Source organism: Bufo gargarizans, chromosome 3, assembly GCF_014858855.1.
Source record: "Bufo gargarizans isolate SCDJY-AF-19 chromosome 3, ASM1485885v1, whole genome shotgun sequence".
NCBI classification, from domain to species: domain Eukaryota; kingdom Metazoa; phylum Chordata; class Amphibia; order Anura; family Bufonidae; genus Bufo; species Bufo gargarizans.
The window spans coordinates 359,429,831-359,574,009 of record NC_058082.1 but is presented as its reverse complement, the minus strand read 5'-3'; the positions used below and the strand labels follow the sequence as shown (position 1 = coordinate 359,574,009).

General features: G+C 43.7%; 1 protein-coding gene and 1 long non-coding RNA gene across 6 annotated transcripts; one reads left to right on the top strand and one right to left on the bottom strand.

Annotated features, from left to right (window-relative positions):
* Positions 1-64,857: 64,857 nt before the first annotated feature.
* Positions 64,858-69,657, bottom strand: LOC122932748. Its single transcript, XR_006388337.1, has 3 exons — positions 68,532-69,657; positions 67,567-67,749; positions 64,858-65,053 (listed from the first exon to the last, which is right to left on the bottom strand). It is a non-coding gene; the product is annotated as an uncharacterized LOC122932748 (long non-coding RNA).
* Positions 69,658-76,610: 6,953 nt separating this feature from the next.
* On the top strand, positions 76,611-127,475 carry PUM1 (pumilio RNA binding family member 1). Of its 5 annotated transcripts, none has more exons than XM_044287923.1 (22): positions 76,611-76,752; positions 87,492-87,868; positions 90,003-90,071; positions 97,409-97,517; positions 97,655-97,833; positions 98,291-98,457; positions 100,988-101,258; positions 102,231-102,324; positions 103,985-104,086; positions 104,586-104,737; positions 105,431-105,569; positions 106,072-106,215; positions 107,752-108,036; positions 108,151-108,387; positions 111,287-111,554; positions 112,450-112,579; positions 114,433-114,567; positions 121,663-121,800; positions 121,897-122,022; positions 124,135-124,256; positions 124,900-125,092; positions 125,829-127,475. In XM_044287923.1, exons 2-22 carry the CDS (start codon positions 87,503-87,505, stop codon positions 125,958-125,960), a joined length of 3,558 nt encoding a protein of 1,185 aa, XP_044143858.1. In that variant the 5' UTR covers positions 76,611-76,752; positions 87,492-87,502; the 3' UTR covers positions 125,961-127,475. The 5 variants fall into 5 exon arrangements, with proteins under 5 accessions (XP_044143858.1, XP_044143857.1, XP_044143856.1 ...); XM_044287922.1 differs by having other exon boundaries at positions 103,970-104,086; XM_044287921.1 differs by having other exon boundaries at positions 97,655-97,899.
* The last annotated feature ends 16,704 nt before the right edge of the window (positions 127,476-144,179 follow it).

Sequence of the window (144,179 nt, the reverse complement as noted above, 5' to 3'; positions counted from 1 at the left end):
ACAAAACGGAGCATTGTGCGGATGAAAATATAATCATAAATCACAGAAAAAATGCACCACACGGATATGCCACTGACTATACTGGCTAGTCATAAATGCAGATATTAAAAGCTGAGACTTTTGCCAATATATTCCTGTCAGGAAGATATCGGAGCCCAACATGCACCACGTCACGGTTCTCAGCATGGCAAGGGGTCCTACCACTACGCTACCTATGGTGTGAACAAGGTCTGAGGGTGATGTAATCCAGCTCACAGCCAGGCTTCCACACAACCGCCTAGCAGGACAACTAGTGCAATGTGAACAAAGCCAGACTGTAAGCCACACCCATATCAGACTATGTAATGGAGGCTACCAGGTGCAAAGAGTGTTTGAATGCCAGGTGAAGGCACATACACTACATATAAAACAAGACAAAAACACAGAAATATAGTGGCAAATCTGGGGGAGCTGCTCAACCCCTAACACTGTAGCGTGTTTTTCATTGGGGGAGCAGCCCCACCGCATGTGGACCGCAGCAAACGACTATCCCCAGCAAAAAATATTTTGCATACGGTGGAGGATGTCGGCGCGGTCCACATGCACCACAAAGGCATCCTACACAAAACGGAGCATTGTGCGGATGAAAATATAATCATAAATCACAGAAAAAATGCACCACACGGATATGCCACTGACTATACTGGCTAGTCATAAATGCAGATATTAAAAGCTGAGACTTTTGCCAATATATTCCTGTCAGGAAGATATCGGAGCCCAACATGCACCACGTCACGGTTCTCAGCATGGCAAGGGGTCCTACCACTACGCTACCTATGGTGTGAACAAGGTCTGAGGGTGATGTAATCCAGCTCACAGCCAGGCTTCCACACAACCGCCTAGCAGGACAACTAGTGCAATGTGAACAAAGCCAGACTGTAAGCCACACCCATATCAGACTATGTAATGGAGGCTACCAGGTGCAAAGAGTGTTTGAATGCCAGGTGAAGGCACATACACTACATATAAAACAAGACAAAAACACAGAAATATAGTGGCAAATCTGGGGGAGCTGCTCAACCCCTAACACTGTAGCGTGTTTTTCATTGGGGGAGCAGCCCCACCGCATGTGGACCGCAGCAAACGACTATCCCCAGCAAAAAATATTTTGCATACGGTGGAGGATGTCGGCGCGGTCCACATGCACCACAAAGGCATCCTACACAAAACGGAGCATTGTGCGGATGAAAATATAATCATAAATCACAGAAAAAATGCACCACACGGATATGCCACTGACTATACTGGCTAGTCATAAATGCAGATATTAAAAGCTGAGACTTTTGCCAATATATTCCTGTCAGGAAGATATCGGAGCCCAACATGCACCACGTCACGGTTCTCAGCATGGCAAGGGGTCCTACCACTACGCTACCTATGGTGTGAACAAGGTCTGAGGGTGATGTAATCCAGCTCACAGCCAGGCTTCCACACAACCGCCTAGCAGGACAACTAGTGCAATGTGAACAAAGCCAGACTGTAAGCCACACCCATATCAGACTATGTAATGGAGGCTACCAGGTGCAAAGAGTGTTTGAATGCCAGGTGAAGGCACATACACTACATATAAAACAAGACAAAAACACAGAAATATAGTGGCAAATCTGGGGGAGCTGCTCAACCCCTAACACTGTAGCGTGTTTTTCATTGGGGGAGCAGCCCCACCGCATGTGGACCGCAGCAAACGACTATCCCCAGCAAAAAATATTTTGCATACGGTGGAGGATGTCGGCGCGGTCCACATGCACCACAAAGGCATCCTACACAAAACGGAGCATTGTGCGGATGAAAATATAATCATAAATCACAGAAAAAATGCACCACACGGATATGCCACTGACTATACTGGCTAGTCATAAATGCAGATATTAAAAGCTGAGACTTTTGCCAATATATTCCTGTCAGGAAGATATCGGAGCCCAACATGCACCACGTCACGGTTCTCAGCATGGCAAGGGGTCCTACCACTACGCTACCTATGGTGTGAACAAGGTCTGAGGGTGATGTAATCCAGCTCACAGCCAGGCTTCCACACAACCGCCTAGCAGGACAACTAGTGCAATGTGAACAAAGCCAGACTGTAAGCCACACCCATATCAGACTATGTAATGGAGGCTACCAGGTGCAAAGAGTGTTTGAATGCCAGGTGAAGGCACATACACTACATATAAAACAAGACAAAAACACAGAAATATAGTGGCAAATCTGGGGGAGCTGCTCAACCCCTAACACTGTAGCGTGTTTTTCATTGGGGGAGCAGCCCCACCGCATGTGGACCGCAGCAAACGACTATCCCCAGCAAAAAATATTTTGCATACGGTGGAGGATGTCGGCGCGGTCCACATGCACCACAAAGGCATCCTACACAAAACGGAGCATTGTGCGGATGAAAATATAATCATAAATCACAGAAAAAATGCACCACACGGATATGCCACTGACTATACTGGCTAGTCATAAATGCAGATATTAAAAGCTGAGACTTTTGCCAATATATTCCTGTCAGGAAGATATCGGAGCCCAACATGCACCACGTCACGGTTCTCAGCATGGCAAGGGGTCCTACCACTACGCTACCTATGGTGTGAACAAGGTCTGAGGGTGATGTAATCCAGCTCACAGCCAGGCTTCCACACAACCGCCTAGCAGGACAACTAGTGCAATGTGAACAAAGCCAGACTGTAAGCCACACCCATATCAGACTATGTAATGGAGGCTACCAGGTGCAAAGAGTGTTTGAATGCCAGGTGAAGGCACATACACTACATATAAAACAAGACAAAAACACAGAAATATAGTGGCAAATCTGGGGGAGCTGCTCAACCCCTAACACTGTAGCGTGTTTTTCATTGGGGGAGCAGCCCCACCGCATGTGGACCGCAGCAAACGACTATCCCCAGCAAAAAATATTTTGCATACGGTGGAGGATGTCGGCGCGGTCCACATGCACCACAAAGGCATCCTACACAAAACGGAGCATTGTGCGGATGAAAATATAATCATAAATCACAGAAAAAATGCACCACACGGATATGCCACTGACTATACTGGCTAGTCATAAATGCAGATATTAAAAGCTGAGACTTTTGCCAATATATTCCTGTCAGGAAGATATCGGAGCCCACATGCACCACGTCACGGTTCTCAGCATGGCAAGGGGTCCTACCACTACGCTACCTATGGTGTGAACAAGGTCTGAGGGTGATGTAATCCAGCTCACAGCCAGGCTTCCACACAACCGCCTAGCAGGACAACTAGTGCAATGTGAACAAAGCCAGACTGTAAGCCACACCCATATCAGACTATGTAATGGAGGCTACCAGGTGCAAAGAGTGTTTGAATGCCAGGTGAAGGCACATACACTACATATAAAACAAGACAAAAACACAGAAATATAGTGGCAAATCTGGGGGAGCTGCTCAACCCCTAACACTGTAGCGTGTTTTTCATTGGGGGAGCAGCCCCACCGCATGTGGACCGCAGCAAACGACTATCCCCAGCAAAAAATATTTTGCATACGGTGGAGGATGTCGGCGCGGTCCACATGCACCACAAAGGCATCCTACACAAAACGGAGCATTGTGCGGATGAAAATATAATCATAAATCACAGAAAAAATGCACCACACGGATATGCCACTGACTATACTGGCTAGTCAGTTACATCACCCTCAGACCTTGTTCACACCATAGGTAGCGTAGTGGTAGGACCCCTTGCCATGCTGAGAACCGTGACGTGGTGCATGTTGGGCTCCGATATCTTCCTGACAGGAATATATTGGCAAAAGTCTCAGCTTTTAATATCTGCATTTATGACTAGCCAGTATAGTCAGTGGCATATCCGTGTGGTGCATTTTTTCTGTGATTTATGATTATATTTTCATCCGCACAATGCTCCGTTTTGTGTAGGATGCCTTTGTGGTGCATGTGGACCGCGCCGACATCCTCCACCGTATGCAAAATATTTTTTGCTGGGGATAGTCGTTTGCTGCGGTCCACATGCGGTGGGGCTGCTCCCCCAATGAAAAACACGCTACAGTGTTAGGGGTTGAGCAGCTCCCCCAGATTTGCCACTATATTTCTGTGTTTTTGTCTTGTTTTATATGTAGTGTATGTGCCTTCACCTGGCATTCAAACACTCTTTGCACCTGGTAGCCTCCATTACATAGTCTGATATGGGTGTGGCTTACAGTCTGGCTTTGTTCACATTGCACTAGTTGTCCTGCTAGGCGGTTGTGTGGAAGCCTGGCTGTGAGCTGGATTACATCACCCTCAGACCTTGTTCACACCATAGGTAGCGTAGTGGTAGGACCCCTTGCCATGCTGAGAACCGTGACGTGGTGCATGTGGGCTCCGATATCTTCCTGACAGGAATATATTGGCAAAAGTCTCAGCTTTTAATATCTGCATTTATGACTAGCCAGTATAGTCAGTGGCATATCCGTGTGGTGCATTTTTTCTGTGATTTATGATTATATTTTCATCCGCACAATGCTCCGTTTTGTGTAGGATGCCTTTGTGGTGCATGTGGACCGCGCCGACATCCTCCACCGTATGCAAAATATTTTTTGCTGGGGATAGTCGTTTGCTGCGGTCCACATGCGGTGGGGCTGCTCCCCCAATGAAAAACACGCTACAGTGTTAGGGGTTGAGCAGCTCCCCCAGATTTGCCACTATATTTCTGTGTTTTTGTCTTGTTTTATATGTAGTGTATGTGCCTTCACCTGGCATTCAAACACTCTTTGCACCTGGTAGCCTCCATTACATAGTCTGATATGGGTGTGGCTTACAGTCTGGCTTTGTTCACATTGCACTAGTTGTCCTGCTAGGCGGTTGTGTGGAAGCCTGGCTGTGAGCTGGATTACATCACCCTCAGACCTTGTTCACACCATAGGTAGCGTAGTGGTAGGACCCCTTGCCATGCTGAGAACCGTGACGTGGTGCATGTTGGGCTCCGATATCTTCCTGACAGGAATATATTGGCAAAAGTCTCAGCTTTTAATATCTGCATTTATGACTAGCCAGTATAGTCAGTGGCATATCCGTGTGGTGCATTTTTTCTGTGATTTATGATTATATTTTCATCCGCACAATGCTCCGTTTTGTGTAGGATGCCTTTGTGGTGCATGTGGACCGCGCCGACATCCTCCACCGTATGCAAAATATTTTTTGCTGGGGATAGTCGTTTGCTGCGGTCCACATGCGGTGGGGCTGCTCCCCCAATGAAAAACACGCTACAGTGTTAGGGGTTGAGCAGCTCCCCCAGATTTGCCACTATATTTCTGTGTTTTTGTCTTGTTTTATATGTAGTGTATGTGCCTTCACCTGGCATTCAAACACTCTTTGCACCTGGTAGCCTCCATTACATAGTCTGATATGGGTGTGGCTTACAGTCTGGCTTTGTTCACATTGCACTAGTTGTCCTGCTAGGCGGTTGTGTGGAAGCCTGGCTGTGAGCTGGATTACATCACCCTCAGACCTTGTTCACACCATAGGTAGCGTAGTGGTAGGACCCCTTGCCATGCTGAGAACCGTGACGTGGTGCATGTTGGGCTCCGATATCTTCCTGACAGGAATATATTGGCAAAAGTCTCAGCTTTTAATATCTGCATTTATGACTAGCCAGTATAGTCAGTGGCATATCCGTGTGGTGCATTTTTTCTGTGATTTATAATATCTGCTTGACACAAAGCAGGTACTAGATGTTCAAGAAAAAAAAAACATTATGGAATCTCTGCACTTAGTGGAAGGGTCCACTGTAGGATCAAAGGTGACGTTTAAGTCACCACCTAAAATGATCGGGCCTGCCACAAAAATACAAATGGCATCCAGAGTTTAGAGAAGCCAAGATACCAGAGATTTATTTTGGGCGTACATGTTGTCCAGGGTGTACGTGACATTGGCGATTCTCCCCTACAAGAAGATGGCCCTCTCAATCACTAAATTTGGTCTGAGGTAAACTACTTTCAGACAGTATTAGTAAATCTGCCCCATTGAGTAAACATCTGCAAAGCAGAGAGAAAAAGCAGCAGCAATCACCTACATCAAATGCTTTCTGTAGCCACAAATATGTTTTATTTAAAGGGGTTGTCTCACTTTAGCAAATAGCAATTATTATGCAGAGGAAGTTAATATAAGCCACTTACTAATGTATTGTGATTGTCCATATTGCCTGTTTTGCTGGATGAATTCATTTTTCCATCACATTATGCCCTGCTCGCAGGGGCGTAGCGTGGGGGGGGGCCGTTGCCCCGGGCGCCAAACTGCAGGGGGGCGCTCCGGCGCCAGCTGCTAAAGGCTATAAGTTTTTCAGGAACAAGGCGGCTCTCTCTCTGCTGGAGTGCTGGGTCCTGCGCAACGGCCAGAGAGCTGTTTGAGTGCGCCCGGCCGGCCCTGATGATTCATTTGTGCGGTGCGGTCGCGGCGCACTACTGGCCGGGTTAGTTACTGTTAATATGATGTACATACATAGGGTCGGCGTCGGGATAGGCAATCATTAGGCTGGCCTGGCTCCCTCCGGCTCCGCCCACTTTCCAGGCAGGAAACACAGTGCGGAGCGTGGGAGCCAGAGCCAGCAGACACCAGTAGAGCTCTCAGAGATCAGCCGGCCCTGAGTGAGCCCTGAGCCAGTGAGCCTAGAAGACTCCAGACTACAGAGCAGAGGTAGAGGCCAGAGGGGGAGCCAGGCAGCTGCTGCCCCACAGCGCTGAGGCTGAGTTAGTGTCAATAGTGATTAAGTTGGGTTGCCATGTCACCATGATGACCTCCCTTCCTGAGTCTGTGTGTGGGGGGATGGTGGCTGGTGGGTTTACAGTGTGCACCACTGTCTGGGCATGCAATAATAATGGTAATAAATCAATGAGTGAAGTGCCAGAGGTCTGCCAGGCCAAATAGGTGGCTGGCATTCATGGTACTGATGTGGCAGGATAATGGTAGAGAGGCACTGAGACAGTACTGCCTCTGGGATGCCATCTGCCCATCTCTATACCAGGCCTACCCTGGGGCTGGGCTGGTATGGACAGCAGAGATGGGCAGAAGATGGCATCCTAGAGTCAGTACTGTCTCTGGTGTCTGGTCACCCTTCATCAGCACCCTGACTGCCACCTGCATGGCCTGCCTGGCTCTCATGGCACTTCACTGCATACCTGCTGTTTGGCTATCAGCTTCCTCTTCACCTCATGTCCAGACGGCTACTTTCACACTTGCGTTCGGAGCGGATCCATCTGGTATCTGCACAGACGGATCCGCTCCTATAATGCAAACGATGGTATCCGTTCAGAACTGATCCGTCTGCATTATATTTAAGAAAAAAGTCTAAGTCCAATTTGTAGTCAGACGGATCCGTCCAGACTTTACATTGAAAGTCAATGGGGGACGGATCCGTTTGAAATTGCACCATATTGTGTCAACGTCAAACGGATCCGTCCCCATTGACTTACATTGTAAGCCATATGGAACCCTGTATTTTATAAGATCCTGCAATAAATTGCGGTATATGTCTCTTTTATAGTATTAGTGGTAATATTAGTCTTGGTATGCCTGTGGGGCGTCATTCTATAAAAAGGCGCATGCACAAAAGTTAGGGGGCGCCATACTAGGTTCGCCCCAGGTGCTGGCAACACACGCTACGCCACTGCCTGCTCGTTTCCATGAATATGACCACTCTTCAATCCATCAGTGGTGGTTGTGCTTGCACTCTATAGGAAAAAACACTGGCATCTCTGGTGGCCGGGATTGTAGGACCACACATACGCTACTGCTTTTTCCTATAGTGTGCAAGCACAGCCACTGCTGCTGGAAGGTCATAACCATAGAAACGAGCAGTGTATAAAGTGATGGAAAAATGAATCCAGGCAGCAAAAGAAGCAATATGGACAATCCCAATACATTAATAAGTGCTATTTGCTGAAGTGAGACAACCCTTTAACCTGTTTGGGACATAGGGAGTACAGGTACGCCCTGATGTCCTGGTACTTAAGGACACAGGGCGTACCTGTACGTCCTATGTATTTCCGATCACCGCCGTGCGGCGGGCGGTGATCGGAACTGAGTGCCTGCTCAAATCATTGAGCAGGCACCCGAGCAGGCACCAATTCAGACCTGCGGTTTGCGGCTTTTACAGGTTGCAGCGGGCGGCTGTGCCATCGGGTCCCTGTGGGGCTGTAGGGTGGACCCGATGGCATGGAAGGCAGCGCGATGCCTTCCTGAGGCGTCGGCGCTGCCTTCCGGTGAAGAGCCTGTGAGATCCAGCCCCCTGGATCTCACAGGCAGGAAGCTGTATGAGTAATACACACTGTATTACTCATACAGCCAATGCATTCCAATACAGAAGTATTGGAATGCATTGTAAAGGGGATCAACTGGCTCTATAAACATATCACATGACCTAATCCCTCAGATGAACACCGTAAAAAATAAAAAATGTGCTAAATAAACAATTTTTTTGTCACCTTACATCACAAAAAGTACAACAGTAAGCGATCAAAAAGGCATATGCCCACCAAAATAGTACCAATCTAACCGTCACCTTATTCCCGCAAAAAATTAGCACCTACCTAAGACAATCGCCCAAAAAATAAAAAAAACTATGGCTTAGAATATGGAGACAGTAGGGTGGCGCATTGGGGCATTGGCACACATTCTGCCTCGGGTACTTCACTCATCATGGGTAATTGACCAATGTAATTCACAGTATTATTGTGTTGTTTTCATGCTGCTTCAGCATACAATTTGTGGTGTGTGGACCCATCATGATGCTAGAGCATATGATCTGGTGACTGGATATCGGTCCGATTTATTACTGGGTTCCACAAAACACATGTATGCAGTTGCATTCTTGTTGTATGTATCACAATGGATCTATTGTGGGCATTATGCTCATTATTTATTATGTATTAGTGCCAACTGCAGCCTAAATTTGATTGTTACTTGTAGCTCCAGCATACACACCTTGATATGCGGACCCACTGACACACTTTTGTGTGTTATTTCTGACTGGACATAGTTCTGACTTGTTATTGGTCCCCATTCATCGTCTGTATGCAGCTCTATTTAGATCCCTGTGTACAGTGACAGTATGATCTTTATTAATTGTGCATTCTTGTGGCTACATGTACATTTTTTACCCATGGATATTTACACCATCATTATATTGAGCCGATTACCTGTGTGGTCTCCTCTATCAGGGGTTATCAGGAGTGAGGGGATCTTGCTACCTCCTCCTCCTTTTTGTCTTCACCTTGTCTATATATTTTCTTTTTATCATCAATAAAGATTTGTTACATATTTTATGTGAATAATTTTGTATCATTAATGGGGGCTTTTGGGTTGGTTTGGATAGGAGTTGCAATTTGCATATCTAGGCCCCCTTATTATCTTATATTGTTATATCTGAGGTACTTGTTCTATGGAGACACAAAAACATCATTTTTTTGCTTTAAAAAAGCTGTTATTGTGTAAAACTTAAGTAAATAAAAAGTATACATATTAGGTATCGCCGCGTCTGTAATAACCTGCTCTATAACAATATCACCTGACCTAACCCCTCAGATGAACACCGTAAAAAAAAAACTGTAAAAAAGCCATTTTCTTGTCACCCTACATCACAAAAAGTGTAATAGCAAGTGATCAAAAGGTCATATGCACCCCACATTAGTGCCAATCAAACCGTCATCTCATCCCGCAAAAAATTAGACCCTACCTAAGATAATCGCCCAAAAACTGAAAAAAAACTATGGCTCTCAGACTATGGAGACACTAAAACATGTTTTTTTTTTGTTTCAAAAATGATATTATTGTGTAAAACTTACATAAATTAAAAAAAGTATACATATTAGGTATCGCCGCATCCGTAATAACCTGCTCTATAAAAATATCACATGACCTAACCCTTAGGTGAACACGGTAAAAATAAAAACGGTGTAAAAAAAGCCATTTTTTGTCACCTTACATTACAAAAAGTGTAATAGCAAGCGATCATAAAGTCATACGCACCCCAAAATAGTGCCAATAAAACTGTCATCTCATCCCGCAAAAATCATACCCTACTCAGGATAATTGCCCAAAAACTCAAAAAACTATGGCTCTCAGACTATAGAAACACTAAAACATGATATTTTTGTTTAAAATATGAAATCATTGTGTAAAACTTACATAAATAAAAAAATATTATACATATTAGGTATCGCCGCGTCCGTGACAACCTGCTCTATAAGAATACCACATGATCTAACCTTTCAGATAAATGTTGTAAATAACAAAAAAAAACTGTGCCAAAACAGCTATTTCTTGTTACCTTGCCTCACAAAAAGTGTAATATAGAGCAACCAAAAATCATATGTACCCTAAACTAGTACCAACAAAACTGCCATCCTATCCTGTAGTTTCTACAATGGGGTCACTTTTTTGGAGTTTCTACTCTAGGGGTGCATCAGGGGGGCTTCAAATGGGACATGGTATAAAAAAAAAAGTCCAGCAAAATCTGCCTTTCAAAAACCGTATGGCCTTCCTTTCCTTCTGCGCTCTGCCGTGTGCCCGTACAGCAGTTTACGACCACATATGGGGTGTTTTTGTAAACTACAGAATCAGGGCCATAAATATTGAGTTTTGTTTAGCTGTTAATCCTTGCTTTGTAACTGGAAAAAAAATATTAAAATGGAAAATCTGCCCAAAAAGTGAACTTTTGAAATTTTATCTCTTTTTTCCATTAATTCTTAGTTCTAAAATCAGTTTTGAATACCTTGAGGGGTAATTTTTGGGTGGTTTCTATTATGTAAGCCTCACAAAGTGACTTCAGACCTGAAATGGTCCTTAAAAAGTGGGTTTTTCAAAATTTCAGAAAAAATTCAAGATTTGTTTCTAAACTTCTAAGCCTTGTAACATCCCTAAAAAATAAAATATCATTCCCCAAATGATCCAAACATGAAGTAGACATATGGGGAATGTAAAGTAATAACAATTTTTTGAGGTATTACTATGTATTATAGAAGTAGATAAATTGAAACTTAAAAATTTGCAAATGTTTCAAAATTTTTGGTAAATTTGGTATTTTTTAATAAATAAAAATGAATTTTTTTGACTCCATTTTACCAGTGTCATGAAGTACAATATGTGACGAAAAAACTGTCTCAGAATGGCCTGGATAAGTCAATGCGTTTTAAAGTTATCACCACATAAAGCGACACTGGTCAGATTTGCAAAAAATGGCCTGGTCCTTAAGGTGAAAATAAGCCTAAAAAGTGAGGAAGAATTTTGGATCATTCTTCTGTACAAATATGCTTGCGTACATCAATATTTCTGGGATATATTGCATGCACAAACTGCGCAATCCTCCTCAGGTTATGCCACAACATCTCGACAGAGTTAAGGTAGGATTCATGAATCCTCTTTTTAAACAATTATTTAGTAATTTTACTTGTGAACTTGTAAGTCTAAAGCCCTTTTCACACGGGCGAGTATTCCGCACGGGTGCAATGCGTGAGGTGAACGCATTGCACCCGCACTGGTCCTTAACCGGTATTTAATACAGCAGCTCACCCCAGGTCCTGTTCAGCGCAGAGGAGACACAAGGAGATGCCGACTTCGCGATCAAGTGGACTAAGGTGAGTTAAATTTTTTATTTTTTTTTAACCTCTAGCGCTGTTTTACTATGGATTCTGTATTCAGAATGCTATTATTTTCCCTTATAACCATGTTATAAGGGAAAATAATACAATCTTCAGAACATCAATCCCAAGCCCGAACTTCTGTGAAGAAGTTCGGGTTTGGGTACCAAACATGCGCGATTTTTCTCACGCGAGTGCAACGCATGACAATGTTTTGCACTCGCGCGGCTCTTATCCGGGCAAAAAAACTGACGCCCGTGTGAAAGAGGCCTAAGTGTAAGTCAAACGGATCCGTCCTGACTTACTTTGAAAGTCAATGGGGGACGGATCCGTTTACAATTGCACCATATTGTGTCAATGTAAACGGATCCGCTGCAAGCAGCGTTTTGGTGTCCGCCTCCAGAGCGTAATGGAGGCGGAACGGAGCCAAACTGATGCATTCTGAACGGATTCTTATCCATTCAGAATGCATTGGGGCTAAAGTGATCCGTTTTGGGCCGCTTGGGAGAGCCTTGAAACGGATCTCACAGGCGGACCCAGAAACGGCAGTGTGAAAGTAGCCTATGGCCCCTTTCACACGGACGTTGCGGATTGGGGCCGGATGCGTTTTGGGAAAATGGTGCGATTTTGATACTAAAACAAGTCAGTTTTCACTGCGAATGCGTTCCATGTTTGTGTTTTTTCCACGCGGGTGCAAAACATTGTAATGCGTTTTGCACGCGCGTGACTCATCACATGGTCGATCACATGATCTTTTACCATGGTGATGGATCATGTAACGGACCATCTGTTGAGCGCAGTGACGTCATCAAAGGTCCTTTTCCTGTGCACAGCAAAGAAGGAGACAGAAGAGAAGCCGGGCTGCGCGATCAAGTGGATTAAGGTGAGTTAAATTATTTTTTATATTTTTTAACCCCTCCAGCGCTATTGTGCTAAGCATTCTGTATTAAGAATGCTATTATTTTACCTATAACCATGTTATAAGGGAAAATAATAATGATCGGGTCCCCATCCCGATCGTCTCCTAGCAACCGTGTGTGAAAATCGCACTGCATCCGCACTTGCTTGCGGATGCTTGCGATTTTCAAGCGGCCCCATTCACTTCTATGGGGCCTGCGTTGCGTGAAAAACGCAGAATATAGAACATGCTGCGATTTTCACGCAACGCAGAAGTGATGCGTGAAAATCACCGCTCGTGTGCACCGCCCAATAGAAATGAATGGGTCTGGATTCAGTGCGGGGGCAATGCGTTCACGTCACACATTGCACCCGCGCGGAAAACTCGCTCATGTGAAAGGGTATAAGTTTTCTATTGTGTCAGAGAAAACTGATCCGTCCCCATTGACTTACATTGTGTGCCAGGACGGATCTGTTTTGCTCCGTATCCCAGGATGGACAGAAAAACACTACAGGCAGCGTTTTGGTGTCCACCTCAAGAGCTAAATGGTGACTGAACGGAGGCAAACTGATGCATTCTGCGCAGATCCTTTTCCATTCAGAATGCATTAGGGCAAACCTGATCCGTTTTAGGCCGCTTGTGAGAGCCTATGACGGATCTCACAAACGCAAAGCCAAAAACGCGAGTGTGAAAGTATCCTTATCTGTCCATATATATTTTCCAAAAAGCATAGAGATGGGCTGCATTGTTTTTATGTTTTGTTTTCTTGGTCAGCAGTGACTTCCTTATTGGTGTCCTTACATTATTGTTTGGTGTTTTTGTAATAGTGGACACATGAACAGAGATTTTTGCAGCTTGTGGTGTCTTCTGTCGGTCTTTTGCTGTTACCCATAGGTTCTCTGTCACCTCATTCCGGATTGCCTAATGTACTCTTGACTAATGCCCACTCATAGGGAGAGTAGCAGCAGTCCTGAATTTTTTTTAATCATAGATTAATGTATGCCCACGTCTTTAGCACTGCTTTCGTAGCCTTTTCCAGCTTCATGTGTCTCTATAAAACATTTTCTGAGGTCTTCAGAAAATGTAGCAGTGTGAGGCTGCATTGCGACACTCACTACAATGCTTCCACCATTTCAGGACTGCGGAAAAAGGATTCAATATGGTGGGTAGACTACAAAAAGAAAACTTTGAAAAATAACATTAGGTAATTACACTCATTGACAAAAAAAATAATGCACCAAGAAGCAGTTGTTGGAATCAAGTGAAACATTATACAGTTGTGTTCAAAATAATAGCAGTGTGTTTAAACAAAGTGAATAAAGCTCAAAATCATTCTAATAGCTTTTGTTTCCATGCATTGGGAACACTACACATTCTATTCCAAATCAAAACATGAAGAAAAATATATCAAATTTGTGTTGTTCCTCTAAAAAAAAAATTAATAAAAGTAAATATTAAACTCAAACATTCACTATATAAACTGAAAAGTGTTTAAAGATTTTCTTTCCTTTGAATCGCTTAACTAATATTTAGTTGTATAACCACTGTTTCCGAGAACTGTTGTACATCTGTGTTGATGGAGTCAAACCACCTTCTGGCACCTGTGAACAGGTATTCCAGCCCAGGATGATTGGTCTACATTGGTCTTATTTCTTGGTTTTGCCCCAGAAACAGCATTTTTTATGTCACCTGTTGAGGGGAGTGTTGGATTTAAATATATATGTATGCCCTTACATATATGCATATATATATTGGCCCTTTTGCATGGGCCCGTCCAGGTAGTAGGTGTATACATAGAGATGCCCCTTTGTCAGCATACATCTCTATGTATATAATATATGTATGGGTGGGCTTATTGCTGCCCATTGAGACCCCCTGTGTTATATATATATATATATATATATATATATATATACTTATGGATGTGCCCCAAGCATCTATAAGTGGATATATATATACAGTTATATAGGAGGGCTTATTCCTGCCCCTATGTGAATAATGTCCGTTCATATATGCTTATAGATGTGCCCCAAGCAGGGGTCGAGTGGAGGGGGAACGCATGGGAACGGCGTTCCTGCACTTTTTTCATGGCAGGAACGCCGTTCCCTTTCAGCCTCAAGCCAGGAGAACGCGGCTGAATCAGATTCACAGGGGGAGACGGAGAGCACTGTGCAGGGCAGGCTAAGGGAGGAGGGGCGGCTTCAGTTGAGAGGAAGCCGTCTGTGCGGTGCCGCTGCCTGCGACTCCTCTCATGGCGCCCCGCCCCCTAATGACATCATCTACTTCACTACGAGATCATTTAGAATGTCTTTTAGAAAAGTTTGTCCTAGGATTCGAACTCACGACCTCTACACATCAGAGGAAGGCATTTACCCTCACAGCCATGAAAGCTGTCTAGGTAGTTGCTTAAAAAAATAAAAATAAAAATATAAGACTTCTACTTATACCTAGTGTACTGCTACCTAGTGTACAACCATACACATGACAGCTGCCCACTGTGTATGGATGTAGCAGAGCTGGGTGTGTTGGGGCAGCTGTCATGTGTATGGTTGTACACTAGGTAGCAGTACACTAGGTATAAGTAGAAGTCTTATTTTTTTTTATTTTTTTTAAGCAACTACCTCAACAGCTTTTATGGCTGTGAGGGTAAATGCCTTGCCTGTAATGTGTAGAGGTCATGAGTTCAAATCCCAGGACAAACTTTTCTAAAAGTGTTTTTTTTTTTTTTTTAGTCCGCAGCGACACAAATTACAGCATGCTAGATTTTCTGTGCTTTTTTATTTTTTGGAGGGGGGGGGGTTGCAGTGGATCTTGGGTGAGTTCCCACACTTTTTTTCCCAGGACTTGACCCCTGGCCCCAAGCATCTATGGGCATATATGGCCGGAATCCCGCTCATATGCACCTGCTGGGTGGGTGGAGGAGACCGACAGTTGGACAATTATGTCCAGCGTCGGCCTCTACAAAGGACAGAGGATCAAAAAGATCCTCTGCCCTTTGTCACCATCTCCGGCAGCGCTGGAGATGGTATGCCTAACAGGGACATGGGAACAGAGTTCCCATGCCCCTGTGTGCCGCTCACCTCCGGCGCTGTAATTACAGCACCAGAGATGTGCGATATCTCCACAGGTGGGAGGATCAAAGGATCCCCCTGCCTGGGAGCGCGGGCTGGTACAGGGCGGTAAAACGGGCGCGAGTGCTGCAGGGTTTAAATACCCAGCAGCACTGCGCTCGGACAGATCGGGACCCCCCCCCCTGAAGGAGAGCGCATCCTGCGCTCAGGAAAAGGCGGCCGACCGGACCTCCCCCTGAAGGAGAACAGATCCGAGCAGAGCGCTGTGCTCTGTGCTCAGGAGTCTCCCCAAAGAGCGCAGGCAGCTATCCAGGCTGCGATGCGGGACACAGGAACCCCGACCTCCCCCTGAGAGAGAGAGAGCTTCCGGACATAGAGAGGAATGCAGGCAGTCCACACTAGCTGCTCTGCATTCTCCACCAGACCAGAGGAGGGGAAGACCGAGCAGTCGATCTGCTCCAGAGGAGAATCGAGCAAGTCCTGCTGGATGGCTAAGTAGAACACCACCTCCCCTGATTAACCCCTACACCCCTGGCATATCACCCTTGTCCCTGCCTTATGCCTTAACCCCTTCTGTGCCCCTGATTCCCTTACCCTTGCCCCTAATTAACCCTTGACACCCCTGAGTCTGTGTCCCTGATACCCTGGTGCCCTTGCCTACCCCATAACCCCTGATCCCCTGGTTAACCCCTGATCCCCTGGTTAACCCTTGCAGTTGTCACCACCTCCCCTGATTAACCCTTTCCCTGCCAGGCCCTGTGAGTTAACCCTTACACCCCTGAGTCCCTTGATTTCCCTGATACCCTGCTGTTCTGTAGAGCATGCCTCTGCTCTGCAAACAATCTAAAGAACCCTGTATTTCATGGCCTGCAGGTATTAACCCCTGTAGAGCCATTGTTGTGTTTAACCCTCTTGTAACCCCGTAGGGACAGTGAGTAGACAGACGGATGGGTTATTGTTAATATACTTGTATGTGTGTAATGTATAGATAGTATGTGGGGTGGAATTTGGGATTGTACTGTGTAGAGTAGTTATAACCGTGTTAGTATATTGTATTAGTGTGTGTATTTATATTGTAGTGCGCGGTTATAACGATATATATCTATCCCGTTGTTATAGATATATATAGTTATAAACATAATAATACCTTTATTGTTGTAAAGTATAGCCGCAATAGAGGTAGTATATTATTGGCATCGTATTACTAGTGTATTATTAATAAATACTGTGTCATTTATACCTATTGTGTAACGTGTGATTACTAGTGGTAGTCAGTAAGGCGCATGCAGTTAGGGTAGTTAGTGATTAGCGTAAGGCAATCAGCAGTGATTTGTTATTCATTAAGGCATAAATAGGCGGAGTCATCACAAGACGATTACGCCTATTTATGAATATTAATTATCGAGATTTGCATAAATATCAATAATTAAAACCCCCTTAACATCACCCCACAAATTTTCTATTGGATTAAGATCCGGGGATTGGGCTGACCACTGCATAACGTCAATCTTGTTGGTCTGGAACCAAGATGTTGCACGTTTACTGGTGTGTTCGGGTCGTTGTCTTGTTGGAACACCCATTTCAAGGGCATTTCCTCTTCAGCATAAGGCAGCATGACCTCTTCAAGTATTCTGCTGTATTCAAACTAATCCATGATCCCTGGTATGCGATAAATAGGCCCAACACCGTAGTATGAGAAACATCCCCATATCATCATGCTTGCGCCACCATGCTTCAATGTCTTCACAGTGTACTGTGGCTTGAATTCAGTAATTGGGGGTCGTCTTACAAACTGTCTCCAGCCACTAGACCCAAAAAGAACAATCTTACTTTCATCAGTCCACAAATGTCTCTTAAGGCCAGTCAATGTGCTCTTTAGCAAATTGTAACCTCTTCAGCACATGTCTTTTTTTCAACAGTGGGACTTTGCGGGGGCTTCTTGCAGATAGCTTGGCTTCACATAGGCATCTTCTAATTGTAACAGTACTCACAGGTAACTTTAGACCTTCTTTCATCTTCCTGGAGCTGATTGTTGAGTCCTTTCAATTTTAGCTATTCTTCTATCCATTCGAATGGTAGTTTTTAGCTTTATTCCACATCTTTTAGGTTTTGGCTGCCATTTTAAAGCACTTGCGATCATTTTAGCTGAGCAGCCTATCATTTGCTGCACTTCATTATATGTTTTCCCCTCTCCAATCACCCAGATCATCATTTCAAAAATGCTGTTATTGTGTAAAACTTAAATAAATAAAAACTTAAATAAAAAAAAAAGTATGCATATTAGGTATCGCTGTGACCGGAAGAACCTGCTGTAAAAAATACCACTTGAACTAACCCCTCAGGTGAACACCGTAAAATAAATTAAATAAAAACTGTCAAAAAATCTATTTGTCACCTTACATCACAAAAAGTGTAATACCAAGCAATCAAAAAGTCATACACCCCCCAAAATCATAGCAATCAAACAGTCATCTGATCCCGCAAAAAATTAGACCCTACCTAAGACAATCGGCCAAAAAAGAAAAAAGAAATATAGCTTTCAGAATATGGAGACACTAAAAAAATCTTTTTTTCAAAAATGCTTTATGTAAAACTGAAACAAACAACCAAAAAAAGTCATATTTGGTATTGTCGCATCCATAACAACCTGCTCTATAAAAATACCACATGATATTACCTGTCAGATGTAAAAAAACAAAAAAAAAACGGTGCCAAAACAGATATTTTTTGTTACCTTGCCTCACAAAAAGTGTAATATAGAGCAACCAAAAATCATATGTACTCTAAAATAGTACCCACAAAACTGCCACCTTATCCCGTAGTTTCCAAAATGGGGTAACTTTTTGGGGGTTTCTACTTGGCATGGGAACTTAAAATTATCCCAGTGAAATCTGCCTTCCAAAAACCATATGGCGTTCATTTCCTTCTGCGCCCTGCCGTGTGCCTGTACAGCAGTTTATGATCACATTATGGGGTGTTTTTGTAAACTACAAAATCAGGGTAATAAATATTGAATTTTGTTTTTGTTTTGCTTTGTTACTGGAAAAAAAGGATTAAAATGGAAAATCTGCCAAAAAAGTGAAATTCTGAAATTGTATCTACATTTTTCTTTAATTCTTGTGGAACACCTAACGGGTTAACAAAGTTTGTAAAATCAGTTTTGAATACCTTATGGGGTGTAGTTTTTAAAATGAAGCCATTTATGGGTGGTTTCTATTATGTAAGCCCCACAAAGTGACTTGACACCTGAACTGGTCCTTAAAAATTTGGCTTTGGAAATTGTCTTAACAATTTTAAGATTTGATTCTAAATTCCAAACATCCCAAAAAAAGAAAATGTAATTTACAAAATGATCGAAACATAAAGTAGACATATGGGAAATGTAAAGTAATAACTATTTTAGGAGGTATCACTATCTGTGTTAAAAGCAGAGAAATAGAAATTTAGAAAATTGCTAATTATTCTAAATTTTGGGTAAATTTGGTATTTTTTTTATAAATTAAAATGAAATAGTTTGACTAAAATTTCCCACTGTCATGAAGTAAAATATGTGACGAGAAAACAATCTCAGAAGGGTTTGGTTAAGTGAAAGCGTTTTAAAGTTATCACCACATAAAGTGAAATGACAGATTTGCAAAAAATGGCCTGGTCCTTAAAGAGGACCTTTCACCTGGATGTCTATAATCTAATTATTATACTACCTTATAGTGCGTCCCCCAGTGATGTCTTGTCAAAAATTCTAAAGGACCACCCGTTCGTCCGTTGTGGTCCCTGTATGTTTTGGCGCCTCATATGCTAATGTGGCAAATTGGTTATACTAGACGTGGACTTGAAGTTCGCGAAAACTTGATCTCCTTCTCCCTGGCTAAGAGCGGGGCTCTTTGATTGGATGCACTCGCAGCCAGGGAGAAGATAACAGAGCCCACGAGAACTTCAAGTCCACAACTAGTATAACCAAGTCGCCTCATTAACATATGAGGCGCCAAAAGATACGGGGACCACAGCAGACGAATGGGGGGGGTTCTTTAGAAGAAAAAAAATTGCCAAGACATCACTGGGGGACGCATTATAAGGTAGTATAATAATTAGAATATAGATATCCAGGTGAAAGCTCCTCTTTAAGGTGAAAAATGGCAGGGTCCTGAAGGGGTTAAGAGCTGGTTCAGTGTTTGATGTGATTGTATGCCCAGACCACATTGTCCAGAAACTCTGACCTGCGCTCTTGATGCTAATCTCCCAACGTTTGGAGCATTCCCAGAAATTTCTAATTAAACCACTCGCACACCGTTCCTTTGGGGATGATATGTGGTTATCCTTGACTCCCAAATCCGATCATACTGACACAGTTCCTGGACAACCTTAGCTTCAAAATTTTGACCTTTATTGGACAAGATTTGCTTGGGATGTCCATAAGGTCGGATAACATGGTCATAAGTTGGCATTACCACTGCGAACTTGGAGAACTGGGCAATGCACACAAGCTCATATTTATGCCTGGAGGTCACGACTTGTACTGTCAAGAAGTCTGTAGTTAGTTTGTTACAATGGTAAGTGGTGGGGCATGTTGTTCCACATCTTTGTGCACAGTGCACTACAGATAAGTCTTGCACACTGTCTCTGAGGTATGAGCCACCCCCAGTGGAAAGAAGTAGTTTTTCAACAACTAAACAGTCTTTTCCACATAGCAGTGGTCTGAAATGTGATGGATCATCCGCTGAGAGAGCACCTCCTCTTGAACTTCCATTCTTTCCTACTGCCACAAGAGGACATGTCCCCAAGGGGTCAGGCTTGGCCTTCTTCATTTCTAAATCTGTCTGACTCCCTCTCGTATGTGGGGCAAATCTGGGTTCTTGCCCTATTTCCTCCCACTGTATCCTAGTGGCCAAAGCATCAACGCTTTACACTTCCTTACTCTTTGTGTAGACCGTATTGGAGGTATTTCGACTGCTTCCAGCTGTTCATCCACTTCGGGGCATGGGTCATTAAGACAAGAGCTTGTGCTGCATCATGCAATCAAACATGGCTAACCAGGCTACAATGAAGCTTTAAAACCTCTATGTAGCATCGATGGTATACCAATAGGCCAAGAAAGGCTCGCACCATGGTCACTGTCTTTGGCACCATCCACTCCACTATATCCTTTACTTTCTCAGGGTCCAGAGCCACCCCATCCTCGGGGACTACATGGCCCAAGTAATTTGGTGATCTGGCTCTTTATAGGTTTAAGCTTCAGCCCAAATATCTTTAGCCGGGTAAAGACAGCCCTCAAATGCTAAGATGGTCTTCAAAGGAGCTGGAGTACACCACAATGTCATTCAGGTATACAGACTCAAAATTCTGGTCTTCCAAACACTGCTCCATCAGGTGCTGAAAGATGCTGGTGGCATAAATGAGCCAGAACAGCATCCAATTAAATTCAAAAAGGCCAATTGGTATTTTTAAGTTTTCTCTTTATCTGACTCCTTGAGCAGCACCTTTCAATAACCGTTAGCTAGATCAAGAGTGGTGAAGTACTTGCAATGGTTTAGCATCTCAATGGGTGCAGACATTCAAATTCCTAAAATCCACGCAAAATCAGAGGGCCCGATCATTATTTTTCACTAGAATGATGGGTGCTGCCCATGGACTTTATCTCTCTCTTATCACCTGCCCTTCCATCATCTTGCTCAGGAGCCCTTTAACCTTTTGGTACAAGGCTGGAGAAATATTTTGGTACCTCTCTCTCACCAGATCAGTAGTGTCGGCACCAATTAAATGCTCCACTTCCTCTGTACAGCCATACTCTTTATCATGCTGGCTGAAAAGTTCTTGAAACTCATATAGTAACTGATGCAGAGCATCCACCAGACCTCTCTAAAAGCTTTAAGATTCTCGGCCCCTTATGTTCATCCACTACATAGTCTTTAGGACAATAATGCAAACCTTTGCAATGCTCTGATCCTGTTTGTGTGGCTCTAAAGGATCTAGCTATGTGAATTAAGCAAGCTATAGCTCTGTTTTGTGATTTCCAAGTACAAAACCTGTTGAAACGTTTTGATCCAAGCGGCTTGTTAAAAAGTGTTGTGGCATGTGCAGAAATCTGAGGGTGAACCTCTGGACCAGATTCTGGCTCTAATAGTTCATGTGTTTTTCTCAAGTGTCTCAAGTACTGGTTTGTATGGGAATGCTGGCCCTGTGAGCCATGTAGTATTTTTAGGGTGAGACGCTGGTATAGCTCTTGTAGCATGGTCTGCTGGGTTGTGGTCAGTTGGTACATAGCTACACTGGCTAGGTTGTGTCTAATCCTAATCTAATCACATAGATTGTAAATATAGCCCAACACTACTTTGTAAAATATAGCCCAACACTACTTTGCTGTATGTATAAAACACTATATCTTGAAGTTTCTTGTCTATTTCTGACATAATCAGTTCTGCTAGTTCCACTGCAACAGCAGCACAGACTTCCAGGCTTGGAATAGTAGGCTCAGGACATGGTGCTATATTTGCCTTACCTATTACAAAGCTTGTATGGACTTGGCCTGTAATGTCTATTGTTTTAAGGTAATCAACTACAGCAACTTCTTTTACTAACGCATCACAGAATACCCACAGCTTCCTAGACTGAACCCCTGCAGAAGGTATATACTGTAGGTATACGGCCTAGGTGTGTGTGGGTTAGACAATAACTTTAGAGAGTCTCTCCATGCTATCCATAACACTTCTTTCTCTATAGGGATTGGGGAATCCCAGTCACATGTATCTACAGTATAATTAATTCTCTGAGCAGAGCCTTACCTTGCATGGTCACAGCTGTTGCAAATCCAAGTGGATCATATCAACTGTTAATAGCAGCTAAGACACCGCATTGTGTGAAAGGCCTCTGCTCTTCATCAACCTAAAAGGTAAAAGTGCTGTTCTTGAAGTCCCAATTTGGTATTGAATCTATTGCCAAATCTAAATCTTTCAAATCACTAGCGTGATCTTGCTTGGGGAAGGCTTCCCTAACAGCTTTGCTATTTGAAGCTATCTTATGCAGTCTGAGGTTTGAACAGGCAGACCTTTTGAGTCCATAGACAGTGATTGCGGGCGATTGGCTATTGCCAAAAACATGCACCATCATGTGGTATTCTGTGATGTCTTTGGTAGGGTCGTTATCTCTGAACCAAAAGAATCTCAAGAAGTTCCTGGGTTCTTCTTTAACTAGAAAACAATGAAACATTGGTTGTATGTCAGGAACAATGTAAATGGGCTCATTGCGCAATCTGATGAGGACACTAAAAAGTGTGTTATTGAGGTCTGGTCCTGTCTAAAGAACATCATTAAGGGAGAATCCCTTATACTATGAACTGGTGTCAAAAACTACCCTAATTTGTCCAGGCTTCTTAGATTGGTAGACACCAAAGAGTGGTAGGTACCAGCATTCTTGCTTTTCTTTTAGGGATGGAGCGACTTCTGTATGGCTGTTTTCACATATCTTGCTCATGAATGAGAAGAAATATTTCTTCATATCTGGTCTTGGTGAGCCCGACTAAGGAAAAATGTTTTAGTGCTTGGTCCCTATAGACAGGAAGATGACGTCTCTGTGGTTTGAAAGAGAGCAGTGCAACCCAGCTGTTTGTTTCATGCTTGAAAAATACTTGTTCCATTATTTTTAAGAGAGCTTTATCTTCAATATAAGATAGGCTATTTTGTGGTCTTTATCCTCTGGAAGATTGTGCATCTCAAGTGATCTTTGTCTTCATCACAGGAATGGTTCCTGATTTCTGTAAGGTCAGGATATACAAGACTGCTTCTCTCTTATGAGGCATCCGTTAGGAGAGGGCTGAAAAAGGGATGGGCATCCATTCTCTAGTGAATTGGTGCAAAGGCAATGGTATGTGAACATTTCCTAAGCAGACATTGCCTATAATGACCCACCCTATATCAAGATTTTGAGCATAAAGGAGAATTGTGCAGACTGTTTATCTGTTTTCCTACCTTGTGAACTCTTATAATGTCTGTTCAAAGCAAAACTACTATCTGAGCTTCTTCAGGGTGCGGTTTAGGGATGAGAAGTTCTATGTTTTTCAGATGTCCATGATGTAAAGCTGTTTCAAGTGTAGGGATCTCTTCTTGTTTGGGATCTGATTGCATTTCAAAGTAGGCAGAGGTAAGGATGTATTACCATTTATAGATTCAATTTGATAACCGGTAGCTCTTCTTCCTGTTTCTTCATTCACACCTTTACAAGTTATGAATATGAGGAGCTCTGTCCTTTAGTTTTGAATATCTCAAAGAAAGCTGAGCTAGTAAGTGATCTATTACTTTGATCATCAAGGATTGCGTACAAACTTACCGCCTTTTCTTTGTGACCAATGGGTTAAACTATGACAAGACAAATCTTGGAGCAGGATTTACTTCTAAGACTTTCTCCAGAGACTTAGGTGTATTGGGGTATCAGTTCAGGAGGTACCATGTCCTTCTCCTCCCCGCCATTCCCTGTGGCCTGATCTGAGGGTGCAAGAGCCCATGGAGCTGGCACTGGGTGTACAGCTGCATTTTGTTCTTTGCTATCACATTCTAAGCATTTGATGTTTGCTGTCCAATTATTTACTAGACGATAAGTTGACGCACAACACCTGTAGCATATATGGTTTTCCTTGAGGAATGTTTTATAGTCCTTGAGGGGTTTTTCTCTAAACCCTCTGCATTTCAGTATTGGGTGAGGTCTTTTGTTAAGGTCTTCTCAGTATCTGCAGTACTGCAAGTCTTGTGTGGGGAATCTGTAGAGGATACGCAGTTTTTTTGAACTGCAACAGGTGTACCTCTAAGATCACGAAGTAATGAAGATTTACTAATTTGGGGTGAATTTAGTAAAATGTTGAGAAGTCAAAGCTAGGATCATTTCTAGTTTTTGCTTGCTAGTGCATAAAGTCCACAAAAAGGGAGTATGGAGGAAATGGGACACTATGTAGTTGTTTGTACTTGAAGCCTTGAGAAATCCACTTGTCCTACAAACTATAAGGTAATTTCATGACAATGAGGTTAACCCTACACGCTGTATCTAGGAATGCAAGACCTTGCAAATCTCCCTCAGCCTTGGAAACTTGGAGTTCCATCAGCAGGTCACTCAGTTCTCTTAGCTTCTTGAAATCTTTGTTGGGAATCTTAGGAAAGTCCTCAATCCTTTTTAAATAATGCATTTTCTATCATTTCTGTTAAGCCTTAAAACTTGTCATGTCTCTCCCCTATAATATTTAGCCCTCTGCCCGGGTAGTTAATGTTAATGTCTCTTATCCGTTTCACATGTTCTGCTGACTCATTGACTAGCCATGTCACTAGAAGCACTTCTTCACTTGCGAACAGATGTTGATCATTGATCGTATTCCTAAAAATCCCTTGATTTCTACACAATGGATCTAGAGATAAGCTGGTGTGTGGAGGGCCTGGTGTGCTGTAATAGTCCCCATCTTCTTGTTCCTTCTTAAAGGCCACGACTGCACTGTGGGGATTTGTTAGTCTAGGTGCAGGTTACACTGAAGGCTGATGGTAGGTGGAACTGCTATCTGGCATGATGTAGGGCAGGGGTGGCCAACCTCTGGCTCTCCAGCCGTTGTAAAACTACAACTCCCACCATGCCCTGCTGTAGGCTGATAGCTGTAGGCAGTCTGGGCATGCTGGGAGTTGTAGTTTTGCAACAGCTGGAGAGACGCAGGTTGGCCATCCCTGATGTAGGGCGTTTGGTCATGCTGTGTGACAGGGTTCTGCTGGAGCTTATTTGAAGGGTTTGAGTCTTCTAAAACTGGATATAGAGTGGCACCTGACTTTGTGTGTTGCAGTATATAAACTGAAGCACACAGAGACTTATCACAACGACCAGGTTTGGGCCCAAGTATGTAACTAAGTCTTTCATTTGGTAAATTTGTTGCTTCCTCTAAAGCTTCTGCCTTTTTCTCAAATGCTATTTTCTCTAGTGATGCTTCTGGTGTGCTTTTTCACATTTTAGTGGAAGTTCTTTTTCTGCAAAAGTCACTCGTATTTCTGTGGTTTCAAGTTTTGTGTGGGCAATGGCAACTATGGAGCTGCTCATTGACCTCCTTGAACTAGCTGAGAAATAAAGCCTCATCTCAAATGGTCTTGTCTCTCTTGCTGACATGGTGACACTGTGGATCTGCAACAGTCAGATGTCCTATTGCTTTCTGCATTGTAGTGAAATGAATGGTTCCGTATACGGACCGTATACAGAACACAAAAAAAAGGGCCCGTACACTCGCAAAAAAAATTATGGTGTGAACTAGGCCTAACTTATAACTATGGAGTAGACAATAACAGCAGGAGATATGCAAAATACAACAATATGCATTAACATATAATAACATAAAATGCTAGATGGTAATCTGGACATGCCAGCGATGCTACTGTAGGCTTGGATGAGGAGGATTACTTCAGATGCTGCTAATACAGCAGGTACTGAGAGAAAACAATGGCTCCTACATGAGCTCATTTCAGTGGCGTACCTCCAATATAGGCAGACTACTGAGCTGCCGTGGGGCTTGTGGGAAAAAAGGGCATGCAGTGAACGAAATTCCCTGCCCCCTAATAAAACTCATTACTGTCCAGCTCCAGTATAGTACCCCTATCATCAGTGGAGAAAGCTAAATGGCCTATGATTATGTCATCACAGGCTCTGTACATCTAGTAAAGGAACTACATAAAGAATGGTGTAGTTCCCCGGTTAGATAGGAGCATCTGTCATGACTATGGCTATGATAGAATGGTATTAGAACACAGCTCACCTCAGCTTGCTGCATAAATAGTAGTTTCCCTACTCAATGGTGGACACACGACATCACGACACATGTTTACCTATACATACACCATATATATGCAACATGCATATACATAAATACACCATATACATGGTATATACACATAAATACACCATATATACATCACACACACATACCACCCAACTATTAAAAAGCGTAAGAAGATAAACTATCAGCAGCGTGCTACAAGTTTTTTTTAAGCTCTGACCCACACCTCTAACTCCACCCAATGTCTAGCTGTACATGTCCCAGTCCTGCCTAGTCTCCATTGTGCCCCCCACACAGTAGTTATGCCAGATTTGGGATGGTTGGGAGGTATGCATATATAGATTATATAGACACTATACTCACATAATCATATATACAATATACACCCATATATGATACACCATACAGTATATAAATCACACATACCCCAGTTGAACTAATGTCCACATAGTGTCCCCATAATGTGTGCAAGTATAAAATACCCCTATATAATGTCCCCAGTGAATGTCCACATAGTGCTCCTCTCCCCTTCCTCAGTGTCCCCCATAATGGGCCAACATAAAATGCCCCTTTATAGTGCCCCAAGTACATGCCCCCATAGTTCCCCCATACTGTGCCAGTATAAGATTCCCCTATAGGGTCCCCCATAATGCGTCAGTATAAATGCCCCTTCTTAGTGCCCCCATAATATGCCCCAATATTGTTTTTCCTCTCCCTCCAACACCATAATGCCCCCATTATGTGCCAGTATAATATGCCCCATAGTGTCTCCCATGATTTCACGGTCCCTCCTGTGACAGAGGTTAGAAGATCTGAGAGACTGGCTGCACGTTAGGTTTTCACTTGTTGCAGTGTTGTTGTTGGTAATGACCACACCTCTTGTCTCAGGTGTAGCTTGTGGTCATTACTGCTCCTCTATTTAGTCTGGACTCACACTTCATACCATGCGGTTGATATTATCTACCTGGAATTGGAAGAGCTGGTGTGAGTTCCTCATCTTTGTTCCTGCTCATCCATTTTCTATTGAAGATAAGTGTACTTCCCATTGTATTTTGTTGTTCCCATTTGCTCGTTGTTTATTAGGCCTTAGGGAGACGCTGGTTCGTTTATCTGGGAAGGAACCAGTGGTCTCGCACCCTGTCACTAATCCTAGGGATTTGCAGGGTTACTAGGGCCTAGGTTTACGGTGTATGAATATTCCCACCTTTATGGTCTATTCATACTGACAGGAGTCAGGGCTAGGTTTAGGGTTTTCTTAGGTTGTCACCATTTCCCTTTTCCCTAGCCTTAAGGCCTAGCTCCTGGTCATTTTCCTTCTGTTGTTCCTCCCCTCCCCCTACACTGTGACACATGATGTTCCAGTATAAATGCCCCCATAGTGTCCCCAATGATGTGCCTGTGTAAATGCCTCAGTAGATGCCCCCAGATGTGCCAGTATAAATGCCCCCATAGTGTCCCGCATGCTGTGCCAGTATAAATTCCCCCATAGTATCCCCCATGATGTGCCAGTATAAATGCCCCTAGTAGATGCCCCCATAGTATCCTACATGATGTGTCAATATAAATGGCCCCAGTAGATGCCCCATGATGTTACAGTGTAAATATCCCCAGTAGATGACCCCATAGTCCACCATGATGTGCCAGTATAAATGCCCCCATAGTCCCCCATGATGTGCCAGTAGATGCCCCCATAATTCGCCACAGAAAATAAATAAACACTTATACTTACCTCCACACTGGCAGTGATACGATGCAGGCCTCTTCTGGTCCCGCGCAGTATGAAGCCCGACTCAGGCGAAAGCGATGATATCATCGCACCACCTGTGTCGGTGCTCATCTCCAGCTGCCACCGCCAGAGCACAGAATTTTTTTCATATATAATTTTTTTTTTTTTTTAATACAACAGTATAAATATATTTCAGCTGTAAGCACAATAGTAGAAATTTAAGTGCGCAGGCAGAAAATATAAAGTATTCAGCAAAAGAACAAGTAATATACATCAGATGGAATGTGCAATGCAAATCAGATGAAAGTCAATAAAGGCAATATGAAGAACTAATATTTAGTCGTAAAAATACATTTTGTTGATAGATTGGCACACTATATCTGGTAGCAAGTAGAGAACACACAGGTAATATTTAGTAGTTCATAGTTTATTCTACCCTATTTACAGTTAGAAGTTAATAAAAATTTATAATAAAAAATATATAGTCAAAAATATGAAAAGTGAGCAGTAGAAAATAAGAGTAAAATATATAACAGAATAAGTCAAGTCTGAAAATGGATCAAATATAAAAATTGAGGCATAGAATATAACAAGTAGTCTTCACAAAAGGAAATTATCGCCAAAATGGAATAGCTATGAGTGTTCCTGTTGAGAATTAATCAACTGTATTGTAATAACTGTATTTCCACAGTAACCCAGTGATATAGTATTCAGATGTTCTGCGTGCGCTGACTGGCCGGCACTTTTTAGCGTCCGTCCACTGTTAGCGCATCGCCCGCCCCACCGCCCCACCACCCCACCGACCGCTGATCAGCGTTGAACCGCTGATCAGCAAGTTTGAACTTTTTTTTTTTTTTTTTCTAACACTTGTCCATTTTTTTTGCCTGGACTTTTAGTACGTGAACACCCGTGCCCCCACACACACGCACATAGAATAAAGGTTTACACGCACGCACATACACACGCACACACACACACCCATGGCCCGCCGGGTGTTCTCGGCCGAGGAGGCATATGCCCAGATTGCCTCCGACTCTGAGAGCCCCAGTGAGGATGAGGATGACCCCACGTTCCTTTTGTCATCCGCATCCTCCTCATCATCATCGGATGACGATGAGCCACCAAGGCAGCGGAGACGCCGCCAGGCGGAGCCAGGGGCCACACATGCTAGGGATCCTGTGGCCCACCCTAGTACGAGCCGCCCTGGGGTTCGTACTGGTTTCCCGGCCCACCAAATAAGTTCACCGGAGCCCCCTGCCGATGAACTTAGCTGGTGTCCCCCAGTGGACTTTGAGCCTGAGATTCCGGATTTCGCTGGCAATCCTGGAATCCAGATTCCCACAGTGGGGTTTACTGAAATAGACTTTTTTAGTTTTTTTTTCAGTAACCCACTGGTGAATCTGATGGTGGAGCAGACGAATCTGTACGCCAACAGTTCGTCGCTCAAAACCCGGGCTCATTTTTGGCTAGACCCGGTGGCTGGACGCCGGTCAGTGCAGCCGAGATGAGGACATTTTGGGGCCTCGTGCTGCATATGGGTCTAGTGCAAAAACCCAGTGTCAGGCTGTACTGGAGTGGGGACGTCCTATACCAGACCCCACTGTACAGTACGGCCATGACACGCTCCCGGTTTGAGGCCATCCGGAAATGTCTGCATTATTCCGATAATGCAGCATGTCCCCCCCGAAGTGATCCTGCCTATGACCGGCTGTACAAGATACGGCCGGTCATCGATCACTTTGGGGCCACATTTCAGCAGGCCTACGTACCTGGAAGGGAGGTCGCGGTTGATGAGTCTCTCGTTGCGTTCAAGGGGAGACTCAGTTTCCGCCAATACATTCCCACAAAGCGGGCGAGGTATGGCGTGAAGCTATACAAAATTTGTGAGAGTACCTCAGGGTACACTTACAAATTTCGTGTGTACGAGGGGCGAGATTCCCGGATTCAACCACCAGAATGTCCCCCCACTCTGGGTGTTACCGGGAAACTCGTGTGGGACCTTATGTACCCACTGCTGGATAAGGGTTACCACTTGTACGTGGACAACTTTTATACCAGCATTCCCTTGTTCAGGTCCCTTGCCGCCAGATCCACGTTCGCTTGTGGGACCGTGCGGAAAAATCAACGCGGCCTCCCTGCCCACCCCCTCCAGGTACCTATCCCCAGGGGTGAGACCCGTGCACTTACCAGTGGAAACCTGTTGCTGGTCAGGTATAAGGACAAGAGGGATGTCCTTATGCTGTCCACAATCCACGGTAACAGCACCACCCCAGTCTCTGTGCGAGGTACCACGGCAACGGTCCTCAAGCCCGATTGTATCGTCGCCTACAATCGGTATATGGGAGGAGTTGATCTCTCTGATCAAGTCCTCAAGCCATATAATGCCATGCGCAAAACCCGGGCATGGTACAAAAAAGTTGCGGTCTACATGGTGCAGGTTGCCATGTACAACTCTTTTGTACTATCCCGAAGCGCTGGCAGCACAGGGACATTCCTCCAATTCTATGAGGCAGTCCTCAAAGACCTGATCTTTTCGGACCGGGAAAGAGCAGGCCGGAGTACCTCGGGAACTGGAGGCGCCCGGATCGTCCCTGGCCAACACTTTCCAGGTGTGGTCCCCCATACTGGAAAGAAGGGACGAACCCAAAAAAGATGCAGAGTGTGTCACAAGAGGGGGATACGGAAGGACACCACTACTCAGTGTGACACTTGCCCCGATCATCCGGGCCTCTGCATTATCGATTGCTTCAGGGAGTATCACACTTCCATGGAGTACTAAATTTTTATAATCTCCAACAGTCCCCTAGAGAACATAAAACACTATGGCTCTCAGACTTTGGAGACACAGAAACAATTTTTTTTCCCCAAAAAAATATTAGTTTTAGTGCAGGCATCCTCAAACTGCGGCCCTCCAGATGTTGTAAAACTATAACTCCCAGCATGCCCAGACAACCTACAGCCATCAGCAGGGCATGGTGGGAATTGTAGTTTTACAACATCTGGAGGGCCGCAGTTTTAGGATGCCTGCTTAGTGTCTCCAAAGTCTGAGAGCCATACATATTGGGCATCGTCGCGTGCGTAAAAGTCGTCGCTATAAAAATAACATTTGACCAAACCCCTCGGATGAACGGTGTTAAAAATATAAAATAAAAACGGTGCCAAAACACCCATTTTTGGGCAAAATTTCCATTTGAATCCTTTTTTTCCAGTAATAAAGCAAGGGTTAACAGCCAAAAAAACCTCAATATTTATGGCCCTGATTCTGTAGTTTGCAGAAACACCCCATATGTGGTCGTAAATGGCTATATAGCCGCACGGCAGGGCATAGAACGAAGGGAACTCCATATGGTTTCTGGAAGGCAGATTTTGATGGACAGTTTTTTTTTTTGACACCATGTCCCATTAGAAGCCCCCCCTGATGTAGCCTAGACTAGAAACTCCAAAAAAGTGACCCCATCTAAGAAACTACACCCCTCAAGGTATTCAAAAGTTACTTTATAAACTTTGTTAACCCTTTAGGTGTTCCACAAAACTAAATAGCAAATGTAGAAAAATTTTAGAATTTTATTTTTTTGTTACCTTGCCTCAAAAAAGTGTAATGTAGAGCAACCAAAAATCATATTTACCCCTAAAATAGTACCAAATCAACAACCACCTTATCCCGTAGTTTCCTAGATGGGGTCACTTTTATGGAGTTTCTACTCTAGGGGTGCATCAGGGGGCTTGAAAGGGTACATGGTGTAAATAAACCAGTCCAGCAAAATCTGCCTTCCAAAAACCGTATGGCGTTCCCCTTCTTCTATGTCCTGCCGTTTAGCCAAATAGTAGTTTACGACCACATTTGGGGTGTTTCTGCAAACTACAGAATCAGGGCAACCCATTTTGAGTTTTGTTTGGCTGTTAACCCATTTTTTTCAGTAATAAAGTAAGGGTTAAAAATTTTCCAAAAAATAGAAATTTCTAAATTGTTTCTCCATCTGCCATTAACTCTTGTGGAACACCTAAAGGGTTAACAAAGTTTGTAAACCCAGTTTTGAATACCTTGAGGGGTGTACTTTCTTAGATGGAGTCACTTTTTTGAAATTTCTATTCTAGGGGTGCAACAGGGGGCTTCAAATGGGACATGGTATAAACAAAACCAGTCCTGCAAAATCTGCCTTCCAAAACCCATATGGCGTTCCCCTCTTTCTACGTGCTCCCGTTTGGCCAAACAGTAGTTTACGACCACATATGGGGTGTTTTTGCAAACTACAGAATCAGGGCAACCCATATTGAGTTTTGTTTGGCTGTTAACCCTTACTTTATTGCTGGAAAAAATGGGTTAAAATGGAAAATTTTCCAAAAAATAGAAATTTGTAAATTGTTTCTCCATCTGCCATTAACTCTTGTGGAACACCTAAAGGGTTAACAAAGTTTGTAAACCCAGTTTTGAATACCTTGAGGGGTGTACTTTCTTAGATGGAGTCACTTTTTTGAAATTTTTATTCTAGGGGTACAACAGGGGGCTTCAAATGGGACATGGTATAAACAAAACCAGTCCTGCAAAATCTGCCTTCCAAAACCCATATAGTGTTCCCCTCCTTCTATGTCCTCCCGTTCGGCCAAACAGTAGTTTACGACCACATATGGGGTGTTTTTGCAAACTACAGAATCAGGGCAACCCATTTTGAGTTTTGTTTGGCAGTTAACCCTTGTTTTACTCCTGGAAAAAATTGATTATATTGGAAAATTTTCCAAAAAATAGAAATTTCTAAATTGTTTCTCCATCTGCCAATAACTCTTGTGGAACACCTAAAGGGTTAACAAAGTTTGTAAACCCAGTTTTGAATACCTTGAGGGGTGTACTTTCTTAGATGGAGTCACTTTTTTGAAATTTCTATTATAGGGGTGCAACAGGGGGCTTCAAATGGGACATGGTATAAACAAAACCAGTCCTGCCAAATCTGCCTTCCAAAACCCATATGGTGTTCCCCTCCTTCTATGTCCTCCCGTTCGGCCAAACAGTAGTTTACGACCACATATGGGGTGTTTTTGCAAACTACAGAATCAGGGCAACCCATTTAGAGTTTTGTTTGGCAGTTAACCCTTGTTTTACTCCTGGAAAAAATTGATTATATTGGAAAATTTTCCAAAAAATAGAAATTTCTAAATTGTTTCTCCATCTGCCAATAACTCTTGTGGAACACCTAAAGGGTTAACAAAGTTTGTAAACCAAGTTTTGAATACCTTGAGGGGTGTACTTTCTTAGATGGAGTCACTTTTTTGAAATTTCTATTCTAGGGGTGCAACAGGGGGCTTCAAATGGGACATGGTATAAACAAAACCAGTCCTGCAAAATCTGCCTTCCAAAACCCATATGGTGTTCCCCTCCTTCTATGTCCTCCCGTTCGGCCAAACAGTAGTTTACGACCACATATGGGGTGTTTCTGCAAACTACAGAATCAGGGCAACCCATTTTGAGTTTTGTTTGGCAGTTAACCCTTGTTTTTTTCCAGGAAAAAATTGATTATATTGGAAAATTTTCCAAAAAATCTAAATTCTAAAAATGTATGTCCATTTGCCATGAAGTGTTGTGGAAGACCTAAAGGGTTAACAAAGTTTGTAAAAACAGTTTTGAATACCTTGAGGGGTGTAGTTTCTAGAATGGGGTCATTTTTGGGTGGTTTCTATTATGTAAGCCTCACAAAGTGACTTCAAACCTGAACTGGTCCATAAAAAGTGGGATTTTGAAGATTTCTGAAAATTTCAAAATTTGCTTCTAAACTTCTAAGCCTTGTAACATCCCCAAAAAATAAAATATCATTCCCAAAATGCTACAAACATGAAGTAGACATATGGGGAATGTAAAGTCATCACAATTTTTGGGGGTATTACTATGTATTACAGAAGTAGAGAAACTGAAACTTTGAAATTTGCAAATTTTTCAAAATTTTTGGTAAATATGGTATTTTTTTATGCAAAAAAATTAACTTTTTTGACCCAATTTTAGCAGTGTCATGAAGTACAATATGCGACGAAAAAACAATCTCAGAACGGCCTGGGTAAGTCAAAGCGTTTTAAAGTTATCAGCACTTAAAGTGACAGTGGTCAGATTTGCAAAAAATGGCCTGGTCCTTAAGGTGAAATAGGGCTGTGTCCTTAAGGGGTTAAAAAAGGTAGAAAGGACAATTTCCTGGGACCTATGGAAACTGAAAGCCACTTTTGGAAGAAAAGCTGGATCAGGACGAATCAACACCATGTCTTTATGGAGGGTTAATGGATATGGATTGGATTTCACTAACCCTTCGAGCTGAAGTTACTGCTACTAGAAGACATAGTTTCAGGGTAATATATTTAATGGAGCTGACATCCAAAAGTTCAAATGGTGGCTGTGTCAAAGCTTTAAACACTAGGTTCAAGTCCCATGGAGGGGGTTCTATGGGAAGTTATCAGGGTGGATCTGCTTACTGCTCTAGAGAATCTTGACACCCACAGGCATCCTGCAATATCCTGATCGAACAAGGCAGAAAAAGCCAAGACCAGAACTTTTAAGGTACTACCTGCAAGACCTAGCTCTAATCTCTTTTGAAGAAATTCTAAAACTAGGCAAATGGGAGCAGAGGAGGGAATTTCTTTAAACTGGATACCTGAAAACTCTTTTTCGCCAAACCCTACCGCCACCTTTTTCCTACTCTTAAGTAGAGTAGAGATCAAGGCGTCAGAAAAACCCTTCCTACCTAGTAAGTCCCTTTCAAGTTCCAGGCAGTCAGATGGAGATTTTTTATGCCGGGGTAAAATACTGGACCCTGGTTCAATAGGTTCCGGATCTCTGGAAGTACCCAAGTGTCCGAGACCGACATGATCCAAAGCCACGTGAACCATAATCTCCTTGGCCAAAACAGGGCTATGAGGATAACCCTTGCAAAATCTTCCCTGATCTTTTTTAGAACTCTTGGAATCAATGTGAACGAAGGAAATGCATAGGCTAGGGGAAGAGTCAATTTCTGGAGAAAGGCATCTATCCCATAAGGGGATCCTGCTGGGTCTAAGGAAAATACATTCTGGAACCATGGAAAGGCCGAAAGCGAGGGCCTGAAACTGAAAATGTTGTAGCTGCCCCCCTATTTTTACAGCGACTCTCAAGAACTTTTGATGTCCCTGGAAGACTGGAACATGACAGTATGCATCCCTGAGATCGAGTACTGCCATGAAATAGTGAGGAAGAAAAAGGTTTATTACTAATCTTATAGTTTCCATTTAGAATTTTTTTATTTGTAGGAACCAGTTTAACTTTTTTAAGTTTATTATCGTTTTGAAAGAACCATCCGTTTATTTGTTTTTTACTAGAAATAGGGGAGAGTAAAACCCTTTACCTTCATGTCCTTTTGGAACAGGAACTAAAATAGATTTTTTGATTAATATTAGTACTTCTTCTTCCATAGCTGATTTTCCTTGAGCCGAAGTCTGAGCTTTTGTCACTAGCAATCTTACCGGAGGGACCATACAATATTCTAGTTTTTGTCCAGTGAGAATAGAAACTAGAATCCATGAGTTGCAAGAAATCTGGGACCAGGCGGGGAAAAGAGTTTTAATCTGCCTCCTACCTGACCTCTCGTGTAATTACTGATCTTGTTTCTTTTTGCCTGCAAAGGGCTGGTTGAAAAAATAATTTCTTCCCTTTCTTTCAGTTCTAAATCTATCCTCCTTTGACTTTTTGTCTCCTTCTCAGTTGTTCCTAAAGGGACAAAAAGGACGGCTAAATCTATTCCTCGCAGAGAAGGAACCCTGAAAATTGTGTCTAGTAGGTCATCTACAGCCGGCCCAAACAGGTATTCCCCTTCACATGGAACACCACGCAGCTTGTTTTTTGATGGGAAGTTACCAACCCAGTTTTTTAGCCATAGCGCTCTACAAGCAGAATTTGATAAAGTGGCGGATCTAGCTGCTAATCTTACTGAATCAGCCAAAGCATCGGCCAAGAAATCTGCCGCTTTTCTCATAGTATTTCTTCTCTGGGACATTTATTTTTTAATTGAGAGCCAGACCACAAGAGAACGGACCGTACATGTGGAAGCGATACTTGGACTGAAGGAGGACGTTGACGCCTCCCAGGCTCCTTTTATTTCACAAAGTTTTTATTGGTAATAAAAAGAGGCAATATTTGACAGTACATACTTATTAGTTCAATATTGTAGTTCTGAACAATAACAGTATAAAGGCCACATTGCATAGGATAGCAGTATCAAAATCTCAAGAAATGGATAACTTTAATACATTGTGGTTAATTGAGAGACATATATCTCTCAGTTAAATTGCCCAAGAAATAATAGGGCAGGGAAAGGGGTCCGGATAGAGAAAGGAAGGAGAAGAGGAACAGAACAGGGACAATAAACATAATTTGTGCCAGAGAGTTTATATACACTGAACTCATTTTGCACGAGTTGAACTCAAAGATCTAAGACATTTTCTACATACACAAAAGACCCATTACTCTCAAATATTGTTCACAAATCTATGTTAGTGAGCACTTCTCCTTTGCCGAGATAATTTATCCCACCTCACAGGTGTGGCATATCAAGGTGCTGATTAGACAGCATGAATATTGCACAGGGTGCCTTAGACTGCCCACAATAAAAGGGCACTCTGAAATGTGCAGTTTGATCACACAGCACAATGCCACAGATGTCGCAACGTTTGAGGGAGCGTGCAATTGGCATGCTGACTGCAGTAATGTCTACCAGAGCTGTTGCCTGTGCAATAAATGTTCAATTCTCTACCATAAGCTGTCTCCAAAGGCGTTTCAGAGAATTTGGCAGTACATCCAACTGCCCTCGCAACCGCAGACCACATGTAACCACACCAGCCCAGGACCTCCACATCCAGCATGTTCACCTCCATGATCGTCTGAGACCAGCCACCCGGACAGCTGCAGCAACAATCAGTTTGCATAACCAAATAATTTCTGCACAAACTGTCAGAAACCGTCTCAGGGCAGCTCATCTGCATGCTCGTCATCCTCATTGGGGTCTGGACCTGACTGCAGTTCGTTGTCGTAACCTACTTGAGTGGGCAAATTCTCACATTTGATAGTGTCTGGCACGTTAGTGAGGAGTTCTGTTCACGGATGAGTCCTGGTATTCACTGTTCAGGGCAGATGGCAGAAAGCGTGTGTGGCGTTGTGTGGGTGAGCGGTTTGCTGACGTCAATGTTGTGGATCGAGTGGCCCATGGTGGCAGTGGGGTTATGGTATGGGCAGGCGTATGTTATGGACAACAAACACAGGTGCATTTTATTGATGGCATTTTGAATTCACAGAGATACTGTGATGAGATCCTGAGGCCCATTGCTGTGCCATTCATCCATGACCATCACCTCATGTTGCAGCATGATAATGCATGGCCCATTATTGCAAGGATCTGTACACAATTCCTAGAAGATGAAAACATCCCAGTTCTTGCATGTCCAGCATATTCACCAGACATATCACCTATTGAGCTGGTTTGGGATGCTCTGCATCGGCATATACGACAGCATGTTCCAGTTACTGCCAATATTCAGCAACTTCGCACAGCTATTGAAGAGGAGTGCACATAATTCCACAAGCCACAATCAACAACCTGATCAACTCTATGCGACGGAGATGTGTTGCACTGTGTGAGGCAAATGGTAGCCATGAATGGCCTTTTATTGTGGGCAGTCTAAGTGTCACGGGTAGAGTCACGGGAATCAAGATAGAGCGGAGGTGCACCACCTGAGGTGCCACCCGATCCCCTGTCCCTGCCAACTTGCACCACCCGCCCTAGGTGACGGAGCGCAACTGGGCGACAGTCCCTAACCTACTAAGTGCAAGCAGAGAGAAAGAGCAGGGAAGAGGACAGCCACTGAGAAGTTACAATAAGCGGACAAGAGGTAGAACAAAAATGGAAGGCGAGGCGGGTCAACTAGCCGAGGTCAGTCCAGGAGGTCACGTCAGAACAAGGGAAGAGGCAAAGACAAATCCGTAAACAAGCCGAGGTCAAAATCCGAGAAGTTCAGGAACAAACAACTTATCTGCCGGTGTTTGTGGAGGAGCAAGTTGCTGAGCCTGTTGAATCTCAGAGGAAAGATCCGCAGAAACTGCTGCCACAAAGATGTTTGTTGGCAAGATGGGTTCCAGGGGGGTATCAGGAGGTTGGACGGCATTAAAACTCTAGGACAAGGCATCTGCCTTAACATTTTTACTTCCTGGTCTGAAAGTAACAGAAAAGTTAAAACGAGTAAAAAACAGGGCCCATCTGGCTTGTCTAGGATTAAGGCGTTTGGCCGCTTCAAGAAAAACTAAGTTCTTATAATCAGTGAGAACAGTAACACGGTGTCTAGCCCCTTCTAAAAAATGCCTCCACTCCTCAAATGCCAATTTAATGGCCAGTAACTCATGGTTTCCAATTTCGTAATTTCTCTCCGAAGGAGAGAACTTGCGAGAGAAGAAGGTGCATGGCCTTAAATTAGTGAGGTTAGAGGACCCCTGTGAAAGGATGGCCCCCACACCATCCTCTGAGGCATCAACCTCCACCACAAAAGGTTCCTCAGTATCAGGCTGAACCAAGACTGGAGCCATTTGGAAACAATTTTTTAGGGTATCAAAGGCTCGACAGGCCTCCAACGACCAGTTAACCAGATCCAAACCTTTTTTAGTTAGATCCGTGAGGAGTTTGGCAATAACAGAAAAATTCTTTATGAATTTACTGTAAAAATTGGCGAATCCTAAAAAACGTTGGAGTGCCTTTAAGGAGGATGGGCTTACCAAGTCTTGGATAGCCTGAACCTTACTGGGATCCATTTTAAATGAATGAGTAAGAATATATTGCCAAGATAGAGGATCTCTTGAACTTCAAATACACATTTCTGTAATTTAACAGACAAATGGTTCTCCCTGAGGATTTTAAGAACCAGTCTGACGTGAGACACATGAGAATCCCAGTTAGGTAAAAAGACAAGAATATCATCGAGATAAACAATCATAACTTTGCAAATAAGTTCTCAAAAAATATCATTCATGAAATTCTGAAACACAGCTGGGGCATTGCAAAGACCAAATGGCATAACCAGATACTCAAAGTGTCCCTCTGAAGTATTAAAAGCAGTTTTCCACTCATCTCCCTCCTTAATATGAACTAGGTTATAAGCTCCTCTCAAATCAAATTTAGAAAACCAAGAAGCACCTAAAATCTGGTTAAACAAATCAGGAATCAACGGGATGGAATACTGATTCCTAATAGTAATTTTATTCAAATTTCTGTAGTCAATGCAGGGCCTAACGAAAAAGAATCCTGCTCCCAGGGGAGAGGTGGAGGGCCTAATATGTCCCTTCTTGAGACTCTCCTGGATGTAGTCTTTCATGGACTTGCGCTCAGGACCGAACAGATTATAAATCCGTCCTTTAGGAAATTAGACACATGAGAATCCCAGTTAGGTAAAAAGACAAGAATATCATCGAGATAAACAATCATAACTTTGCAAATAAGTTCTCAAAAAATATCATTCATGAAATTCTGAAACACAGCTGGGGCATTGCAAAGACCAAATGGCATAACCAGATACTCAAAGTGTCCCTCTGGAGTATTAAAAGCAGTTTTCCACTCATCTCCCTCCTTAATATGAACTAGGTTATAAGCTCCTCTCAAATCAAATTTAGAAAACCAAGAAGCACCTAAAATCTGGTTAAACAAATCAGGAATCAACGGGATGGAATACTGATTCCTAATAGTAATTTTATTCAAATTTCTGTAGTCAATGCAGGGCCTAACGAAAAAGAATCCTGCTCCCAGGGGAGAGGTGGAGGGCCTAATATGTCCCTTCTTGAGACTCTCCTGGATGTAGTCTTTCATGGACTTGCGCTCAGGACCGAACAGATTATAAATCCGTCCTTTAGGAAATTAGACACATGAGAATCCCAGTTAGGTAAAAAGACAAGAATATCATCGAGATAAACAATCATAACTTTGCAAATAAGTTCTCAAAAAATATCATTCATGAAATTCTGAAACACAGCTGGGGCATTGCAAAGACCAAATGGCATAACCAGATACTCAAAGTGTCCCTCTGGAGTATTAAAAGCAGTTTTCCACTCATCTCCCTCCTTAATATGAACTAGGTTATAAGCTCCTCTCAAATCAAATTTAGAAAACCAAGAAGCACCTAAAATCTGGTTAAACAAATCAGGAATCAACGGGATGGAATACTGATTCCTAATAGTAATTTTATTCAAATTTCTGTAGTCAATGCAGGGCCTAACGAAAAAGAATCCTGCTCCCAGGGGAGAGGTGGAGGGCCTAATATGTCCCTTCTTGAGACTCTCCTGGATGTAGTCTTTCATGGACTTGCGCTCAGGACCGAACAGATTATAAATCCGTCCTTTAGGAAATTTGGACTCAGGTATCAAATCAATAACACAGTCATAAGACCTATGGGGAGGGACAGTATCTGCCTCAGTGGTGGAAAAAACATCTGAATAATCAGCAATAAAATGAGGAACCCCTGAGACCCCAGCTTGAACTACGGTTAAGCAAGAATAACAGTTAGGCCCCCATCTCTCTAACTCACCCGAACTCCAGTTATTGACCGGATTGTGTTGCTGAAGCCAGGGCATACCAAGGACTACCTGGACTGGAAGATTCTCTAAAACAAAGAAGGAACATTTCTCAGAGTGGCAGATCCCTACAGATAGGGTAACCTCCGGAGTACAGAGTTTTACTGTGCCCACTAGCAGGTGGGTAGAATCGATGGCGACAACTTGGACCGGGGTGGGCAATTCTAGTATAGGAATTCCCATCTGATGAATGAATTTGTAATCAATAAAACTAAAAGCTGACCCTGAATCCACAAAGGCATTTCCTGACCCCTCCAAAGGCAATAGAAACTGGCAGCAATAGTTTACTTCTTACCACCTCCGGGAGTACCTTGTCCTTGAATCCCTCAGACTTGGATGATTTTCCAGAAGGCGGAGCTTTAGGACACTGACGGATCCAGTGTTCGGGATCCCCACAATAAAAACAAGAGCCGCGACGACGACGTAGTTCTCTTCGTGTCATCCCGAGTTGCATGGGCTCGTCCGAGTGGGCTTCCATCCTGGGTTCAAGGCAGGGGGGGGGGAGTCTCAGGTTGAAGAAGGGTATGAGGAGAAAACAAATGCTCCCGCTGTCTCTCTCTGATCCGTCTATCTAGTCTGATGGCTAGCATCATGGTCTCCTCTAAAGAGTCAGGACAGGGATAACAAACCAACAAATACTTTAACTTTTCAGTCAAGCCTGCCCTAAATTGACATTTGAGTGGTGGTTCATTCCAGCCCGAAGGAACGCACCACTTGCGAAACTGCGTACAATAATCCTCCAAGGGACGATTTCCCTGAGTGAGGGCCTTAAGATTGGATTCTGCCACAGAGGCTCTGTCAGGTTCATCATAAAGAATCCCTAACGCCTGGAAAAAGAGGTCCACAGAGCTACACAAGGGGAATCTGGTGGTAAAGAAAAGGCCCATTCCTGGGGGTCCCCTTGAAGCAAGGAAATGATAATACCATCCCTCTGTGGGTCAGGGCTGGAGGAGTGGGGTCGTAGTTGAAAATAAAGTTTACAGCTTTCCTTGTAAGCTAAAAAACGTTCGCGGTCACCCGAAAACCGATCGGGCGATTTAATGTGAGGTTCCACCTGGACGGTGGTGGGAGCAAGGATAGGGGGAGTTCGGACGGTCTCCTGAACTTGTAGTCTCTCCCTAAGTTCCTGTACTATTTGAGAAAGACCCTGCACATGTTTGGTGAGGCTCTGTATAAGGTCCATGCTGAATTTGGGCCTGTGATTCTGTCACGGGTAGAGTCACGGGACTCAAGATAGAGCGGAGCTGCACCCCCTGAGCTGCCACCCGGTCCCCTGTCCCTGCCTACTTGTACCACCCGCCCTAGGTGACAGAGCGCAACTGGGCGACAGTCCCTAACCTACTAAGTGCAATAAGAGAGAAAGAGACAGCAGGGAAAAGGACAGCCACTGAGAAGTTACAATAAGCGGACAAGAGGTAGAACAAAAATGGAAGGCGAGACGGGTCAATTAGCCGAGGTCAGTCCATGAGGTCACGCCAGAACAAGGGAAGAGGCAAAGACAAATCCGTAAACAAGCCAAGGTCAAAATCCGAGAAGTAGCGTCAAGGTACAGGGAGCAGGCAGAAGAGGTGTCAAGAGGCGGATCGAGGTTCAATTCCAGAGGTAGCTTAATAACAATAAAGTACACAGCCTATAGGATGAAAATCACAGGCAACCTGTAGCCAGCAGACCGCCTGTATTTATAGTGGGGAGTGAGGGTCATGTGACGTGGCCAGCATCACATGACAGACAGACAAGTCGAGCACCGAGTGATCAGCTCGGCGCTCAAGGCAGACCTAGGAGCAGGGAGCCTCCCAGCTAGCAAGGCCGCCCTGGGAACGAGGCCAAACACAGATCCTCGCTCCCGAAGCTAAGCAGCAGGTCTGCAGCTGATGGGAGACCGAGTGCGCCTTTGGTGCCCCGTTACACTAAGGCACACCTGTGAAATATTCATGCTGTCTAATCAGCACCTTGATATGCCAGGTGGCATGGATTATCTTGGCAAAGGAGAAGTGCTCACTAACACAGATTTAGACAGATTTGTGAACAATATTTGAGAGTAATGGGTCTTTTGTATATGTAGAAAATGTTTCAGATCTTTGAGTTCAGCTCATGCAAAATGAGAGCAAAACCGAAAGTGTTGTGTTTATAGTTTTGTTCAGTGTAGATAGCACAGTTGTACCCCACCCTACGCACAATGTCATCCACAGTGGGAAACAGAGTGGGGCGCCAATGTTTGGCAATAAGTGTTTTGACTGCTAGAGTGGGAGGCACATATGCAAACTGTTGTAATTCCTACACCGTTCACCTGATTTGGTTGTAAATACCCTCAAATTAAAGCTGAACGTCTGCAGTTAAAGGACATCTTGTTTTTTTCATTTTAAATCCATTGTGGTGGTTTATAGAGACAGAAATTTTAGAATTGTGTCAATGTCCCAATATTCATGGACCTGGCTGTAGTTACTTGCAAAGAGATTCCTGGAGGGGAAGGTAAGTGTTATGCCCAAATAATGTAAACTCTCTTATGTCCATTCAAACAGGTATCGGGAAGTCAGCAGGGAGACATCCAGCGGTGAAAGACCAGTGTTTAAAATAAGGGATTTGTTGGCATTTTGTAGTATGAAATGTCACCAAATTGTGACAGGAGATTCACGACTGCCGGCAAAGACCTCAGTGGGTTAGTTAGAGCCACAATAACATTGTCAGAAAATAATCCTATTTTGTGTGTCCCCCCCCCCCCCACACACACATTTATGGATATGTCTGCTATATCCCTTGATGCTCTTATTGCTGCTGCCAATGGTTCCATAACTAGAGTGAATATTAAAGGGGAGAGGGGGCACCCCTGCCTGGTTCCATTTGTAATAGGGAAGGACTCTGAGAAATGTCCAGAGGCTAGTACCTTTGCTGAGGGAATAGAATATAATGCCAGTATAGCCTGTTGTGCCAAATCTATAATCCAAAATTTTGTCATGACTGGTTCCAGAAATCCCCAGTGTACCCTGTCGAACGCCTTCTCCACGTCCAAAGAGAGGAGCAGAGAAGGCGTCCGACAGGCCTCCACCCCACCCCCACCAGGTCCAAAAATCTCCTCATTCCGTCCACTGATTGACTACCCCGTACAAATCCCACTTGATCCCTATGAATCAGTGTGGGGAGGACATCTGTCAGTCTAGTAGCTAAGATCTTTGTCTACAGTTTTAAATCTGTGCTTAACAGAGAAATTGGGCGAAAGTTTTCAGGTTTATCCGGTGTTATCTCCGGTTTTGGTAAGGCGACTATTGTAGCTGATAGCATTTCACTCGGGATCTTTCCTGATTTGCATATATAATTAAACATTTTATGGAGGAATGGTGTCAGTAGAGTTGAGAACAGTTTGCAGTGGCGTAGCTAGAAATGACTGGGCCCCACAGCAAATTTTTGAATGGGGGCCCCCCTCCCCCAGTAATTTTTTTGCAACCCCTTCCTTTCTTGCCGCCCCCATTCCTGTGGCTAGTAAAGATCGCTCTCTCAGACTAGGCCTGGCAGCTGTTCCATCAGTTTTCTACACTGTCTATACTGTCACTGTATATAATTTCATTATGTAATACTGTTGAGGGGGCCCTGACAAATTCTTTTAGTCCCCCTCCTCCTGGATTGGCCCCTTCTGGGTCAGGGCCCCATAAGCAACCGCTTCCCCTATAGCTACACCCCTGACTGTTTGTAATAATCATTAGACAGACCATCAGGGCCAGGAGTTTTGTTAGATTTCAAGGTTTTAATTGCTGCAGAGTTCTCCATGAGAGTGATTTCTGCTGATAGGGCTTCTAATTGGGCCGCTGCTAGTTTTGGTAGATGTACAGAGTCAAGAAACCGCTCTATGGCCCCCTGTTCAGGTTGTGGAGTTGTATTATCCTGTTTAAGATTGTATAAGTTAGAGTAAAATCGAGCTATAGCATCTGCAATATCTTTTGGGTTAAAGATTTTGTTTCCCTGGGTGTCATGGAGGAAGGATATCTTTGATTTGGCCTGTAAAACTTTCAAATCTAGAGGCCAAGAGAGAGGAGGCTTTATTGTCATGGCCATAGTACTTAGCTTTTAATCTCCTCAATACTAACCCATATTTGTGCAGCTGAAGGTGTAGTCTATGGTGTAAATCTTTGAGCTCTTGTTCTCTCACTGAGTCAAAGGATTCTTTATTTAATCGACTAAGTTCAATAATGGAGTTAGTGAGTTGCATATATTGAGCTTCCCTTTCGAAGCCATACTAATATAATGACCCCTTATAAATGCCTTATAGGAGCACTAGATTGAAGCAATACCCATATCTCCATCATCATTAAAAGTAAAAAACTCAGTAAGGGCTTTTTGTGATTGGGGTAGATATTAGGGGGAGTGCAATATCCTGTCAATAATCCTTGGGGGAGTTGCATTGTTCGGAAATTAGCACCGAGACAGGCACATGATCAGACCAATCTATATAGCCAATTGTACAAGAAGAAATCTTTTGAAAAGTGTTTTGGTCTGCAACGAAAAGGTCAATCCTAGAATATGTTTTATGGGCAGATGAGAAGAAACCATAGTCTTGTTCTGAGGAGTGTTGTAATCTCCACACATCCAACAGACCTTCTTTTTGGGTGAGGTGGTATAGCTTAGATAGGTTAAGGGTTTTAGTTTTAGCTGAGGAATCTATCTCAGGTCACATAAGTGAATTAAAGTCCATATAAAGGAGGGACCCTTTCCTGACAGACCCCACCAGTGTAAAAAGCTTCTTCAGTTATTTTTTTTATTGATGATCTAGGGAGCGTGGCCTGGACACTGATGGTGCTGGATGCATAGTGCAGGAGCTCCGCTGCTAGCACCGCAACCCAGCTAAATTTCAGCATATCCAGCACTCTAATTTATGAGGTCTCATACTCCTGCTACCGGTCCACCTATGGGGTGAGTTAACCCCCCTTAATGACCAGACCACTTTTTACAATTCTGCACTACACTACTTTCACGGTTTATTGCTTGGTCATACAACTTACCACCCAAATTAATTTTACCTCCTTTTCTTCTCACTAATAGAGCTTTCATTTGGTGGTATTTCATTGCTGCTGACATTTTAACTTTTTTTGATATTAATCGAAATTGACCAAAATTTTGGCAAAAAAATGTCATTTTTCACTTTCGGTTGTAAAATTTTTCAATTAAAACTACATTTCTATATAAATTTTTCTCTAAATGTATTGTTCTACATGTCTTTGATAAAAAAAAAATGCAATAGGTGTATATTTATTGGTTTGGGTAAAAGTTATAGCGTTTACAAATTTATGGTGCAAAAATGGGAATTTCCGCATTTTGAAGCAGCTCTGACTTTCTGAGCACCTGTCATGTTTCCTGAGGTTCTACAATGCCCAGACAGTAGAAACACCCCACAAATGACCCCATTTCGGAAAGTAGACACCCTAAGGTATTTGCTGATGGGCATAGTTAGTTCATGGAAGTTTTTATTTTTTGTCACTAGTTAGCGGAAAATGATATATACAGGTCCTTCTCAAAAAATTTGCATATTGTGATAAAGTTCATTATTTTCTGTAATGTACTGATAAACATTAGACTTTCATATATTTTAGATTCATTACACACCAACTGAAGTAGTTGAAGCCTTTTATTGTTTTAATATTGATTATTTTGGCATACAGCTCATGAAAACCCAAACTTCCTATCTCACAAAATTAGCATATTTCATCCGACCAATAAAAGAAAAGTGTTTTTAATACAAAAAAAGTCAACCTTCAAATAATTATGTTCAGTTATGCACTCAATACTTGGTCGGGAATCCTTTTGCAGAAATGACTGCTTCAATGCGGCGTGGCATGGAGGCAATCAGCCTGTGGCACTGCTGAGGTGTTATGGAGGCCCAGGATGCTTCGATAGCGGCCTTAAGCTCATCCAGGGTGTTGGGTCTTGCGTCTCTCAACTTTCTCTTCCCAATATCCCACAGATTCTCTATGGGGTTCAGGTCAGGAGAGTTGGCAGGCCAATTGAGCACAGTAATACCATGGTCAGTAAACCATTTACCAGTGGTTTTTGCACTGTGAGCAGGTGCCAGGTCGTGCTGAAAAATGAAATCTTCATCTCCATAAAGCTTTTCAGCAGATGGAAGCATGAAGTGCTCCAAAATCTCCTGATAGCTAGCTGCATTGACCCTGCCCTTGATAAAACACAGTGGACCAACACCAGCAGCTGACATGGCACCCCAGACCATCACTGACTGTGGGTACTTGACACTGGACTTCAGGCATTTTGGCATTTCCCTCTCCCCAGTCTTCCTCCAGACTCTGGCACCTTGATTTCCGAATGACATGCAACAGTCCAGTGCTGCTTCTCTGTAGCCCAGGTCAGGCGCTTCTGCCGCTGTTTCTGGTTCAAAAGTGGCTTGACCTGGGGAATGCGGCACCTGTAGCCCATTTCCTGCACACGCCTGTACACGGTGGCTCTGGATGTTTCTACTCCAGACTCAGTCCACTGCTTCCGCAGGTCCCCCAAGGTCTGGAATCGGTCCTTCTCCACAATCTTCCTCAGGGTCCGGTCACCTCTTCTCGTTGTGCAGCGTTTTCTGCCACACTTTTTCCTTCCAGCAGACTTCCCACTGAGGTGCCTTGATACAGCACTCTGGGAACAGCCTATTCGTTCAGAAATTTCTTTCTGTGTCTTACCCTCTTGCTTGAGGGTGTCAATGATGGCCTTCTGGACAGCAGTCAGGTCGGCAGTCTTACCCATGATTGCGGTTTTGAGTAATGAACCAGGCTGGGAGTTTTTAAAAGCCTCAGGAATCTTTTGCAGGTGTTTAGAGTTAATTAGTTGATTCAGATGATTAGGTTAATAGCTCGTTTAGAGAACCTTTTCATGATATGCTAATTTTTTGAGATAGGAATCTTGGGTTTTCATGAGCTGTATGCCAAAATCATCAATATTAAAAAAATAAAAGGCTTGAACTACTTCAGTTGGTGTGTAATGAATCTAAAATATATGAAAGTCTAATGTTTATCAGTACATTACAGAAAATAATGAACTTTATCACAATATGCTAATTTTTTGAGAAGGACCTGTATATATATATATTTTTTTACAAAGTCTCATATTCCACTAACTTGTGACAAAATTTTTTTTTTTACATGAACTAACCATACCCCTCACGGAATACCTTGGGGTGTCTTCTTTCCAAAATGGGGTCACATGTGGGGTATTTATACTACACTGGCATTTTAGGGGCCCTAAAGCGTGAGAAGTAGTTTGGAATCCAAATTCGTAAAAATGCCTTGTGAAATCCTGAAAGTACTCATTGGAAATTGGGCCCCTTTGCGCATCTTAGCTGCAAAAAAAGTGTCACACATGTGGTATCGCTGTATTCAGAAGAAGTAGGGCAATGTGTTTTGGGGTGTATTTTTACATATACCCATGCTGGGTGAGAGAAATATCTTTCTAAAAGACTTTTCCCATTTTTTTATACAAAGTTGTCATTTGACAGAGATATTTCTCTCACCCAGCATGGGTATATGTAAAAATACACCCCAAAACACGTTGCCCTACTTCTCCCGAGTACGGTGATACCACATGTGTGACACTTTTTTGCAGCCAAGATGCGCAAAGGGGCCCAAATTCCAATGAGTACCTTTTAGGAGGACATTTTTAGGCATTTGGATTCCAGATTTCTTCTCACGCTTTAGGGCCCCTAAAATGCCAGAGCAGTATAAATACCCCACATATGACCCCATTTTGGAAAGAAGACACCCCAAGGTATTCCATGGCGAGTTCCTAGAATATATATTTTTTGGGCACAAGTTAGCAGAAAATGATTTTGTAAGAGAAAAAATATATATATAATAATCATTTTCCCCTAACTTGTGCCAAAAAAAAAAATATTCTAGGAACTCGCCATGCCCCTCACGGAATACCTTGGGGTGTCTTCTTTCCAAAATGGGGTCACTTGAGGGGTATTTATACTGCCCTGGCATTTTAGGGGCCCTAAAGCGTGAGAAGAAGTCTGGAATATAAATGTCTAAAAATGTTTACGCATTTGGATTCTGTGAGGGGTATGGTGAGTTCATGTGAGATTTTATTTTTTGTCACAAGTTAGTGGAATATTAGACTTTGTAAGAAAAAACAAAAAAAATCAATTTCCGCTAACTTGTGCCAAAAAAAAAAATCTTCTATGAACTCGCCATGCCCCTCAAAAGTGATCTTTATAGCACCGCAGCGATTTTACGGTGTTTTTGCAGTGATAAAACCGTGGATCCGCAAAACACATACGGACGTCTGAAAGGAGCCTTACAGGGGGGTGATCAATGACAGGAGGGTGATCAGGGGGTCTATATGGGGTGATCACCCCCCTGTAAGGCTCCATTCAGACGTCAGTATGTGTTTTGTGGATCCGCAAAACACATACGGATGTCTGAAAGGAGCCTTACAGGGGGGTGATCAATGACGGGGGTGAGCAGGGAGTCTATATGTGGTGATCACCCCCCCCCCCCCCCCGTCATTGATCACCCCCTGTAAGGCTCCATTCAGACATCCGTATGTGTTTTGCGAATCCGTGATCAATGACAGGGGGTGATCAGGGAGTCTATATGGGGTGATCAGGGGTTAATGTGACAGGGGGGTGGGGGGTGTAGTGTAGTGGTGTTTGGTGCTACTTACAGAGCTACCTGCGGTCCGGAGGCGGTTAAAAAATGCCAGGCTCCGGCGAAACTCAGTTTTTCCATAAAACTTTGCCGCTGAGCTTGAGCTCAAAACCACCCTGTCTGACATCTTGTGCGAGCTCTCCTGCTTCCTCCCTGGATGCGGCCCGCACAGACTACCGACAGTTATCGGGAGGCTCACCACTTACCGAGGAGCTGCTCCGCGACATGCTGGACTCTCTGCGGACTTCCTTGAAGAAAGACTTTCACCATATCCTCAGAGAAGTACAAACCGAAGTGGCGCAGCTGGGTGAGCGTACCTCACATTTCGAGGGCTAAATGGCAGGACTCACTGCATCACACAATTAGCTTATTGATGCTAACACTGCCCTGGAAGAGGAGATTGGCAGGATAGAATCTAAACTCTCTGATATGGAGGATCGAAGCCGACGGAACAACGTGCGCTTGCGGGAAATACCCGAGTCGGTGGGCCCAGAACAACTCCACTCGCTACTGCAGACCCTGCTTAAAGAGGCTATGCGGGACCTCTCAGAGATGGACCTTACCATTGACCGCATACACTGGATCCCTAAACCAGCAAGCCTGGATACGGCGGTTCCTCGTGATGTCCTAGCGAGGATTAATTTCTATCAAGTTAAGAAGGCCTTTTTAAAAGTGCTACGGAAAAATCCTGTACCTACTGGCTCCTTTGAAGGCATATCGGTGTTTCTGGATCTGTCGGCAGTGACACTAGCTAAAAGGAAAGAATTTGCCCCCCTTACCAGGATACTTCGGGAGGAGCAAGTCCGTTATAGATGGAGCTTCCCAGTGAAACTTATCATTGCATAAGATGGCGTTCTCCACGTGTGCACAAAGCCGAAATATGCTGCACAGAAGTTAAAAGCCTTGGGCCTGCTTCCTGAAGAATCTCAGCTGTCAGGAGACCTACACCGACGACAAGCAAAGATTCCCGTGGAGTGGAACCCGGCTTGAGCTGGACTGAGCAGTGTGTAAGGTAACGGAAAGACTTGCTTCCTTACACCCCATATTTCAAAGGGGCGATAGCCCGTTTTCAACCTAACCCATATGAAGCATTTTACTAATGCTTCTAATTTTCAGTTTAATTTTGTGTGTTTCTCTTGTTATACTGTAGTTTTGTATATGGTTTCAACCATGATTCAGGCAAGTGATGAAGCCTACTTTCCGTATGTGCAACAGGAGCAGCGCAGAGCTAGTACGCTTTATTCTATCAATGGGTATTAAAGTTTATTCTCTGAATGTAAAGGGGTTAAATTCCCCTCATAAAAAGAAAATGGTTATGGGCAGATGCCACCACTTCCCAATGTAATGTACTTATGGCCCAGGAAACCCATTTGTTACCAGCAGATTCCCACAAAGGCAGACATCCCAATTTCCCATATATCTATTACTCCCCTGCATAAAAAAAGAAAGAAAGCAGGAGTTCTGGTGGCAATTACTCTGTCCTCCCTGGTAACGGACACTAAGGGACGCTATATTAGACCTATTAGATAATTTACTGGTGACTATAGCCACGGTTTATGCTCCAAATACTAGACAAGTATTCTTCCTATGCCGTTTTTTCCGTAAACTTAGATCTATGGCTTTGGGTTCCATTGTGGTGGTGGTGGGGGGGATTTTAACATTCCGGCAAATGTTGAACTAGAATGTAGTAGTCAAACCTTGACGCACAGACAGGATCTTAAATCCCTTAGGCTGGGTTCACACCTGAGCGTATTCGATAAGCGCTTTTTACAGGCGTTTTTATCGGGCGTTTTTGAGGCGTATTTTGTAAACGCGCGTAGTACGCGCGTTTGTGTGATTGACCACAGAGGCATCCAATGAAAAACTGCGACAATACGCCCCAAAGAAGCTCCTGTACTTCTTGGGGTGTAGGGTGTTTTACAGCGCTTACGTAAACGCGCTGTAAAACATACAGGTGTGAACCTAGCCTTATAGCAGAAACCCAGCTCCATGATATATAGAGATACCATCATGGTGGGGAACGTGACTACACGTTCTTGTCGCAGTCCCATTTATCACACTCCAGATCAGACTATTTCCTTGTCTCTTTTGACTTATTGTGTAAGTCTACTAATTCCGCAATAGGCCTCACAACATGGTCTGATCATGCTCCCATAACTCTAGAAATACAAACAGGTTTGCCGAGTCCCCCCCCCCCCCCACAGTGGAGACTGTGCGCCTATCTGTTGAAACGATTAGACAGAGTTGATAGTATTGATAAGGCTATTCGAGAATTCTTTGACATAAATGACGGGCCAGAAATTTCGACCTCGACCCTTTGGAACTCACAGAAGGCGTACATGAGGGGCATTCTTTTACAACTAGCATCACGCTTGAAAAAACAAAGGCTTAAACTCCTATCAGACACATTAGAGGCTATGTCCAAAGTAGAATCAGAATATAAATCGCACCCCTGTCCCTCTCTCCACAAGCAGTTATTTGAGGCCAAAGCTAACCTTAGAACCCTCTTACTATATGACCATGAGCGTTTGATGAGACGCTTGAAGGCTACCTATTACAATACTGGAGATAAAGCAGGGTCTCTTCCTGCATGTGGCAGAGCTTTCCAGATCCCCTACGTTATTCCTGTCACTAGATGCAGAAAAAGCATTTGACAGGGTACACTGGGGGTATCTGAAAAGTGTGTTGAATAAATTTGGATTTTTGGGTCCTATTGTCAGAGGCATCATGGGGTTATACTCAGGACCTTCTGCTAAAGTATTAGCTGCGGGGTTCTTTCCAGGTTATTCCATTTCACAAACAGCACTCGACAGGGATGCCCTTTGTCCTCTTTGATCTTCGCACTCGTAATGGAACCGCTTGCTGAGGCCATTATGTCAAATAGCAATATAAGGGGCATCCCTGTCGGCGCGCAATATTACACGTTAACATTATATGCTGACGATGTGATTTTAACTGTAACGGATCCCCAAAAGTCTCTGAAAGCGGTATGGGACGTTCTGTAGGGGTTTTCTAGGGTCTCATATTACAAAATAAACGATACTAAATTCAACGTGTTACCCCTATTCATCCCGGATGAAATTAGACAACACATTCAGGGAGGGATCGGTTTAATTGGGTGTCAGATCGTATCACTTATCTTGGCATCTTGCTGACCCCGATGACATGCCAGCTTGTAAAGGTAAACTTCGATACCATGCAGGCAGAATTTAAAAAGGATTATGAGAATATGTCTAAACACAACTTGTCATGGATAGCCAGGGTTAACCTTGTTAAAATGCAAATTTTGCTAAAAGTCCTTTACAAACTGCAATGTATCCTCCTACAGATACCCATATGTGTACTAAATAAGATTCAGGTTGCAATGCTGAAATTCATATAGGGTCAAACCAGACCTAGGATATGTAAATCAGCATTATATCTGGCTATATGCAGGGGGGCTTAGGGGTGCCGGACGTAAGGATGTACTATTGGGCATCACTGCTCTCGCAGGCCAAGGAATGGTGGCAGCCGTCCAATCCGCAGAGGTGGCTACAACTTGAGGAAGCACTGATGAAAGGATCCTCGCTCAGAGGCTTCTTAGCCGCACAAACTCTTAAATGATTTCAACCCAGTCTACCAATAGGATCCATGCTGGCCACCTCAGCGGCTTGGAAATTCCTGCTCTCTAAGTCTGACCTTGCACAGACTTTGGATAGGAAACTATTCCCTCTTATATCAGTAGAACACCTTATCCCTAACTTGTCACTCTCATCTTGGTACTCCAGGAGCATCGATACTATTGGGAAGCTTTATGATGGGAATTTACTGTTACAGTTTGAATGTCTGCATGGCCAATATGCCTTACCCAATAAGGTCTTTTTATCAGTACCTCCAAGTCCGGCACCTCTTGGGCTCCTTACCCTCTACCTCCTCTAGTGACCCTCCAGGCATAGATATAGTAATTTCCAAAAAAGGGCTAAAAAAGGGCTGTCTATAATGTTCCAATCCCTATCCTCTCATTATAATATAAACAAGCTGCCATTTATGGTCAGATGGGAGGAGGAACTTAAAGCCACATTCTCACTAGCGAATTGGCATGATGCGCTACTTTGGGCAGTTAAACCTTCTAAATGCATCAACCATGCAGAACAAAATAGAAAAATCCAACTAAGATGGTACCTCACACCCGACAGACTAAGGCCTCATGCACACGACAGTATTTTTTCACGGTCCGCAAAAACGGGGTCCGTAGGTCCGTGATCCGTAACCGTTTTTTCGTCCGTGGGTCTTCCTTGATTTTTGGAGGATCCACGGACATGAAAAAAAAAGTCGTTTTGGTGTCCGCCTGGCCGTGCGGAGCCAAACGGATCCGTCCTGAATTACAATGCAAGTCAATGGGGACGGATCCGTTTGACGTTGACACAATATGGTGCAATTTCAAACGGATCCGTCCCCCATTGACTTTCAATGTAAAGTCAGGAGTCCCTTTTATACCATCGGATCGGAATTTTCTCCAATGCGATGGTATATTTTAACTTGAAGCGTCCCCATCACCATGGGAACGCCTCTATGTTAGAATATACTGTTGGATATGATTTAGATTGTGAAAACTCATATCCGATAGTATATTCTAACACAGAGGCGTTCCCATGGTGATGGGGACGCTTCTAGTTAGAATATACTACAAACTGTGTACATGACTGCCCCCTGCTGCCTGGCAGCACCCGATCTCTTACAGGGGGCCGTGATCAGCACAATTAACCCCTCAGGTGCCGCACCTGAAGGGGTTAATTGTACGTATCATATCCCCCTGTAAGAGATCGGGTGCTGCCAGGCAGCAGGGGGCAGTCTTGTACACAGTTTGTAGTGTATTCTAACTAGAAGCGTCCCCATCACCATGGGAACGCCTCTGTGTTAGAATATACTGTCGGATATGAGTTTTCACGAAGTGAAAACTTAGATCTGAAAAAGCTTTTATGCAGACGGATCCGTCTGTATGAAAGTAACCTACGGCCACGGATCACAGACACGGATGCCAATCTTGTGTGCATCCGTGTTTTTTCACGGACCCATTGACTTGAATGGGTCCGTGAACCGTTGTCCGTCAAAAAAATAGGACAGGTCATATTTTTTTGACGGACAGGATACACGGATCACGGATGTGGCTGCAAAACAGGGCATTTTCCGATTTTTCCACGGACCAATTGAAAGTCAATGAGTCAGCGAAAAAAAAACGGAAAACGGCACAACGGCCACGGATGCACACAACGGTCGTGTGCATGAGGCCTAACACATATGACTGCGGGTTATCTACCTCTATATTGGCGTGGATGCGGATATAGAGGCACCCCGTCCCATATGTGTTCTGTCCTCTCATCTCTCCTCTATGGCACCAATCCTTTGCTCTTATCTCAGAAGTGACTGAGATGTATGTTACCTCATCCCCGGAACTTGCTATACTATGTATTGGTTTATCTAATATTCCCTGCAAAAAGAGATGGACGCTGGCACATATCCTTACGGCCACACGTAAAGTAATAGCGCGCCACTGGAAGCAAGGCATCACACCCCCTATCACTGAGGTCTAACAACTGGTAAACCAGCATATGCAGCATGAAATAATGTACTCACCTGATCTACAATCCAGAACTAAGGCCTCAATCAATGGTTGTCCTGACTCTCAAGTTCCCATGCTACACCTCTCCCAGACGCTATCTTATGATCGCTTACTAGATCCCTTTTTCCCAAATCCTCTACCCCTCCCCACTCCTCACTACTCCACATAGGGATGGGCTAAGATACCATGCACGATCTCCTCATGCCTGTGCTATGCTTTGTGTTGGTTCTTATTTTTTACTTATGTACTGTTGTTTTTGTGCATGCGACTCCATTTGTGTACATTACTGCTATCCACGGATAATCACATTCGATAAATGAATGAGATACGCTCTATGTCTTTTGTTATTTCACATTTGATTGTAATGCGCAAAATAGAAGTACCAGGTTGGCAGCACCCGAGCTGATCGGCAGGGATCCCGGGTTTCGGGCCCCCGCCGATCAGATGCTGATGATCTATCCAGAGGATAGATCATCAGTTTAAAAAAACTGCAGAGCCCCTTATTTGGAGCATATATGGCCACCAGAGTAAACAGTATATTATTAAGTTCGCAAATGAGAATCACATATCTTCCCCGTCCTCGTCTATATGGTATTCTATTAGTTTAAAGGCAACTGTATCTTTGATTGCAATAGTAACCCCACTTTTTTTCGCATTCATATAGGCCGATATAATAACAGGGAAGCGCTTGTGTTTAAGTCTGTGAAGATTGCCTTTAAGCAGATGCGTTTCCTGTATACGTACAATACTTTTAATGGTATCTTGCCATAATTGGGCTTTTTTAAATGGACTGTTTAGCTCTTTTGCATTAAGTGTGGTGATTTTAAGTACCATTATGTTGGGATAAAAGGACTGCTAGCGGTCGATTTTCACATACTCAGACTACATGCGCTTCGCACCTTTTCCTGCTGCAGATGTATTTAAGCAATGAGGTAATTTCTCTAGCACAAAAAATTGAAAAAAAGAATAATTAACTAAAACATGAACAGTAAACCGGAAACACAGTAAGATGGTTCCCACACTTCATAACCTACAATGCCCATATCTGACGGTAAATGATGTTCCTAGCAGGGGATAAAACAAGGAATTCCCAGTGTTGGCCGCGCAGGCCTGAGACAATGAAATTTACTGCTGCTAAGAAGGAAGAGAATGACACGTTTGCTCACAGATCCTTCAGTCATTAGGAGATCTTCGTAGACCGTAGAACACTCTTCCTCCAGATGGGATGAGGTGTGCCTAGGTGGTGACATGGAATCAGGACATGTGGGCAAGTTTCATGTAGATATGAGCTGCATAGCGTCTGCTGGACTGGATGCCACCACCTTACCACCTTCTCTTGAAATCAGCAGCTTAGCCGGGAAACCCCACCTGTACGGGATTTTGTGGGATCTTAAGATCTTCGTAGCTTCCTGAAACTCCCTTCTTTTAGCAAGGGTGGCCGCTGAAAGGTTGGTGTAGAGAGAGACCTATCCGGTACCCCTGGACTATTCCGGGCGGCAGCCATTAGATTTTCCTTAGGGTCCATTCACACAACCGTATGGCTTTGCGGATCGATTCTTCCGTAAAAAACAGAACGGCATATGTTCCGTTTTTTGCGGATACGCAAAAAAACGGAAGTTGTATTTTACAGTTTATATAAAGATTTGAGTGTTGAATAGAAAGAAAAAAAAGGTGAGAATGTGTATAAAATAATCCTGTCAGATTTCTTTAGCGCCTGGCTTTGAATGCACAGAGAGCTTAGTGTGAAACTTGTGCTTGGTCGGCATTGGTTTTGGGCTATATTTCTGGTGTAGCATGGCTAATGAACGAGAGGTTTTTCTGCACTGGCTATGCTGTCTGAAGAACAGAGGAGGCGGCGGTGGGTTCATCCCATTGTCTCCCAGCGCCTACAGAAGGGACACTTTCGCACCTTGTACTTCAACTTGCGGCAGCACCCTGATAAATTTCTGGGTTATTGCCGTATGACAGTAGGTACTTTTGATATGTTGCTGGCGTCTCTTAATTCTGGACACTAACATGAGGCGCAGCACTTCTCCTGAAGAAAGACTTCTAGTCACGTTGAGGTAAGCTTATTAATCTATCATTAATTATAACTGTAAAATATTTAGATTTTAGAAATGGGAACTTATAAATGTATTTTCTCTCTTCACAGGTTCCTTGCAACTGGGAAATCTTTTGCCTCCTTGCATTATGAGTATCTGCTGGGAATCTCAACCATATCTGGGATTGTCTGTCACACATGTCAACTTATCTGGTAGCAACTCAGAGATGCGGTGATGCCCCAACCCAAGGCAGAAGATTGGCTTAGAATTGCTGATGGGTTTTATCAATCTGTGCAGTTTCCAAACTGCATAGGGGCATTGGATGGCAAACACATACGTGTTAAGAAACCGCCTCACTCAAGGTCCGAATATTTAAATTTCAAACAATATTTTTCTATAGTGCTGTTGGCCTTAGTTGACAGTAATTATAGATTTATTATTGTTGATATTGGTACCTATTGAAGCACAGCAAACACCCGCATCTGCTGTTCTTCTAGAATGGGTGAACGGCTTCGCGGCAACCATATAGAGCCCAAACGACTACCCGGATCTTCTTATTCAGCCGCTCCATTTGTAATCGTGGCTGACGAAGGGTTTGCGTTAATTCCACATGTAATGCAACCTTTTCCCAGACGCGATTTGGATGACCGAAAGCGCGTATTCAATTATCGTCTGTCTCGTGCACGTCGATATGTTGAATATGCTTTTGGAATACTGTCCAATAAATGGAGAGTGTTCATGTCATCCTTGCAAATGAGTCTGCAAAATGCCACCCTGGTGATACAGGCTTGTGTGAATTTACACAATTTCACCAGGATTCATGATGCACCCTCCGAACCTGAAGTGGCCCCTTCTCAGACAATGACATCTGTTGGATTAGACCATAATCCGCAAGGAAGACCTGGATCTGCTGGACTAGCAGTTCAAGAACTCTTCGCGGATTACTTCATTAGTAGAGAGGGTGCGTTATCATGGCAGCTGAACAGCATTAGTTGTAGTCGTAGATAAAACTTGGGTTATGGTTATCTAAACTTGGGTTTAGTTAGTTAGTTCCCATATTGTTAGATTAGATTAGGGACTCACAAGACAATGAGGACCCTTGACGTGGGCTTACAAGCTAAGGTTACTTTTTGAAAAACATTACATTTTTAACTTATTAGTCAGTTTTTTTTTGGAAAAACCATTACCTAATTTGAAAAATACATTTTATATATATATATATATATATATATATATATATATACAGTACAGACCAAAAGTTTGGACACACCTTCTCATTCAAAGAATTTTCTTTATTTTCATGACTATGAAAATTGTACATTCACACTGAAGGCATCAAAACTATGAATTAACACATGTGGAATTATATACTTATCAAAAAAGTATGAAACAACTGAAAATGTCATACTCTAGGTTCTTCAAAGTAGCCACCTTTTGCTTTGCACACTCTTGGCATTCTCTTGATGAGCTTCAAGAGGTAGTCACCTGAAATGGTCTTCCAACAGTCTTGAAGGAGTTCCCAGAGATGCTTAGCACTTGTTGGCCCTTTTGCCTTCACTCTGCGGTCCAGCTCACCCCAAACCATCTCGATTAGGTTCAGGTCCGGTGACTGTGGAGGCCAGGTCATCTGGCTCAGCACCCCATCACTCTCCTTCATGGTCAAATAGCCCTTACACAGCCTGGAGGTGTGTTTGGGGTCATTGTCCTGTTTAAAAATAAATGATGGTCCAACTAAACACAAACCGGATGGCATAGCATGCAGCTGCAAGATGCTGTGGTAGCCATGCTGGTTCAGTATGCCTTCAATTTTGAATAAATCCCCAACGGTGTCACCAGCAAAGCACCCCCACACCATCACACCTCCTCCTCAATGCTTCATGATGGGAACCAGGCATGTAGAGTCCATCTGTTCACCTTTACTGCGTCGCACAAAGACACGGTGGTTGGAACCAAATATCTCAAATTTGGACTCATCAGACCAAAGCACAGATTTCCACTGGTCTAATGTCCATTCCTTGTGTTCTTTATCCCAAACAAGTCTCTTCTGCTTGTTGCCTGTCCTTAGCAGTTGTTTCCTAGCAGATATTCTACCATGAAGTCCTGATTCACAGTCTCCTCTTAACAGTTGTTCTAGAGATGTGTTTGCTGCTAGAACTCTGTGTGGCATTGACCTGGTCTCTAATCTGAGCTGCTGTTAACCTGCAATTTCTGAGGCTGGTGACTCGGATGAACTTATCCTCCGCAGCAGAGGTGACTCTTGGTCTTCCTTTCCTGGGACGGTCCGCATGTGAGCCAGTTTCTTTGTAGAGCTTGATGGTTTTTGTGACTGCACTTGGGGACACTTTCAAAGTTTTCCCAATTTTTCGGACTGACCTTCATTTCTTAATGTAATGATGGCCACTCGTTTTTCTTTACTTAGAATTTGTATTATGGCAAGAAAAAAGAAGCTAACAGTCTATTCAGTAGGACTATCAGCTGTGTAGCCACCTGACTTCTCCACAACGCAACTGATAGTCCCAACCCCATTTATAAGGCAATAAATCCCACTTATTAAACCTGACAGGGCACACCTGTGAAGTGAAAACCATTTCAGGTGACTACCTCTTGAAGCTCATCAAGAGAATGCCAAGAGTGTGCAAAGCAGTAATCAAAGCAAAAGGTGGCAACTTTGAAGAACCTAGAATATGACATATTTTCAGTTGTTTCATACTTTTTTGATAAGTATATAATTCCACATGTGTTAATTCATAGTTTTGATGCCTTCAGTGTGAATCTACAATTTTCATAGTCATGAAAATAAAGAAAACTCTTTGAATGAGAAGGTGTGTCCAAACTTTTGGTCTGTACCGTATGTATATATATATATATCTATCTATCTATCTATACACACACACACACACACACACACGGCAAACCCATAACCCACATATTTTTTTTTAATTACAAGGTACTAACATGGCAATTTAAACCGAATACCCATATAGTATCTCATCCATGTACTTTATCATTTAGCTTTAATAGGCAGCCTACTGCTAGTTCTGCTGTTCATAATGCGCCCTGTGCTGATAAATTGCTGAAAAAGTCCAAAGGCATATTGATATGCCATAGACTTTGTTTCCCCAGGCGTGGGTGCCCACAGAGTGGGCGCTGAGTGCCACCTCTGGCACCCGTTCCATAGCTTTTCTAACACATGGTAATATACCTTTTTTTAATTATACCTTTTCTGAATAAACCTTTTTTCAAAGCAAAACATAAAAAAATTTGAGGTAATCTAAAAAAATTTAATATAACGGAAAAAAAGAAATAAATCATTCATAAGTCATGAAGGTCCCGAGAGTACGAATACTTGTCCAAAGAGGAGGTAGTGGGCTGCTGGAAGACCCATGTAGAACTTGGACTGGAGGAGGAAACAAATACTGCATCAAAGACATTGCAGGCTGCTGCAATTGTTTCCGAGCAACATTGAGGAAGTCAACCACTCATTGGCAGTGCCCGTTGCCGCTTCTGCCAACTTACGTGCTCATGGAGCGTCCCCATCACCATGGGAACGTCTCCATATACTAGAATGTACTGTCGGATTTGAGAATTGCGTTGAAATCACAATTCGATTAATTCAAGTTATAATAATCGAATTGCGATTTCAACTTAGCACTGCTATATTCCATATTAGGCTAGAATTAACGAATATGGAATATAGCAGTGTTAAGTTGAAATCGCAATTTGATTATTATAACTTGAATTAATCGAATTGCGATTTCAACTTGATGCTGCTGCTGGGTCTCAACTAAACCAGGTCCAAGTTGAAATCGCAATTCGATTAATTCAAGTTATAATAATCGAATTGCGATTTCAACTTGTACCTGGTTTACTATGGTTGGCTTCAATGGCTTGGTAGAATTTGCGAATATGACGAATGTATTCGTCATATTCCACAAAACGAAGATATTCTCCATCTTCGTTTTAGCTACCTATTCATCAACTTCGCGAATTCTAGCAATCATATAGGAAAGTTTACTATAGAGACAGCTAAGTTTAATTCGCTATGCGATTATATTACTTTTTTTTTTTTTTTTATAAATGGAATAATTATAATACCTGATAATTATTCTATTTATAATACAAAAAGCAAAAGTAATATAATTGCACAGCGAATTAAACTTGGCTGTCTCTATAGTAAACTTTCCTATATGATTGCTAGAATTAGCGAAGTTGATGAATAGGTAGCTAAAACGAAGATGGAGAATACTTTGTTATCTTCGTTTTGTGGAATATGACGAATACATTCGTCATATTCGCTAATTCTACCAAGCCATTAAAGCCAACCATAGTAAACCAGGTCAAAGTTGAAATCGCAATTCGATTATTATAACTTGAATTAATTGAATTGCGATTTCAACTTGGACCTGGTTTAGTTGAGACCCAGCAGCAGCATCAAGTTGAAATCGCAATTCGATTAATTCAAGTTATAATAATCGAATTGCGATTTCAACTTAACACTGCTATATTCCATATTCGTTAATTCTAGCCTAATATGGAATATAGCAGTGCTAAGTTGAAATCGCCATGCAATTACTTCGAGTTATATTAATCGCATTGTGATTTCAACTTGAGGCTGCTGCTGGGTCTCTAATGGAATGGGTCTAGAATTAACAAACTTAACCGATATTGAATCTAGCAGTGCTAATTTTTAATCACAATGTGATATTTGCTATTATTATTAACCACATTGTGAATCCTACTTTTATAATGCACTATTCTGACATACAGTACAGGGGCGTAGCTAAAAGCTCATGGGCCCTAGTGCAAGAGTTTAGCTTCGGCCCCCCTTCCCTCAGTGCTTGTTGGAAAGGGGCAGGGGAGCACGTAGCCTTCCTGCTGCCTGAGGAAAACATTGAAAGGGCACCCCCTCATGCCAAAATCTTGACCTAATCCCTTCCCTCCAGGCAGAGGTGTAAATTGACCAGCATGCACTTTCTATAATGCCAGTGTCTCAATGTGCCACAAGGGTCTTTGGGCCCCTCAGACTCCTGGGCCCGGTAGCGACTGCTACCTCTGCACCCCCTATAGCTACGCCCCTGATACAGTACTATATTTGTTTTATTAGTTAATCCTACCACTACCACCTATAGCAAAATCTCCAAAGCTGGAATTGCAATGCAATAAAAATTTGTTGTATTTCGAATTCAACACTATTGCTAAAATATTCGTATTGCTTGTATTGTTATAGTTAACAAGTGACCACTACATCTTATGGGTTAAATGTCCACCATCGGTATTACTGACGGTCACGGACATTAGGCGTGGGTGTAAGCAGCCACACCAAGCAGGTGGCCATGGCGCCCGCATAAGGATTGATCCATGTTTAATTATTTTGCTGGATGAAGTATAGCTACGTCATTGGGTGTGAAGCGGTAAATGATTATGGCACAAATTAAAGTAGTTACATCACACTACAATGTCTGTAACATGTATGTATGGATAGCAGACAAATGTCTCATATGCACATAGCACCTCTATTTACGTGCTACACACTGTATATCCCACGCTATAAAACCCACACCAACCCCCCTCCCCCTTAAACCCTCAAACACATTAAAACCCCCTCCATCATGTCTCACACAGTTTATGAGAAGTAATGATTGACCTCCAGTATTTCAGTATTCGCTGGTTCATTTACCATAACCCAGGGTGCACCACGTGGAGGCGACCCAGCTGTACACCCCATACCGTACCATCACCTTACTACACAGGTACACCTCTCCTCAAATGGCCATTGGCCAATACCCCACACACATGCAATTTCAATACAATGTAATGTTATAACGGTAACCTAAAATCAATTTTTTTCCATTTATAGCCATCATTTTTTTTATTTATTTTTTGATGACATGATCACATTAAGTACAAACCGGATTCCCAAAAAGTTGGGACACTAAACAAATTGCGAATAAAAACTGAATGCAATGATGTGGAGATGGCAAATGTCAATATTTTATTTGTAATAGAACGTAGATGACAGATCAAACGTTTAATCCGAGTAAATGTATCATTTTAAAGGAAAAATACGTTGGTTCAAATTTTCACGGTGTCAACAAATCCCAAAAAAGTTGGGACAAATAGCAATAAGAGGCTGGAAAAAGTAAATTTGAGCATAACGAAGAGCTGGAAGACCAATTAACACTAATTAGGTCAATTGACAACATGAATGGGTATAAAAAGAGCTTCTCAGAGTGGCAGTGTCTCTCAGAAGCCAAGATGGGTAGAGGATCACCAATTCACACAATGTTGCGCAGAAAGATAGTGGAGCAATATCAGAAAGGTGTTACCGAGCGAAAAATTGCGAAGACTTTGCATCTATCATCATCAACTGTGCATAACATCATCCGAAGATTCAGAGAATCTGGAACAATATCTGTGCGTAAGGGTCAAGGCCGTAAAACCATACTGGATGCCCGTGATCTCCCGGCCCTTAAACCACACTGCACCACAAACAGGAATGCCACTGTAAAGGAAATCACATAATGGGCTCAGGAATACTTCCAGAAACCATTGTCAGTGAACACAATCCACCGTTGCCAGCTGAAACTCTACAGTGCAAAGAAGAAGCCATTTCTAAGCAAGATCCACAAGCTCAGGCGTTTTCACTGGGCCAGGGATCATTTAAAACGGAGTGTGGCAAAATGGAAGACTGTTCTGTGGTCAGACGAGTCACGATTCGAAGTTCTTTTTTGAAATCTGGGACGCCATGTCATCCGGACCAAAGAGGACAAGGACAACCCAAGTTGTTATCAACGCTCAGTTCAGAAGCCTGCATCTCTGATGGTATGGGGTTGTATGAGTGTGTGTGGCATGGGCAGCTTGCATGTCTGGAAAGGCACCATCAATGCAGAAAAATATATTCAGGTTCTAGAACAACATATGCTCCCATCCAGACGTCATCTCTTTCAGGGAAGACCCTGCATTTTTCAACAAGATAATGCCAGACCACATTCTGCATCAATCACAACATCATGGCTGCGTAGGAGAAGGATCCGGGTACTGAAATGGCCAGTCTGCAGTCCAGATCTTTCACTTATAGAGAACATTTGGCGCATCATAAAGAGGAAGGTGCAACAAAGAAGGCCCAAGACGATTGAACAGTTAGAGGCCTGTATTAGACAAGAATGGGAGAGCATTCCTATTTCTAAACTTGAGAAACTGGTCTCCTCGGTCCCCAGACGTCTGTTGAGTGTTGTAAGAAGAAGGGGAGATGCCACACAGTGGTGAAAATGGCCTTGTCCCAACTTTTTGGGGATTTGTTGACACCATGAAATTCTGATTCAACATATTTTTCCCTTAAAATGGTACATTTTCTCAGTTTAAACTTTTGTTCTGTGATTTATGTTCTATTCTGAATAAAATATTAGAAGTTGGCACCTCCACATCATTGCATTCAGTTTTTATTCACGATTTGTATAGTGTCCCAACTTTTTTGGAATCCGGTTTGTACAAATACTTGTATTTTAATAGTTTTGGATTACATGTATGCATGTTGTACAAGGTCTATGATTGGACCTGGTCCCGTCACGCGTGCTGCTAAGAGCGCCACAAGTATTCGGTTTGAATTGTGGCACACACATGACCACCGGCACAAGAAAATAGTCATAGTGAATAAGTGGTGCGACCATAAGCGGCACCATGTCTGCATGTGATGGCGGCTGCTGTATGTAATGATAATGAATTATTACTTTGGCCCAGACTAAATTGTCCGTACTGTAACCCCATTGGTTACAATAAAATAAAACAACAAATTTAATAGAACAATAAAGTTTTATAAAACAATCTTTAAATAAAAAAATATTAAGAATATAAATAACAGAAGCCCCCAAAAAAAAAAAAATGAAAAAAAAAATTAAGGACATTTTTTTATTTCTTTTAACTGTTTGAACAGTCCATCCAGGGCCTTTTGGTTGGCCTCCTCCGCTAGGGCCAGCTCATCCCTCACCCTTTTCAGCAGCTGCACCCTCAATTTTCTCATCCGGCGCCCGCTGCACTTTTTTAACTTCTCTCATTAAGTTGTTTATCGCTGTAAAAGTAAAGGAAATATACATTTTAAATCTACTTGAAAAGACAATCATTGTTTGGTGTATAAAGCAGATAAAGCCCTGTCTGACCCAGGAAGAAGTACATCAGCGACTTAAAAAGATTAAAATAGACAAATCGCCAGGACCTGATGGCATACACCCCCGTATCCTAAGGGAATTAGGTAATGTCATAGCCAGACCCTTATTTCTGATATTCGCAGATTCTATACTGACAGGGAATGTCCCACAGGATTGGCTCATGGCAAATGTGGTGCCAATATTCAAAAAGGGTCCAAAAACAGAGCCTGGAAACTATAGGCCGGTAAGTTTAACATCTGTTGTGGGTAAACTGTTTGAGATGCTATCTTGGAAGATCTCAACGGAAATAAGCTAATAACGCCATATCAGCATGGCTTCATGAGGGATCGGTCATGCCAAACTAATTTAATCAGTTTCTATGAGGAGGTAAGTTCTAGACTTGACAGCGGTGAATCAATGGATGTCGTATATCTGGACTTCTCCAAAGCATTTGACACTGTACCACATAAAAGGTTAGTATATAAAATGAGAATGCTCAGACTGGGAGAAAACGTCTGTATGTGGGTAAGTAACTGGCTGAGGGATAGAAAACAGAGGGTGGTTAGGGTGGTTATTAACGGTATACACTCAGATTGGGTCACTGTCAATAGTGGGGTACCTCAGGGGTTAGTATTGGGCCCTATTCTCTTCAATATATTTATTAATGATCTTGTAGAAGGCTTGCATAGTAAAGTATCAATTTTTCGCAGATGACACTAAACTGTGTAAAGTAATTTACACTGATGAGGACAGTATACTACTACAGAGGGATCTGGATAGATTGGAGGCTTGGGCAGATAAGTGGCAGATGAGGTTTAACACTGACAAATGTAAAGTTATGCACATGGGAAGGAATAATGCAAGTCACCCGTACATACTAAATGGTAAAACACTGGGTAACACTGACATGGAAAAGGATCTAGGAATTTAAATAAACATCAAACTGAGCTGCAAAAACCAGTATCAGGCAGCTGCTGCCAAAGCCAATAAGATAATGGGTGGCATCAAAAGGGGCATAGATGCCCGTGATGAGAACATAGTCCTACCACTTTACAAATCGCTAGTCAGACCACACATGGAGTACTGTGTACAGTTCTGGGCTCCTGTGCACAAGGCAGACATAGCAGAGCTGGAGAGGGTTCAGAGGAGGGCAACTAAAGTAATAACTGGAATAGGGGGACTACAGTACCCTGAAAGATTATCAATGTTAGGGTTATTCACTTTAGAAAAATGGAGATCTAATTACTATGTATAAATATATCAGGGGTCAGTACAGAGATCTCTCCCATCATCTATTTATCCCCAGGACTGTGACTGTGACGAGGGGACATCCTCTGCGTCTGGAGGAAAGAAGGTTTGTACACAATAATAGAAGAGGATTCTTTACGGTAAGAGCAGTGATACTATGGAACTCTCTGCCTGAGGAGGTGGTGATGGGAAGTACAATAAAGGAATTCAGGAGGGGCCTGGATGTATTTCTGGAGCGTAATAATATTACAGGCTATAGCTACTAGAGAGGGGTCGTTGATCCAGGGAGTTATTCTGATTGCCTGATTGGAGTCGGGAAGGAATTTTTTATTCTCCTAAAGTGTTGAAAATTGGCTTCTACCTCACAGTTTTTTTTTTTTTGCCTTCCTCTGGATTAACTTGCAGGATAACAGGCTGAACTGGATGGACAAATGTCTTTTTTCGGCCTTATATACTATGTTAATCCATTATATATTGGTTTAGTTAGGATTAATAATAGTTCTTTAGGGTTATGGACTTAGTAATTAAGTTAATGCTTTTTATGTAGATTAATTACTTTATAGTGTTCATGTTTTATATTACTGTTGTGTGTTGTACGTTCTTTGTTGACAGTTGCATAGTTTTTACACCAATTTTTTAGATAAATATTAATATTGTTTTGGGCACTTAAATTTTTTAGTCTAAGAAAATTTTTATATTTTGGATGCTCTTTACATCTTAATTAAATTGTATGCCTCGTTTAGATACTTTACAGAAATCAGTACACCAGTAACATCAGCTAGCTGTAAAAAAAAATTACGAGTATTTAATTAGGGTCCGTGTGTTTGGACTGAGTGCCCAGACAGATATAGTGGCACAGGTCACTCCCGTACTCCATCAAGCCTTTTTAATAAAGTTTGGATTAAGAATGCTGTTCTTTTCAAGTGTGGACAGGAGATATGAAAACTGAACCTGCAGAGAAATGAGCATGGTCTCTGACAGACCCTAAAGAGTGGTGATATACTAATATTTTTGTTACACTTCTTGGAGCGAACGCAAAGTGGGGAGTCTGAATAACAATTAGAGGTTGAACTTGAACTTGTTTATAATTATTTTCTTGAATAAAATCTGCCTGTGGTGATGACTAAACTCACACCTGTATGTGTGTGGGGACATTTTTTAAATTAAAACATCAACAGAATATATTTACCCTCCTGGCGGGGGGTGGTCACCACCTCGTCGTCCTCCTCCTCCTCCTGGACCTGAACTGCCTCAGGTGGGCAATGGGCCTGATGCCCTGATGGTCCTGGCTGCTCCTCTTCCTGCTCCTCATCCTCCATCATCTCCTCTTCCACCACCTTCTTATTAGAGCGCACTTTTGGAAGAGTAGCCCCTGTAATGAACAAATGTTACAAAAATTCCAAGATAAACAAGCAAAGCAAAAAAAAAAAAAAACGGTACACAAATTAATCTATGGTGGGATCTGGATGGGATAATGATTACCCCTATGTTTGATTTCACATGATTTTGTGTTTGATGAAACTATGAATGAAGTCTTTCAGATGGTTTACAGTTGAGTATGTTAATAGCTAGGATGAGGTACCGGGGGGTATTGGTTCGCAAGGTACTGTTGCAGGGTTATTCCAATGAGGTGGACCAAGTCAACTGTTTTGACATTGGATAAGGGTTTACATCATATATCTGTATCTCGCTGTGAGTGTATGTATATATTGTAAAGGGATAATCAGCTATGTGTCCCAGCATTTACTAAATCCATGCTGGAGAACTTTTAGGCAGAAGAGAAACCAAACTAAATTATTTATTGCAAATTTCCAACGTTACCATTGTACCTGAATACCAGTATAGTCTGTCTTCCACACAATTATCATTTTGCTCTAACAGCTGCCTACATTCAATATGCTGACTGTGCTGTTAATAGTGTGCCTGCCAAGCTGTATGGTAGGAAATGTCTAAAGCCGATTAGTACGCCTTAGACCTTTTTAAGGGTATGCGGCCCACAGAGAGGGCTCTGAGCGCCGCCTCTAGCACCCGTCCCATCGGTTCGACACCACTGAACTAAGTTATCAGTTGTAAAGGGATAGAAATACTTATTTGCATAACTGAACACATAAATAACAATAGGTGGGTTATAGAAAATTAATGTAAGCATCGTACCTGGACAGTTTTTGTCTCTGACCTTTTTTTAATAAGATCCATCTTATGCCTTTTTAAGTCCGACCATTTTTTAAGATAAGAATCTTTAGTATGCTTCTTTCCATTCTTATTCCATAAAGCCTGGGCAATTCTCAGAATTGCCTATTTTTCTCCCCGACAAGTACGGTCGTTGTAGCCCTTTTCCAACATATTCTGCAATATACCAATTAAAGGATGTAATCTCAAAGTTGTAAAATACAATTATTAGTAATTATAGTCATCTCAACCATAAAAAAAATATAATTTAATATGAAAATGGTAAACAAGTACATATTTATATAGTTCCCTATGGAACTATATAAAAGTAAAGTAATAATAAAAACATTTTTATTCAAAGCAACTATAAGAATTAAACTCCACAGTGGATGCCACTTTAACAGTGACTTTCAACAATGGCCTCCCATGTAACAGTGACCTTGACAGAGTCCGCCCGTTTAATTGTGACTTTGACAAAGACCTCCCCTTTAACAGTGACTTGAACAGTGGCTTTCCCTTTAAGAGTCACTTGAACAGTGGCTTCCCCTTTAAGAGTCACTTGGAACAGTGGCCGCACCTATAACAGTGACTAGAACAGTGACCGCCCCTTTAAGAGTGACTTGGAACAGTGGCCGCACCTTGGACTTGGACAACAGCACAGTGACATACTTTTTCCGGTAGAATTACTTACAGTGATCAGATATTCCAGCTCTTCCTCACCGAAATTGCTTCTTGCCATTTTCTTTCTTCTGTCTGTCGCTCTAATCGGTCTCTCTCCACTCTCTATGCGATCCTAGTCACGCCCCTACAGACGTACGCGCGCACGCACGCTCACGATTATTTAAATTACGTTTTATCGAGATAACGAACCAAACATAGTAGACTGTATAGGCAGGCAAATTTCATATTGGTACCTTGCTCTAAGTTGTATTCGCGTACGAATGAAACTTATTGATATTGAGCCAAACACTAGTAAATTAGACTGTTGTATTCGCGTACGTAGCTGTCATTATCGCGTAATGCGATTGTAACTTATATTCCATATTCGTTAATTCTAGCCTAATATGGAATATAGCAGGTCCAAGTTGAAATCGCAATTCGATTATTATAACTTGAATTAATCGCATGGCGATTTCAACTAAGCACTGCTATATTCCATATTAGGCTAGAATTAACAAATATGGAATATAGCAGTGCTTAAGTTGAAATCGCAATTCGATTATTATAACTTGAATTAATCGAATTGCGATTTCAACGTAATTCTCAAATCCGACAGTACATTCTAGTATATGGAGACGTTCCCATGGTGATGGGGACGCTCCATGAGCACGGAAGTCGGCAGAATCGCAATTCGATTATTATAACTTGAATTAATCGAATTGCAATTTCAACTTGGACCTGGTTTAGTTGAGACCCAGCAGCAGCATCAAGTTGAAATCGCAATGTGAGTAATATAACTCGAAGTTATCGCATGGCGATTTCAACTTAGTACTGCTATATTCCATATTCGTTAATTCTAGCCTAATATGGAATATAGCAGTGCTAAGTTGAAATCGCAATTCGATTATTATAACTTTAATTAATCGAATTGCGATTTCAACTTTTTACGTATATTCTTAATATTGCTCTAACTTCATCTTTTAGAATATTCATAATATTCTAAAAGACGAAGTTATAGCAATATAACGAATATTCTAAAAGACGAAGTTAGAGCAATATTACGAAATTTCGTAAAATACACAGATTGTAATTTAGCTAATATACTGCTTAACAAAACTTAAGTTCAGAAGAGGCAAAAAAAAAAAAAAAAAAAAGATTATAGCACTATATTAGCTAAATTACAATCTATACGTGTATTTTACGAAATTTCGTAATATTGCCCTAACTTCGTCTTTTAGAATATTCGTAATATTCTAAAAGACGAAGTTAGAGCAATATTACGAAATTTCATAAAATACACATATTAGCCTAGCCATAGTCAATTAGTCTATTAGCCTAGCCATAGTCAATTTCGACGAATATATCACGAATATTCACGAAATCGAATATGACACCTCCCACTCATCACTAGTCTGGATTTGGGTACCCTTTGAAAAGGCCCCAGGCCCAGCACAATGCTGTCCTCTAGAGTTTCTGGCTTATTTTGGGATAAATACTCAAGAACCTGACAATCAATCAGGTCTCGAGTACTTGAACAGGAAACAGGCTGAGGAGGATTCCTTTTCCGTTTTGAACCCCTTGTGGTAATGTCTGCCTGTGGATGTGGGACCTTGGATGTTCTAATCTCTAGTGGTGGTGTCACAGCCATTAGTGGAGTTTGAGCTGGAGAGGAGGGCTCCTGTGGTGACATCACTAGAGTGCTTTCAGCAGACTGTTGGCTTGCTGCAGGCTCATCTTCGAGGCTGTCGATGGTCCTTTATAAGAGAATAAAATTAATAGAAATATATTTATGTGGATTGGTAATTAGTAAATGTATAATCCCAAAAAACGACAATATTACAACTTACGGTCTCATCTCAAAGATCGGCTTCAAAAATAGTATTGCTGTGTGTAGAGATAGGTCTTCTTTTTCTTTCCACCGCTTTCGCCACTTTTGCCTTTGCGTGCTGTTTCTTCGCACTGGACTTGATCCTGGCAGGAACGCCATCGGGTCTTAAGATTTTTTTACTGTGATTCAAATAAAAAAAAATTTAAATTAATATAAATGTTTGGGCTTTTTTGTTAGAAGATAAAAAAAAAAAAAAATAGAGGATGTCAGCTTGATTTAATGTACATGCATGCAGTGTCTAGCGCGTGCAGGATGCTCAGAGAAGATTTCAAACTTCTGTGAGGATGCTGCACATGCTATATACTACATACATGTAGACTAGATCAAGCTTACATCATGCTCGTGTACTAAGAAAATAAGTGCACGATGCTCAGAGAAGATTGCAAACTTATCTGAGCATGCTGCACATGCTAGGAAACCTAAACCCAATTTAATTTCAAATTAAAAATTTTGCTAGAAATATTAAAATATAAGTCCTTTTATGGACTTTGGCATCTCCCTTTGCCCACTTGCCCGGCATAAGGATTTCAGCAACTTCGCACCACGACCTATCCTTGCAAACACGGTCGTGGTACAATTCTGAAAGAGTGTCCCACAACTCAATTCTCTCCTGGATCATAACTATCTTCTCCACAGAGAAAGCCATGTCAGACAACTCATAAACTGACAGCCAAGTCACAAAATGTTTTTTCTGTCTGAATTTGCCCAGACAGACCTGTCTGATAATGTATCCATTTTTATTTGGGGCTGGGTCAATACAATTACGGACATTGATCCTCAAAAATGCGGATTACATACGGAAACATTTCCATTGTAATCCGCATTTTTGCGGACCCATAGACTTGTATGGGTGCACAGAACGTTTTATGCGGACAAGTATAGGACATTGAAGTTTATTTTTGCGGACCCGCAGTACGGAATAACGGATGTGGACAGCACACAGTGTGCTGTCCATCTTTTGAGGGCCATAGAAATGAATGTATCCGCAGACCTTCTGCAAAATTGTGAAACGGGTAGGGATCCGTACATACGGTCGTGTGAATGGACCCTTAGTGTGATAGAAAGTGATTTGCACCAACACATCTCTAGGCACTTCCGTTGGCAAACCTTTAGGTTTTGGTAATCTATGAGCTCTATCAATAAAGAGTTCTGTTTGGGGGGCACTAGGCAACAAGATTATAAAGAAGTCGATCAGGTAATTATAAAGTTGATCTGGCTTTACAGTTTCTGTAATTCCACAAAATCAGATATTATTGCGGTGGGAGCGATCTTCCAAATCAATCACTTTTGCTAGTTATTCATCTCTTTCATTTGTAGTGTCCACTAGTTCGCCGTGATCTTTTGCAAATTCAGACATTTTTGTTTTCTAAGCGAGACGTGCGCTTTCCAATTTCCACCATTTCGTTTTGCAGGGATGTCAGCATGGCGCGAAAATCTGCCTGCAAGGACGTTCACAGATCTCCCATTAGGGCTTTTAGGAAAGACTCTGTGACCGGTCTGTCAGGCCCTGTGCTGCTGCCAGCAGGGTAAGGCTGAGTATATATTCTTTATATGAGAAATCTCTATAATGCTGTTCCATCGAGAGAACTTGCCCTTGGGGACTCCCAACGTTCACATAATGCTGCCCAGGCAGGGTATTATGACAAATGTGTGATGCCGCCATATTTCTCCCCATTATGCTTTCTAAGATGCGCTGCCCCAATGGGGCAGGGGAGGGAATATGATGTGATATGATGTGATATTGTGGGACCTTGTGTGGTCAGCATCTGGAGCTGGTTACCTGCAGGGGATTGTGGTGCCCTCGCTGGCTCCTCAAGAGACCGCTGCACGCTGCTACCGCCGCCATCTTGATTTGCACTGGCAGCAGGAAAAAACACTGTCAATTTACCGGAGGTCGCCTTTTTCCTGGTCTTTGTCATCCTCAGATCTGTCAGGGCGACGATTCTTTTATGTGCAGTGGACTTTAGTTAAGTTCTGTAGGCTTTGTGCCGCTGTCTCAGCTCTGAAGCGCCGGAGCCGAGCTTAAGTACGTCTCACTCCATGCACTGCCGCTCCCAGGCTCCTTTTAATAAAAACAGTTTTTTTTATCCAAAGGGTCCCTTTGTACCCCCATATCATCAAAGGGAAGGGACGTTTTCCTAGAGACTTTAGATATAGCCACATCTATTCTATGCGCTTTATCCCAAGTAGCACAGTCTTCTTCTTTAAAGGGATATTTTCATTTAATGTTTTTAGAAATATAATCTTTTCTGTTAGGTTTCTTCTACTCCCCCTCAATTAAGGCTGATACATTTTTATTTACCGGAAATGCCCTATGGTGTCTGGATTTTAAACTGCCAAACATGACATCCTGAATGGACTTTGGTTCTTTTATCTCTTCTATGCCTATTGTGGATCTTACGCCTTTTAAAAGTATATCCATATCTTCCATTGGAAAACATGGTTTGCCACTATCTCACCTTCCTCATAAGAAGATAGGGACGAATTTTCAGAATGCCAATATAAGGTGGAGTGCATTTCATCTTCTTCAGAATCAGATGAAATAAACTCATGTGTGGTATCTAATCGCCTTCATTTGGAATCTCTTGTACCGGGCGCTCTTTTTGAAGATAGAGAGGAATTGACTTCTGATCTGACCAACGTCTGAAGACACATAAAATGACGGCGATTCCTCAGCCACTGTTCTATCAAAGCAACTTTCACACATCTTCTCCCACTCAAAACAGATTTACAAAGACCACACTCTTTATTCTTCTTTTTAGAAACCACCTTCCTATGCTTTGCCTGAAATCACATTTGGGTATAAGGGTATCAGAAGGGAAGCAGGACTCAATATGCCCCAGAACACTCACCCCTCAGAGGTACCAGGGCTGGGAGGGGGACCTGGATGTGCTTCTCCTCCTCCATGCTTCCCACCAGACCGCCAAGCCAGAACTCTGATCAGGACGCCGTCCTCCTGCTTACAGAGCGCCCTTCTCATAGGCGCTCTGTCATGACGTCACCGCGTCCTGCACTGCACGCTGTTCTGCATGCTCCACATGCTTTCAGTGGCCCATCTCCTTGCCGGAAGCTCCTCCTCCCCCTGTGGCCAGGAAGTCTGTGCCTGTAGCGCATCAGCGATGCCGCCAGGCACACTGCACTCCAGCACCCAAGACGCTCCCTCCGGAGGCTTGCTGTGCCTCTGCCCGTCCCCAGCAGCGCACAAATAATGCCGCTTCTAACCCCCAGGGACTGCAGGTATGCCCAAGGAAAAAATAAATAAAAATCATCCAGCCTAGAAACTGGGGCAAGCATAGGAGCACCACCAGGGGGAAATGACACTAAATTGTCCCGACTATTTCACCTTTCACCCTATTACTCCTCTGCCAATCCCTCCACTGGCCCCCCATTGCCCAGCGAACTCACTTCAAAGTACTCACCAATACATACAAGGCCTTCCATAACCTGTCCCCCTTTCCTGATACACCCCCACACGCACTCTCCGATCCTCACAAGACCTCCTTCTCTCCTCTTATCGCCTCTTCCCACAATCGACTCCAAGATTTCTCCCATGCATCCCCCATACTCTGGAACTCGCTACCCCAACATATCAGACTCTCACCTACAGTGGAATCCTTCAAAAGAAATGTGAAAACCCACCTCAGACAAGCCTACAACCAGTGCCCCTGCTGCCTCTATACCGCCATGACCAGCTTCACCCTCACCTACTGTGTCCTTCTCCCATACCATGTAGATTGTAAGCCCTCACGGGCAGGGCCCTCTCTCCTTCTGTACTGGTTTGTAACCCGTCTTGTTTATGATTAGTGCAATTGTCTGTATTATGTATGTATACCTCTTATCATATGTACAGCGCTATGGAATGAATGGCGCTTTAATAATAAATAATAATTGGGAGGAGCGCGTCTGCCCTTTTTATTCTGCAGGTTTCCTGTCTATGGTGGGCAGATCCTCTTTCTCGTCGTGCTGTCGCGGGTGAAGGGAAAAAAGTAGTGCCCTTCTGGATTGCGGACCCGCTGTTTGTGGGCCGCAATACGGCTGTGGCGAGGTGCATGAGGCCCAAGGGTGAAAAACCACCTGTTCGTCCTCCATTTAACATTTCCCATATACTTAAATAGAATTTTGCCTAAAAGACAGCGGGAAAAAAAAAAAAAAAAAAACTGCCATCACAAACCCCTCAGAAATGTCAGGGAAAAAAAATAATAAAAAGAAAAAACTGCCATCACAAACCCCTCAGAAATGTCAGGGAAAAAAACTAAAAAACTGTATGACTCTGGTCAGAACAAGTTATCCCCCACGAATGGGATAGATGATGGACCAGATTTATCATTAGCTCAAGTCAGAATAATTGAGTGAAAAAGTCGCAAATTTTTGCGCAATCATTAAAACTGCGCAAAAATTTGCGACTTTTTTCTGCTCTGCACAATGCTCGCCAGTTTCCTGAAAGTGGGCGTGTTTTCTTATGTAAATTAATCTCTAAACAGATTTACTATTGAGACTATTTAAAAAGTCGCAAAAAATTACGCAATTTCACTCCAGTGAGGACCATGCTTATCTTATGAGACTTTTTAATAGAACATGCAACTTTTTAGTAAAGACGTGCAACTTTTGTAAAGCTGCTTACTGACGGATAAACTGCTACCGTCAAACCACATTTATTACAGTCTTAAAGGGCCGATCATAAATCTGACTTGGCTAAAACTGACTTTAGCCATATGTGAAAGTGGAGTGAGCTGTCATCAGAGTCATGATAAATCTGTCCCGATAACTTTTAGATCAGTGGAGGTCCCCCCCCACCGATTATGAGAAAGGGGGAGTTTGAATAGATGGAGATAGTCGAGTGCGTGCTGAGGGTGAGATGTCCAGCAGTCCAATACGCGGTGCGTTTTTTATATGCCTTTCTTTACTTATCTATTATTCATTAAAGAAAAACACATCTGCTAAATGCAGCAAACAGGACTATTGCAAAAATACCAAAAGCTGCATAGGCCCAAATGCAACCACACTGTGTGAACAGGGGTTCATAGTAACACGGTCATTTACATGTGCACATTTCCCCAAGTTCTTGCAACAGAAGAGATTCGACACCCTCGTATGAATAGATTGTAAGCTCATATGGACAGATCTCTTGATGCTAGAAATGATATATATATATATATATATATATACACACGCATTATATATCTCTATATATATATATATATATATATATATATATATATATATATATATACACACACGCATTATATATATATACATATATAGTTCTTCTATCTGTATGGTGCATTATATTTGCTAGTCACCAGTCTGGTGATGTACAGCGCTACAGAGGAGGAGGGCGCTATAACAATCTCCACACATTTCTGAAAGTCACAACTTATACTACCACTTGAAGACGTCTGTGGAAATGATCGCTCAACACGCAGGTAGGCAATGGAAGAAACCTATAGACTGGCCTGGTTTCCCAGCAGGCCCCGGGGTTACCAAGGTAACGCAGCTCCCAGTTCTCCCTCCTCCTCCTTCTCCCATGATGCACCGGGCTAGCTCCAAGTCCCCCCAGTGCGCCGCCATGTTGTCGGAGTGATAGGCAGCGGCAGGGAGACGGCTCCGGGGGCTGAGAGAAATACTGACCTAATCCGACTCCATCCTCCCGCTCCGCCCGTGAGTATTGCGTCCACATGAGCACCGGACGGTGCCGCCGCCTGAACCCCTTCTCCAGATGGTGCTATTTAGTGCGTTTAGCGCTCCGGAAGGGGGAGACGGGTGTTAGAAAAGGGGCCGGTCTCCGGCTATGGTTCCTCCCCCTGCCCATGTTTTGAGGCCTCTATTGTTACGGGAGCAACCGGGGGCGCCGCGAATTCCCGCGAGTACGTGCACCGAAACTGGTCAGATGTGACGTAAAGGCCTGGGAGAACCGATGTCCGGGGCGCGGGGCCTCCTGTGCCGGGCTGTGAGGACGGGCTCTCCGGAGGCGGAGGCCCCGCACTGGCCGGTGCAGGACGTGGAATGTGCTCCGCTTCTTTGTATACGTGTGCCTTGTGCTTCTATTGTACGGCTCGGGTGGGGGTGCCTGGAGGTGGTGAGGCAGCTGACTGGAGGAGGGGGCAGGTAGTGTGCCTTCTCTGCCAGGAGATGGGATCTATACATTCCTTTGTTATGATCTCTTGTGTATACAGAACACCAACATACACCGCAGCGCTGTACAATGACAGGAAGTGGTAAGCGTCCCACATGTTACCGTAAAACTAAAACCAGGAAACAAAAGGCCCTGCCCACCCTCTGTATGCCCCCGTTCACACCGAACATTCACTTGTCTTGGTCGGGTGTGCCGTCGTTGCTCGTCAGTAGCCTCTTTCTCACCCTAGGGTCAGGTGGGCACTGCGCCTAGGGAGTAGCCGCTGGCTACTAATTTTTCAGCTTGTTACCCCATTGAAAGTTCCTATTGGGTTTTATTGTCCCCGCCATATCGTGGTCTAACAGTTAGCGCACCAAAAATTGGATGGGGAAAGTACGGGAGACGTTCCAGACTTTGGGGCTTAAATATGCAGCTTCCATCCTAAGGTTTTGTATATGGGAAGAAGTTGCTGGTTTGTGTGCGATTGCACACAGTAGGGTATTTGTTTGGCGCACAAAAGGACGACCTCAGACAGTGGACTTAGGTGAAGTAGCTGTTTTTATTGTTCAGTGGACAACGCGTTTCGGAGTTTATAACTCCTTTATCAAGTCTGGAGCGTCTGGTTGTGCTGGGAACAAGGTTTTGTATATGTCACACGTGGCACCTTTCTGGGCATAGTCCTCTGTACCTGTTCACCCACATTTTCCACTAAGGCGTCTATTACACGGCAGATTTCCTGTGATGACCGTCAGTACAGAAAGTCGCCCGATGCTCGTTTACCTGCATTTATTATAATGTTTTGTACATTGTGATTTTTTTTTATTTTGCATATGATTGTTCATCCATCACAAGTGACTGGCAGGTGCCCGTTTTCATGGGGGGGGGGGGGGTGCACTGGCGATGATTTTAGATTGCCATCAAAGGGGTGAATTACGGTATTATATGCTTTTACACTGCCCTATGATTGCAGATGGATGCGCAGGGGATTGGCTGTGATGTCATGCGACCGAGGACCACTGCGTAGTAGTGCCACCCATGAGCTGAATTGGGTCCCTGAGTCGCAGGTTGATGCCACCCCAGAGTTGTAGTGAATCCAACACTTTTGGATTTTTAGCAATTCTGGCGTCACCGCAATTTGCAGGTCGTGCTGTGCCCCCATTCAGTTCAGTGGCTGCACTGCTACACAGCGATCTTGATTAACTAAGATTGCCGCGTGCCCTGTCTCGAACGCCATAAAGGGGTATTCCGGTTCCACCAAATTATTCGTTATTTACTGGATAGAGAATAACTGTTAGATTGGTGGGTGTCCAACTGCAAGGACTCGCTCAGAGCCCAATAATGGGGTCCTGCGTTTTGGCATTCCAGTATTTGCACTGCCGTCCTGCTCGTACCATGGCCAGTACAGTGCTTGGCTATCTACAGCAATGCCATCTCAGACAGTGGCATGGAGTGCAGCTCTGTTCATGGGGGGCACAGAATTGGCAGGGGTTTCAGCCTCACTGATCTATATTTCTTTGAGAAATATGCCCCTGGGGGGTAATAGATTTGTAGTGGGAACTGCTTGAGAGTTATGTGAGCCCTATGAAGGGTGGGCCACTTTGGTATAGGACACGTGCGTCCTAGCAAACAGAATGAGTGTGACAGATGTGTATGTACGGGTGGTGGAGCCCAGTCATGAAGATGGCGGTGTACTGTGAAAAGGAAGTGTATTACTTCCAGTGGTTTCTGACAGTTTCATGTGCACCGTGCTTACTACGTGTTATTACTAGTGCAGGCCTGGACACATCCCTGGAGCCTCTTCTGCCACTGCTTTCTCGCTTTTTCAGTAGTTTTCTTTGCGTCGCTTGCAAGTTCTTATCTCCAGGACACTTAAAATTCCATTTTTGCTCCTACATGATTGTCTACCCTCAGTATATTGCGCTTGAGACCCCACTGCGGCCTTAAGTGTAGGTGTTGTGGGTGGAGACTGGAGAGGGTATACCATTGCCTCGGACGGGTGTGTCAGCTAGTGAGAGGAGTAAAAAATGCAGGGTACATTTTTAGGCTGTGTTCACAAGCGACTGAAAATCCACTGCGGATTTTGCTGCGTTTCCGCACTAAAGACCGTGACAAAAACGCACGTATTAGGCTCCTTTCACACGAGCGAGTATTCCGCGCGGGTGCAATGCATGATGTGAACGCGTTGCGCCCGCACGGAATCCGGACCCATTCATTTCAGTGGGTCTGTGTACATGAGCGTTGGTTTTCACGCATCAATTCTGCATTGCGTGAAAATCGTAGCATGTTCTATATTCTGCAATTTTTCACGCAACGCTGGCCCCATAGAAGTGAAAATCGCATCTGCAAGCAAGTGTAGATGCGATGCGTTTTTCACGAATGGTTGCTAAAAGATGTTGTTTGTATACTTTCATTTTTTTTTATCATGCACGTGCAAAGTGCATTGCACCTGCGCGATAAAAACTTTACGCAATCTCAGACAAAACTGAATGACTTTGTTTGCGAAATTACGCATTTTTCACTGAATTCATCCAGACCTAAGCCAAACACGCTTGACTACAAGGGGCCTTACATGCAGTTTTTATCGCGGAAACTTCATCGAATTTTACCCTTCCCCATTGCAACGGGAGAAATCCGCTGTATAAATTGACATGCTTCAGATTTCCAATTTTCCTTTGTATGCAGTGTGTGGATGAGCATTCAGAAATTCTCATCCACTTTGCTGGTACTGTACAGCACGGTAGATTTGCTGTACGAAAATGTGCCACAGGAAATCCGCCGCTAATCGACCACGCCCTGCCTAAAGGAATCCTATATTGTTGGGGTTATTAGTAATGCAACAAGTTGGACGGGTGACTTGTATGGTAACAGGATCCACTTGTCGGGGTCATGTATCAGTACTTAGTCATGGGAATTGTCACGTTTGTGCATTAGGTCCAACCTGTTGTTATGCTTTTTTTTTTTTTTTTTTTTTTTTTTTAATACTAACCTCAGTTTAACATGGGGGTTTTGTGCTGGTCAATTTTGGCACGGATGCCGCACCAAAGACCAGTCTGGTCACCAGCCCGGTTGAACCTACCTCCCATTGTTTTCAAGTGCACTCGCAGTGTACCTCCATTCAGTGGGGCTAATCCACAAGCAGATCTGCGGCGCTCAAATTACGAATTTCTACTATGCAATACAAGACATGTATTGCCATGTGAACTAGCCCTAAGGCCCCTTTTACACGGGCGAGTATTTCGCACGGGTGCAATGTGTGAGTTGAACGCACTGAATCCTGACCCATTCATTTCTATCGGGCTGTGCACACGAGCAGTGATTTTCACGCATCACTTTTGCGTTGCGTGAAAATCGCAGCATGCTCCTCTTTGTGCGTTTTTCACGGAACTCAGGCCCCATAGAAATGAATGGGGTTGCGTGAAAATCGCAAGCAAGTGCGGATGCGGTGCGATTTTTCACGCACGGTTGCTAGGTGACGATCGGGATGGAGACCCGATCATTATTATTTCCCCTTATAACATGGTTTTATAAGGGAAAATAATAGCATTCTGAATACAGAATGCATAGTACAATAGTGCTGGAGGGGTTAAAAAAATAATTTAACTCGCCTTATCCACTTGTTCGCGCAACCGGCATCTATTGTCTTCATCTGTGAGCAATAGGACCTTTGACGTCACTACGCTCATCACATGATCCATCACCATGGTGATGGATCATGTGATGGACCATGTCATGAACGCAGTGACATCATTAAAGGTCCTATTCCTCACAGATGAAGACAGAAGAGATGCCGGCTGCGCGAACAAGTGGATTAAGGTGAGTTAGATTATTCTTTTTTTTTAACCCCTCCAGCGCTATTGTACTATGCATTCTGTATTCAGATTGCTATTATTTTCCCTTATAACCATGTTATAAGGGGAAATAATACAATCTACACTACAACTAACCCAAACCTGAACTTCTGTAAAGAAGTTCGGTTCTGGGTACCACAGTCGGTTTTTTTATCACGCGTGTGCAAAACGCATTGCACCCGCGCAATATAAACTGAATATTGGAACGCAATCTCTGTCAAAACTGACTGTTTTTGCGTTCCTACTCGCTCTGTTTTGCCGCAATACACCGGGCCGGAACCGGACCTAATCCGGACACGCCCGTGTGAAAGAGGCCTAAGGGTAGGTTCACCCGTGGCAGGTTTTCTAGTGGCAGAATCGGCTGAAAGTTTCCCCCCTCTACATTGAGTGGAATGATGTCACCTGGTAAAGATCTGTAGCAGGAATTGGCATGTCTCAGATATAAAAAGCACACCGCAGGCTTATTTCCCCATGGACTTTTTATTTATTTTTCTGCTTTTTATTATTTATTATCTTTTGTAGATTTATTGTGCTCAGATTTACAGCAATTCTGCTACATACCCTAAAAATGTCAGTTACACCCATGTCCCTTCACTTGAGAATATTCTTGGGGAGCTCCAGATATTTGAAGGTCTATGAGGAATATGACATGCGGGACACAGGGTGTTTTGCTTTTTGTCTACCTTTCACAACTGCCACTTGCTGTAGCTCTTGCTGTTTTTTCAGGCGTCTTCACATCCCCTCTAAAGGGAAAGGCTTGAAGAAAGCACGAGTTGGTGAGCATACTGGAGTCATTTACTAAAGTGCGCCATTTCACAAGCTGGTCTTTGTAAAAACCCGATGGAAGATCTGCCTGAGTTATTAAGAGATGAATGCCTCTTAATCAGTTTATCGTATCTACTGCTGTTCATGCGCCAGAACAAAAACCCACTCCAGATTTCTGGTGTAATGTGCGCCACTTTTCTGCCACACGTTATTAAATTACTTGGACTCTCACCTGCAGCCGGCTTCCTTCATCCCACTTTATGGAAAAAAGGCGCTGATGTTTGACTTTTTCACGCCAAAAAAAACGGATAACCGTACATGACCCCAACTTTGTGAAAAGAATGGCAGGAAAAACACCACAAAAAACGTGGCAGAGACATGGGTGGCAAGGAGAAAAGCTGCTTGCAATTATCCTGCTGTTTACTGGCAAATTCATGTCTGTGGAGACCTGTACGCTTACTTTTTTGTGTGTTTTATGTGGCAGATTGTGTTTATTTTGCTGCCCAAAAATAACTTTAGGAAATATTTGAGACCAGGATTTGATCCTTACTGTTGAGTTCAGCTTAGTGGTAGTCCGGGTCTGAACCACGAATGTGTTTGTGAAGCGTCTTCCAAACCACTTCTCATCCGTGTGTAAAATACCAGAAGAGACCAACAAGCCCATAAAATCCTGTCTGTTCCATGACAAAGGACTTGTGTGACGTTCTGTCACTGGCTCCTCGGTAACGCTGCAAATTGCTTTAATAAGGAGTGTATTTAATTTTTTTCAGTTTTTTTTAAAACTTAGGAGCCATATAAATAAAGACCTTTGATCAAACTTGTCATTGGTGCAGTCGTGTGACTCTCCTGCACTTTATTCTCATTTTATTGTAATTAGTCACAACCTACCCACTGAGACTAGTAGAAGGCCCCTAACTAATGTCACTTACCTACAACTTAAATTTTTTATTATTTGCATGTCTCCTTGTCTGACAATGGTCAGGACCTCTCTTGCCATTAACATAATTGGGTCAGCTGCCATGTCTCTTCCATGTATGCCCAGGGTGTTCACCGATACAGGATGTCATTGACGCCTGGGGAGAAGAAGGCATCAAACCGTGCAGGTCTTTCAGACAGCTTGTCACTTTTTTTTTTTTCTTATGCGGCCATTGTAAGTATTTTTTCTAATTAGTGCTTTTGCATATTGATGTGGCTTTCTGGGATCTGGGTAGGAGCCCTTCTCACCTCCATAAACCGTCCCACCAGCATTTATAACACACTGTCTGTACTCACCGGAAGTGCAGTAGAGAAAAAGTAGAGCATTGCTGCTGTTATGGGTCCTGCTGAGTTTTGGGGCTCATTCACACGACCGTGCCCGGTCTGAGAAACAGTCCGTGTGTCACCACATCTCGAGGACTGACCCGAAACCACTGCATCATGGGGCCAGATTTATCATTCGCTCAAGTCAAAATAATGGAGTGAAAAGGTTGCACGTTTTTTCGCAATCGCTAAAACTGCACAAAATTTTGCGACTTTTATTGGCTCTGCGCTATGCTTGCCAGATTTCTGAAAGTGGGCGTGTTTTCTTATGTAAAACTCTAGACAGGTTTACTATTGCGACAATTTAAAAAGTCGCTAAATAATTGCGCAATTTCACTCCAGTGAGAACCAGGCTTATCATATGCGACTTTTTAATAGAACATGAAACTTTTTCGTATAGCCGCTTACTGAAGTTACTGAAGGATGAACTGCTACCGTTAAACCACATTTGTCACAGTATTAAAGGACCATTAATATATCTGACTTAGCCAAAAGTGACTTTGGACATATGTAAAAGTGGAGTAAGATGTAAGTGTAATGATACATCGGTCCCATAGTGTCTTATGATGGTCTGTTGAGGTCAAGGGAGTTTCAGTTGTTCCGGGAGAGGTGGTTGACACATGGACTGAGCATGGTTGTGGGAATCAGCCCTTACTGTTTTGAAGCTGGTGACACCGGTTGTGTTTTGCGAAGAAAAAAAAATGTACCACTAAGAATTTGTTTACAGGGATTTTCTGGCATTTGATAATGATGACCTATCCTAAGGTTTTTTTATATGTCCCTTAGCACTGTATGGACGGTGGTAGTGAATATGCGGTTACTCTGCCTTCACTGCGGGGGCGCCGTCCTGGAGATAGGTGTGGGACCCATTGTTATCTGATGTTTTTGGCATATAGTAGCAATATGTCATAAATGTGGAGTCCAGTCCCAGAGAATACAATGTTGGGTTATACTGATTACTGCCCTGTTCACACTGATGCAGTGGCGACGCTAGGAATAATATATGGGGGGCACTAATCATTTTCACCACTTAATCATACTACTGAAAAAAACTAAAAAAGTAATATATAAATAAGATAACAAAATACGAGAGTATTGCAGTATGCAGGGATACCTTTTTATTGTACTAACCTAATACTTAAAAGACGAGCTTTCAAGAGTTTTTCTTTCTTCCTCGGTATTGCTTGAGACCTGAGAGAGAGAAACACTCAAACTTTTCTTTATAGTTTAAAACAGTTTCAGCAAACACCAGGGCTGTGTAAATAATCCCATATGTCAAACATGTCACTAAAGACGACCAATGAAGAGACGCTCACAGGTTTATTCACAAGAGGGTGAAGAGTTTGGAGAAGGGAACAATCTAGGACAACATAACTGAATAGGAAAATGAGCTGAATTGGAGAATTTATTTCAAATCAGCTGTGTTGTCCTCTATTGTTCACTTCTGACTTCTCCAAACTCTTCACCCCTATGTGCACATTTGAGGGCAATTTGTTTATCATTGTATTATACTTATTTTGGGCTTTTTTTTTTTTTTTTTTTTCTTCTATAGCAGGGGTCAGCAACTCCCAGCATGCTCCATTCACTTATATGGGAGTCCTGAGAACAGCCAAGAAAGTGTGCATGCTGGGCATTGTAGTTTCACCACACCCAGACTGCTGAAAATTCACTTCCAGGGCATCTGCAGACTGTTGCTTCCCCCCCCCCCCCTTCTCACCGAATCGTTCCGATATGCATTCTGAAGCTCATAAAAACTAATTTAAAGAGAATGAACCTTAGTGACACGGCCTCTGTTTCTAGACTGTTTTTAGGACTTTCTGCCCGCCATGCAAAAAGGCCTGACAAAGAGGGAGTTAGCGCCAAGGCAGTAAACGGAACATATGGAGTGATCGCATCCAGAAAACCATAGCATAGTCGCATATGATGAAAGTGCTTCTTGAGCTTTATTTAAGCAGATCAGAAGCTTCATTATTATGTTGTGTCGTTAGAGTAATTGGAGGTGACCTGTGTGATCAAATTATATGTCAAATGTGCGCGTCCTATCTGGCTTCATGTGACGTCTGAACAGGTATTATGAAGCAACAAGGCTAAAATCGTGTGGAGCGCTCACCTCCTGTGAACAGGCGTCTATTCTACTGCCCCCTCTTCCAAAGCCACTTTAGCCAATGTGCGTCAGCTGGAGATTTATGGAAGCTTTGGATTACTGAAAACAGCCGTGCACACAGTGCTTCTAACTGTTAACCCTGCTTGAAGTTAATTGACAAGAGATACTATTTGCCAGTAGAAAATAAAATCAGTCATGTAATAGCAAAGAAAAAAACTAATCTGTATTTTAAAGCAAATGTAAAAAAAAAAACCTTTAGCTTTGCCCACTTCAAGATGGTCTGTTCTTCAAGTGGCCATCACGAGGGGATCTAGTAAAAGCTAGGTCACATTTCTAGCTCTGTAGCCTGTCAGCAGCAACACTAGAGGCTCATGCACACGTGCAGGTGGCATTCGTGCTGACAGCGGACTGCACCTGCAGTGAAGACTGACTGATTGGCCCAGATTTACTACATGGTCTGCCACAAATCTGTCTAAAAACAAGAATTTGGCGCATCTAGGGTTTCTACACTTTTCTGACATGCACAGCAAGGGGAAGTGCCTAAGATGCGTCATTTTGCCCCAAAATTGCGCCACAATTCTGGTGACAGTAAGCCAACCAATGGGCAGACTAGATGGGCCAAATGGTTCTTATCTGCTGACACTTTCTATGGTATAGAGCGAGTGTAAGGCTCCATTCACACGTCCACAATTGTGGTCCGCATCCATTCCGCGATTGTGTGGAACGGGTGCGGACCCATTCATTTTCTATGGGGACGGAATGGATGTGGACAGCACACAATTTCCGGAGCGCACCGCCGATATTTCCTTTTTGTGGCTCCGGAAAAAAATATAACATGTCCTATTCTTGTCCGCAATTGCGGAAAAGAATAGGCATTTCTATGGGGGTGCCGGCCGCGTGTATTGTGGATCCGCAATACACTACGGACGTGTAAATGGACCCTAAAGTAGTGTCCATCCCTGCACCACATTGATCATCCAGCCTGAGTCTCTGTGATAAATGAGGTGCAGATCTAGACAGCCATAGTTTTGGTCTGCATCTGATCCTTGATTTTTGTGGATCAGATGCAAACACATTCATTTCAATGGAGCCGCAAAAGATGTGGACAGCATTCCCGTGTGCTGCCTTCATCTGTAAGTCCATTCTGCTGCCCCCACAGTGGTACTGACCATTTTTGTAATATACCTTAACTACTGAAATCGTACATTTCTATTAGAAAAATAGCTGTAAAGTGACCCACTATGAGCCTTGGCAATGCTCCTCTGTCTTCTGTTTACATAACACAGTCAGTATGGAGCAAGTCTCCACATTTATGTAAACAGAAGCGCGTTGCTAAGGCTCAAAATGGGCCATTTTACAGATATTTTTCTAATGTACGATTTCAGTAATTAAGGTATGTTACAAAAATGGTCAGTACCACTGCCCCTATCAATTACAAAAATAAAAAAAAAGACCTTTACACTTTAAGCATTTTTATTATTTTTGTGGTCTGTTACTTGGTGTTTTTGCCTAATGCTTCTTTCATACTTGCGGTATAGTTCCAGGAGAGAACAGCCTGCCGGAGCTCTCTGGTTCCAGCATTGTCGGATGCTACTGCAATGCCCATCGGCGCATTTTGTCCAGCCGAATCGCGGCATATTTGCTGTGCAGTGGCCAGATCACAGCTGGACTCCATTATAGTCAATGGGGTCAGTGGGCTTTGAAGTAACATCCGGCAATGCCATATCCAGAGAACTCTGACAGGCTGTTCTCTACCAGAGCTATATTGTAGCCTTAATAAAATTGAGGGGGATTTATCAAATCTGGCACGCGTCCTCCCGCAGGTCGCGCACCTAGAATGAGATCTACACCAGCTCATGGCTAGCTAGCGTACATTTTCATTTATCATTTCAATCAGCCTCTGTATTGTGGTACACACCATTTTTGTGCTCTGAACCATAGCATATAGTAGAATTTTACATTTCTGAGGTTCTCCCATAAATGAACCGTAGTCAATAATCTGAAGAGATGCCTTAAAACAAATTACCACTGTGCCTGCTCTGTGATGACCAGGGCAAAGTTTGGCAAATATTTTCTCATGGTGTAATCCTAATACTAAGGTGTAATGCCAGATAACTTCCAAAGACAAGATCTGCTACGTGTATGTAAAACTGTAATGTGTATATCTGCAAGTTTGTGTGCGATTCTTTTATTCCAATTAAACCTAATAATGATACGTTAATGGTTGATGACCTCTGAATAACTTGTGTTTATTTCTCCTCCTGTGTAGGTGTTGGTGGAATGAGCGTTGCATGTGTCTTGAAGAGGAAAACAGTTCTCTGGCAGGACTCCTTTAGCCCCCACCTGAAACAGTACACAGAAGGCACCCTTAACCACAATATGCCCGTGGTCCTGACATCTGGACCGGTGGGCCAGCAGCAGCCACCACAGCACCCAACCCATTCTGCACTGGCTGCTGGTCCCCATGCTAGTCCCGTTGGCAGTTCGATGGGTGTGGCTGGACGCTCACAGGATGATGCCATGGTAGATTATTTTTTCCAGAGACAACATGGCGAGCAGTTTGGGGGCGGTGGAAGTGGTGGAGGTGGTTACAACAATAGTAAGCACCGTTGGCCGACTGGAGACCATATTCATGCAGACCATCAGGTAAGGTCCAGTGATGTTCATCAGGCAGTGTAAGATATATTTAATACGAATTGTATGCCTTGTAATCTATACTTGTAAGCATCCTAATTACTTATTAGACCTTCAAAAACATCCCTGTTACGAAAACATGGTTTCCTGCTACTAAAATGTCAGGTCTGGATGTGCTGCACCCTGGTCTCTACATCTGCATCTCACCCCAATGGTGAAGAAGAGACCTACAAATTGTAGTCTCAAACCAGAAAAACATTTAGGCCTTCACGTTTCCTGTCTGTTTGATGTTCATGGAAAATCCGTCTGTCACAGACCAAAGTAGTGTGTGCATCTCTGTAATTTTAAAACCACCAATGTTCAAACAAACGCGTTACAATCACTGAGTATGTGTGCTGTCTGTGGGAAATGTGGATAGCACACATCCATGAAAAGCAGAAATGTGAACGAGGCTTGATCACACTGGGAATGCAGAAAACATTCATACACTTATCAAAGTCTCTGGCAGACTGAACCCAGTTTGCATTGCTCTTATTCCAGCACGATAGGAAAGTGCTTTAAATGGCTCAGATTTGGTGCTTACTTTTGGTCCACTACATGCCAAGCGTATCTGATCTTTGAAGCTGGTTGCCATTCTTTCTGTTAGTTGACATCAGGGATCACAAGACCATGTCCATGGGCGTGTCAAAGCAGCAACATGGCCAATAATAGTGAAGTGTTTATGTATACTTGCTGGGTGGCTCTGGAACTGTATACTTGCTGGGTGGCTCTGGAACTGTATACTTGCTGGGTGGCTCTGGAGCTGTATACTTGCTGGGTGGCTCTGGAGCTGTATACTTGCTGGGTGGCTCTGGAGCTGTATACTTGCTGGGTGGCTCTGGAGCTGTATACTTGCTGGGTGGCTCTGGAGCTGTATACTTGCTGGGTGGCTCTGGAGCTGTATACTTGCTGGGTGGCTCTGGAGCTGTATACTTGCTGGGTGGCTCTGGAGCTGTATACTTGCTGGGTGGCTCTGGAGCTGTATACTTGCTGGGTGGCTCTGGAGCTGTATACTTGCTGGGTGGCTCTGGAGCTGTATACTTGCTGGGTGGCTCTGGAGCTGTATACTTGCTGGGTGGCTCTGGGGCTGTATACTTGCTGGGTGGCTCTGGGGCTGTATACTTGCTGGGTGGCTCTGGGGCTGTATACTTGCTGGGTGGCTCTGGGGCTGTATACTTGCTGGGTGGCTCTGGGGCTGTATACTTGCTGGGTGGCTCTGGGGCTGTATACTTGCTGGGTGGCTCTGGAGCTGTATACTTGCTGGGTGGCTCTGGAGCTGTATACTTGCTGGGTGGCTCTGGAGCTGTGGCAGAGAAGTGCCTCATGGGTTTGGTCAGATACAACAAGATGATGTGATACATACAGGATGGAAACAAACCAGAGTGATCTGTTTACAGGGTGAGAACGGGTTAGGAGAGGCCAAATTGGGGGCCTCTCCTTTATGGACACACTACTTCCCTTTTTAAATCCACTTCTGTTTTTGCTTCAAAAACTGCATTAAAAAACGTGACTGTGTGGCAGTATCCAAAGTCTGTGTAGTCGCGTACTTAATGGGGTGTGCCAGCCAGAAGCATTTCGCACCCGGTGACAGGTGAGAAAGGCTACATCAGTGGGTGATGAACTGCTAGGGCTCCTACAGATTGCCAAACAGGGCTCCCTTTCCATGTGTAGTCTGTGGCACTGATGGATAAAGCTGAGACATGCCTACCACATTTTCCAGAGATTACATTCCTACTAGAAATAATAAAAGAAACCTAATCGCAAACCGATTGTAGATGTGAGGAAGCACTCCAAATGTAGTGAACACGGGAAGATCCATTGTTCACCCAAATGCTTCAACAAGACTCTAGGGAGCAAGGCTGAAACATTGGTTATGTTTATGAAGAATCCTGACTTTTACCATGTTTGAGGTCCTGCTGCCCTAAGATAGTGTGCACCCAACTCTACAATTGGCTGTAACATAGTTTTCTTCAAGCAGCCCACCCAATGAGCGCACTTTGGTTCAGAAATGCCTACATGTGGACCCTATCAAAACTGATGCTAGTTGTGATATTATATAATAATGTAATGGTCTTTCTAATTGTTTAATGTTCTCATTGTGTTTTAGGTTCGTTCTATGGACGAGTTAAATCATGATTTTCAAGCCCTTGCACTGGAAGGAAGAGCAATGGGAGAGGTAAGGATTTCATCTCTGTGACCCACATAGAAGTGTTCTTTTCTAGATTGCAAAGCATTCAGAGATGGTTTTATCCAGTGGAATTTCCTTAAGAAAGCCACGTGTATAAAAAGAGATTACACATATATCAGCCATAAGTAAATAGAGGGTTTTATTGTTACAATGGCACTTCATGGCTCCACATGCTGACTGCTGTCTACCACCAAAATCCTCTACAATGGGCACATGAGCATCAGAACTAGACCAGAGAGTAATGCCAGTCACCTGGTCTGATAAATCGCATTTTCATTCACGGCAGTGCGTGTGTGCATGACTTAAATGGAGAAAAGTTGGCACTGTGGGGAGAAGACGGGCCAGTGGAAACTGTGTGATGTTCTGAGAAACATTGGGTCCTGGCATTCATGTGGATGTTATTCATATTCCCTTATGGCAGTGACCACGTTTTAGCATGATAGTGTGCTTTTCTTCTATGACAAAATTGTTCAGGAATGAGTGGAGGAACATAAGAGTTCAGTGTTGATGTGGCCACCATATTCCTCACATCTAAGTCCCATCAAGCATCTCTGGGATGTGCCAGAAAAACACATCCAATACAAGGAGGGCCTGCAACTTGACAACCAGATCTGCTGAGATTGCCTTGTTGCGAGATGGACACTTATAGGGCCAGTTCACACAACTGATTATTTTAACACCCATAAAAAAAAAATCTGTGCAAAAAACAATGGCTGTTCACCTTAGTGCAAAGCTTAATTTTCAACTTGAGGTTTTTGAAACAGATATGCACCGAAAAATGCATGGATTTACATGGAACAGTTTTTTTTTTTTCAGCTTCCTCAATAGGAGATTCAGTGCTGATTCCGCACTTCTTTTTTTCCATTTTATAAATGCTGCTTCCGGTTGAAATGAATGGGAGGCTGTTTTGAGGTGTTTTTGGAGCTGATTTTGAGGCAAAAACTCCAAAATCGGTGCCAAAAAAAACTCAGTGTGAACTGGCCCTTAGAGGTATTAAGGAGTCCATGATACAGTAGGTCTGAGCTGTTTTAGCAGCAAGAGAGGGAAGCCTACTGATTATTAAAGAGGTGACATGACGCTTCACGCCTGCGCTGGAGCTCCCCAACCTTGTGCATAAACGGACATATCGCATACAATCGGGACATCTTAGTTGCATGTAATAATCCTTATCTTATGGACCATGCTGAGGGGTCGTGAGTAGAAAGGCCTGTTGCCTCCTAGCTGGAGATATCGGGGAAACGGTACTGCCGGATGGAACAAAATGCAGACTACAGCGCACAGGACATAGTTTCCTAGTGTTTTGTTGGCAAACGTGCAGTCTCTGGAGAACAAACGGAATGATCCTAAGGCTAGGTCCATGATTATGTTCCAGCGAGATGTCAGAGATTGCAATGTCCTATGCCTTATGGAGACGTGGCTTACTTCCATGGTGCCGGACCGCCTACGCTTCTATGTGCATTTATTTATTCCACAGTGCTCACAGTGGGGCTCACAATCTAAGGTCCCTATTAGTATGTGTTTGGAGTGTGGCAGGAAACCGGAGTACCCGGAGGAAACCAACGTAAACATGGGGAGAACATACAAACTCCTTGCAGATGTTGTGCATAGGAAGGAATGGGCATCATGGATTGAGAGGTGGTGAAGTGAGAGAAATCTTAAACAGCTCTGATTTATGCCTGCTTGGAATAATTGGCTCTTAAATGTTGCCCTTAATATCTTCCAAGAGAATTTACTGCGTCAATTATTGTTATTGTCTACATTCCACCACAGGCAAATATTGGTGTGGCACTTGCAACTTTGTATAAGGATATTTGTATATTGTAGCTGGGTAACCCAGATATTATGTTGGCTGTAACAGTTGATTTTACCGAAGCAAATTTAAAAGGTGTTTTACCAGACTTTTCTCAACACCTCTTGTGTAGCGCTAGAGGGGAGAGGACTCCTTGTTATACACTGTAAAGATTCATGCAAAGTAACTTCCACTCCATCATTTGGAAAATTTGATCATGCTTCTATCTTGTCACTGCCTACTTAGAAGGCCAAAGGTCAAAGTTTCTCCTAACCAGAAATGGTGGGTAGATTGCACTGTCTGCGAGGCTCTCAATAAGCGCATCACATAAGTCATTGGATCTTTTACAATTTGCGTATTGGCAGAATAGATCTACAGAAGATGCAGTTACATATGTCTTAGGCCTCATGCACACGACCGTGGTGTGTTTTGCGGTCTGCAAAACACGGATGGCGTCCGTGCACGTTCTGCAATTTGCGGAACGGCACCGACATCCTTCAATATAAATGCCTATTCTTGTCCGCAAAGCGCAGACAAGAATAGGACGTTATATTTTTTTTTAGCAGGGCCACGGAACAGAGCAACGGATGTGGACAGCACACGGAGTGCTGTCCGCATCTTTTGCGCTCCTATTGAAGTGAATGGGTCTGCATCCAAGCCGCTTAAACGGCGGCTCGGATGCGGACCAAAACAACGGCCGTGTGCATGAGGCCTTACACAGTGGAATCACCTGGATCAGAGTGGAGTGGAGGGAACCTAGGTGTGGTATGCTAACTGTGGTATGCTAACTGAATGATCCTAGGTCCATGATTGAGTTCCAGTGAGATTTCAGAGCTTACAATGTTTTATGCCTTATGGAGACGTGCCTTACAGCCTCCTGGTTTCTCTGCATTTATGCTTATTTATTTGACTATACTTATATAGCGCTGACGTATTCTGCAGCGCTTTACAGACATTAGAATCAAGCTGTCCCCAGTGGGCCTCACAATCAATATGTATTTGGAGTGTGGAAGGAAATCTGAGTTCCCTCCCTCTGATCCAGGTGGGAAAGAGCACTGTGTAAGACATATGTAATAGCATCTTCTCTAGATCTACTCTGGCAATACTCAAATCCTCTTTGAGGATTTCAGTTTGGCTTTTAACACCATTGTTCCAAGTATATTAACTACAAAAATTAGAGATCTGGGGTTAAAATCCTCTATTTGTAGTTGGATTCAAGATTTTCTGATGGGACGTTCTCAGGTAGTGAGAGTAGGGACTATATCCTCAGCCTTGCTCATCCTTGGTACTGGAGCCTCCTCAGCCCTTGTTATATTCCCTGTATACTAGTGACTGTGTGGCCAGCAGTAACCAGAATAGGCCTAACCTGCTGGCCGTATGGTGCCAGGTTAGGCTACTTTCACACTAGCGTTCGGGGCTCCGATTGTAAGTTCAGTTTGAAGGCTCTCACAAGCGGCCCCGAACGCATCCGTACTGCCCTAATGCATTCTGAGTGGATGCGGATCCGCTCAGAATGCATCAGTCTGGCACGTTTGTCCTCCGCTCCGCTCAGCAGGTGGACACCCGAATGCTGCTTGCAGCGTTCGGGTGTCCGCCTGGCTGTGCGGAGGCAAACGTATCCGTCCAGACTTACAATGTAAGGCAATGGGGACGGATCCGTTTGAAGCTGACACAATATGGCTCAATTTCAAACGGATCCGTCCCCCATTGACTTTCAATGTAAAGTCTGGACGGATCCGTCTGAGCAACTTTCACACTTAGAATTTTTTCTAAAATATAATGCAGAACGGATCCCATTGTCTGCATTATAGAAGCAGATCCGTCTGTGCAGACACCAGACGGATCCGCTCCGAACGCAAGTGTGAAAGTAGCCTAAACCACCTCTCCTTGAATGCAGATTGCAGACCAGGTATTATACACCTCTTCGAGGGGGGGCCCCAATGGAGAGAGCGACCAGTTTACAATGTGTTCAACTGACCAAGGATCTTGCATGGGCTAATCATATAAGCAGGATCACTGTAAAGAATGCCAGCGCTTGTACTTTCTGCATCAACTGTCCAAATATAGGCTTTCAAAGCAGATCCCCCTAGGGCCTTTTATATAGGCACTATTAAAAGCATTCTGGCTGGTAATATCGCAACATGGTTTGGTATCGCTACAGTGCAAGATAGCTAGAGTGGTACAATCAGTAGGGTCCTCTTCCGACTTTGCAGGCCATTTATGAGCACAGTGTAAGATCTAGGGCGGAAAGGATAATGAAAGACTATACTCATCTGGACCATTGTTTGCTCTCAATGTTGAGGTCAGGTAAGAGAGGAGAAATACTAGAGGGTTCAGAAAGAGTTACTTCCCCAGACGGTCCGTATAATAAGGATTGGACTGGTAGATATTGGGAACTAGGATATAGGTCTCCTCTAGATTATGGCACACGTGTCTATAGGTTTTTATTATATTTATTGCACATGGGGTTTTATATAGCTGGAAAACATTTCACTGCAATTGTTTGACATTGTGTATGTGACATGGCTTTAATGTTATGGATACTTAGGTGTCCCAGGCACACAGCAAGTAAGAGAAAAATGTTGCCTCCAAAAAAAGAAGCTGTCTAAGTTCTGTGCCCTGGCAAATCATGTGTCACTGTTCACAACGTGTGTCAGGTTCATTAGATGACACAATCATAGAGTAATGTGCATATCATCCTTCATATTTATTTACTGTTGCTTACATAGTGCCAACATGTTCCATAGCACTGGACATATTTTGTAATCACCAAAACAATGCCAAAAGTTGACTTTTTTTTTTAAATGTGCTGTGTAGGGCAAATGAGCGCCCCCAGAGTCTTTCCTTAAAAGAAGTCCTTTCCTCGGGAAAGTCCTCAATATCTGATCGGCGGTTGTCCGACACCTAGTACCCCTTTCGATGAGCTATTTGAAAAGGAGACAGTGCTCCATGTCAGCTACTTCAAACACGACAGATTGTCCTGCAAAAAAAGAACCCCACACATCTCCGTAGACATAACTATAAAAAAGTTTTTTTTTTTTCAACTTAAATTTTTTTTTCAGTGTTAAAACGCAAGAAAAACTATACACATGTGGTATTGCCAGATTCATACTGACCCAGAGAATGAAGAGCATAAGTCAGTTTTACCACATGGTGAATGCTGTAAAACAAAACGACAACAAACAAAATGTAAAAGTGTGGTGGAATGTTTTTCTCCCCCCCCCCCCCCCCTCCCAATTCAACCCCATTTGGAATTAAAAAAAATTCCCACTTCCCACTACATCCTATGCAATATTAAATGGTGACATTAGAAAGTACAACTTGTCCTGCAAAAAAACAAGCCCTCATACGGCTATGTGGACAGAAAAATAAAATAGTTATGGCAGTATCTCGGAACGCAGGGAGCAAAAACGGAAATCACTGTGTTCTCAGAAGAAAGCACCCGTATGTCCTATGTGCACACTGCAGAGCCGTGGTCCCCATGTCTATAAAATGTGATGTTGTGACAGTTACTGGGCTTGCCTACCACTTTCTCAGCCATCCTTTCTCTGCTCTTGTTCTGCACAGGCAACAAATAGTAACTGAACACATCCAGTGCATGCGCAGATGCAGGGGATTAGGCTGTTCTGTTCTTTCCCCCTTCTAAGCTTTCAGTTGATGTATGCCACAACTTTTTATTGAAATTGAAAATGTGCCCGTTTCCTTTGCTGTAGAAAAATGTCTGTTTTCCCATGTTTAATTAGTAATTATATTATTATTTTATTCTTGGGATGATATGAAATATTAGGCTTTAAAATGCAGTCAGTGTGGGAATCCATAAGCCTTTTCCCCTTTCAAGTGATTTACCGGGTTTTTAATATTGATGACCTATCCTCAGGATAGGTCATCAGTATCATATCAGCTGGGGTCCAACATCTGGCACTCCTGCCAATCAGCTGTATGAGGAGACGGTGCACGTGCCGTCTCCCTTCTCTCTTCCTGCTCTGCTGCTGCTTTGCCAAAGACTGCAGCGGTGAACAGGAAGAGCGTGTGTGCCGTCTTCTCAAAGAACTGATCGTGGGGGTGTCGGGTGTCAGACCCCTCTGATCTGATATTGATGACCTATCCTGAGGATAGGTCATCAGTATTAAGTTTGGAGAACCCCTTTAAATCTTGTGCTTGGTATTACAAGGATTGTCCAGAAGTAATTCCTGTCTTTAAAAAGGCTCTGTCACCAGGATCAACCCTATTGAGGCTCCATTCAGACGTCCGTAGTGCATTGTGTATCCGCAATACACCCGGCCGGCACCCCCGTAGAACTGCCTATTCTTGTTTGCAATTGCGAACAAGAATAGGACATGTTCTATTTTTTTTCCAGAGCCACGGGCCGTAAGATTGGGGGCGCGCTCCAGAAATGCGGATACAGAAAGCACAGTGTGCTCTCCGCATCCATTCCGTCCCCATAGAGAATGAATGGGTCCCCGCACCCCTTCCCCAATTTGTTGCAATCGATGCGGACCCATTTAATGGACGTGTGAATGGAGCCTAAACCAGACCTACTGCCTGGAAGGGCTCATCATACTGATTAAAACTATACCTTTCTTTTGTATGTATGATAAATGGCTACAGAGAGATCAGTGTTTTTGTTCATATGCAAATGAGAATTTTGAGCACTCAGAGGTGAGGGTGAATATTCTAAGCACTGCTATGTAACACCCCCTGTGTTTTGCACACGCCCCTCTCCCCTTGATTGACAGGGCTAGACATCAGGATGAGGGCAGAGCCCTGTCCTAGCATTAATATATCACATACACTATAGCTTCACCACACTGATATCTTCTCAGAAAGCTTATCTACATATCACTGCACAATATATGATAATACAGACACTGGTAATATGTGACAGCTTAGAAGCATAGAAAAGACAGACCTCTTTATGTGGTAATGCTATAGCTTGGTGGTTAAGTGATTTGGTTTTGTATGTAGAGACCCCAGGTTTGAGACATCAAATGATATTTTTTTTTTTCTTCCACATTTATCCCATAAGAAAAGTTGATGTCCTTATCATAGTGAGAAAAATGTCTGAAATGTTTGATTATATATTATTTTAGTATAGCCTTATGATATGGTTTTGAATAAAAAAAATAAAAAAAACGTTTTTACAAATAAAATAAAAATGTATATCTCTAAATCTCTTCTGGGATTTGAACCTACGATGGTTACATGTAGGGTAAACCACTATACTACTAAGCTATAGCTGTACCTCATAGAAACACCATGCCTCTCTGTGTATATTCATATATTGTGCCTGTGGATACAGCTGTATATCAGCCCCGCCTCTTGGTGCTCGAATTGCTCATTTGCATATGAATAAAAAAATCTTATTTCTGTGCAGCTGTTTATCATGCAGACAAAAGAAAGGTGTGTCTAGTTTAGTAGGGTTGATCCTGGTGACTGAGCCTCTTTAAGGGGGCGGGGAACGAATCCCTTAATGGGATAATGATATGTGTGTTTCTATATTTCTGATAACTATTATTTAAATATTTTCCAACTAAAGCAACTGTTACCTGGCAAAAAATTCTGGGAAACTGATGATTCCAACAAGGATGGACCAAAAGGCATATTTCTTGGGGATCAGTGGCGAGAGAGTGCGTGGGGGGCATCAGGTGAGTACACATGAATTTTTCTGAAGGGGTGGGGGTTATGTTGAGGTTGCCTGAGTAATAAAAACAGTTCTATTCAGCCATGAATGTATGCAATGTTAACTTTTCGAATGCATTTTTTGTTACTCCCTCCTTTTTAGATCACTCTGTTTCTCAGCCTATCATGGTCCAAAGGCGACCAGGTCAAGGATTCCATGTTGGCAGTGAAGTGAACTCTGTTCTCTCCCCTCGTTCTGAAAGCGGTGGCCTGGGAGTCAGCATGGTGGAGTATGTCCTAAGCTCTTCTCCTGGAGACAACTGCCTGAGGAAAGGAGGATTCGTAAGTGCCTCTCCCTTAATACAAACAAGGGGGGCCCTTCGATTGCCAAGATATAGACAGATGCAGGTAAAAACAAAGGAGGCTGCAGTCTCATTAAGTCACTCTCTGAAATACACTGTAGCTGCCATTTCTAGGTAGCGTTTATTGATGACCACGTTGTTTCTTGGGTTGCGATCAGTTGACATATTTGATGGTAAAGCTCCCGGAATAGTTTTTGAGACTGCAGCTCTGAGTAGTTTCAGGCACCAAATGTTGCCTTTGGTGCCTTGTCAAGAGAGCATGGTTTTATTTGTTAGATATTGGGTACACTAAAGAGTCCCCCTATGTAAGTTCCTTATCGGGCAAGATTCTTCTCTCCCATATCAAGGGAAGGAAATCTTTCCCTGAAAACTAAAATGACTGATACTGTTAAATATAATTGCATGTCCTGTTAATTGCCCATCTTTTTCTCTGTTAGGGTCCTCGAGATCCAGAAGGAGATGAGAATGAGAAGGGTGATAAAAAGAGCAAAGGTGTTTATGAAGGGGACAAGCTAGGCGACCTGAAGGAGGAAGTGGATAGTATGGATAAGGCTAATGGACTACCTGTGCAGAATGGGATAGACAGCGATGTAAAGGATTTCAGGTGGGCTCCTCAAACATTTACATGGACAAGTTTTATTCTCTATGAGCATAGGTCTTGCTTGTGTTCACAACGCTTCTGTTCCTACTTGATCCTTGACAAATTTATTTTCTTTAATTTTGCTTATAAAACCAACCTATTCCACAGTTCTGTAGAGGTTGTAAAGTCCTTTTTAAATGAGGTGGGCAAGGAAATCTGTCACCAGTTTTTATGCTGCTGGTTCAAACGCAGGACCACTGGAGTCTGTTCAGTGATATGCATGTACTGTTGAGGCCATGTATTCATACGTTTCCAGCTTCCTCCCTACACATAGTATGGGAAGAAGGCTGGAAGTCCTCCTTGGTAGGGCAGGAGTACCTGAAGTTCATGAATACCACGACTCCAGCACTCTGGATCTGCTGTAGCTGCTCTACACGGATTTTAAGAAAATGACTGGACAAAAAAAGTGGCCCTGCATTTGAATTGTGGTCTGTGACCAATTTATGTTGTCCTTTTAAATAGTGCAGCCTAAAACTGGTGACATATTTCCTTGATGATCACTTTATAGGTGATCTTGCCCGTGTCCTTGCTTCCCTTATTGGGCTGACACCGGCTAAATGAATTAAGAGCAGTTTGCTGGCAGTAGCTGTGTGCAAGGACATCTACATGATGGTGTCCATATAGAGGACTTCATATATCAGAACTTGAAGATGAGCAAGCTGTGCTTTATCATATGGGGATAAAGACTGTTGGGGTCATTTATCAAACTGGTGTAAAGTAGAACTGGCTTAGTTGCCCATAGCAACCAATCAGATTCCACCTTTCTTTTTCTAAAGGAAAGGAAGAATCTGATTGGATGCTATGGGCAAAAGCCAGTTCTACTTTACACCAGTTTGATAAATGACCCCCTGTATGACCTTCCGCACTTTAATCCTGTTATCCGCTTTACATTTACGTTCATACTTTGGTTTTAAATTCTTTGTATCGCAAAAGGACAAACATTTGATTGATTTATTTTGCCTGTTCTATAAAGCAGGTCTATGAAAACAATTTGTCCTATCATAGGAGCAACATCTTATAGTGAAAGGTCAACAGGGCTATTAGATCAAACAGCAAAAAAATTATCGACTGGTTAATAGCAGCAGATGCAATACAGTTTCCACACAATTATGAGTACACCTTCATGGATGGAGATAGTGCTGCTGCTTTCTCCTGTCACCAATAACAAACAGGTATAGTATATACAGTCACATGCATAGCAGCCATCAAGCAGTGGGGGAAGAGGCCAGGATACAATTGGGAGATATGCCCGCCATATGTATATGCATGATGAGGGTGACATAGGGAGCCCCCTCCATCTGAAACCACTTAGATACTGCTGCCATTAACCATGGAATCTAAAGAGTTAAGTGGCTAGGATCAGAAGCTTCTCCCATCCTAGGAGCATGGCTATCATTAGACATCTGTGCAACTACTTCATGAGTTATTCTTGCTGTGCTGTAAATAGGCATATTGGCAAGTTAACAGCCCTTTAGCCAAACTGAAGAAATCGTGAATTTTACTCATGCCTTTGGGGGACATTTCAACCATAGTTATGTCTGTCACATGCAGGCTAACACTATTAAAGGGAACCTGTCACCTAGAAAATGCATATTAAACCACCGGCAGTACCTTATTGCACCTTTTAGCATGACTATAAAGGTGTCTTTTCTATGCAATGCGCCAAAAGTCTGAAAAAAGAGTTTTATTCAACTGGCCGTGTTATATAAACGATAGTCTTAAGTCAAGCGTGCCCCGCTCCCTTTTCCTCCCCTTAGCGTTTGATTGATAGGATTTTCTTCACTACTGGACGCATGAATGTAGTCTTGCGCATTCGCAGTGTCCCTGCGATACCGGTGCCTGCGCTGTGCCTGTTCCACTCCGCTATGAGCTCAATGCTCAGGCACACGAGAGCCTGGGCATGTGCAAGACTACATTCAAGCAACCGGCAGTGAAGGAATCGGGCATCCTGTCAAACGCTTTGGGGGAGGTAAAGGGGGGGACGGGGACGCTTGACTTCAGGCGCGAAAGCTGCTGCCCCCTTGACTTCAAGACTATCATTTACATAGCATAGCCTGTTGAATAAAAGTATTTTTTTTTTTTTAAGACCTTTGCCGCATTGCACAGAAAAGACACAGACACCTTTTATCATCATGCTACAGGCTGCAATAAGGTACTGCTGGCGGTTTAATATGCATTTTCTAGGTGACCAGTTCCCTTTAAAGGTGGAGAACCATAAAGCAAGCTATTCTGATGTGGCTGCTGAAACCATTGGCTGTTGACAGTGAATGGAATCTGTGGCCACCTATTTCCATTCAACTGTCCCTGCATGAGAGATACAATATTGCATGCTGACCATTCAAGTTTGAATAAATGGAGTGCAGGACTCAGTTTTGACATCAGTGCCCAACATGACCAGGAGTGGTCTGGTTGGGACATCCACATGCTGGCTGTGCTGGTATACCCTGCACTTTATTCTGTCTGCAGAGACTGATTTATTTTATTTGTCTTTCAGTCGCACCCCAGGCAACTGCCAGAATTCTGTAAATGAGGTGGACCTTCTTGGATCAAGCCAGAATGGTTCTGAAGGACTTGCCCAACTGACAAACAGCAATGGAGCCAAGCAAGTGGAAGATTTTGGAGGTATGGAGTCCCAGAGTGTACAGCTGGACCCCATGGAGCATGTTGGCATGGAACCACTTCAATTCGACTACCAAGGCAACCAAGTTCAAGTGGATTCAGGAACTACTACAGTTGGCCTCTTTGACTATAATTCCCAGCAGCAGGTAATTGCAGTGCTGTCTCTACAGATTACAAGCCTAACCCCTTGCTTCTCTCTGCTTTCCCAGAGCCATACCTTTTTTATATTTTATTTCACATAGAAGTATGAGGGCTTGATTTTTGTGGGAAGCTGGATTCCAAAAGTGGTGGAGTTTGGGGTTTTCGTTTTTTTTATGGTGTTCCCCATGTGGTAAAACTGATCTTTTTAACCTTCATTCTCTGGATCAGTGTGATTACAATGATACCACATTTATATAGTTTTTCTTTTGTTTAAATAATAAAAATAAAAACTTTGGGATTCCCCCCCCCCCCCCCCCTTGTGTCACCGTGTACTGACCCCCATAACTTTTTTTTAAATATATACGTCTCTCAAGCTGTGTGAGGGCTTATTTAATTGTGGGGCACTCTGTAGTTTTATTTGATACTTTTTTTGGGGGGAGGTGAACCGATGAATTAACCCTTTTTTTGTTTTTATGATGGTGGTCACTGCACAGAATAAATGTTTATAGTTTAAGGTTTGGGCCTTTTGGGACACGGCGGTGCTAATTATGTTTGTTTTTTTGTTTTTATTGTATTTCTATTTTTAATATAAGGAGAGGGTGATTAGAATTTTTATACTTATGCTAGACTTAAATAAATCACCTTTGCAGCTTTATGTTCCATAAGCAGAGAAGTCCAGAGGCTGCCATAGCAGCTGAATGGCTCCTCCGATCTCGTGTCCAGGGAAAGCCCTGTAAGATGATGTTTTGGCAATTGACCACAGCTTCTGAGTAGTTACATTTCTATGATCGAGGCAATGTCGGATCGCTAATAACGTCAGAGTATCTGCTGTGTAAAATAGCAGGCACCCGGCAGCTGTGTCGCCTGCTCAGCTTCTGTAGGCTTTAGATCGGGAAGAGATTAAAGTTAATGTACCAGACTGTTTAATGTTGCAAATAATCGTATATAATACATAAGATCGTGTAACTTTTCTGCAGTTGTTCCAAAGACCGAATGCCCTTGCAGTTCAGCAACTGACGGCAGCCCAGCAACAGCAGTATGCCCTTGCAGCAGCACACCAACCACATATAGGTAAGAGAGGGAAAGTTGATTTCATTTTGTTTGCAGACTGTATGTAAACGTAGATGAAACTTTTGATCATATTTTGTCATTTTTGCTGTACTGTTTTGTTAACAGGCTTAGGGTACTTTCACACTAGCGTTATTCTTTTCCGGCAGAGTTCCGTCCTAGGGGCTCTATACCAGAAAATAACTGATCCGTTTAATCCTAATGTATTCTGAATGGAGAGCAATCAGTTCAGGCTGCATCAGTTCAGTCACTCTTACGTTTTTTTTTTGGGCCGGAGAAAATACCGCAGCATGCTTGGGTATTTTCTCTGTCCAAAATTCTGGAACACTTTCCGGAATGCCGGATCCGACATTAATTTCCATTGAAATGTGGTAGTGCTGGATCCGGTATTAAAATTACCGCATTGACTGGTCTGACCTTTTAAAAATGTGAAAATAAATACCGGATCTGTTTTTCCGGATGACACCGGAGAGACTGATCCAGTATTTCAACGTATTTGTCAGACGGATCCGGAACGGTCTACAAATGATATCAGTTTGCTTACGGATTTCCAGAACGCAGTTCCAGCGACGGAGCTGCCTGCCGGATCCTCACAACGCAAGTGTGAAAGTACCCTTATCCTCCCCTATCTATTCTACTAGAATGTTTAGTAAAGAGAGTTGATATATTGGCATTTTAACGTTTTTCTATAAAATACGGAGACATTGCCCTCTGGAGTTGAGTTTCTGCCTGTCGTGTAGTTTTTATGCAGTTAAGGCTACATGCACACGACCGTGTCCGCATAACACGGATGGCAATTTGCGGAACGGCATGGACAGCCTTGAATATAACTGCCTATTCTTGTCCGCAAAGCGCGGACAAGAATAGGACAGGTTATATTTTTTTTGCGGGGCCACAGAACGGAGCAACGGATGCGGACAGCACACGGAGTGCTGTCCGCATCTTTTGAGGCCCCATTGAAGTGAATGGGTCTGCATCCAAGCCGCCAAAACTGCGGCTCGAATGCGGACCAAAGCGACAGCCGTGTGCATGAGGCCTAACACTTTAATGTTTGCAGCACTCGCTTGGCACTGTCGGGAAAAGACCTCTTAGTAGTCTGCAGAAGCTCAGGAGTCCTCTTTCACTACAGGCTCCTTCACCCTCCAGTCACTGACCGATTTTCTATAAACAGTAATAAGAGGGAAAACAGTCAATCAGTGGAGATGGGTGAATACAGATGCAAGTGCTGTAACCTATAAAAGTGTAAATTGCATGTAAACTGCACAATAGGTACACATAGAAGAATGATGAAATTGGTGTCTGACACAACAGTGACAGATTCCCTTTAATTTAGATTGTTTGCTCTTCATAGAAAAGGGCGCTTTGAATTTCAACACCCCATCCTTTTGTTCTCTATGGTGATAAGCCACTGCCAGGCTTGTTCTCCAGCAGCTCGCTCTTGCATTTCCAAACATATGCACACTTGGCTGAACTGAGCATGTATACGAATGGGCTAGTCGGGGCAGAGTTCGAAATTGTGTGGGCATCTTTATTTTTTATATAACAGTCTTCACTTCTACAATGGAGTTCTGTTTTTGTGGTAACTAGTCACTTTGCTGTTGTATTGCTGTTGTATTGCTAATGTACTGAAGTTTGCTTTCACTGACAGGTATGTTTTCAGCAGGTTTAGCTCCCGCTGCCTTTGTACCAAACCCTTACATCATCAGTGCAGGTCCTCCTGGAACGGACCCTTATGCGGCAGGATTGGCAGCAGCTGCAACCCTTGGTAAGACTTCCCTATGTATGCTCATTATTGGAAAGCTTAGTCATTGTACTTTCAAAAAACTTTGCCACAGACAATATTGCAAGTGGGTGTAAGAAAATCTGTAATATTTCTTATCGGAGAAGAATGCCTCTTTCTCCCCGCTTCAGAACTAACATTCTCTGCTAAATACGTTTTGAGAGACAAAACAGACTGGGAGATCACTGAAGAACCATATTGCATGCTGTCCATAGAAGTCAATGAAGTGGGGAGGGATGAGAACTAGAGGACATGCAGAGGTACACACCTTTTGCCCATAGAAGTCTATAGACATGCGGCGGTAGAGCTGCTAGAGTGGAAAATAAACACTTCTATATTACAAAGTTGTTGTTTTTTAAACTTTTACCTGTACTATTGATTGATGCAAATTTTGTTGAAAGTACAGTGACCATTTAATTGTGTGCATTATTAATATAGACTATGATTCCTGTAAAACCAATTGTGCCATACTTCTTTTTGACAGGTCCAGCTGTGGTTCCACACCAGTATTATGGGGTGACTCCGTGGGGAGTGTATCCTGCCAACATCTTCCAGCAGCAGGCGGCAGCTGCAGCCGCAGCAAGTAACTCTGCATCCCAACAGAATAACCCACAAAATCAGCAGGGCCAGCAGCAAGTATGTATTTTGTGTGTGTGTGTGTTGATCAGCCCATGTGCTTAGCCCCATTTTATTTCAGTAGGCCTAAACCTTCCATAGTTATGCTGACAGATGCCAAGAGTGTTCTGTCTAGGTGGGTTCCCAGTGTTGAGTCCATTTTCGACTACAGTATAGAGCAGCAGCCTGTACTATTCCACACAGAGCTGCCAGTCACTGGGTGTGCAAGAGTCCCACATTGTAATTTTTATTATACCTTACATTGAAAAAAAAAATATTAATTCTGCATGAAAACTCATAGCCAGACTTGTAAAAAATGCAATCGTAAAAATAAAAAAAAAACCAATGAAAGTTCCTCCTGGGATTCGTATATGTATATCTTTGGTCAGTCATATAATCAGGGGTTCAGTATAGATTTTTTTGGGGGGAGGGGTGAACTCCAAATGTTCCCTGCTTCAGATTGTGCATACAGAGCCACTTGGTAAACAAAAAAAGTGGTATAAATTTTCTTTAAGCATGGTGCTTATGGGGTATCTATGCCATTGATGGCATCCATTGCACTTATGCACCCAAGTTTTCCTAACTGAACCCTGGTGTGCACTGCGATTCACATGCTTGCGCACTAGCTTTATTTTACTTATTCTCTCTTACACTCCTTTTCTGCCCATTCTTTACAATGCCACACTTTGACCTGTATGTTCTCCCCACATTTAGGTTCTTCGTGCAGGTGGAAACCAAAGGCCTCTAACCCCTAATCAGAACCAACAGGGGCAGCAAAATGATCAGCTAGTGGCAGCAGCTGCAGTGAACTCTGCACTTGCATTTGGGCAAGGACTTGCTGCTGGCATGCCAGGTGGGTTACGTGATATTTGGCAGTTTATATACCAGACTATTTGGCAAATTACCATTTTAGAAAGATTTACAAAGCTTTCAATAAATAAGGAAACCTTTTGTTTGGTGAAAACCAGTCAGTATTAGACGAATTTACTGTTCGGGTGCGAGGAACTTTATAAATTTGGAGTATCGTAAATCCTGCGCCATGTTTAAGCTAGAATTGTGTCTGCAAAAAAATGTTTTTGTGCAAAAAAACGGTGTCCATGTGGCAATTAAATTGTTTAGTCTAAGTTTACACCACCTATAAGTTAGCGAAGTTTACTCCAAAAATTCGCCTACATTTTAGGCCTTTTTCTGGCCCATGGAGACTTAAACCACACTTTCCATGCAGCTCCACCCCCTTGTCAGGCAAACCACTGGTAAATGTGGTGCAAAGCACGCATGCTAGTTATTTCAATAGTAAATCTGCCTCACTGTTTTCTAGTATTGTGTCTTTCTAAGTGTTGTGTTTTTTGTTGTAGGGTACCCAGTATTGGCTCCTGCTGCATACTATGACCAAACAGGGGCTCTTGTTGTGAACACTGGGGCCAGAAATGGACTTGGAGGTCCTGTTAGGTTGGTGGCTCCTGCACCTGTTATCATCAGTCCATCAGCAGCTCAAGCAGGTAATTCATCTTCATATCTTCCGTTTATACAAAGCTAAAGTGATCTACAGGTCAGAACGTGTTATTTTTTATTTATTTTTTATGTTGTCAGACATTGCAAAAGTAGTGACCATTTTTATAGTAAGCATCCCAGGTCCTATTCATACTAGCAAAGCATGGACCCACTAAACAAAGAAATGCTGATTAATATAGAAATGTAGATGTTAGCTGATACCTTTTAAAGGGGTTATCTAATATGATAAACTAGCTCCCCCACCATGTGCTGGGCCCGGCTTCTCCGCGTGAACCAATGAAAACATCTGATGTCGAAATGGGGGAGCACACCGGATGTTTTCATCGGTGACCAGGAGTGGTGTGGGCACCCGGGTAAGTATATTCCCCGTGGGCGGCCCGGCCATGGGGGAGCAGTTTATGATATTGGATAACCCCTTTAAAGAGGACCTTTCAACGATTATTACAATGTGAACTAAGAATACAGACATGTAGAGCGGCGCCCGGGGATCTCACTACACTTACTATTATCCTCGGGCGCCGCTGCATTCTCCTGCTATGCCCTCCGGTATCTCCGCTCACCAAGTTATAGATGGCGGAGATTTCAGTCACTAAGTTATGGTAGGTGGAGTCTGCCCTTGTCCTGCTCTAGCGCTGGCCAATCGCAGTGCTCACAGCCTGGGAGGTTATTTTCTCCCAGGCTGTGAGCTCTGCAATGCGATTGGCCAGCGCTACAGAAGAACAAGGTCAGACTCCACCTACTATAACTTGGTGAGCGGAGTTACCGGAGGGCATAGCAGGAGAACGGAGCGGCGCCTGGGGATAATAGTAAGTGCAGTGAGATCCCCGGGCGCCGCTCTACATGTCTGTGGGCACCTCCTATGGATATAAACTACTTTTTCCATAGACATAGCCTGGTTTACCAAGCCTTTCCATTGACTAGCTGTAGGGGGCCTGTCCGCCATCCATCTCAGAGCTATCGCTTTTCTGGCCAAGAACAGAGTCTCTCCTAAAAATACTCTATGATGATGTGTCCACAATTCCTCATCTAAAATTCCTAGTATACATATTTTGGGGCAAAGTGTTATCGGAACGGGCACCAATGTCGACAGAATCCCTACAACACTCTCCCAGAAGGTCCGCACATAGCTACAGCTCCATATTAAATGCCAAAAGTCAGCTCCCTCCTCCTGAAACCTGTGGCATCGGCTGCTAGATAATCTCCCCATTTTGTACATCCTGAGAGGGGACAGATAACTTCTATGCAGAATAAACAGCTGAGTCAATCTATTATTTACCAACGGAGAAACCTTGGTGGGAACCAGCAGGGCTTCCTCCCACTCTTCAGCATCAAGTGTCGGATAGTAGATTTCCATTTAGCTTCCACCTCCAGCGGACATGTCTGTATACTTAGTTCACATTGTAATATTCGGTGAAAGGTCCTCTTTAATTTCAGTTTGGCATTTTCAGTTATATATTTGATGTGGAATACCACTTGGTGTATTTTTTTTTATAACTTTTTCTGTTTTTCTTTTGTGCCTCTAGCTGTTGCCGCTGCAGCTGCCTCAGCCAATGGACCAGGTGGCAATAATAATGGACCCTTTCGCCAGTTAAATTCTCAGCAACCTCAGGGACAGCCGCAGCCACAGGGCAACCAGAATCTGCCCTCAAACTCTTTTTATGCCAATAGCTCCCTGACCAGTAACTCCCAAAGTAGCTCCTTGTTTTCACAGAGTTCAGGTCAACCGGCAAACAGCTCGTTGGGGTTTGGCAGTAGCGGATCGTTAGGTGCGACGCTTAGTTCAGCACTTGGTGGCTTTGGAACAGCAGGTAAATTAACAGTAGCATCTTCTCAATGGTCATAGCTTCTTTGGTGCTTTGAGCTTGGAAATGTAACAGTCATAACTGCTGCAGACTAATTGGTTTTATTTTTTCTTACACTAGTTGCCAATTCCAACACTGGCAGTGGATCACGCCGCGATTCTCTAACTGGCAGCACTGACTTATACAAAAGGACTTCCAGTAGCTTGAATCCAATTGGCCATAGTTTCTACAATGGTCTTGGCTTTTCTTCCTCTCCTGGTCCTGTAGGCATGCCCCTTGCCAGCCAGGGGCCCAGCCATTCCCAGACACCGCCACCTTCCTTATCATCCCATGGGTCGTCTTCCAGCCTCAACCTTGGTAAGAGATTTAATTTGTTTTATACATGCACTTATGTTTCTTAGATCGGACAAAGGTACATAACTATGTATTCTGTCAGTAAGGCTTGATTTAAATCAAAGTTTTCTACATAAAGACTAATTCTTGCTGGTATAACTTATAATATGCAAGTAGATTTTTAGAATAACAACTTTTCATATTAGTTTGATTAGGTTTATTCTGCATTCGTAGGTTTGTAGAAGTTAGGATTAAGGCCTCTTTCTCAACTCTGTTCATGTTATAACATTTTTGCTGTGAAGTAAAAAGTAAACCAAACATCTGTGATAATATCTTGTAGGCAGAGAAACTGCCCTCTGGAAGAGCATGACATTGTGAATGGATTAATGGAATTTATTTACCCAAAATATTCAACCTATACAGCTTTGGGGTACTTTCATGCTTGCGGCAGGACGGATCCGACAGGCTGTTCACCCTGTCGGATCCGTCCTTCCGCTATTTCGCGGTGCTGCCGCTCAGTCCCCATTGACTATATAATGGGGGCGGAGCACCGGCGCAGCACTGCAGTTCGCGGTGAGAGGCCGCTGGACTAAAGTCGGACATGCAGGACTTTTAGTCCGGCGACCTTTCGCCATGCACCGTGGTCCTGCTCCGGAGCTCCGCCCCCGTCCCCATTATAGTCAATAGGGATGGAGCGGCGGCACGGCGAACCAGCGGAAGGACTGATTCGACAGGGTGAACAGCCTGTCGAATCCGTCCTGCAGCAAGTGTGAAAGTAGCCTTATTCTACATAATTAAAAAACTAATCTTTATTTCATGATGGAATAACCTTTGGATGGTAATAGATTTTCCTCAAAAAGCATTTTATTAAATCATAGATTTTTATCCACCCTGTATGCTATACATTCTGCTATCTCTTTTGCAGCTATGATGCATACTTTTATGCTATTGTCTTTAATAAGGCATATCTGTTACATCCTATTATAAAGGGGTTGGCTCAGAATTCAGCAGTAACTTTTTAAATACTGTTTTGGGGGTGGGGGGGCATATACTCTGTCTGGGACTGTATCTATATCATTTAGGGCTGAAACACTTTAATATGCACACTTTAAAAATAATGGAGAGCAAAACATGCTTTTAAAGAACTCTGGTTGTGTAGGAGAAACTTGATCACATTTTCAGACTGTATTCCCTCTAGAAGAAAGCATAGAGGGAAGCGACTGCCATTAATAAGATGTAACTTATAGCTGCTCGACGGTGGCACTGAATTCCTGTCTGTGGTTGACTACTTATTCATTGCTTCTCCTCTAGTAGTTGTGTCTTAACAGGCAAATACATTGCAAAACAAGCGATATTTTCAGTGCTTGGATGGAGTTCACCTTAAATATTGTATTACCTTTGTAGCTGGGTGTATTAAAGTGATTGCTTACTACCACAGGTTTTATAGCACCTGCTAGCATTTTCTTAAAGGAGTTGTGCCAAGTTTTAAAGTTAACCCCTATTTACAGAAATAACATACTAATCGTGAGGATTCAACCCAGGACCCCCATTAATACCAATAACAGGGGTTCCGTTCCGCCGATGTGATGGTGATGTGTTCTGCCGCTCTATTTATTCTCTATCGGATTGCTGTCCGGCGGTCCCATAGAGAATGAATGGAGCAGCCGGTTGCATGATCGACCTGCTGCTCCATCAGCTCAGGGAAACTCGGCCACCATTCTCTGGATTGGCAGAGGCCCCAGCAGTCAAAGGCTGGGTTCACACGGGCGTGACGGATTTGTTCAGGATGCGTCCCGGGTGTATTGCGGCAAACCCGCGTGAGTAGGTACGCAATTAGTCAGTTTTGACTGCGATTGCGTTCGTCGGTTTTTATCGCGTCGGTGCAATGTGTTTTGCACGCGCGTGATGATAAAAAAATGAATGTGGTACCCAGACCCGAATTTCTTCACAGAAGTTCAGGTTTGGGTAAGGTGTTGTGTAGATTGTATTATTTTCCCTTATTACATGGTTATAAGGGAAAATAGCATTCTGAATACAGAATGCATAGCACAATAGGGCTGGAGGGGGGTTAAAAAAAAATATTATAATTTAACTCTCGCGTAGCTGGCATCTCTTCTGTCTTCATCTGTGAGGTAAAGGACCTGTGATGTCACTGCGCTCATCACATGGAGATGGATCATGTGATGGACCATGTTGATGGATCACGTGACGTCATCACGGGACCTTTACCTCACAGATGAAGACAGAAGAGATGCCGGCTGCGCAAACAAGTGGATTAAGGTGAGTTAAATTATTATTATCATTATAATTTTTTTAACCCCTCCAGCCCTATTGTACTATGCATTCTGTATTCAGAATGCTATTATTTTGGTTATAAGGGAAAATAATAATGATCAGGTCCCCATCCCGATTGTCTCCTAGCAACCGTGCATGAAAATCGCACCGCATCCGCACTTGCTTGCGGATGCTTGCGATTTTCACGCAGCCCCATTCACTTTTATGGGCCCTGCGTTGCGTGTAACACACACAATATAGAGCATGCTGCGATTTTCATGCAACGCACAAGTGATTAGTGGAAAATCACTGCTCATGTGCACAGCCCCACAGAAATGAATGGGTCCGGATTCAGTGCGGGTGCAATGCGTTCACCTCACGTATTGCACCCGTGCGGAAATCTCGCCCGTGTGAACCCGGCCAAACAACGCCCCACGACTGTGAATAGGGATAATTTTTAAGTGTTTTACCAAATTTTTAGAGTATTTCATTTATTTCCAACAATAGTTGTATTTTCTGATAGAATGCATTGAGGGACTCAACTATCATGTCTTGAATAAGATAGTGGAATAGCAATGTTTTAGAACCATTGACCTGGCCGCTATACATTACTGTATTTCTAACAATTGAATATTTCTTGTTTTCATAGGAGGCCTGACTAATGGTAGTGGCCGTTATATATCTGCTGCACCAGGAGCAGAGGCAAAGTACCGCAGTGCGAGCAGTGCATCAAGCTTGTTTAGTCCTAGCAGCACATTGTTTCCATCTTCTAGACTTCGTTATGGCATGTCCGATGTAATGCCATCAGGTAGAAGCAGGTTGCTGGAGGACTTCAGGAACAACCGCTATCCTAACCTACAGCTAAGAGAAATAGCTGGTCATATTATGGAGTTTTCCCAGGACCAGCATGGGTCAAGGTAATTCACAAAAACAGTTTTTACATCTCTTGCATCTGACGTTTGCCTTGATGTATTGTATTATAACTTAATTCACAGCCTATATAGACTGTACGTCATATGACAAATATAAATGTTACTTATACATAGGGCTGTGTTTTTTGGGGGGGAGATGGGGGAAATCTTTTTTTTTTTTTTTTTTTTTTTCTTTTATGGACAATTATAACCTTTTTGATTATTTATTTTTTTCCCAAAAAGAGGACATCCTACCCGGGAGAGTGGGTGGCGATACTACAAGAGATAGAATAGAAAGCATAATCTATAGAACAGCTTCAGACAAATTATCCTAGAAATCTATGACACAAATGATTGTTTTGCTTGCCAAATTTGGCACTGACTTGCGATATTTCACTCCTTTCATCGCTGACTCCAAGAGTTTGGTATTGGACATTACAGGAAGGAGGGATAAGATGAGAGAAGCACAACTTCCAGCATTTCCCTGGCTCACATTGAATCAATTGCTTCTCCAATTTATTCTCCTTCACCACATGTCAACACTGGTCCTTCCACACTACTTCTTTTCTTTCTGATGAACTCTCCGCCCCTTCTGTACCGATCATATGGTGATGACTAGAACAGCGCAATCTGTGCGGGTATCTTCAATCCCTGCTGTCAACATCAGGATTAATAGCACGGGCAGCAGGGCCTGAAGAGACTACACCTCCTGCGCTGGTACAGTAGGCCGGAAGAAAAGATTCTTCTGTTTTTATCATTTTCAAAAATAAACATTTTAGACTCTAAAAGGACGAATTAATCAAATTAATTAGATTAATTGCCCAGTCCTGCTTATAGATGTAGCAGCATTACAGCTTAGAAATATTGTTGCTGCTAAGCTCCATGTTGTATTATTGGACAGGTTCATACAGCTAAAGCTTGAGCGTGCAACTCCAGCAGAGAGGCAGTTGGTATTCAATGAGATCCTACAAGCGGCGTATCAATTGATGGTGGATGTGTTTGGGAACTACGTCATACAGAAGTTCTTTGAGGTTGGTACCTAGTATATACATAGGTTGCTTTCCAACTGTATTGCTGTGTGCATGCGACTATAATACTAGTCATTGTGCCACTGTTGCAGTTAAAGGGAACCTGTCATCAACTTTATGCTGCCCATACTAACAGCAGCATAAAGTAGAGACAGGTGAGTTGATTTCAGCGGTCTGTCATTTAGAAGTTAAAAGTAAGGGGTTGCCAAGAACCAACATCGCAATCATTGCAGACCGGGCCTGGAAAGGAGGTCATAGTTATACATAAATTCCTGCTCTCCCTGTCCACCTGCTGATGATTGACAGGCTTCTACCTAGTTTTCTTCATCTCTCTCTAGAGAATTTATGAATTGTCAGTCATCAGCAGGTGGGCCGGAGAGCAGGAGATTATGAATAACTGACTCTTCTCAGGTAGATTTGACTCTTTTCTAGGCCTTGGCTGCAATGATTATGATGCTGGTTCTCGGCAACCACTTACTTTTAGCTCATGAAATTAGCATTTCTGTCATTTTATGCTGCCCTCAGTGAGGTCAGCATAAGGGCTTGTGTATTTTGCGGTCCGCAAAAAATACCGATGACATTCCGTATTTTGCGGAACAGAACAGCTGGCCCTTTATAGAACAGTACTATCCTTGTCCGTAATGCGGACAATAATAGGACATGTTCTATTTTTTTGCAGAACAGAAATACGGACATACAGAAACTGAATGCACACGGAGTAACTTCCATGTATTTTGCAGACCCGTTGACATGACTGGTTTCGCATACGATCCGCAAAGATAAAACGGAACTGACATAGAAAGAAAATACGTTTTGTGTGCATGAGCCCTAAAGTTGGTGACAGGTTCTCTTTAAAGCGTACCTAACCTTTCAACAAACTTTGCATTAATCAATAGTACAGTGTGTGTACGTGAGTACATTATATGCTTTATATCTGGATTTTTTGTTTTAGCAGTGTTTTCCTCTGTATGCTGTATCTTTTAAGTTTGCAATTTCCCAGATCTGGTGGATGGAGACGAACTCCCATACACTGCATACAGAAAGTATAGGACAACGTGCTGGCTAACTTTATCGCAGTCACACAGAAGTAGCCCCAGAATCATAGAGGACATTACGGAATAGTACTGACCTGTACTAATGTGAATATAGCACGTGTGCTGAGACATAAACTGTTTATTTAGCAATGCAGTCTCTCAAGCTGTGTCTCACTAATTTCCTATTCAATCCTCCCCTTTCCACTTGTATGGGATGATCTGATCCTTCAGTGAGCAATAGCTGTTTCTCATGATTTTGTAAGACAGAGGACAAGTTCTACTAATGTATCTGCACTGAAAATCTGTCTAAAACTAGGTATAAAAAGATTCCACCATATTTCCAACATGCTTGAGAGATGGGTGGGGTTCAAGACGCACCAAAATTGCACCACAATTCTGATATACAGTAAAAATCAGTCTCATATTAACCAATCAATACTTGGTCAAGTGTCTATGCCTGCACCACATTTCTCATCCAGCCTGAGCCCCTGTGATCGGGTGCAGGTCTAGACAGCCTGTCTAAGCTTATGCCATCTATAGGATTAGTAAATCTGGGCCACAGTCATTTTAGAAAAGGGAGGGGGAAAAACAGCTGATCACTCTAGAACCCAATTTTCTCTGACAAAATATATTTCATATATATAGTTTCTTATGGTTGCTTGTACTATTGATTTATGCAGAGTGGTGTGAAAAGTTGGTGACATTTAAATTGTCTCTAACAGAATAGATCATGGTTGTGCAGTACATATTTGTATGCATTTTAATAAGTTTTCATAAAATTTTACAGCGAACTAGACATTTTAATGCATACGATCTTTGCAGTTTGGAAGCCTTGAACAGAAGTTGGCGCTAGCAGAACGTATCCGTGGACATGTACTATCCCTGGCTTTACAGATGTATGGCTGTCGGGTGATACAGAAGGCTTTAGAGTTTATCCCACCTGACCAACAAGTCATTGTAAGTAAATTGCTAACTAAGGCCCTATACATTCCCCTTCAGCATGAAGTAGAAAACACTTGAGGGGAACTGAATCATAACTGATTCCGTAGTTTTCTATGGGATCGTGCATATAAATCTGTAGTGATGCTGGATGTAACATATCACTGGATAGAAAACGTTACTTGCTCAGTTTTTCTGTCTGGTGCTATAAAACAACTGACCAGGCACAACTGATAAATGTGAACCTAACCTAAATTGTCTTTGATTTTAATAAAAAAAAAATATATATATATATATATCTTAGTGATTCTACTTTTATTTATTCTTTTCCTGTACATGATTAAGGGATGTCGGGAGGGGCAAAAGACAGATACCAGCCTGAGTGCATGCTGCTATATATATATATATATATAATATATTTTTTTTTTTTTTTTAACTCCCGCAGAAATGTCCTATCCTTGTCCCACCTCAAAGTGGTATCCTTATCCTTTTTCTTTTTGCAGGGCCGTGGAATGGACTTACAGATGTGGACAGCACACGGGTGTGCTGTCCGCATCTGTTGCGGCCCCATTGAGATGAATGGGTCTGCATCTGATCCGCAAAAAAGCGGATGGGATGCAGGCCAAAACTACGACCATGTACATGATCCCTAAAAGGAAATTATCTACACATGTTCTGTAATAAGTGGTATGGAAAATGAAAACTCGCACAGGAGTTTCACTCCAGACTTATTACTGAGAAAATAAAATAAAATCTGACCATAACAGCACTGATTGGACAGTGTTGGGCTGTGTCTAGACCCACTCCCAACTGGTAACACCCAGTTGCCAATTTATTAATATATTTCTCTAGGAATTAAAGAGGGATTGCACAATGACGAGTTGTAAGAGACAATGCTCCAAAATAAATTCATGCAGAATTCAAGTATTTATAAAAAATTCATGTCAGAAAAGTTGACGTATCCCCTTTAAGGGAATGTCTCATTTAATCAAATGGCATTTATATCGATAAAGTTAATACAAGTCACTTACTAATGTATTGTGATCATCCATATTGCCTCATTTGTTAGCTTGATTCATTTTTCCATCATGTTATATACACTGCTCGTATCCAGAAGTTTTGACCACCCTGCAGTCCAACAGCTGTGGCCGTGCTTGCACACTATACGAAAAAGCGTCAGCCTGTCTGGCGGTCAGAACCATGAAAGTGCACATAGGCACACATGTCCAGCAACTCCTGCCCCGGCCATTAGTTCCAGTTCCTGCTCTATCCTATATGTTGAATTAGATTATCTGCTCATGGATTTACAGGGAATTTCTCGCCCATTTTCCTTGGGGGACACAGACCTTGGGTATAGCTCAGCTCCCTAGGAGGCGTGACACTAAGTAAAACTGTTAAGCCCCTCCTCCATCAGCTATACCCTCAGCCTGGAGAGAGAGACTGCCAGTTTTAGCTTAGTGTCCAAGGAGGCAAGACACTCCCTGCTACTGCAGGGCTGTTTTCTCCTTGTTATTTTTATTTTTTCTTCTAATTTTGTGGATCTGGGCAGCAATGGCTCCCCTACATCCCGCCAGCTAGGGGGTCGCCCGCACGCCAAGCCCCTCTTCCAGCTTCCTGCCACTGCGGTGCCAGTGGCTGAAGGGGCGACCCTGCTGGAAAGTACTGAGGGTGAAGACGTCGGACGGTGAGATGGCTATTCCAGCCCATACCCCGTCCCTATCTGCAGCATCTACCCCTCTGGGTAAGGGGGGCACCCGTGGTCGCTCATTCTGAGCGCTCATCTGCAGGACAATGCAGCACAGCAGCATACATTCGGGGCTGACTCCATTTTTCTCTTCCCGCCGCCGCCCGCTCCGTTCCGAGAATGGGGGGCGGGGCTTAGCGGTCCCGGCAGGGGGCGGGGCTTACGCGCCATTTTGGGGGCGGAGCTACGTTCTCCTTCACAGGAGACATTTCAAGCGCTGGAGGGGGCGGAGCTTGTTCCCTGCGCTTTCTGCTGAGGTTTCCCGCGCTTCCTCACTCCTGACAGGAAGCTGGGACACGGTGGGGGACTCTAACCTCCTGTGTACATCGCTCGGCTTCTGTGGGCGCTCTCTGCTGCTCACTGCTGTTCACTGCTTCTCTGCTGCTGCTGATCTGGGCCATCTCCTGACGTTCTTCTGAGGCACTGGTAGGACAGTTAACCCTCTCCTAACCCTCCTGGTCATAGCTGCTATAACCCTTTGTGGTCTCTATATTAGAGTACAACCACACTTCAGCATGTCAGATCCCACAGGTGCCCCCAAACCCTGGTACCATGCCTGTACCGCCTGTAAAGAACTTTTTCCGCGTGGGCAATCTGAGCCGCATTGCCTTGCATGTCAGGCCCCGGTGCAGGGCCCGCTTCCCGCTGCGCCCCCCGGTGCTTCTGAACCCCCTGACTGGGCTAGGTCTCTGTCTCAGGCGGTGGAAAGCCTTACACACGTAGTGGGCCGTCTCGTGGATAGACCGCCTCTCCCGCAGGCTGCCACAATCCCTGTCGCACCCGCTGGGACTACCGTTTCTGCCGCCCCCACTGGTTCCCTGCCTCCCAGCGAATCTTCCAGGGCCCGGCTTACTCAGAAACGTTCAAGGGTTGAGCGCACATCTTCTCCAGATGCTTCGCTCTCTCCGCCATGCGTGCGAGCTCAGTCAAGTCTATCCTCTCAAAGGGATACGCTTTCTGAGGGAGAACTGGCGGATTCGGACGTGGACATGGACTCAGAGCTTCCGTCCAAATTGGCGTCCGCGGTGGGGCATCTTGTCACTAGCATCCGTGATACCTTTCAGCTACACGATGACCCCCCCCAGCTCTGAACAGGCCGGCGTGTCCTTTCTCCGCCCCAAACAGGCCTCCAAGGTTTTTCCCATACACGCTGATTTTTCTTCTGTGGTATCCAAGGCTTGGACTCGGCCTAACGTCCGCTTTATTACACCCAAAAAGCTGGACATTTGTTATCCCTTTCCAGCGGATTCTGTGACCACGTGGACATCCCCGCCTAAGGTTGATCCTCCCGTGGCTCGCCTGTCCAAAAGCACTACTATTCCTGTACAGGACGGATCTTCCCTCCAGTCTGTTGAGGACCGTCGTACGGAATCCCTCTCCAAGGCCATATTTACTGCCTCTGGTTCGGCCCTTAGACCGGTCTTTGCCTCCGCCTGGGTTGGCAAAGCGGTCTCTGAATGGGGTTTGCAACTGGAACGGGAGTTAGGGTCGGACGTCCCTGTTCAGGACCTCCGTTCCTTAGCCCAACTAATTGTTCAGGCCGGAAAATTCGTCTGTGAGGCTTCCCTTGATGCGGGTGCCCTCATTGCCCGTTCCTCTGCCCTGGCAGTTTCTGTCAGGAGGGAACTCTGGCTGAAGGTTTGGGCGGCGGATGCCGCTTCCAAACGCTCTTTGGCCGGCCTACCATTCACGGGTTCCCGCCTGTTCGGAACCCGTCTGGACGAACTTATATCAGAGGCCACGGGTGGGAAGAGTACTCACCTCCCCCAGTCCAGGCCAATGGGCGCCCCCCGTGGTCGCGCTGGTTCGTCCCGTTTTCGGTCCTTTCGCAAGCCCACCGGGTCTAGACCCGCGGCCAGTTCTTCTTTCTCTGGCCCAGCCCAGGATAGACGCAAGAAGCCGTTTTTTTCGGACGCAACCTACCTGGCGCAAGTCCCAGCCTGCACGGGCTCCCACAGGCCAGCAGCCCTCTGCCTGAAGGTCCGCCCCCACCCACCCGGGTGGGGGGCCGCCTTCTCCTATTCAGGAACGTATGGCGGGCCCACATCTCAGACGCATGGGCGCTCGAGATTGTATCTTGCGGATACAAAATCGAATTTGCGTCCATTCCGCCAGACCGTTTCTTCCGATCCCGTCCTCCGCGAGATCCCGTACGAGTGGCCGCCTTCTTCGCGGCCATTCACTCTCTAATGGACAAGGGTGTCGTCGCCCCCGTGCCTCCGACGGAAAGGTTCAGGGGGTTCTACTCGAACCTCTTTGTGGTTCCCAAGAAGGAAGGCTCAGTGCGTCCGATCTTGGACCTAAAACGCCTGAACCGTTTTCTCCGACTGCAGAGATTCCGGATGGAGTCTCTCAGGTCCGCAGTGGCCTCCCTGGAAAGAGGGGATTTCATGGCCTCAATCGACATTCAGGATGCATACCTCCACGTTCCGGTTGCTCCATGTCATCACCGCTTCCTGCGCTTCGCGGTGGGGGACGATCACTTCCAATTCGTCGCCCTTCCCTTTGGTCTGGCGACGGCTCCTCGAGTGTTCACCAAGGTCCTGGCCCCTGTCTTGGCCCTTCTACGTTCAAGAAGTGTTTTTCTTCTCCCATACTTGGACGACATCCTGGTCAAGGCACCCTCCTTCTCTCAGACATCCCGCAGTGTGGAACTCACTCTGGAGACCCTCACGCGGTTCGGTTGGATTATCAACCACCCCAAATCTTCCCTTACCCCCTCCAGACGGCTGATCTTCCTGGGGATGCTCCTGGATACAGAGTTGGCGGAGGTCCGCCTTCCGTCGGACAAGCGTCTGGCCCTTCGCGAGTCGGTTCGCAGTCTCCTCCGTCATCACCGCCCTTCCCTCAGATCCAGCATGCGGTTGTTGGGAAAGATGGTTGCCTGTTTCGAAGCGGTGCCGTTCGCACAATTCCGATCCCGCACCTTTCAGAGGGCAATTCTGTCGGCCTGGGACAAATCACCGAGGAGTCTGGACAGGACCTTTCTTCTGCCTCCCCTGGCTCGGGCTTCCCTCGGCTGGTGGTTGCATATCCCTCTAAGGGGGAAGTCCTTCCTTCCACTGAACTGGCTGGTGATTACCACAGATGCCAGCTTACGGGGGTGGGGGGGGTTTTCCCTCCCCGGTCCGTCCAGGGCGTTTGGTCTCTATCGGAGTCCGGACTTCCAATCAATATTCTGGAACTGAGGGCGATTCTTCTGTCCCTCAGACACTGGACCCATCTGCTGAGGGGCCACCCTGTTCGGATCCAATCGGACAATGCCACGGCTGTGGCATACATAAACCATCAGGGAGGCACTCGCAGCGCTGCAAGAGGTGACCCTCATTCTCCTCTGGGCGGAGACGCACGTGCCGGCCTTATCTGCGATTTACATCCCGGGGGTGGACAACTGGGCGGCGGATTTCCTCAGCCGGTCCACCATCGACCCGGGAGAATGGTCCCTGCACCCAGAGGTGTTCGAAGCCCTTTGTCTTCGCTGGGGTCGCCCCGACGTGGACCTCATGGCCTCCAAATTCAACCACAAGGTCCCCCTATACCTGGCCAGGGCACGGGACCCGAAGGCATACGGCGCCGACGCGCTCGTCCTTCCGTGGCGCGAATTCTCCCTTCTGTACGTCTTTCCTCCTTTTCCCCTCCTGCCACGGGTTCTTCGGAGGATCGCGGCAGAGGGCGTCCCCGCGATTCTAATCGCCCCGGATTGGCCCCGCCGGTCTTGGTACGCCGACCTAATGTTGCTGTTGGCAGACGCACCGTGGCCACTGCCCTCCAGGGAAGACCTTCTCTCTCAGGGACCGATCTTCCACGAGCATTTAGGCTCGCTACGTTTGACGGCGTGGCTATTGAGACCGCCGTCTTAACGCGACGGGGTTTCTCCGCGGACGTAGTCCGCACCATGATCCGTGCTCGTAAGCCCGTATCCTCTAGGATCTACTATCGGGTTTGGAGGTCCTATCTGGGGTTCTGTGAGTCCCGGAGCATCCCACCTCTCCGGTTTTCTCTTCCCACACTCCTGTCCTTCCTCCAGTCGGGTCTGGACCTGGGGCTGTGCCTCAGTTCTCTGAAGGGTCAGATTTCGGCGCTGTCTATTCTTCTCCAGCGTCCCCTGGCCCCTCTAGGGCCAAGTAAGACCTTCTTACAAGGGGTGGCTCACTCTGTTCCGCCGTACCGCCCTCCAGTTCCTTCCTGGGACCTGAATGTGGTGCTCTCGGCGCTCCACTCAGCCCCCTTCGAGCCTTTACGGGAGGTCTCCCTTCGCCTTCTGTCCTGCAAGGTCATCTTTCTTGTGGCCGTCACGTCTCTCCGACGGGTGTCGGAGTTAGCGGCTCTTTCTTGCTCCGAACCTTTCCTGATCTTCCACCAGGATAAGGTTGTGCTTCGGCCTGTCCCGACTTTCCTGCCAAAGGTGGTCTCCGCCTTTCACATCAATGAGGACATCGTCCTTCCGTCGCTCTGTCCCTCTCCTTCCCACCCCAGAGAACGGGAACTGCACCGTCTGGATGTGGTCAGGGCGTTGAGGATTTACTTGGAGGTCACTGGGTCCTTTCGGCGCACGGACTCCCTGTTTGTGGTTCCGGAGGGTTCGCGCAAAGGGTTGGCGGTCTCCAAGGTGGCTATTGCCCGTTTCATTAAACTGGCGGTGTCTGAGGCTTATCGAGCCAAGGGCAGACCTCCGCATTTCGGCGTCACTGCTCATTCCACCAGAGCAGTCGGAGCTTCCTGGGCGCAGAGGCATCGGGCCTCGGCTGAACAGTTGTGCAAAGCGGCCACTTGGTCCTCCCTGCACACTTTCACAAAGTTCTATAGGGTGCATACGCATGCATCAGCGGATGCTGCTTTGGGCCGCCTGGTTTTGCAGGCAGCGGTTTCCTGATGCTCTGGTGGTGTTCAGCCTTGGGTTTGTGGTCCCTCCCTTCTTGGACTGCTCTTGAACGTCCCAAGGTCTGTGTCCCCCAAGGAAAATGGGCGAGAAAAGGAGATTTTTGTATAACTTACCAGTTAAATCTCTTTCTCGCTCTTCCTTGGGGGACACAGCACCCACCCTTCTGTGTTTGGTTACAGGGTTATGGTTTGGCGCCCCGTTGGGTTGCTGACTGGTTGTTTCCGTTATTGGTTGTTATCCTTTCACTACTTGGACACGCAACTGGTAGCCTCTATCTCCAGGCTGAGGGTATAGCTGATGGAGGAGGGGCTTAACAGTTTTACTTAGTGTCACGCCTCCTAGGGAGCTGAGCTATACCCAAGGTCTGTGTCCCCCAAGGAAGAGCGAGAAAGAGATTTAACTGGTAAGTTATACAAAAATCTCCTTTTTCTCACCTTTTTATTTTTTTTTTAATATGACTATTTACTTTTCTGTTTCTGTCTTTTAGAATGAAATGGTTCGGGAGCTAGATGGTCACGTTTTGAAGTGTGTTAAAGACCAAAATGGAAATCATGTTGTACAGAAATGTATAGAGTGTGTCCAGCCGCAGTCTCTGCAGTTCATCATTGATGCCTTTAAGAGTCAGGTAGGTATTAAAGCTAGAAAGATGAGGAGGTTTGCTTTCATCTCTACAACTTGGTATGAGAATACTTTTTGAACTCACAGGGTATTCATTTTGCAGGTGTTTGCGCTATCCACGCATCCGTATGGCTGCAGAGTTATTCAGAGGATTTTGGAGCATTGCCTTCCTGAGCAAACACTGCCCATTCTGGAGGAGTTGCACCAGCACACTGAGCAGTTGGTACAGGTATGAGATAAATATTAGTAGGTGAATTGATAACTGTGAGGAAGGGTGGCCATATAAATGTCAGTTGAACCCACCTACCATCTATTATGTAGGGCAGCCACCTCCCCAGTGTTGGGTGCCTGACGTCAGCTTTCTGCCGGTACATGATTTGCTGAGCCAAGCTTGCGCGTCCATGGAGCTAGTTTACAGCTGTCTAACTTGTATGGCCAGCCTTGGGCTAGGGCTGCACACAGACATTTGACGTGTGCAGCAGTTAAATGCACTCTTAACATGCAAAATGTTCTGCTCAATAAGATGTCTTTTATCTTAGACTACTGAGGGCCACCTGCCTATGTTTATATGCAGTTTGTCCTCCTGGCAAAAGTCTATTTCATTAATGGAATGGCCTTCATTTTATTAACCCACAATAGGCAGTTGTTTTTTGTTTTTCAGAGTTGTTTTTTGTTTTTCAGAGTTGTTTTTCAGAGTTGTTTTTCAGAAAAAAGCTACCAGTACACTACTAATCTTTTGAAAGGGGACTTGGCAGTGATGTGAATAATTGTTCATTAAATGTTTCTAGTAGTATCAGTCATTTCATTTCATACATTAGGAATCCCTTAAAGATGAATTCCAGTTGTTTGACGGTATTTCCTATTCACAGGATAGAGGATAACTATTAGATCGGTGGGGTCCTACTGCTCATGAGAACAGGGGCCCCCGTACCCCCTGAAATAGTGCAGTCAGTCGTGCATACGTGCGGCCGCTCCACTCATTTCTATAAGAATTCTGCAGATAGCCAAGCACTGTACTCTATCTCCGGAACTCCCATAGAAATTAATGGCGCGGCCATGTGCATGAACTGTGCAGGGACACCCTCCAACTGATAACACCCAGATGGACCATTATTACAGACTGCTGGCAATTCATTTATTAACATCTGAAAGGAAGAATGGCACAGCATACAGTCGTAAGAATAGACATGGGAATGCAAGCAGTTACTGACCCAGACATGTCAGCAGAGGATACAGGTTCTCTTTAAACGTGTTGTCTTATGGCAACCCCTACAGTGAAACTGGCCAAACTATCAGATCAGACTGGTTGTCTAGATCTAGAGACAACCCCATTCACTTTAATTTTTAAATGTGAGTGTTGGTAAATTGATGAATTGCAAATTTGTAGAAAAGCATAGCATTTTAGGAGATTACAGTCTTTTACACCAGTGTAGATGCAACTTTCAAGTGATAATGTAACAAAACCTAAGTATAGGATGAAAAAATATTTTGTCAAACATTTAAAGGAGTTTTCCAAGATTCTGCTATGTTTAGCCTATCTTTAGGATAGGTCATCAATAGCAGTCAGTGAGTGACCAACTCCTGGGACCCCCACTGATCAGCTGCAGCCTCCTCAAGGTTTACCAAGCACAGCTCTGTCCATTAGATAGCAGCCATGCTTGGTAATGCAGCTCGGCGCTATTCACTTGAATGGGAGTTGAGCGGTGCTTGGGCCTCGTGACATCACTGGCCTAGGAAGCACCACCGTTTCAAACGGCTGATCGGAAGGGGTGTGGGACCCCTGCCGATCTGACATTGGTGACGTATCCTGAGATGTCATCAGAATTTTGGAAAACCCCTTTAGGATTGCTGTGACTTAGTCCTCAACAACTGCTATATATACTCTGAATATTATCAGTAAATTGCTTTGGACATGTGTTTTGAATTTTTCTTTTTACGCATTTACTTGTTTATCTGCCAGACTTCCTTAGGCCTCTTGCACACGACCACTTGAATGGGGTCCACGATCCGTCCGTTCCGCAAAAAGATAGAACAAGTTCTATATTTTTGCGGAACGGAAGAGCGTTCCGTTCCGCATCGTATCTCCAGATTTGCGGACACATTCAAGTGATGTGAACACAATAGTACTTTGCATAATGCACTATAGACTGTAAAGTAGCATCTGGCCACATAAAACACTGAGAAACAGCAAAAAACAAACAATTTTAATTAAAAATACATTTGACTGTGTTCCTGCCATTTGTTAGCCCTTGTAACACCAGTTATGTGGAATATCTTTACACTACTTTATAATACATAGGTGCTTTTCCTCTAATAATTGCCTGTTTCATTTTGGTTACAGGATCAATATGGGAACTATGTCATTCAGCATGTTTTAGAACATGGCCGACCTGAAGACAAGAGTAAGATTGTTGCAGAGATTCGGGGCAATGTCCTTGTTCTAAGTCAGCACAAGTTTGCTAGGTGTGTTTTCCGTGGCGAAAATCTTATAAGTCTGTTTCAAGGGCCATGTATGTTCTCTGTAAAGGGGGGGGGGGATTCATTTGCTTCTATTTTACTCAATATACCTAGTGTATTGCAAAATGTATTGCATGTTTATTTTTTATGTCCTCTAATAATTACCACATTTCATCATTTCAAAGCCCATTGAGCATTCACTTGGCAGGCACTGGCTAAGTGCATTATAAAAAGCAGAAAGCACTACTCTGACCCTCATCATTTCTTTGCTGGGGTTATCCATAACAGCTCCTTTCAGTGAGAAAGAGAGGGGATAGTCATCTACTGCTAATTATTCTCAGCAGATGTGTTGAAACTTGGCAGGGATCAGGGCAGATAGCAGCCTGCACCCTGGCCATGCAGTATCAATTAAATGGGAAAACATGGGGTGTAACTATGTAAACTAATGGATTCAAGTATGGGCATTTGTTTTGAGAAATATTGAGGTGGGGGATTTCGGTTCTCTAGAATTTTTGTGTGCCCAATAATTCCAACCCATGCCTGTGAAGTGTTGGTATCTGTGGGGCCAGTGAGTTCCAACAGTAATTTAAAGGGAATGCTTCACTTGGACTCATTCGCTGTTATTTTTTTTTCTCTGTTTTGGTCACAGTAATGTGGTGGAGAAATGTGTGACACATGCCTCTCGCACAGAGCGGGCAATGCTTATTGATGAAGTTTGTTCAATGAATGATGGGCCTCACAGTGCCTTATACACCATGATGAAGGATCAGTATGCCAACTACGTGGTGCAGAAAATGATTGATGTGGCAGAGCCAGCACAGCGTAAAATTGTCATGCACAAGGTGAGTAAAAGACTTCAGCTAAAGTATGCATGTCTTTAGACTTGGTACACATACTGTATTTGAGGTAGGGCTAAGAATCCTTAAAGGGGTAGCGCAAAAATGGGGCAGGAGGTTTGCAATCCCACCGGATTTGCCAGACCTGTAAATGACAAATGACTTACCTGATTCCCGGTGCCGGCTCCCTACTCCTTCTCCTCCAGGCCTGCGAGGGACTCACCGCCACGGCCAGTGATTGGATGCAAAAATTATGTTTTTTCAAAACACCTTTAAGGCTAGTTGTGGCGGCAATCCGGCGTTGCTGGAGGTTTGTGATAATGGGGACTGGGTGGAGATCCGGCAAATATGCAGAGAAACGGCTGGATCTCCACTCTGTCCCCATTTTAGTGAATGGGGCCAGACGGAACTTTACAAACTTCGAACCATGCTGTAATGCAGAGCGATCTGGAACAACCTGCCGGATTGCCATCACTAGTGTGTAACTACTAGCCTAGGGCCTAGTCCACATTTCAGTGTGTTCCATCAGTGATTTTTAAACCAAAACCAGGAATGGAGCCTTCAGTGCAGATCTTTCCTTTCTACTTTATCAATGAAGTGTGAACTAGGCCTAACACTGCCCTCAGTGGCTGGAGTCTACTCCTCCCAATTATTGACATTCTTGTATCTTAGTTTAACGAGCCTCATATGAGTGTGTATGATGCATGCTAAGCCTCACTTATTTTTGTATTTTGTTTTTTAGATTAGACCGCACATTGCCACCCTTCGTAAATATACATATGGCAAGCACATTCTTGCTAAGCTGGAGAAATACTACATGAAGAACGGTATGGATCTAGGGCCAATGTGTGGTCCCTCCAATGGCATCATCTAGAGATCTTCCTGAACTCACTGTCTCTCCCTATTTCTGCCCACCGCGTGGGAGATTCAGAGCGTAGCTCTAATTTTCAACAAGCCCTTGTAAATGTCTTTAATTTTATTACACCTGACACATTAATTATTATTTTAAAGATCAATGTAATCCTCCCCACTGTATTTCTGTATAGAATCACTTGTACATATCTTGTACATGTCCCCCTCCCTTTCTGAACGCACCCTCCTCCATTATGTGCGCCAGAGCCAGTGTGAATAAATTTGCTCTTTATAAATTCCAAAAGGATACTGAAACTTTTTAAGCCAAAACACACTTTACCCTCTCTGCCTTTATTTTAAAACATTATTTGTTTAACCCAGAGTTCTCAGTCTGTCAATGTTTATATATATATATATATATATATATATATATATATATATATATATATATATATATATATATATATTATAAAATTTATGTACACATCATTTTTTTTTCCAAGTAAATTCTGTTTTATCGTGCAGATATTGGGATCGAGGCAGATGACCTGCCATTTTTACGACTATTTTGATTTCAAGAGACTTGCTTTAGCATGTCCACCTTAATTCTAACCCTCCTATACTCTTTTTCGCTTTGTATAAATATGTAGTGTATACTTGATATAGATATTTGCATATATATAAAACTTTGTAGTATTTTTCTTTTAATTTTTTTGATGTTTAAATACAGATGTATCCTGCAGTTAGTGGACATAAACCCTTTTGACTGTAAAATTGTACATTTGTAAAACCTCAGTAATGTAAATGTGAGTTTGAAAATCGACATAACCCCCTTCCTTTTTGGTAAGAGAAAAGAAAAGATGAAAAAAAAAGGAAAAAAAAACTTTAGGCCAAACTGTGCATTTTCAGAATTCTTCTACAGATATATTGGTCGTGATGTTGTAAATTGTAAATTGTAATTTCAGCCAGGCAAGACAAAACTGCATCTTTCCCCCGCCCCCCCCCCCCTTTTTTTTTTTATAGTTGGTGTTTCATTTGACTTCCACAAAGAATTTGGATAAGTGTTAAATTTGCTCTAAATTAGTGCAGCACTCTTTAAAACAATCAGCCAACTGCAAGTTGAATCTGAACTGAAGAACCCAATTAAATCTTAGTTATTCTTTATTGTACAGACTCTAATGTTTTGTTTTTTGCATTTTGTCTCACTTGTAAGTTGCTGTAACATATTGTCCACTTAATTCTTTCTTGTTTAAATATACAAATGTAATAGTTAAACGGTGTATATTTACAACAGACATTAAATCCCCTTCTTTTGTGTATATTACAATTGAATTTTCCAAGCACACTTGTTTAACTGTATGTGTATAATTAAGAATCCCCTTTTCAATTGCCAGATGGAGCAGGAGGGCAATGGGGAAGGGGCATTATTGGCCCTGTGGATGCTTCTGATTTAGCAATTATTTTTTTGTACTTTGTGTAGAATGTCTATAAACGATGTGTGATCTTTATTTTGAAAATTACAGAACTTTGGAATCTGTGTGTGTGTGGTGTCTGTTTCTATGAATTCAGCCCAAGCCTCTCAGTCTAGTAAATAACAATGCTGCCACAGCAAGACCTATGAAAATATGCAAGCTCGGCAAAACTTCACCTGAATAAGGGTACTTTCACACTAGCGTTATTCTTTTCTGGTATTGAGTTTCGTCCTAGGGGAAATGGAGAGCAATCTGTTCAGTATGAATCAGGATGTCTTCAGTTCAGTCACTCTTATGGTATTTGGCATGACAAAACTTTTCATTGAAATTCATTAATGCCGGATCCTGTTTTCCAGTCTGCGCATGCGCAGACCTTTAAAAATGCTAAAGATATACTGGATCCGCTTTTCCGGATGACACCGGAGAGACTGGTCCCGATCAGTCTACAAATGCTATCCGTTTTCACACTGATTTCCGGCGACGGAACTGCCTGCCGAATCTTCACAAGGCCGAAAAGACATTTGTCCATCCAGTTCGGCCTGTCCTCCTGCAAGTTGATCCAGAGGAAGGCAAAAAACCTGAGGTAGAAGCTAATTTTCCCCACTTTAGGGGAATAAAAATATCCATCCTGACTCCAATCAGGCAATCAGAATAACTCCCTGGATCAACGACCCCTCTCTAGTAGCTATAGCCTTTAATATTATTACACTCCAGAAATACATCCAGTCCCCTCTTGAATTCCTTAATTGTACTCTCCATCACCACCTTCTCAGACAGAGAGTTCCATAGTCTCACTGCTCTTACCGTAAAGAATCCTCTTCTATGTCTGTGTACAAACCTTCTTTCCTCCAGACGCAGAGGATGTCCCCTCGTCACAGTCCTGGGGATAAATAGATTATGGGAGAGATCTCTGTACTGACCCCTGATATATTTATACATAGTAATTAGATCTCCCCATAGTCTTCTTTTTTCTAAAGTGAATAAACCTAATTTTGATCATCTTTCAGGGTACTGTAGTTGCCCCATTCCAGTTATTACTTTAGTTGCCCTCCTCTGTACCCTCTCCAGCTCTGTCTGCCTTTTCACAGGAGCCCAGAACTGTACACAGTACTCCATGTGTGGTCTGACTAGCGATTTGTAAAGTGGTAGGACTGTGTTCTCATCACAGGCATCTATGCCCCTTTTGATGCAACCTATTATCTTATTGGCCTTGGCAGCAGCTGCCTGACACTGGTTTTTGCAGCTTAGTTTGCTGTTTATAAAAATTTCTAGATCCTTTTCCATGTCAGTATTACCGTACCGAATGGCTTACCATTTAGTATGTACGGGTGACTTGCATTATTCATTTCCATGTGCATAACTTTACATTTGTAAGTGTTAAACCTTATCTGCCCAAGCCTCCAATATATCCGGATCCCTCTGTAGTAGTATACTGCCCTCTTCAGTGTTAATTACTTTACACAGTTTAGTCTCATCTACAAAATTGATATTTTACTATGCAAGCCTTCTACAAGATCATTAATAAATATATTGAAGAGAATAGGGCCCAATACTGACCCCTGAGGTACTCCACTAGTGACAGTGACCCAATCTGAGTGTGTACCGTTAATAACCACCCTCTGTTTTCTATCATTGAGCCAGTTACTTGCCCACATACAGACATTTTCTCCCAGTCCGAGCATTCTCATTTTATAAACTAACCTTTTATGTGGTACAGAGTCAAATGCTTTGGAGAAGTCCAGATATATGACATCCATTGATTCGCCACTGTCAAGTCTAGAACTTACCTTCTCATAGAAACTGATTAAATTAGTTTGACATGACCGTTCCCTCATGAAGCCATGCTGATATGGTGTTATTTGCTTATTTCTGTTGAGATCCTCTAAGATAGCATCTCTTAGAAAATTACCTGTGGACTTCAAACCGTTTACCCACAACAGATGTTAAACTTACAGGCCTATAGTTTCCAGGTTTTTGGATTATTTTTAAATATTGGCACCACATTTGCTATGCGCCAATCCTGTGGGACATTACCTGTCAGTATAGAGTCCGCAAATATCAGAAATAAGGGTCTGGCTATGACATTATTAATTCCTTTAGGATACGGGGGTGTATGCCATCCGGTCCTGGCGATTTGTCCATTTTAATCTTTTTAAGTTGCTGTTGTACTTTTTCCTGGGTCAGACAGGACACTTTTAATGGGGAATTTTATTTTTACATTCGGCATGTCATCTGACAGTTTATTTTCCTCAGTGAATACATTGGGGAAAAAACTACTTAACAGCTTTGCTTTCTCCTCGTCGCTCTCTGCGACTCCCCCCTCATTACTCGTTAAAGGGCCGACACCTTCAGATTTATACTTTTTAACATTTATATAGTTGAAGAACATTTTAGGGTTAGTTTTACTCTTTGGCAATTAATCTCTTGGTCTCTAGTTTGGCCGCTTTTATTAGTTTTTTTTACATGTTCTATTTATCCACATTGTCTTTTTGTTCCTTAACCTTTTATTCCCATACGGTATGTACCTCTCACAATGAGATTTTAGGATGCTTTTAAAGATATCCCATGTTGTGGCTGTATTTTTATTTTTGAGGACTTTGTCCCAGTTTATTAGGCCTATGGCCTCTCTTAGTTGGCTAAATGTTGCTTTATTGAAGTTTGGTATTTTTGTTCCTCCCTGTAGAAACGCTCTTTTGAATGACAATTGGAAGGTTATTACTTTATGGTCACTATTTCCCAGGTGTCCCCCAACCTGCACATCTGATGTTCTGTCAGGGCTATTGGTTAATACTAAGTCCAGTATGGCCGTCCCTCTAGTCTGGTCCTGATCAGTTGGGAGAGGCAACTGTCTTTGGTAATTGCCAAGAACCTGTTTCCTTTATGATATATACAAGTTTCAGTTTCCCAGTCTATATCTGGGTAGTTGAAGTCCCCCATAATAACCACGTCCTTATCATTTGCTGCCTTGTCCATCTCGTTTAGTAGTAGATTTTCTGTGGACTCTGGTATATTAGGTGGTTTATAGTAAACTCCTATTAGTAATTTATTATTGTTTTTAGCTCCATGTATCTCTACCCACAGTGACTTGACATGTTCATGTCCCTCACTTATATCTTCCCGGAGTGTGGGCTTTAGATGGGACTTTACATAAAGGCATCCCCCCCCCCCCCCCCTCCCCCTCTGGTTTTGACGATCCTTTCTAAACAGACTGTAACCTTGTACATTAATTGCCCAGTATGAAAGTATACTAACATTTAGTGCAGGTTTAAATATCTGTAAGCATGTCTGCAAACTTCACTACATGGGAATGGGATGTTGAAATCAATGTACTTCGTTGCAGATTAGTAGTGCGGAATCCACTTAAAAAAAAAAAAAGTTACTACTCTTAAATGTAGTGTAAAAAAAAAGCTGTCATGTTTAACCACTACAAAAAATGTTTCATAATTATGGTTTATTTCTACTGTGAATTACAGTGCATGCTACTACACATGAATAGATTTCCAACTTCTATCCAGACCAATAGCCCAGTGTTGTGTGGGTTTATGTTTCTAGACACAACTTGGGGTGTGTTTTTTCTTTATTTTGTTTTCTTACATTTTATTTCCCCCTATTTGTATTTGAAAACTTAACACCCTGAGCATACTGCAATTTTTTTAACTATAAAGTCAAGCAACAAAAAAAGTCAGGAAATAGGTTTTAAAACCCCACTATTTGGACATGTTTAAGTACTTTTAATTGGGGGGGACAACACCATGGGTATAGGCCTGGCTACTAAGAGTTAGTCAGCCTGTTCCATTAAGGCTAAATGCACACAAACGTTTGTTTCCTTTTTTTTTCTGGGTTTTTTTTGTGGATAGGATGCGGACCCATTCATTTCAATGGGTCCGCAAAAAATGCGGACAGCACACAGTGTGCTATCCGCATCAGTATGTCCATTCTGTAGCCCTGCAAAGAGAAAAAAAAAAACATGTCCTATTCTTGTCCGTTTTAGGCATTGTTACAATAGATCCACACAAAAAAAAAAGGATGTCATTTTTCTATATATATTTTGCAGCTCCGCAATTTGCGGACCGCAGAACACATACAGTAGTCTGCATGTAGCCTAAAGCTCTAATGCCAAATATTGTCTCTAACACCAGCGACTTCATGGGCAGACATATTGGAAAACTTTAAATATTAACACGTTGAGGGAGCTCACCAGCTATTGTTGAGCACAGTCTACCGTTCACCCTATGGCACCAAAGAATACAAATCTATTATTGAGACCGGCTCTCAACAAATAACCTGTATTTTATTAATTCACCATTTGTATAAACATTCATTAAAATATTATTAAAAAAATGCATCAAAATATTGTACATTAATTATTGACCCAGGTATATATCATGCAGAGCTCACGCATAAAAAATATAAAAAGTGGCCGAACAGATTTGTTGCAACTGTGTTTTTAGACGGTAATTCATTCAATAGATATTATTGTCCATATGTAAATATTAGCGTCGGCTTAATTTCAGCTAGTCACATGTCTTTTTATTTTATTTTTTATTGTATTGGTGCTTGATATTACATATATCCGTGCATTTATATGGTCTATCTTGCATGTTAAGTAAATAGTGTACAGTGCATTGCAGAAGTATTTACCCTCGACTTTTTTTGTTTTGTTACATTACACCCTTAAGTTCAATGTTTTGTTAATCTGAATTCTATGTGATAAATCAGAACACAATAGTCTAAGTTGAAGTGAAATGAGAAAAATATATAAATAAAACTATTGTTTAGAAATAGAAAACAGAAAATTGGCATGTGGGTATGTATTCACCCCTTTTGTTAGGAAGCCCATAAAAAGCTCTGATGCAACCAATTGCCTGAGAAGTTGCATAATTTAGTGAAATGATGTCCATGTGTATGCAATCTAAGTGACACATGATCCGTCATTTACATATAAACTTTTTTTTTTTTTTTTAAAGGCCCCAGAGGCTGCAACACCTAAACAATAGGCATCACTAACCAAACACTGCCATGAAGACCAAGGAACTCTCCAAACAAGTTAGGCTCCATTCACACGTCCGCAGAATGGGTCTGCATCTGTTCTGCAATTTTGCGGAACGGGTGCGGACCCATTCATTCTCTATGGGGATGGAATGGATGCGGACAGCACACAGTGTGCTGTCTGCATCCGCAATTGCGGAGCGCGGCCCCGATCTTTGGGTCTGCAGCTCCGTAAAAGATGGAACATGTCCTTTTCTTGTCCGCAGCTTGCGGACAAGAATAGGCGTTTCTATGGGGGTGCCGGGCTGGTGTGTTGCGGACCCACAACACATCACGGACGTGTGAATGGAGCCTAAGGGAGAATGTTGTTGAGAAGTACAAGTCAGGGTTAAATTATAAAAAAAAAATCCAAATCTTTGATGATCCCCAGGAGCACCTTTAAATCTATCATAACCAAATGGAAAGAACATGGCACAACAGCAAACCTGCCAAGAGACGGCTGCCCACCAAAACTCATGGACTGGGCAAGGAGAGCATTAATCGGAGAGGCAGCACAGAGACCTAAGGTAACCCTGGAGGAGCTGCAGAGTTCCACAGCAGAGACTGGAGTATCTTTACATAGGATGACCATAAACCGTACGGTTCATAGAGTTGGGCTTTATGGCAGAGTGGGCAGAGGAAAGCCATTACGTTCAGATAAAAACAATAAGGCATGTGGGAGACTCCCAAAATGTATAGAAGAAGGTGCTCTGGTCTGATGAGACTAAAATATTTGGCCATCAAAGAAAATGCTATGTTTGGCGCAACCCCAACACGTCACATCACCCAAAGAACACCTTCCCCACAGTGAAACATGGTGGTGGCAGCATCATGCTGTGGGGATGGGACTGGGAAACTGGTAAGAGTTGAGTGAAAGATGGATGGTGCTAAATACAGGGATATTCTTGAGCCAAACCTGTACAACTCTGTGTGTGATTTGAGACTAGGACGGAGGTTCACCTTCCAGCAGCACAATGACCCCAAACACACTGCTAAAGCAACACTTGAGTGGTTTAAGGGAAAACATGTAAATGTATTGGAATGGCCTAGTCCAGTGATGTTGAACCTTTGAGACCGAGTGCCCAAACTGCAACCCAAAACCCTCTTATTTATTGCAAAGTGCCAACACGGCAATTTAACCAGAATACTACAGTCCTATAGTTTTATATTCCATGTACTTTATCACTTATCTATAATAGCCTGCCTACATTCAGTGCCCTGCTATGAGAAGTCTAAGGCAAATTGGTACACTGTAGATTTTTTCCAGAGGCAGGTGCCCACAGAGAGGGCTTGGAGTGCCGCCTCTGGCACCTGTGCCATAGGTTCGCCACCACTGGCCTAGTCAAAGCCCAGATCTCAATCCAATAGAAAATCTGTGGTCAGACTGAGGCTACTTTCACACTTGCGCTTGATCGGATCCGTTCTGAACGGATCCGATCATATTAATGCAGACGGAGGCTCCGTTCAGTACGGATCCGTCTGCATTAATAACTTAGAAAAAATTCTAAGTGTGAAAGCAGCCTGAGCAGATCCGTTCAGACTTTCAATGTAAAGTTAATGGGGGACGGATCCGCTTGAAGATTGAGCCATATGGGCTCATCTTCAAGCGGATCCGTTCCCATTGACTTACATTGTAAGTCTGAACGGATCCGCTCGCCTCCGCACGGCCAGGTGGACAGCTGAACGCTGCAAGCAGCGTTCAGCTGTCCGCCTGTCCGAGCGGAGCGGAGGCTGAACGCCGCCAGACTGATGCAGTCTGAGCGGATCCGCTCCATTCAGACTGCATCAGGGCTGGACGGAAGCGTTCGGGTCCGCTCGTGAGCCCCTTCAAACGGAGCTCACGAACGGACCGACGAACGCTAGTGTGAAAGTAGCCTTAATAGACTTGTCCAAAGCGACTTGGAGCTGTGATTGCCACAAAAGGTGGCTCTACAAAGTATTGACTTTTGGAGGGGTGAATAGTCATGCACATTGACCTTTTCTGTTATTTTGTCCTATTTGTTGTTTGCTTCACAATAAAAAAAAAACATCTTCAAAGTTGTGGGCATGTTCTGTAAATTAAATAAATGATGCAAATCCTCAACAATCCATGTTAATTCCAGGTTCTGGGGCACCAAACACGAAAAAAGTCAAAGGGGGGTGAATACTTTTGCAAGGCACTGTACATGTGGGGTTTAATCGCTACACTGGCTGGCACTCTTACGGTGTTGATTTGGATATAAGTGGGAAGGTTTACAACGTACATGCGTTGTGTCTATGTTGTTTCGAATATATTCTCATTAAGCCGGATAGATTTTTGGGTTACTCACGACCACAATGTTTTCTGTGCGCTAGTGCTTTGAGGTGGAGAGTGGAGCCGCAAAGCTTATTACAAGCCGACTGGGAGAGATCCAGCGGGGAGAGACACGAACCGTGGGGAATCCCACAGAAAACATTGTGGTCGTGAGTAACCCAAAAATCTATCCGGCCTAATGAGAATATATTCTAAACAACATAGAGACACAGCGCACGTACGTGGTAAACCCTCCCACTTATATCCAAATCAACGCCGTAAGAGTGCCAGCCAGTGCAGCGATTAAACCCCACATGTACATTATTTACTGAACGTGCAAGATAAACCATATAAATGCACGGATATATGTAATATCAAGCACCAATACAATAAAAAAAAATAGACATATGTGACTAGCTGAAATTAAGCCGATGCTAATATTTACATATGGACAATAATATCTATTGAATGAATTACCGTCCAAAAACGCAGTTGCAACAACTTTGTCGCCCATTTTTTATTTTTTTCTATGCGTGAGCTCCGCATGATCTATACCTGGGTCAATAATTAATGTACAATATTTTGATGTATTTTTTATAATAGTTTAATGAATGTTTATACAAATGGTGACTTGATAAAATACAGGTGATTTGTTGAGAGCCAGTCTCATTAATAGATTATGTCGGAGAACTTACCTTAGTAGCCATCAGCACCCTTGATTGCATTGTGGGAAGCCGATGGGTAGAGAGAGGAAGCTCTCTGTAAACTCCTTAGATGCGCTGTCAGCATTGATCGCTGCATCGAAGGGCTTAATTCGACAGAATAAGGCCTCATGAACACGACCGTTTTTTTTTTTAAGGTCCGCAAAAACGGGGTCCGTAGGTCCGTGATCCGTGACTGTTTTTTCATCCGTGGGTCTTCCTTGTTTTTTGGGGGATCCACGGACATGAAAAATAAAATCTAAGTCAAGTTTGCCATTGAAATGATAGGAAAAAACGGACACGGATCACGGACGCGGATGACAATCTTGTGTGCTTCCGTGATTTTTCACGGACCCATTGACTTGAATGGGTCCGTGAACCGTTGGCCGTGAAAAAAATAGGACAGGTCATATTTTTTTCACGGCCAGGAAACACGGATCACGGATGCGGCTGCCAAACGGTGCATTTTCCGATTTTTCCACGGACCCATTGAAAGTCAATGGGTCCGCGAAAAAAAACTGAAAACGGCACAACGGCCACGGATGCACACAACGGTCGTGTGCATGAGGCCTAAGTGTTTATACAATGATGCTGGGGCCCTGCTGTTAGTAACATGTGCAGAGAAGGTTTGGAATGTGTTAAAGCTATGGACATCTTGGTATAAATTCTTTTGTAATTGGATTAAATTAAGTTTGCAACTTTTTACTTAAAGGGACACAGTCAGGCCTTCTGAGCATATTTATATCTTTATATGCCTTCCTCGGTCTTGTAATAAGTTTCCAATCCATATAAGTATTATCCCAGTGCGCATTGTAAACCGTGAAAAATAATCTTTATAATCACCTGTCAATCAACCGTCCTTTGTGCCCAAGGGGCGTTCTTTGCGCCGCATTTGTGCCCAGCCGTGCCCCAACTGCCGGATCCTTAGAGATGCCCATCTCATTAGAATTCACTTCGCTGGGCGGTAGAGCAGTGCCCGGCGCAGGCGCAGAATGGAGAGGTTGAAGCGGCCTCATTGAAACATAGGGGACGCAGGCGCAGTTACGGTCATCAGCCTCAATAGCATCATCTGCGCGCATGCGCCCGGCACCCTCACTCACTGGGATCACATCGCGCCTGCGACCCCTATGTTTCTATGAGGCTACTTCAGCCTCTCCATTCTGCGCCGGGCACTGCTCTACCGCCCAGCGAAGTGAATTCTAATAAGATGGGCGTCTCTAAGGATCCAGCAGTTGGGGCGCGGCTGGGCACAAATGTGGCGCGAAGAACACCTCTTGGGCACAAAGGACAGTTGATTGACAGGTGATTATAAAGATTATTTTTCACGGTTTACAATGCGCACTGGGATAATACTTATATGAATTGGAAACTTATTACAAGAGCGAGGAGGGCATCTAAAGATCTAAATATGCTCAGAAGGCCTGACAGTGTCCCTTTTAAGCAGCTTATGTATTCCACTACAGTATATTGCAAGCTACTGGATGTCAATTCCATCAATTGGGTTTTGTCAGCTTCAGTTCCTCTTCTCCTCTGAATATTCATTTAAAGGAAATCTGTCATTTGAAGAAGCATTCTGATCTGTCAGTCTCGTTATAAAGCAGGGTGAGCTGAGGAAATTAGTATATTAAAGTCTTAAAAAATAAATCAATCAGAGAACAAAAGTACCACTGTACATCAACCATCCAAAAGCATTGTAAGCCTTCCATGAAAGGAAAATCTAAATTATGGGTATGCAACACATTATAAACTGATAGAAAAAACAGGTGCGATAAAGTCTCAGGGGAAAGGCAATGAGTTCCCTAAAGAAATGAAAATAATCTTAAAACATGCACACCAATTCACACACAGATGCACCTCGCCCAGTCTTTATGGCTCAACAGCGGACATTTGAGCTTGGATCCAGACATCCCAAATTTGCAGGAACTGATCCGGAACTCTTCTAACTGCAAAAGCCAACGTATACATCAGCAATTATGTATTGGTCAGTTGTACCCATTGAGGAACAGACAAGGTAAAGTTTCTTCTCGTATTTAGAAAGAAGCTCCGAAATGAAGGCCAACTTCGAGTTTAAGGAACTATAAATATCTTACCAATACCTCTGCTGTTTGGGGCAAAGCCACACTGTACGGAACAAAGAACCTTTTGAGGCGTCACACAAAGTACGAACAGGGCTCGAGAGTCGATGCATCTGATACAGTCTGATGTAAGGTAGCTCTTAGCCCAGGGGTGCACAACCTGACACCTTCTATCATTCTGTGCAGCCCCCAACCATCTGTGACAGACGTATGTATATGTCTTGTGGCTGCTTACATTAATTTCTCGTTAATGTCATTGGGGGACATAGCACCATGGGTATTTGCCCAGCTACCACTAGGAGGTGACACTAGATATCAAAAATGTTGGCTCTGTCCAGATGGGCTATACCTTCTCCACAGACACTAGGCTAATCAGTTTTTTTTTTCTAGGAGGCAGACATGACCTGCTCTGTTTTTTGCAGGTCTTGCTGCTTTTCATTTTTATTTTTTTTCCTTTCTTCTGCAGGTCTCGGCCTGCTGCAGGATGGGGCTCCATTGTGGATTACCACTTTAGTTGAATCCCCTGCGGGCGCGTACTTGAAGTACCTATGTCGGTCATCCAGTCCCCCATCACTGCATCCGGAGTAGCATGCCAGCAATCCCACGTAAGTGTTGAGTTTGCCGAAGAGGTGACCCTAAAGACGCCGGACTGTGAGTATTTTTCCCTGCGTCCCTGCCCCAAGAGGTCCCCCGGGTTAAACCCCCCCTTTCTGACAAAGGGATGGGATTCATTTCATTTGTGGGGCCTGGCTAGGTCCCTCCTTTCCCCTTTTTTTCTTCTTTCCCTTGGGTATCCTTCACCTCCCTGGCCATCCATGCCTCTCCCAGCCTTTCTCTCTACTTTAGTCCCTGGCTTCTTCCAGGGACTAGACTGCATCTTCCCCGGCCTGTCCTCGAGCCCCCGGTGCTCTTTTTGCCCTGTTTTTACCCTCCCTGAGCGTTGCTCCTCTCCTCAGAAGCCCACCTCACCCTTTTTTTTTGCAATCCGGAGGGCCCTAGGTCTCCCTCAGTTCCGGGTCCGTCAATGGTGCACCTTTTCCGACCACTTCATTAATTGAGGCCCTGTCTTCTTTCTTGCCTAGGCCGCGTCTTCTCCTGCATCTCCCTGACCACCCCTTCTGTGTCGGTCCCTCCTGAATGGGCTTCTTCCCTGTCCCAAGCCATAGGGAACCTTGTCCAACTCTCCCAATCCATGGTGGAGTCGCTGGACCGCTTGCCTCCCCAAATTGCAGCCGCCTCTGCCCCTCTCAGGTACTCCTCCGCTGATGGTGCACGCTCACATTCAGACACCAGGTCCCGCAAACGACCTTGGGTTGTCACAACTAAGGGTACTTTCACACTAGAGGTTTTTTTTTTTCGGCACTGAGTTCTGTCATAGGGGCTCAATATCGGAAAAGAACTGTTCCGTTTTATCCCCATGCATTCTGAATGGAGAGCAATCCGTTCAGTCACTGAAAGGCGTTTCGGATGGAGGAATGGAGGCATGCTGCGGTATTGTCTATGTCCAAAATTCCGGATCAGTTGCCGGATTTACATTGAAATGTATTAGTGCCGGATCCGGCATTAAAAATACTGCTTCCGACTTCCGGTTCCGGCGTTGGCATGTGAGAACGCGAAGGAAAGAGCTCCTCCGCGGCAATGACTGAATGAGTGACTTATAAGGGAGCCTGCATAGCATTCTCTCGCCCGACATCGGGAAGCAACACCGGGAGATCTCATTCGCTGCACATGGAGTGATACTTACTTCGCAGTGGCCAGAAATCGGTGGGATCTTAGCGCTCGACTTCCCCCCTCGCCTCAATATGGCAGCGACATCAGTGTCACCCCTCCTGCTTCAGGATGACTGATCTCAAGATCCGGAACCTTTTAACGGGGCTCCAGATGTACTGGATTATAAGCGACTAGCCATTGAAGTGGCACTATGCATAACCCCAGACATCAAAAGACCCTGGAGACCACCAGTCGGTCCTCACTGAATGCATTGCAGGAGGAAGTAGGTCAAACCAGCCAAAAGGTGGGAGAACTTGAGCAAGAGATAAATTTGCTTCTTGCCACCTCAGCAGAAGTAACGACCACTATGCAAACCCAGCAATGGGTTATTGATCAAATGCGCAGTAAAATGGAGGATCTTGAAAACAGGTCCCGCCGCAACAACCTGCGGATGGTGGGACTGCCAGAGAGCATTCGGCATCCAGAATTACTTGACATATGCGAGAAGGAGCTGCCAGAGGCTTTGGGCCTTAACTTTTTCTGCAGGGTAGAAAGAGCACACAGAGTGGGACAAGACACAGTTCCCGCTCTGCCCCAACTCCTTCTTTCCTCCGAGAGAGACCTCGCCAAGTTATAATGCGTCTGCTGGACTTTAATGACAAGGTAGCCATGATGCGAGCCTTCCGGAGAAGACATCGCCCGATATCTATCAGAGGCTACACAGTCATGTTATTTGAAGATTACTCGGTGGAGGTAGTGAAAAAGCGCAAAGCTTTCAGCCCTATCTGCACTAAGCTATACCAAGGAAATATCCGGTTCCAGCTCCTGTACCCGGCTATTTTAAAGGTCTATCGTCAGGAGAAGGTTCTTAACTCACCTTGTGCCATTGGACACTACCAAGCCAGAATAGTGATGCATATACTATCCTAGAACGTGAAAGGGCTTCGTTCTCCATCGAATCGCTCTAAAATTCTACGTCGCTTGAAACGTCTACGTCCTGAGACTGCTCTCCTCCAGGAGACTCATCTAGTCAAAAAGGTTTTTTTTCCGGATGCAGAAGTTCTAGGTTGGTAGAGTCTATGGAGGTTTATTCTAAGACATATGATGAGGGCAGTAGATGGCTTAGATTGACCCTAGAATTTGAAGGTGTAAAGTATAGCATACATAACATATATGCACCTAATGGGGAAAATAAAACTTTCTTCACCAGCTTAGAATATAGGTTACTATCAGATGAAATCCCCAACAAGATAGTAGGAGGGGATTTCAATTCAGTTGTCTCAACTCAGGAGGATCGCTTGAGAGAGGATAGGTCAGTAATTAACCATGTCTTCTTCTGGTATTTCAGACATATGGATCTCTTCACCGAGATGATAGAGAATACACAAATTTTTCTCATGTGCACCAATCATGGTCCCGCATTGATTATTTGCTGCCTAGCACAAACATGGAGAGCAGAGTGACCAGTGCGGAGATCCATGATTTGGTGATCTCAGATAACTCACCTATATCTAGTTTACTTGCAGAACGCACATCCCAGGGGAACGAATTTTATCTGGTGCTTTCCTTCCTTCTTGGCCAAAGATGATAACTTCAAGGCTATCTTAAAAGGTTGGTGGTTGGAGTTTCAAGGTGACAATCCCCCACACGCATCAGATGTCTCTACTTATTGGGAAGCGGCAAAAGCAGTTTTGAGGGGTAAGATTATAGGGTACATTGGTAACCTGCGCAAAACAATATCTAAACAACATTTAGCGGCCAGTAAATCCCTGAGAGAAGCTTATACAACATTTCTAAAATCAGCTTCCTTAACAGATAAAGATTATTGGATCAGGGCCAGAAATGATTATGAATTATGGGTGGACAGGAGAGAGGCAATGTATAGGTCGGCTTTCCAAACTGATTTTTTCCGTTTCGGAAATAAGTCAGGACGTATGTTAGCCAATTTAGCCAGAGGCAGATTCACCCCTCCGAACATCACGTCTTTACGAGATGCCAAGGGAATTGATACACAGAAACCCCAAGACTATCAATAGCCTCTTGGGAGAATTTTATGCCAGCTTATACAGTGACTCTCCAAGGGGAACTGAAGCAGGTAAAACGTTCCTGTCATCCATCAATATTCCGTTCCTAGATGCGGCTCAACAGGAAAGCTTAAATTTAAAAAATTACGGAGGAAGAAATACTAGCCAACATTAAATCACTGCATAATGGCAAAGCCCCGGGCCCTGACGGGTTCTCAGGGGAGTTCTTTAAAGTGCTGCAAGCCCAAATATCCCCTACTTTAACCACCTTCTCCAATCTGGTGACTTCCCGAGACACTCCAAAATAGCCCACTGTGGTAATGTGAACAGTGCTGGAAGGTGTGTTGTCCCACTTCAGGTACCTCAGATGGGTGAGACAGATAAAATCCAGAGAGTGGCAGTAGTCTCATAGTTTGCTGAGACATTTTTGTATACATTTTCTGGGCTGGATTTTACTTGGACTGGTGGCTAGGCTTGCTAGAGGGAGTTGCCAGTCCACACCCTTCCAGTACGGGTTTTCTCAGATGGTGCCTCAATTTCAGGGTCTTCTGTCTCTTCACTGGCTCTCCCCACTTCGGCTTTACCCTTGATCTCTGGAACATCCAAGGATTTCTCCCACTTCAAGAGCTCGGCCTTAGCTTCCTTGGCCTCTGTCTCTTTGGCGCCCTCATTCTCTTTATTAGCCTTCTCACCATTCAGGGACATGGCATCATATCCTTGCTTTCTTAACTCCTCCTCCCTTTTCGCATCAAGGTTGGAGGCACTGGGGACAACAGGATCTTCACCAGACTCGTCATCTTCTGGCAATCCCTTTTGAGGTTCACCCAGGATATTGTTCCCCATCAGACCCCTGGCTTTCTGGAAGGCATTGACGGCAGAGGGGACAGCTTTCATGCTCAGGCCCGGGCTGCTCACTCTCAGGAGTCTCTTGGCTTCTGTATCCACATCAGCCCCATCAACTGGTTCAGCCGATACCTTTTCCACCTTCTCTGCCTTGGCCAGCACCCCGGCACCACCATCTCCAGACCCACTCTTACCAGGCTCTGACTTCTTGGCACCTTCCAGAGGATCTTCCTCTTCCGGTTTCTCATTTTCTTCCACCTGCTGTGCAGGAGCACGCTTAGGTTTCTCCAACTCATAGATGTCTTCTTTTGAGCTCATGAGAGCTTCCATCTCTGCTCTGAGTTGCTTGTTCAGCCTCTCTAATTAATTTTGCTCCTCAAGCACTTCTTCAATTGCTCTAGCCTTGGACTCTTTCTCCTAAGCATCAGCCTCCGCTCGGTCACGTTCTTCGGCATACCGAGCCGATATGTATTTCTCTTCAGCCAGGAGCTGGCCAAACTTCTGTTCCTTCTTAGTTTTTCACACTAGCTTGTTGGAAGTGCCCCACTCTTGGTCCTCCTGTTCCAGCGGCTCTTTACTCTGACAAAGGAGTACCACCATTCTCCTTTAGACACTTTGTGGGATTTCCACCCAGGGACTCTTCAAGCCCATTGTCGATGTCTACTACAGACTTCCGTGTCTTTCTGGAGTCTTTCCTCTTCTCCGGGACACCAGGCAGTAGACCCTTCAGTTCACTCATCTTTTCAGGGGTCTCTTCTTTTGACCCTTCTGCAGCCTTCTTAAATGTCTTTATGATGACAACTATTCCCTTCTCTATCGTATCTAGGGACCGTGTGGAGAGAGAGAAATCATCTTCATGATTGCAGCTGTACTGACAGGTAAGGTCATGTACCGCTGCCTGAATATGGGTCTCAGACACTAGGCTGGCGTCTCCCCACTCAACTCTAGTCACATCAGGTAGAACTATCGTCTGGTTGCTACCCATAACTACGTCAATTTGGCAAAACCTCGACATGGCAGCCTCTCTCTCTCTCTGAGTTGCTATCTGCCACAGCACATGTGTCACTTATATTACTTGTGTCATTGTTCTCAGTTCTGACCTCTAGGGGCACCGATGCGCTAATCCCAACATTGGACACTTCCCCAGCAACCATAAAACCCTGTGGGTACTGCATATCCACCTTTGGTACGTGTGGTACACCCTCTGGGCTCACAACATTAACCAGCATTTTTGTATCACATATATTTTTACCAGGAGGGGGCACTTCTCTCCTGATCACATCCTGAAAGGGAAAAGGCATGTCATCATCATATACTTCACATGACCTCACATTTTCATTTTTTACTTCAACTACATCACTGTTTTCAATGGTCCTTTCCCTTACACGTTCACGTAAAGGGACAGGTACACGTTCTGCAGGAGTTTTTGCACTCTGCAGAAGTGTCTCCATTACTCCACAGTTCCCAGCATAAGGGAAAATTACACCCCAACACTCCCTCATGCATGAGCGTATCTGTAACATCAAGTTCATAAGTCCCTGTTCTCATTGGAGTCTGACGCTCAGTGAAAATCAGTGGATAGTCCTTAGCCGCACGACTGTCCAGTGCCTTTATTGTTTTACCAGTCTCAGGTTTCAATATTGTGCTACCTCTTACCCGGGCTAATATGGGATCCCGTATCCTTGTCATCCCAAAACAAGCTTTGGTCATGGGTAACTGAGGTAAGACAGAAACCTTCTCTCTGCGAGGGAGCAATCACAACAGGCTTATCCGCCTGTTCAGACAAAAAAAATAATTCTGTGTGACTTATTACCTACCGGCCCAGCAGGTATCAACTGCCGCTGGCTCACTGTCACTGGGTCTGCCGCACAGTTAATAACAGGAACAGTCTTACCATTCGTTGTCACGGGTTCAGTAGTCTCGGGAGACGAGGACATCCCACGGACATCTCTACTGAGACCATTCTCCAAAATCCAGCCTCTGGAGACCTGCCCTTGATTCCTGGTACCATGATCACCTGCAGACTCCTTACTTCAACAGTTGCTACCGGAAATAACTTGGCCTGCAGTTGAGACTCTTCCTGGACGGTCATTCCAGCCGCACCCTTTCGAATCTT

Coding starts and splice junctions, on each gene's coding strand:
- PUM1 (XM_044287919.1), top strand. CDS start 87,503: ATGAGCGTTGCATGTGTCTTGAAGAGGAAAACAGTTCTCTGGCAGGAC. Junction 101,259..102,230: donor ACTATAATTCCCAGCAGCAG/GTAATTGCAGTG, acceptor ACTTTTCTGCAG/TTGTTCCAAAGACCGAATGC. Junction 124,257..124,899: donor AGTCAGCACAAGTTTGCTAG/GTGTGTTTTCCG, acceptor TTTTGGTCACAG/TAATGTGGTGGAGAAATGTG.